The sequence below is a fragment of the Lactuca serriola genome, chromosome 9 (assembly GCF_051521515.1).
Source record: "Lactuca serriola cultivar US96UC23 chromosome 9, Lser_US96UC23_V15, whole genome shotgun sequence".
In the NCBI taxonomy this organism is placed as follows: domain Eukaryota; kingdom Viridiplantae; phylum Streptophyta; class Magnoliopsida; order Asterales; family Asteraceae; genus Lactuca; species Lactuca serriola.
In genome coordinates this window covers 204,145,399-204,289,577 of record NC_136416.1, presented here as the reverse complement: position 1 = coordinate 204,289,577, position 144,179 = coordinate 204,145,399, and the positions used below count along the sequence as shown (strand labels likewise).

Below are 144,179 nucleotides of genomic sequence, written 5' to 3'. Positions count from 1 at the left end.
AAGACGTCTGCTGCTGAAAGTGAGTTTTCCGTTTTGACTTTATTTTACGCCTGTTGTTATATTTTGTGATCACTAAAATTGATGTAGACAAAATTTCTCTTCATGCAATCAGTTGACCTAGATCAAATTGAATTATTGAAAGAACAAAATTTCCTGAATTATGTCATGAACTTATGATCATTCCTTTTTTTTGTCCGATCCTTTTCTTTTGTCCAAAGGAAAGCATATTTGAAGTATTGTTTTTAAAAAATATTTTCATGAAAGCATATATCTATTATTCGAATGAATGATTCTTCTATCACTTTCATATGGTTCTCTTTAGAAATATGCGGATATGGATCTGCACTTTAGAAGATTAATTCTGAAATTTCCAAAGCAATTCATGTGATCCATATAATATGATATCATAGACAAATAGAAGTATATTTACTTTTTGATCTTTAGTTAATTATAATCATACCTTTTTCTGCATTTTGCAGGATACACAAAGGAGAAAAGTGGTATTATGGTGGTAGGCCTTAGTTTTCACACAGCACCAGTTGAAATCCGTGAGAAACTTTCCATTCCAGAAGCAGAATTGCCTCAAGCAATTACTGAATTATGTGCCTTGAATCATATAGAAGAAGCCGCTGTTCTTAGCACTTGCAACAGGATGGAGATATATGCAGTAGCACTCTCCCAACATCGTGGGGTTAAAGAAATCACCGAATGGATGTCAAAAGTACTTACCATATTCCAATATACACATCTTTCTTTCTAGTGGACAAACAATGTTACTTGTTAACACATTATCTGTTAAAAAAAGGTTAATAGTTAACCGTTGAGAGTTAACATGTTAACTCGTTTAACAGTTGACAATTAACATGTTAACTCGGTTACTCGGTTAACATGTTAACTGGTAACCTTTTAAGAGGTAAATTAACTATTAACAGTTAACATGCTAGCTGTTAACAGTTAACTCAAAGGTTACATTTACCTGTTAAAAGGTTACATTTAACCTTTTAACAGGTAAGTTAACATGCTAACTGTTAACAGTTAGCCTGAGTTAACTTTTTTAAAAGTAACATATTACCTGTTAAATGTTAATTGTTAACGGTTACGGTGTTATCTGTATCTGACTATATTTAACATTCTTTTTGCAGATTAGTGGGGTCCCAATTTCCGATATACGTCAGCATCAATTCTTGCTATACGAAAGAGAAGCCACAAAACACCTATTCGAGGTATCTTCAGGGCTCGATTCCTTAGTTCTAGGAGAAGGTCAAATTCTTTCTCAAGTCAAACACGTTGTAAAAGTGGGTCAAGGAGTCCCGGGGTTCGATAGAAAAATCAGCGGGTTATTTAAGCACGCAATCACAGTAGGAAAACGGGTCAGAACCGAGACCCAAATCTCATCCGGGTCGGTTTCTGTCAGTTCAGCCGCCGTGGAACTAGCCCAAATGAAGCTTCCGGAACATTCTTTCGCTTCTGTAAAAGTTCTAGTAGTTGGAGCCGGCAAAATGGGAAACCTCGTCATCAAACATCTCATTTCAAAAGGCTGCAAAAAGATTGTTGTTGTGAATAGAACCGAAGATAAAGTGTCAAAAATACGCGAAGAATTTGATAATATCGAGATTGTTTATCGACCATTATCGGATTTAACCTCGTACGCAACAAATTCCGATGTTATTTTCACGTGTACGGCTTCGGAAACCTTAATTTTCACAAAAGATCAAGTCAGAGGATTCCCCGTGAATCAAAGGTTGTTTATAGATATATCGGTTCCAAGAAACGTGGAGTCATTAGTATCGGATGTTGAAGGAGCTCGTGTTTATAACGTGGATGATTTGAAGGAAGTGGTGGAATCCAACAAACGGGAAAGGTTGCGGAAGGTTGTAGAAGCTCGATCGATCATTCTAGAAGAAGTGAAAGAGTTTGAAAGTTGGAAAGATTCTTTAGAAACAGTGTCGACAATCAAGAAACTTAGAGCATATGGTGAGAGAATTAGAGCGAGTGAAATGGAAAAATGTTTAGAAAAAATGGGTGGGGAATTATCGAAGAAAAATCAGAAAGCGATTCATGATCTTAGTAAAGGGATAGTGAATAAGATTCTTCATGGGCCTATGCAACATTTGAGATGTGATGAAAATGAAGGTCGAGATTTGGATGACATACTTGAAAATATGGAGGCGTTGAACCGGGTTTTTGGGTTGGAGATGGAGGTTTCGATATTGGAGGAGAAGATCCGGTCCAAAATGGAGAAATTTCAGATTTGAATTAGTTTATTTGATTTATATTTTTTTCATTACTATATTTGGTAATGATAATTTTGAGGAAATGTAAGAGTAAAATCCACAGTGTTCTTTTGATTTGAATCATGAATATAATCAACATTTTCAAAGATCACATTTATTCATATATATCAAAGGCCTTATGACCTAATTGTATATTGTGTTTGTCTCTTTTTTTTAAGCTCAAAGGTTAAGTCTCGTTGGGACACACAGGTAGATTCAAGAGTAGCTTAGGAATAAATTATATTTGTCGCTAAAAAATATATATGTTTTATTTAGATGTATAAGATTAATTAACATAAAACTGCAAAATTTCTTTTTTGTATTTTTTATATTTCCTCAATGATTTTGTAATTATAAAATAAAAAATGGCCACTAATTATTACTATACTGTAAATGATCCTAGAGCTCATACCACCCTCTTCCTTGAAACTCCACTTCTAGGGCTGTAAACGAACCAAACGTTTTGAGAATCATTCGGCAGAAAGTTCGTTTATATTCATTTATTTAATAAATGAACACAAATTCCCGTTCGTTTAGTTAAACGAACGAACATGAACAATGATATTGTTCATTCATTTATGTTCGTAAACGTTCGTTTATGTTTGTTCGTTTGAGTTTACTTATGTTCATATATTTTCAATTATTTTTTTACATTACTATATTATATTGTTTATTTATATTTATATATATGTTCAATTATGTTTGTTTATCTTTGTTCATTTATGTTCGTTTAGCATGTTCAAGAACATAAACGAACGAACATGAACAAGGTAATTTGTTAAATGAACGAACATGAATAAGAAAACTCGTTTGCGTGTTCGTTTGTTAGTTCGGCTACCTTAAAGGAAGGAACATGAACAAGCCCTTGTTCGTGTTCATTCGGTTCGTTACAGCCCTATCCACTTCCTCACCCTCTTTCTCACCCTCTTTCTGACGACTTTACACCACTTTAATCCCACCCATCTAATCTCCTACTTCTATTATTTCTTTCGTACATTCTAATTCTCTCTCCCTCTCGTTAACACACACAAATAACCTTTTTGGTTGCAAATGCAAATACATTCACATGCGATAAAAACCTAACTCAAACATAACCAATATACACACAAAATTAAATACACACACATGGGTATACATAAACTCATTAAAAACCTACAACTCAGATACACACTTACACACACTAAAATCTAATTTAAAAAAAAAAAACAAAAAAAAAAAAACAAACAAACAAACAAATAAACAAAGCTCCTAAATTTTGTATTAAATCCCATTTGATTTTTCAAACATCTTAATTGGAAGTTTCAACTCTTCATCTGGCTATAATGTACTTACTTGTGAAATAGTCGATTGCATCTCCTATACCTAAAAACTAAAACTGTTAGTGTCATCGGGGACAAATTTCTTGCAGGTAGACATAAAACACAGAGGAAGTGGATTCACCGGATTCCCAAATCTGCTTACACAAAAGTTGAAGTGGTTTCACCGCTCTCTTTGGTGATCAGATGATGCTCCTATATAGTGCTCGAACGATGTTGCTATCTTCTTCGTCCCGCCTCAGTCATCGTCGTCGTCTGAGGTCTCTGTTCACCGCCCCTTTCGTGACTCCATTAGTCAGGAATATGCCGACAAAGCAAGGATTTGTTGCATAACATTAATGTTGTAAAGTTCGGGATTTTAAACATACATCTAGTGGTTGTTTGGCATTGCTTCTTGTAACATACGGAATTCCAGGTATCATATTTTAATTATTTATTTTTGTCGAGAAGAGGGACTCGACGAGTAGACGCCTAGACTCGTCGAGGATGATCGCGATTTGCTGACTGGATTTAAAGAAGGGACTCGACGATTCGGGGAGTCGACTAGATGTGTAAAGACCCACATTTCACGCCCAAAAATTTCACTTTTAAAATCAATACTTTGGAAAACATTTGTAATTAAATCATTGTCTAATCAATCCATTTCATAACATACATCGTGTCTGAAAATCAAAGTATGAAAACAACCCAATATCAAAGTACAAATCCCAGAACAAGCTCGTAAAGCGGAAAACAGTGTGTGTGTGTGTGTGTGTGTATGATGTGCCACTACCACGCCAGCTCCTTCCCCTTCGATGAAGAGGTACCTGAAACCAAAACTGAAAACTGTAAGCACGAAGCTTAGTGAGTTCCCCCATCGTACCACATACCATACAACCAGATAACATACATATATTGTCAGGCATATCTGGGTGCCCGACCTACCCCTTCGGTCCTCTCGACCGGATACTGGCTAGCATATCTGGGTGCTGGCCTCCCCTTTGGTCCTCTCGACCGGATGCTGACTAGCATATATGGGTGTTGGTCTCCCCTTCGATCCTCTCGATCGGATACTGAGGACTATTTCACCCCTTACTACTACCACATAACACATATCACATACTCTATCTAGCATGGTTGGGCATAACTACCCCTTCGGCCCTATCGACCGGTACTCTGGGGACTACCTCCCCTACTGTCACTAGCACATAGCATTATATCACACTAGCGCATTAAACACATCAGGTAGTGGCAAACCCAAATGAATATCACATAGACAATCATCTAATCATACAACTCCTACTGATGGGCCGACATTGTGGCCGTAGACCCACCGCTACTGGAAGGTAACTCACCTCGTAATAGCTGTTGATCTGTGCGAGAATCCTCTATTTGCTGCCGCTGCTGCTCCAGAAATCCTCCGACTATAATTCCCACAAAACACTTAGTTAGAACTGTTATCTACTCTTAGGGTAAAACGACCAATTTACCCCTGACCAAGTCAAAGTCAAAGTCAAAGTCAAAGTCATCTACTAGCTGGCCTGACTCGCCGAGTCCCTAACCTTCCATCTGCCCTTATACCTGTCCCTACTCGTTGAGTTAGGCGATGACTCGACGAGTTTTCCTTCTAAATGAACATCGACCGAATCTTCATCCGACTCGCCGAGTTGTATGAACAACTCGTCGAGTCCTTCTTCAACTGATAAACAGGTCATGTCCATGACTCGCCGAGTTGTATGAACAACTCGCCGAATTCATCTTCATCCATAAGAAGATTGCCTTGGACTCTCTGAGTCTGCTCATGCACTCGCCGAGTCCCATGAACATCTCGAACAATGGCTTGGTCTAGAACATTGGGTCACCCTTCCTGACCTTCTATAGTCCTTCTAACACCCAACTAAGTGTTGGGTTTTGAGCAATATAACACTTCCTAAGTGTGCATGCAACCCTAATAAACCTTGGATCTATGTTTGTCTAAATACATGCAAAATAATAATTTTTCCAAGGTTCATAACCTATCTAACATGGCATGGGGTACTTTTAAACATAAAAGAATTAGATGAGATTACATACCTTTTGATGATGAGTTCAATTCCTAAGGAGTTTGAGGGCCAAGCACCAATAGTGTGAATGCCTCAAATAGAATCACAAATCACCACAAACTCTTGGAAAACTTTGAGAGAGTGTATACACACTTATAAAATCGGCCACACACAAACACACATACTCTAGTGACACTAGTCACACTAGTGGCTATTTCATGCAACATAAGCATGCTTATATAGTGTGCATGGTTAGGGTGAAACCCTAATAACCCATGACCTTTCCTTTTCCAAGGATCCATGGGTTAAAAGCTCCATGGATCATCCATGGACTTCCATACAAGCCTAGCCCATTAACAAATGAGTGTTAGTCCACACTATATAAAACCAATAGCCCACAATCTAATTAGTCTTCCTTTTAATCTCTAAATTAATTCATAATTAATTTAAGACTAAGACTAATTAAATAACATGACTTCATATTAATATATTATAACTTATAATATATTAATAAACATATGTGTATAACTCTCATAAAATTATCCATAAATAGTTTGGATGAAATGCAACCCAAATGGACCATGCCGGGTCGGGTCAAGTATATACCAAATAAGTTATGGACTTAGACACCTTATCCAACAGACTCCCACTTGGATAAGTCTAATAACTTTATTTGCGTATGTTACTTCAGGAACCAACCAGCAATCGTAGCTCTTGAAAACTTTGTTGAACTATGAAGCGCCATTTTAGATAAGTGATCATATAATCCTCTGTTCTCATGATATCAGCCGGACAAATACATGGAACAATGTCGTACTTATTGTCCAGCAGTTTGTTTCCTGATTTCCGATTTGTTTGACAAAGAACTTAATCGAACACATCAATTTAGTTCTGACCGGCCGGTACATAGGTCACAACAAAATCATCGAGGGGCCCAGATATCGCTTCTATTTCTATAAGGAACAGATAAACTTCGACTCATATGCTTGTTCTACTACTTGTTGAATTGTACACAAAGGCACGTTTTATAACATCAAGTTACTGATGCGTTTACGTGCAATCAATGCACAACCAACTCATAGGTGACAACTCATATCTCTAGGTTTGAAGATTTATATGATATTACCGTCTCACGATCACTCGAGATAAATTCCATGAAGTGATACAAGTGAGCGTGGGTTTAATCCAATACTCATAACTTATGAGCACTCATGAATGTTGTAGCAACCATTGCTATGACTAAACCCATTTAGCCATCTACAAACTCGATTCATGACAGTCTTGATTCATACCTACTTCCAACATATGAACGACTGTGGAGTGTTTAAATAACTTAGTCATTCAGAAAAAATAACCTAGCTATTCTGGAAGTCAAAACATGCAAAGTGAAACACAATAATAATCGAATCCAATATGGTCTCAAAACCCTTTTGAATATAAATAGAACCACCTTTTATTTATCACCATATTGATTACACATTATTCATTGTATAATTTTTCAAATAATCAACTTAAGACTTGAATAAAAACAACAGTCGTCCCATGCTCCTAGCATGTACACTTTGTTTTTCTAAACAATAGTTATGCCATACTCCAAGTATGCACACTATGTTTGTCTATGATCCTTACATTGTGATGTAGATCAATTGAACATGATTCCAATGATACTCATTTCACAATCCCAAATCATTATTGTAAATGTGAGAATCCCCGATTCCTATCATTTACTAAAAAATCTGTTAGATTTTAAACTTTTATGCAATGTTCCTTTTGTAATGATTATGCACAAAGTTACCAAAACCTTGTCACCAGTCATCACAGAGTAATTCAAAGAAGGTCAACGTCTATGGAACGGAAGTCTCATATTCAAAGTACATTGATTTGAACATCCTTCTTGCATTAAGGTTTTCTAATCTTACATAGATTGAATAACTTCCACCTATGGAGACATTTCCATAGTCCCATTTTGACTATCACTTCCGAACAAGAGTTACTTCTTTTCAGAATATGTCAATATGGTCCTTTCCGACAACTTACATCATACTTCCAACTTTCCCTGAGCAACCAATCTTTGGCGAACCTCAGATTGTCCTCGACAATTGCTTAATCACTTTAGTCATATCCAGTTCTAGACTTTTCCCTTCTCAATGCCTTAAGCATTTGGAAAATTTAGAAAAGATGAATATTATAGCACATGAAATCGATCCTATATCTGAAGCATATGGGACACGATTCATGATGTCTCACATAAAGACATGATACTAGACCAGTCTTTTGCTACAATATTTTTTTATTTGCCATGTTTTCAAAATTTAACTATGAAGAGGGATGCCGTAGTCATAATTGAATTTTGAGAACGTAATATATATAGAATTTCCTTAAGTCGAACCATTCAGACATAAAATTCATATATATATCCTTGACTAAAGATGATTAAAATCTCAATCTAAGCTTCTGGAATTGAAATGAAGTATAATTTCCTCTCCCTTAATTATAGCAAAACAACTTTTCAACCCCTGCAACTTCACGAATTGGAACTTTGTTTTCTATAATTAACATTGCTAACTTGCAACACTAAACGTAATAATCATGCTCCCACTAACATGATGATTATCAGCATAACACTTATGCTCCCACTAGCTCTGACATATTTCTAGAAATCTGCTGGACTTCTGAAATTTAGATTCATACACCCTTTCTTAGCTAGCTCACATGTGTGTCTAAGCAATTTCAAGAACTATGAAAAGGGATGCCGTAATCATAGTCTCAATTTCTTAGACCTTTTCCATTTCTCACAAGTCCATGTTAGTGTGCCGGTTAACCACACACGCTCCACTAACGACTTTTGAAAATGCAAATAACACAATTGATATCTACGGAAAATCTACTTAGTGAAAGCGTTTCCTCACCATCATTTTCATGAATCGGAGAGAAACCTTATGACACTTAGATTTTATATTGTATGAGTTCCTATCCATGTGAATTTGTCAAAACCATAATCACAAGATAAGGTTAGTGACAAATTCAGCCTTACATGGATTAAACTTGTTCAATCTTAGTTTCTTGTCACCTTGGTAGCACAAGGCCCACCAATGCTTCCAAGTTGAACTCTGATAACTTACATGCAAATTCAACTTATTTGAAGTAGGTACAGAAATAAGAATTATGTCAACACGATAGGTTGCAAACCTTAAGTCGTGTACTAGTGATAAATTACAGGTTTTACTCTTGATTAAATCTTGAAACTCTTTCAGGATCTTTAAGGCTCCCACTGTCCCCTTGACATATAAGTTTCCCCAGTCAAGAACCATTCCTTGATAAAACAAATATTCAAGGGATAGTGCGGATTCTTATCAAGACTAACACTTTACACAATTGGTCTTAGTTGGTCTTTGTCTCATCCAAGACATCACAACTTACCAATCTCAAATGTACAAGAGGACTAACACTTTACACAATTGGTCTTAGTTGGTCTTTGTCTCATCCAAGACATCACAACTTACCAATCTCAAATGTACAAGAGTAGAAAACATTTTACTCTTACATTTGACTAGTGTTAATAAATCTTCCTTTATGTCACTCAAAGTTACAATCTTGGAGTATGACTCTAAGAATTGTTTTGGAACGAAGTATGACTCATCTTCTCGATCTTAACCAATCCAACAATTCATGACCTCTCTTCTTAGCGATAACAATGCACTAAGATGTCCTTAGAGTATGAATTTGTGAAATGGTTTCATAATCATTAAGATGATCATGAAATATGATACTAAAGTACTCTCCCATCCTTTCAGATTTGAGAAACTTTTATCTTTCTGCCTAATTTGATTCTTCTCATTTGTTTTGTCATACATTGTAACCTTTCTAATGTTACAGAATTATACTTAACCTCATAAGTATAATCATATTTACTAATCTTTAGTAAATCATGACAAATCAATCTTTGTGGTGGACCTTGACCAGCGCACACCCAGTGTACCTAATTCCTTAGTCCTTCATTTGACTCATATATACATGTGATCAAAGAATTAGTCACAATTTTCAAAGATGAAAATTCTCATTCATCATACAATACAACTTGTATGATTCCAAGTTTCTATCCAATTGAAACTTGGGTGATGAAAAACTTTCTTCATTTGGTAAATTCAGACACTACCACAAATGAAAGAATCAAATCCACTTTCCAATATTGCTATTACTGGAAACATATAAGCAACAATTTTCCACAGATGCCATTGTAAGGATATTTTTAAAATAAATAAAATTAAAACCCTTTTTTTCTTTTATTTTAAAACTTTGCTGAAAAACTTATCCTTACAGTCCACATGAAAACCTTGTTGTTATCTATTCATAAGCAATATATTATAACTCTTAAGCAACAGCTCAAAATTCTGATTGCCAAACCATGCGATCGAAACCCACCTTTGCAATCAGAATCAACATATACTTACTTTAAGCTTCCTATCTTTTCTTTGATTCTTAAAAACATCAGCATGTGACCCATTCACATTATGTAATAAGAATCTCCAAATAGGAACTTAATAGAGTTAGACAGTGGACTTTACCCGAAGTAGAGTCAAACCTCTTGACTTGATCAACCTTATGACCTTTCAGGTGAATAGGGCAGCTTCGCAACCAATGCCCCTTCCTTTGGCAATAAAACACATGGACCCTTTGGTAATGGCACATGAGACTATCTCAGAATTTGCCTTTCTCTTTACTATTTGGTCAACCGAGTTGACTATAGCCGATCCCTTTCCATTGGGAAGAGAAATCCTTTTCTAGATATCCAATGCTACCATTGTCAATGTCCACGTAGACTCGGGAAGTTGTTCTTTTAATCAAATTTGCTTTACTGATGCTCCAAATCATTGCTGATTCCTCAAGACCAAGCAAATAGATAACATCATTAAGGGTCATGTCATAGTCCGTCTCATAGTAGTCCCAAAGAGACTCACTATGTTACTAAGAAAGTGATTGAACATCCAACTTTCACGGGACTTTGACACCCAACTCTCCCGGCTTGTCAATATGTGACTTTATCTTCAAGATGTGAGCACACATAGACTATGCTTGCCAATAGGGATTGAGTGACTTTAAACTTTTCAAGAACTTGTGGGTGAGGGAGAATAATTGGAGGAGGTGGAGGAAGTGAAGCATGATGTTGAGGGACACCATCTTCAAGAGATTTGGGAAGATCATAGTTGTCTGAACCAGACATCTATAATGGGAGAAAATCAAGTTAGTTGATTCAAAGTCCTTAATATAACACCCAATATGAAATATTAAGGCTAGGACCCAACACAATATTTTATAATTTGGAAGAGGGATGCCGTAATCCAAGCTATAAAATATTTGAAGGTAGGGGAATGACGATTCACCAATTTCCACCATGAAAAACGAAATAATTTATTAGGTTTTAATTGGATTTGAAATTCCTAGATCTTTTGAGATTCATTGAACTTTTCAATGGCATGTTTCAATCTCGAGTGTGCCCTCTCAAATTTTGTGAGTGGGATGCCGAGGATCACAAAACAAGGTGTGAATAACCATACCAATTCACTTGGTACCCTTAATATTATGACCCAATCAATGTGCCGGTTAACCACACACGCTCCATTGATCTATGACAAACATTAAGTCACCCTTCGTGATCCTTACTAGTCCAAGTTAGTGTGTCGGTTAACCACACACGCTCCACCAACGACTTGGTAAGGTACAAAGTGTGAATTCCATGGGCTAGCACCAAATTCACATTTTTCCTAAAGTAACTAAGATTGGGAATTAAGTAAAAAATATTTAGTTACTTTATAATAATCATTATACTTTTAATGAGAATTTAAAGTCATTGTCCTACCCGTTCGGCTAACGACCCTCCACCGATCAAGCAAGCGGTGGGTGAGAGTGGACACCCATTAAGTTGCCATTTTATAGGCAACAACCTTATACCCACCTTATAGACCGGCTTCGTGAATGAGGCCTACTAACGGTAAAACGACTTGTTCTTATACATATATATAATAATTAACCATTAATCTTATAATAGTATAAGGGTAGAATTTTAACTTTTAAAACTCCTAAGGGTTGGAATTAAAGTTTATTAAAGTGTGTGAAACTTTACAAATTCCAAAACTTGAGGGCAAGTTTTGTAACTATCCAAAACTTTTCATTTCATAACTTATGAATTAAAGGTTCATAAAAATGAAGACTCTTCATTTTCATGTAACTTATGTGTTTAAATGTGTGTGTTAAAGAAAAGTGACCTTTGGATATCCATTAAAACACATAATGATCAAGAATTAATTCTAAACAATTCAACAAATAATTCCTATCATCTTCTAAATTCATAAGAACATTAACATGATCATCAAAATTTCAAGAATTATATGAACACATAAAAATCATGGAATTTTGATATATGCTATTGTAAATGGATTAGAACAACCATTACACCAACTAAAACAAGTTTTAAAACACCAAAACAGTTTAGGGTAATGTTTCTAGTCCATTTCCAGCAGCAAAAGTCGAAATTCTGCATTCTGTTCATTCTACTCGCCGAGTGCACGAACCTACTCGCCGAGTAGGATGAATTTTGCCTTGAACTCGGCGAGTCCGCTGATGGACTCGGCGAGTCCATCAGCCAGACAGCAACAATTTCAACTTTTTTCACTATTTTGCATCAAGTATTAAACAAGCAAGCCTAGGCTTTGATACCACTGTTGGGTTTTGAGCAATCTAACACTTCCTAAGTGTGCATGCAACCCTAATAAACCTTGGATCTATGTTTGTATAAATACATGCAAAATAATAATTTTTCCAAGGTTCATAACCTATCTAACATGGCATGGGGTACTTTTAAACATAAAAGAATTAGATGAGATTACATACCTTTTGATGATGAGTTCAATTCCTAAGGAGTTTGAGGGCCAAGCACCAATAGTGTGAATGCCTCAAATGGAATCACAAATCACCACAAACTCTTGGAAAACTTTTAGAGAGTGTATACACACTTATAAAATCGGCCACACACAAACACACATACTCTAGTGACACTAGTCACACTAGTGGCTATTTCATGCAACATAAGCATGCTTATATAGTGTGCATGGTTAGGGTGAAACCCTAATAACCCATGACCTTTCCTTTTCCAAGGATCCATGGGTTAAAAGCTCCATGGATCATCCATGGACTTCCATACAAGCCTAGCCCATTAACAAATGAGTGTTAGCCCACACTATATAAAACCAATAGCCCACAATCTAATTAGTCTTCCTTTTAATCTCTAAATTAATTCATAATTAATTTAAGACTAAGACTAATTAAATAACATGACTTCATATTAATATATTATAACTTATAATATATTAATAAACATATGTGTATAACTCTCATCAAATTATCCATAAATAGTTTGGATGAAATGCAACCCAAATGGACCATGCCGGGTCGGGTCAAGTATATACCAAATAAGTTATGGACTTAGACACCTTATCCAACACTAAGTTCTTTAGACCCTTAACAGATATGAGACTTTATGCCTTGGACTCGCCGAGTCCCAGAACGGACTCGCCGAGTCCAATCTTGACCAATCCATGCAGTCGATTTAAATGAGATCTAACATACCAAAACTATAGATATGGCCTCCTAGTGTCCACTTCATGTGTAAAGTTCCAAACTTGATGCACATGCATGGGGTTTTTAGCTCAAAAATCCATATAAAGTGCCCTACAATATGCATGGGGCTCTCATGGCCCTAAATTTGGCACCTTTATGCCATGAGACCCCTCTTATGGTCCAGATCCGAAGTCAAAGTCCTCATAACACCCTTCTAGTCCGGAAATGGCTTGAAAAGCCCCAAATGCACCCAAGATCCATATTTTAAAGATGAACAATCCAATAAAAGACCAAAGTAGGGGCAGTTTACCTTGATTAAGCTGAAGATGGAATTGGATTCCTAGATCTACAAGCCCCAAGTCGAATACTCCACTTCTCTTCTTCCCTCCAAGCTTCACAAGTTCACAAAAGCACCAAAATGGCCTTAACACACACAAGGGGATAGGGTTTCGTTATGCAGCTCTGGGAGAGTGTTAGGGACAAGGGAGGCCGAGTTAATGAGCTTATATAGGGTGCAAACCCTTATATTAGGGTTTTTGTCCAGACAGCACTGACTCGTCGAGTCCGGTCCCTGACTCGCCGAGTCCATTACTTAAATCCCGCGTCTAGTCCCGCTTCTACTCGATGAGTTGGTCCTTCAACTCGCCGAGTCCAAGACCAAAAATTCAAATGTTTAAAGGGGTTAATTACAAAGAATAAGTACCAAGAACCAGGTGCTACAAATCTCCCCCACTTATCTTAGACTTCATCCTCGAAGTCTGCTGCTCGCTCCTGAAACAGCTCGGGGTAGTGCTCCATCATCTCTTCCACCGGCTCCCAAGTCCAGTCCGACCCCTTCTGGTGCTGCCATTGCACCTTCACGAGTTTCACCCTCTTGTTCCTCAAATCCTTCAACTTCCGGTCGAGGATTGCGACTGGCCTCTCAATGTATTTCAAGCTGTCGTCCACCTGAATATCCTCTAGGGGTACCACCGCTGAGTCGTCCACCAGGCACTTCCGCAGCTGGGAGACGTGGAAAGTGCTATGGATCTGACTGAGTTCGGCTAGCAGATCCAGCCTGTACGCTACCCTGCCCACCTGGGCTACAAACCTGAATGGTCCGATGTACCTTGGGCCTAACTTGCCCCGCTTCCTGAATCAGATGACGCCTTTCCAAGGCGACACCTTCAGGAGAACCATATCTCTGACCTAGAACTCCAGGTTTGAACAACGCTTATTGGCATAACTTTTCTGCTGACTCTGAGCAGTCTGAAGCCTGATCCGGACCTGCTGAATCCTCTCTGTCGTCTTGAGCACTACTTCGGTGCTCCCCATGACCCTCTGGCCAACCTCGACCCAACATATCGGGGTCCTGCACCTCCTACCATACAACATCTCGAAGGGAGGACGGTCGATACTCGCATGATAGCTATTATTATACGAGAACTCCACCAACGGAAGGTAAGTATCCCAGTTACCTCCGAAGTATAAAACACATGCCCGCAGCATGTCCTCCAGAGTCTGGATGGTCCGATCGCTTTGGCCATCCGTCTGCGGGTGAAAGGCGGTGCTGAAATGCAGACGAGTACCCAACTCGTCGTGGAATTTCTTCCAGAACCTGGAAGTGAACCGCACATCCCTATCCGAAATCACCGAAACTGGTACCCCGTGCCGCGCCACCAACTCCCTGATATAGATATCGGCCAATTTCCCGGCCGAGATGCTCTCCTGAATCGGGATAAAGTGGGCGCTCTTGGTCAGTTGATCGACGATGACCCAGATCGAATCCACTCCCCGCGCGGTCCTGGGAAGCTTGGTGATAAAATCCATCGTAATATCCTCCCATTTCCACAGTGGAATATCCAATGACTGCATCTTGCCGTGTGGTCTCTGATGCTCGGCCTTGACCTTCCTGCAGGTCAAGCACCGTTCCACGTACCATGCCACATCCCGCTTCATGCAAGGCCACCAATAGTCCAGACGAAGATCCCTATACATCTTCGTCGCCCCGAGATGAATGGAGAATCGGGATTTGTGCGCCTCCTCCATCAGAACGCAGCGCACACCCCCGTGATATGGTACCCACACCCTGCGGTGTAGTGTCAATAACCCTCGGCTATCATAATCGAAGGAGGAAACCTGACCCACTATATGCTCGCTCTTCCGATGTTCCTCCTTTATAGCCTCCTGCTGAGCCTCCCGAATCTGCTCTAACAACGGAGTCACCACTGTCATCCTCATGCACACGCCTCTTATCGGCGCTGCTTTGCGGCTAAGTGCATCGGCTAGCACATTGGCCTTCCCCGGGTGGTAAAGGATCTCACAGTCATAATCCTTCACCACGTCCAACCATCGACGTTGCCTCATGTTTAGATTCAGCTGATCCATGAGGTACCTCAAACTCTATGGTCTGTGTCGATGGTACAACGAACCCCATAGCGATAATGACGCCAAATCTTGAGGGCAAACACAACAACCCCCAGCTCCAAATCATGTGTCGGGTAATTCTCCTCATGAGGCTTCAGCTGCCTCGACGCGTAGGCGATAACATGCCCTCTCTGCATCAGTACCGCGCCCAACCCTGAGATGGACGCATTGCAGTACACCACAAAATCCTCCAAGCCCTCTGACAGGGCTAGGATTGGCGCCTCGCATAATTTCTGTCTCAGTGTCTCGAACGCTGCCTGCTGCGCAGGCCCCCATCAAAAGACCACGACTTTCTTCGTCAGCCGCGTCAGAGGTACGACTATCTTGGAGAAATCCTGAATGAATCTCCTATAGTAGCCTGCTAATCCCAGGAAACTCCGAATCTCAGATGGAGATTTCGGAACTTCCCATCTCATCACGTCCTCTACCTTGGGCGGGTCCACTGAGATCCCGTCCTGGTTGACGAGGTGTCCGAGGAACTGCTCCTCGCGCAACCAGAACTCACACTTGGAGAACTTAGCATACAAGTTCTCCCTCCTCAAAGTCTCCAAAATTTCTCACATATGCTCCTTGTGCTGCTCTCGCGTCTTGGAGTAAACCAAGATATCATCAATAAACACTATCACAGACCGGTCTAACATCGGTCTACACACGCGGTTCATGAGATCCATGAACGCGGCAGGAGCATTGGTGTGCCCGAAAGGCATCACCACGAACTCATAATGGCCATAACGCGTCCGAAACGCCATCTTCTGCACATCCTCCTCTCTGACCCTCATCTGATGATACCCTGAATGCAAATCAATCTTGGAGAACCAAGATGCTCCCTGAAGCTGGTCAAAGAGGTCGTCGATCCTCGGGAGTGGGTAACGGTTCTTCACCGTTACCTTATTCAGCTCCCTATAGTCTGTACACATATGATGCGACCCGTCCTTCTTCTTTACAAACAGGATCGGGGCTCCCCAAGGCGAACTACTTGGCCTGATAAATCCCTTGTCTAGCAGCTCCTGCAGCTGCGTAGACAACTCCTGCATCTCGGGAGGAGCCAACCGGTATGGTGCCTTGGCTATCGGAGCCGCACCAGGGACTAGGTCGATCCTAAACTCCACAAGTCGCTCCGGAGGTATCCCAGGCAGCTCCTCGGGGAATACGTCCGCGAACTCTCGCACAATGGGCACCTCACCCACCGTCGCCCTACCCGCCTCCCGGGTATCCCTAACATACGCGACATAACCTGCGCAACCTTGCTGGAGGTAACGCCTAGCTCTCGCTGCTGAACATATGGCTGGTCCTCGCTGTGGCCTCTCGCCCTGAATCACCAACTCTCCCCCACTTGGGGTCCTGATCTGCACCAACAGCTGTGCGCAATCTATCATCGCCCCATTAGGGCTCAACCAATCCATGCCTATGATCACCTTGTTCCCACTCAATGGAATGGGAACCAAGTCTACCAAGTAGCGCTCCTCAAATAACCTCAGAACGCAATCTCTGAACACTGCTGATGCCCGCACTGATCGATCATAGGCAATCTCTACCTCTAAAGGGCAATCTAACATGCCCGAAGACTCAGTGAACCTCTTGCTAAGCGCAAGAGAAACAAACGATCGGGTGGCACCCGAGTCAAACAACACCTGAACTGGGATACCGTTCACATGGAACAATCCTAAACACATATACACAGAGCACATATCAACATTATAACATCATATAAATAAAATAGAGGGAAGTAATCATACCCGTCACTACATTGGGTGCGGCACGTGCCTCCTCGGTAGTCAGCTGAAATGCCCGACTCCTCACCACTGGAGCGTCCGCCTTGTCCTGTCGGCTATCAGTAATCCGTAGGGTCGCTGGAGCTGGCGCCTTCACTGGCGCTGCTGCTGCCAACTGGGGGCAATTGGCCTTCTTGTGGCCCCTCTGGTTGCAGTGGAAACACAACAACTCTAATGTCTATATCATAGGTGCCGGGCCGGTACAATCCTTGCTGAAATGCCCCAACTTGTTGTTCTTATAGCAGCTTGACGATCCCAACTTGCACGCTCCCTCGTGCGTCTTGCCGCATTTCTTGCAGCGGTCTCGCCCCTGTTGGCCTTTCAGCCCTGCATCTGGTCCCTTGGGCTTCTTCCCTGAAGCCCCCATAACCTGCCCCTCCTCAACCTTCATCTTCCGGATGTGCTCCAGGTCGATCTCCCTTTCCCTTGCCCTGGCGATCATGGATTCCAGAGTAGGGCAAGCGGAAAAACTGACATGCTCCCAAATATCAGCTCGTAGCATGTCATGATAGCGAGTCCTCCTCATATCCTCATCACCCGCGTACTAGGTCACCAACAACGCCCTCTCCCGGAACTTGGCGGTGATCTCCGCCACAGTCTTCGTCGTCTGTCTCATATCCAAAAACTCTCTAGCTAACTGCTGGAGCTCTACCGCATGGGCAAACTCCGCTCAAAATCGGGCCACAAAGTCTGGCCATGTCATAGCCTCAACGGTCGAGGCTCCCAATGAGTCATCAACAGACTCCCACCAGTCTCTAGCTCTGTCTCTCAAACACCCTGCTGCAAACCTCACCTTCGACCCCTCGGGGCAGAAGTTAGTCAACTATGTAGACTCAATGTCTGCAATCCATCGTCTAGCAGCTATGGGGTCCTTTGCCCCATGAAAATCTGGCACACCACTGCCCCTGAAGTCCTTGAAGGACAGTGTGCGAGATCCTGACTGGCAAGATGTCAGGTCACTCCTAAACGCCCTGAGGTGATCCTCCATCAACTCAACTATCCCTTCCTTGATCGACCCGAAAATGATGGGGGTCAACTCAAGGATACCTCTGGTGATCTTTGACGCTATGAACTCACATAACCCCTCATCTACTGGTTCGGAACCTGATCCTGAACCCAATCCCTCTCCTGAGCTGCCAACTGTTGGCCTCGAACGTAGTACCACCATTCTGCAATACATAATAACAACCGTTAGTGATACTGATACCTCTTGAGGGATCACATTTACAATAAGTTCCCTAGTTTTATCTCAGCCTTCCTCAGTTCGGGTACGGATCCTCTGCTTTTAGTAGTACGAGCCCATACTACCTTCCACATTTATCCGTACCTTCTTCGAGGAATGCCTTGACTCCACCAGGTCCCTTCTACTACTACTACTACTACTACTGTTCTCTTGCTAATCTCATCATAGGCTTGCCCTAGGGTAATCACCAGCCCACTCTCGGCCATCAGTTGCATAAGAAATCCCTGTTATCTTCCCCTAACTAGCTCGTGAATACTATTAAATATTACTAAGACTAGATAATTCTTCGAATGAGAGATCCTACCCTACAACGGTTGGACTCAGACAAGAGCTGCGCAATAGAGCTAGACCTAACCTTCTGAATTATTTAATCCTCGCAATATGTAACGTAACATATTCACTTACTAGATAGTAAAGATAACTAGAACTCCTAAAAGCACAAAGCAAGCAACATTTGGGCATCGAGTACATAATCAAGCATATACCACTCTGGCTATCATACTGACTAATCTGTACTAGCATACAATGCTAAGCTCAGACTATCAGGCATAACCTAACCAGGCTATCCTACTGCTGTCTACTCCATACTAGCATGCAATTCTCAAAAGCTGAAGCACATAAGACAGGCACGTAAGGCATCACTCCTAGATCCTTGGTCCTATTCTAGCATGTTGTTCTACTGAAACTGATAAACATAACATAAGCTTGTATGGGTACTTGGGGAATACTTACTTGAGCTTGGCCGGTCGCGCACATAACACACTTCATTCTTTCGTATAACTCTTTACTTAATCCTTTAGAAAACTTTTTCTTTTCCGGAGTCCTTTAATCCCTTGATTTGAGTTCAGACACCCCCGAAGGTGTGTTTGAATCCCTCAAACCAAGGCTCTGATACCAACTTGTAATGACCCAAATTTCACGCCCAAAAATTTCGTTTTTAAAATCAATACTTTGGAAAAAATTTGTAAATAAAACATAGTCTAATCAATCCATTTCATAACATACATCGTGTCTGAAAACCAAAGTATGAAAACAACCCAATATCAGAGTACAAATCCGAGAACAAGCTCCTAAAGCGGAAAACAGTGTGTGTATGTGTATGATGTGCCGCTGCCGCGCCAGCTCCTTCCCCTTCGATGAAGAGGTACCTGAAACCAAAACTGAAAACTGTAAGCACGAAGCTTAGTGAGTTCCCCCATCGTACCACATACCATACAACCAGATAACATACATATATTGTCAGGCATATCTAGGTGCCCGACCTACCCCTTCGGTCCTCTCGACCGGATACTGGCTAGCATATCTGGGTGCTGGCCTCCCCTTCGGTCCTCTCGACCGGATGCTGACTAGCATATCTGGGTGCTGGTCTCCCCTTCGGTCCTCTCGACTGGATACTGGGGACTATTTCACCCCTACTACTACCACATAACACCTATCATATACTCTATCTAGCATGGCTGGGCATAACTACCCCTTCGGCCCTATCGACCGGTACTCTGGGGACTACCTCCCCTACTGTCACTAGCACATAGCATTATATCACACTAGTGCATTAAACATATCAGGTAGTGGCAAACCCAGATGAATATCACATAGACAATCATCTAATCATACAACTCCTACTGATCGGCCGATATTGTGGTCGTAGACCCACCGCTACTGGAAGGTAACTCACCTCATAATAGCTGCTGATTTGTGCGGGAATAGTCTATCTGCTGCCGCTGCTGCTCCGGAAATCCTCCGGCTATAATTCCCACAAAACACTTAGTTAGAACTGGTATCTACTCTTAGGGTAAAATGACCAGTTTACCCCTGACCAAGTCAAATTTAAAGTCAAAAGTCATCTACTAGTTGACCTGAATCGCCGAGTCCATAATCTTCCATCTGCGCTTATGCCCGTCCCTACTCGTCGAGTTAGGCGATGACTCGACGAGTTTTCCTTCTAAATGAACATCGACCGAATCTTCATCCGACTCGCCGAGTTGTATGAACAACTCGTCGATTCCTTCTTCAACTGATAAACAGGTCCTGTCCATGACTCGCCGAGTTGTATGAACAACTCGCCGAGTTCATCTTCATCCATAAGAATATTGCCTTGGACTCTCTGAGTCTGCTCATGCACTCGCCGAGTCCCATGAACATCCCGAACAATGGCTTGGTCCAGAATATTGGGTCACCCTTCCTGACCTTCTATATTCCTTCTAACACCCAACTAAGTTCTTTAGACCCTTAACAGATATGGGACTTTATGCCTTGGACTCGCCGAGTCCAATCTTGACCAATCCATGCAGTCGATTTAAATGAGATCTAACACACCAAAACTATAGATATGGCCTCCTAGTGTCCACTTCATGTGTAAAGTTCCAAACTTGATGCACATGCATGGGGTTTTTAGCTCAAAAATCCATATAAAGTGCCCTACAATGTGCATGGGGCTCTCATGGCCCTAAAGTTGGCACCTTTATGCCATGAGACCCCTCTTATGGTCCAGATCCGGAGTCAAAGTCCTCATAACATCCTTCTAGTCCGGAAATGGCTTGAAAAGCCCCAAATGCACCCAAGATCCATATTTTAAAGATGAACAATCCAATAAAAGACCAAAGTAGGGGCATTTTACCTTGATTAAGCTGAAGATGGAATGGGATTCCTGGATCTACAAGCCCCAAGTCGAATACTCCACTTCTCTTCTTCCCTCCAAGCTTCACAAGTTCACAAAAGCACTAAAATGGCCTTAACACATACACAAGCAGCTAGGGTTTTGTTATGCAGCTCTGGGAGAGTGTTAGGGACAAGGGAGGCCGAGTTAATGAGCTTATATAGGGTGCAAACCCTTATATTGGGGTTTTTTTCCAGACAACACGGACTCGTCGTGTCCGGTCCCTGACTCGCCGTGTAACGCCCCGTTCCTAAGAGTACTTAATTGTGAGTCCCTGGGATTTAAGAGGAAGGGTATTTTAGTCATCTTGTGGGAAAAGTGGAAAAAGAGGGCCAAATATGAAATTTGGGGACACGCCGAGTACGCCCAGCGTAAGTGTGTAATTGGACGCGGGTGCAAGGTTGAGTACGCCCAGCGTACTCTCAGAGTTCTAAAACCCTAAAATTAGGGTTAGCCACTATATAAGGAACATGTTGGTTCATACCCTAGCCTCCATAAGCTCTCTCTTAACTTCAGAAACCCTAGATAGCCATTCCACCTCCATTGTTGGGTGTGTTTGGCCTTGGAAAGCTTTTTTTGGCAAAGGAGAGGCTAAAAGAAGAAAGAGGAAGTTGTCAAAGAAGGAGTTGAGTGGCTGGAGCTTATAGATCTGGAAAGATATCATCCTTTGGAGCCTATCTGAGGTATAAAGCTTCTTGCTTGTCATTTATATTGCATAGATCTAAGTGTTGTGAAGTTTTGACATCATTCTTGTCCCAAAAGTCCTCATCTTGATGCATGTTTTGAGTTGGTCGAGATTATCTGTCCTTTCAGACCTTTGGAGAGGTCTTGAGTGAGAAAAATGAGGTCCCAAGGGCTGTGGTTGTTCCATGTGTGAGATATGTAGGTCTTAATGGATTAAGACCTTGGATTAAGAGCTTTATGGACGTCCCAAGTGATAACGTTTGAGACTTTATGAATCTTAGGCATAGTTGGCCTAAGGATCTGAAGTTTGGGCTTAAGAGCTTAAGCCATTAAGATGTTATGTGGACTTAATGAGCAGCGAAGTTACGCCCCGCGTAACTTAGTAGTACGCCTCGCGTAGGGGGTCAGTGCCCCGATCCCCAGTTGCGAATCAGCGTGTACGCCCCGCGTACCAAGGAGGATACGCCCAACGTACTCCCTCTGTTGGGTTTTTCATTTTGGGCCTTAGGGATTGGGCTGTTATTGAGCTGCTGGATTTTGGGCCGTGACTGGACATTATGGATGGAGTGTTGTGGACCCATTAGTTGTTATGGACCATGGGTCTAGGCTCATTTGGTGAGGTGGGCCCAATTTAGTAAATTGGACCAATAGTGGGCTTTGCTTCGGACTTTTGGACATTGGGCCATTAGTGGGCTTGAGAGCTTATCTAGCGTTGGGCCGAAATGAGTTAAGGGTAAATTGGTCAATTTACCCTTGGAAGGGTATTGTGCTTAGCCTAATGATTATCTGTGCTATGATGGCTAGTTTGGGATTTTCGGTGAGGCGGTGATTCGGGAATCTGCTTCTTCAGTTCAGAGTTTCGGCAGTGCGAGGTGAGTTATCCTCACTATATCAACATGGTCTAAGGCACCAAGGCCAACCCTTTATCGGTTTGAGATCCGGGTATTTGTTGTTATGTTATTGCTTTGATATGTTTGCATCCTGGTAGCTAGGATGGTATATGTTAGAGACCTGGTTAAGGTCGGTATCCTGTTATGTAGAGTGATGCTATGCTAGTGACCGGTTAGGTCGGTATCCTGGTTAGGATGATGATATGTTATGTGATCTGCTAGATCGGCTTGTTGTGTGAATTGTTATATGATTGTATGTTTATGTGCACATGGTTATTGGACTGGGGTTGGGTTGAGGCGGGTCCTGCTTTGTGCTGTAGGCCAAGATACCCAGGGCAGACCGGTTGTCCCGAAGGCCCAACGAGCGTTCCGGATATGCTGTAGGCCCCAAGAGGGCGGACCAGACGTGCCGAGGCTCGAAGAGTGGACCAGGACTGTTAGGTCAAAATATGGTTTATACTTTGCTTTTCTGGGCAATTATATTTTTGTGTAATATTTGTGAATTTATGGTGTAGTTTACGGCCGTAAACACCTTACGGCCGTAAACTCATTTACGGCCCATTTGTTTCCGGTCCATGTTCCCTAGTATAAATAGAGGTGTTAGGGTGAGGAGTAGAGAGAGATGAACCCTAAGGAGTTTACGGCCAGAGAGAAAGGAACGTTTGTGTGGGTGAATCTTGTGTAAGGAACTTAATTCATATTATAAATACATTCAAGATTCATATTATTCTTCTTCTCCTTCTCTTCTATTTGATCTGACATCATCCGTTTGATTGGGATTCCGCACCATCAAACGGATCTGATTGATACACGGGCAGATTAGGGACTTACAATTGGTATCAGAGCCTGGTTGTATCAGTCAAAAGGATTTTTTGTTTCATCTGGAATCTGAATAATTGGTGTTTCCGGTCCAAGCTTACAGCCGTAAACACCGAGTTCTTGGGCCGTAAACCTATTTTGGAGCATTATTTGATCTTATTTTTGAAATATTTTTGCGTTTTTGGATAGATCTTGCAAAAATAAGGGGGGTTTGTTCTTCGTGTTTTTCATAAAAAGGGGTTTTTGATCGAGTTTTGGAGCTTCAAAGTCGAAAAATCGCTGTTTTTCACGTAATCTTGAAGGGTTTTCGGCCGGAGCTTACTGTCGGAAACAGTTCACGGTCGGAAACTGTTCACGGCCGAAGGCGGGGTTTGCGTTTACGGCTAGGGTTCACCGGATTTTACGGCCGATTGGAGTTCTCTGCCGGAACAGCTTACGGCGGCGGTTTAGAGCAGCGGCTTGTGGATCGAACTGGTGGAGCGTGGCTTGAAGAACGGCTCGGCTCAGGGTCTCTTGATCAGCGCCTCGCATTAAAAATAGAAGCGGTATAGGGGTTGCAGAGAATCGAACCCACGACCTCCATATTATAAGTCAGCGCGCCTTGCCAACTCCTCCAACAGATCACTTGTTGATTTCATTCCGATACTTTAAACTTAACCATTCCCAGTCGCACCAATCTTTCGCATCTTTGTCATTTTCAACCCAAATTTGATTTTCCTTTAATTTTAAATTCCCTTTTCATCCAAAATTAAAAAATATAAATAAAATAATAAATAAATAATAATAAAATAATAATAATAATAATAATAATAATAATAATAAATTGTTTTTATTTTTTCTTTTATTTTTGACTTTTTATTTCAAATTTTGATTTTGACTTTCAGGTTTGACCTTTGATTTTAAGCTTTGACTTTTTCGTTTAACTTTTAAAATTTCAAATTTAGCTTTTCGGTGTGACTTTTAAGTTTGACTTTAGAGTTTGATTTTTTAAATTTGACTTTTAAGGTTGACTTTTTAAAAAAAAAGCATTTTAAATTTGACGTTTAATTTTTGTCTTAGCTTCTAGTTGTGTTTTTTAATTGATTTTAAGATCTACGAGGAAGTTGAAAACATGAAAGAGAGTCGTCAGGAGATGTTAAGACAAAATTTCAACATGTTCGATTATATCCCTGGAGAAACCCTGGAAGCTCAGTTGCAGCGATTTACCACACTTACTACTGAGATGAATATAGTTGGGATCTTCTTGTCTAAATCTGAGATAAACAAAAGGCTATTGAATTCACTTCCAAAATCATGGGATATGAATGTAGCTGTCATCAAGAAGACAAAAGATCTCAATCGTCTTAGTATTTGCTGAAGTAATTGAAGAGCTTGACGCTTTAAAGAGTTCAGTAAACCTTCCGGTCAATGAAGTGTCGTGTTCTCATTCATGTGAAGTTTCATGTTCTCAATCATGTGAAGATACGATTAAATTTCTTTGGGAAAAATTGATTTATTAAAAGGGGAAGTTGAGGACCTGAAATATAAAGGATATCAACTCAGGAAAAGACAGAAACCCCTGAAGGCTGAGTTGGAAGCAAAAACCAAAGACTTTAGGAAACTTTAGGAAGAGTACAGCAACAAGTGTGAAAATTATGATTATGTTAAGAGTCAACTTGCTGCTGTAACTGAAGAACTTGACGCTTTAAAAATTAAGTGTGGAAAAACAGATGTCAGTTTCAAAAATTATACTGCGTCAAGTCAGACAGTCGAGTCCTTATATGAAACCCAATTAAAATTCAAAGAAAATCAAAACAAGGGTCTAGGGTATGATAGTGTACCTCCTCCTTATAATCATAACTACACATCCATCCCTATGACACAGGACGAAACTGACAGGGAGCCACATCTTCGATATAGAAAACGAGCTGGATTTGTGTCAGGAAGAGTTATTAATGTTGAAAATACTGATGCTTTTGTTACATGTGCAGGTAAAGTAGAAGAGGATGAGAACAAGGGGAGTTCTTCTGAACAAACAAACGACCCCTTGAACTCTAAATCTGTTGCTTCTAATCAACCTGCCGTTAGTAAATACAGGCCACCAATTCCAACGCAACAGAGTTCTTGTGGCAAGTGTGCATGTGAGAACAACAAGAGACAAGGCAAGGATACGCCACCAGGGACAGGAAGAAACAATTTCCCAGTGAAGAAAAAGACTTGTTTTCACTGTGGAACACCTGGTCACATTGCCCGAAATTGTCCAAATCGCGCATACGTTCCTTACTACGCATAAGGATGGAAAAACGCGCCAAGTGGGAGATACTTCAAAAGAAACCCTTCTAGGTCACGCTCAGACAATGGTGAATGGAATGCACAGAAGGCCAAGAATCAATCCCATAAGGCCAAGAATCTAAATGGCAAGGGCAAGAAGGGAATGTCGGCCAAGAAGTCTAGTCCAAGAGATGCTCCTGTAAAGCCAAGACCGGTTAGGTTAAAGTCATCTCGGAAGCCGGCTTCAAGTTCCAAATCAAGTGCCGAGGCGCCTATCGGATCGAAAAAGAAATGGGTTAAACCCAACTACCAATGGGTACCAAAGGTGAAAACTCCCAAATCGTCTAATGACTCTAATATTTCATCGTCTTCTGTTTGTGACAAGAAGGATATGTCATGGGAGAGAGTATCGTGCGTTGATGACAAAGGTCGACCCAGTTTCAAAATGGATTGGGTTCCAAAGACCAATTAATCCCGCTCTGTGTCGGAGCAGCTATGGAGGCATATCATCATACTTCGGTTTGTTGGTAGTGGCTGTTCCAAGCACATGATAGGAGGCATCTCTCAACTATACAACACTCAGAATTTTATTTGAGAGTATGTGTCCTTTTGCGGGAAAGGAAGAAAGGAAGAGATCACAAATGGGGTTAGTGCTTAATGATATGAAGAATTTTCGGATCTGTTCTGAGATTATGCGTGCTGTTCTCAGACCTTCTGAATGCAGATTCAATCGGTGAATTACGGTTTGCGTTTTCTTCTCTATACTCCTGAGTTTTTCTTAAGCTGATTCACTTTAAAGACTAATTTTTGTTTTAGGATAGTTTAAATTTGCGCATTTACTTTCGTTTCTCTCCTATGCACAAATTTAGGGGGAGAAATAAAACCAAAACAAAAATCAGAAAATTTAAAAAAACAAATCCGAAAACATTAGAAAATCAGAAAATCAAAAATGTGGTGTTAATGGAATGTGCTTGCAGGAGATGTTTTGGGAAGTGATATTATCAAGTGATAACAGGCAACCTGAGTCTGCGTAACGTACCCAAAGTTGAAGGGTCTATGCTCTGGTTTGATGCGTCGGTAGGCACGAAAATTTTTAAAATGGACATGACTAGGCAGAGTTGAACTTAGGAAATTTATAGACTTGAAAAATCTTAACCTAGTTAGATCCATTAAGCCTGACAATACGACGCTCGGATAGGTTGAGCAGGGAGATATATATGGGAATCTACTCGTCACATTAAATGAACCCGTACTTGGAACCGTGGTTTAACTTTTCCTCGATGTGCAGATTCTGTCCTTAATTCCGGTTGGATGGGGCGACCGGTAAATTCCGATAAATTAGGTCTGTAGAATATCATTTTCTTTCTTTCCGTCTATTAGTCATATGTTGTCTCCTTTGCGTGACTTCCAATCCGACCTGGTACACAACATATGCAACTCTATTTCTCTGTAGGCTATATATATATATATATATATATATATATATATATATATATATATATATATATATGTGTGTGTGTGTGTGTGTGTGTGAAATACTTCTTATCTGTTATCCATATGTTGTCTCCTTTGCGTGACTTCTAATCCGACCTGGTACACAGCATATGCAACCTTCTTCTTCTCAACCCCTCTGAAGTAGTTAGTAATAGAATTCTGAATCTCTTCTCTCTCTGAATGGTTATCTGCTCACCCGGTGTAAGGAGTACTCTGGAAGTTCTTGATGGCTGGGGCATATCAGGAAGCAGGAAACACGTTCCAGTACACTTAAAATTGAACTCATACAGATTGTCTGTAGATCTCGCTGCTCAATTTAGGTGGACAACAATATCCCTGGTCGTCGTTAGATGAATGGTCCTTAAGATATAGTATCTAAGGAATTAGGATCAGATATAATTTTTAGGAACTTAAGTTCACCTTGTCTTGTATCAAATAGTATGTCCTAAATCAGTCACAATTTTTCGTGTTTAAGTGGACAACAATACCGGCGATCGACCAGACAAAGACGTGAAGATAGAAGGTACCGACAAGTGGATAAACGCTGTCTAACAACTTTGATCCCAAATCACTCTTAAAGTTAGATATCATTTTTATTTTTGTTAAATTTGTCATAGTTTCGTCTAATTTAAATATTAGGGGAGAATTAAAAATTAAAAAAAAAGGAATCAGAAAAATTCAAAAATCAAAGAAAAATAAGAAAAATTAAAAATCCAAAAATAATGTTATTTCTGTTTTATTTCTTGTTCAGAAAAATCAAAAATCCAAAAATATTTTTCTTTATGTTTTAATTTGTGTGCTAAGTTTTCTTTTAGTTTTGTTTTGTCTTGAAAAGTGATTTCAGGTATAGATAAGACTCATGGAGTTTGTGTTGAAGACTTCTGAGCCAAAGCCTCGTCCGTGAGCATCGAAGAATTCGCATTCGAAGGAGCAAGAAATGAAGATTATTTTTTCGACATTCAATCCTTCAACCCCAGAAGAAAGGTCAAGCTGACTTGAAGATTATGTGACGGATTGCATTGAAGCCTCCTCAATCAGTCTGCTGCTATCGCTGTACCTGCTGAAGTGATCCAGAAGATTTAGTTCTCTCTGAAGATTCTCAATCTGAAAGCGCTATCTTTCAAGAATCAGTACATCAAGCCTCCTCACCCAACGTGCGTTCAATGCCAAATTCTGAAGAAAAGCCCAACTGCTCAAGATGAAGTCATTCATTGAAGATTCATCAAGTTCATCTTGAAGTCATGAAGAATTTGAAGATTAATGCTGAAGCCAAGTTCCCAATGAAGATTATCAAGAAAGCCAGCTACTTTTTAGGGGGAGCTTGCTGGGTCATTAAGAAAAGAAAGCTATAAACCAAAGGGGAGATTGTTAGGTCAAAATATGGTTTATACTTTGCTTTTCTGGGAAATTATATTTTTGTGTAATTTTTGTGAATTTATGGTCTAGTTTACGGCTGAGTTTACGGCCGTAAACACCTTACGACCGTAAACTCATTTACGGCCCATTTGTTTCCGGTCCATGTTCCCTAGTATAAATAGAGGTGTTAGGGTGAGGAGTAGAGAGAGATGAACCCTAAGGAGTTTACGGCCAGAGAGAAAGGAACGTTTGTGTGGGTGAATCTTGTGTAAGGAACTTAATTCATATTATAAATACATTCAAGATTCATATTATTCTTCTTCTCCTTCTCTTCTATTTGATCTGACATCATCCATTTGATTGGGATTCCGCACCATCAAACGGATCTGATTGATACACGGGCAGATTAGGGACTTACAAGGACGACTGAAGGTCCGGTGTGGGCGGACCAGTCATACTGTAGACTCAGAGAGTGGACCAGGTGGATTGAAGGCCTGGTGCGGGCGGACCAATCACACTGCAGACTCGATGTATATGGCTAGACTCGGAGGGTGGACCAAGTGGACTGTTGGCCGGTGCGGCAGACCAGTCACACAGTAGACCCGAAGTGCATGGCTGTTTTGTGATCGGATATGATATCGCATGTTATACGTGTATGGTATATGTGGTTGGTATTTTGGGGGTATCTCACTAAGCTTTCGGGCTTACGGTTGTGGTTTAATGTTTTTCAGGTTCTTCAGGAGACCGTGGAAAGGCAAAGGCATGATCGTACCGCTCCTCATGATTATGTTTTGTGATGTGATTCTGGGGATACTCTAAATTAATTGTATCGAAAACCTTTTTGTAATAATTTAATGAAATCGGGTTGTTTTTGAAAAGTTTAAATTGGTTGGAATTTTTCGGTCGTTACAAGTTGGTATCAGAGCCTTGGTTTGAGTGAATTGGAGGAACATTCGTGTGAATCCAGTCTCAAATCGAGGAGGATTTTCAAAAGAGAATTTAAAATGGTTTTCAAAATGAGTAAAGGAGGACGCGGTGGTACGATCAGCCGGAGCCAGTAAGTAACCCCAAAATACCATACATGATATTTATTTTTGAGCTTTGATAGAACAACATGCTAGTACTAGGCTAGGGATCTTCAGGATTTCATGATAATGTTGCCTGATTTATGATGCCTGTTAGCCTAGGGTTTCCTCGTGGGAGATTTCCAGTGTTCCTCTAGTAGTGAGGGTTGAGCGTTTGTTATGTATGTTTTCACTAGGGTGTTGTGGTAGTACTTCATACAAATATGGGTAGGTGTGGAAGGTAGTATGGGCACGTACTACTGAAAGCACAGGACCCATAAGCGTATCAGGGAAACCATGACCTCTAGGGTTGGATTGAGAGTTGGTTCCCGGGATAGTGTGAAGTGTCTAAGATTTTGTGGTGTTTTTAGTATGGAGGTTCCGAGGCATGCTGGGAGTGGATCCGGGTCAGGATCGGGAGCAGGAAAGGGAGCTCCGGGCGGGTCAGTACCGCCCGAGGTTTGTGGGTCAGATGAGCACAGGCGAGTTGGATGCTAGGATTCGTGAGATCCTGCATGATGAGGTTGTTGCGTTGTTCCGGGCCGAGCTGCCGAAACTGTTTGGGTCGATCAAGAACGCCATGGTTGAGTATTTTGATAAGCGCTGTGCGGCCCTCACAGAGACGGTTGCTGCGGCGGCTACATCGGCTGTAGCAGCAGCAAGGGGAGGAGCTGGTCGGGGTTTTCAGTATCGGGACTTCGATAATACGAAGCCTCCTACCTTTGATGGGGTTCAGGACCCGATTGTTGTTATGAGGTGGTTGTCGGACATGGAGGGGTGTTTCTTTACGTGTTCATGCCTTGCTGATCAGAGGGTGAGGCGTGCTCTGAACCTGTTGAGGCTTGGGGCGAAGGATTGGTGGAGATTGACCATGGGGTCATATTCGGATGCGCAAAGGGCTGCGGTTTCATGGGATCAGTTCAGAGAAATGTTCAGCACTCGTTATGTTCTGCGGGTTGAGAGGGAGAGATTGGCTCAGGAGTTCCTTGAGCTGAAGCAGGATTCGAAGTCGGTGACGGAGATCACCAGGATGTTCACTGAGAGGGGGATGATTTTCCCTGAGTTCGCTTTGGAGCAGGCTCAGATGTCCTGATATCTGAGTATGCTCAAGAGAGATATCAGACAGTTTGTGTCTACGTAGAGATGCGAGACTTTGTTGGAGTTGCAGGAGGCCGCCAGGCGGCATGAGTTGGAGATTGAGTTGCAGTTGCATGAGCTGAGGCAGGCTCCGGTGCAGTCGCAGCCGACGCCGAAATGGTCCAAGACCGTTGATTCCAGGGTGGGAGATCAGAGCAACCATGCTTGTGGGAAGTGTGGGAAGGGTCACACCGGAGTTTGTAGGTACGGTGGTGCATGCCGCAAGTGCGGAAAGGAGGGGAACTATGCGAGGGATTGTCGGCAGTCAGCCCCGGTTCGGGATTTGAGGATTTGTTATCATTGTCATCAGGTTGGGCACTTAAGGGTCAACTGTCCACAGCTTGCTGCAGGACCGGTGCAGGCTCCAGCACCGGCCACATTGAGGATCACGGGCGGAGGTCAGGGTGGAGCGGAGCCCCCAAGGGCTTAGGGTCGTGCTTATCAGCTTACAACAGAGGAGGTCAGGGCAGTGCCGGATGCAGCTGCGGGTATGTTTCTTTCTTGATGTCTTGTTATCTTATGCTTACTGTGGAGTATTGTATATCTGCTAGTTTTGTTATGTGATTTCTAGTATTGTGTTCGTTGTTCCTTGCGGGTTATGGTATGGTTAAGGGTTTGGTGTTGGGAATTTCATTGGTTATCGTTCATGAGGGTTCTAGTGGGAATTTGGCTTTTAGTCCGAATGTCGGGTATTATCTGCAATCTGAGGAGTGGTTGCTAGAGATCGAGTTTCTTTCGAGCCGAGATGTTTTGTGTTGTTATGTGATTTTGTGAAGGTTGCTCATTCTAGTGGGAATTAGTTCGCGTGTAAGAGTTTGTGTTGTATAGGGTTGTCGAGGGAGGTCGGTGATGGCGACCGGTGGTTGATAGTCAGTACTCTAAGTGAGGGAGAATTGGAAAATTCTCCGGAAGATCGATGAGCATGTGAGGTTGTTTAGCTGCTTGGGATTCAACAGTGTTTCTATCAGCCAAGAGCGTAGGCTGGTATGAGTAAGTGGCAGGCATGCGGGGCGGGATACAGACCAAGGGTATTTGATTGTAGAGGGCCTGGGATCAGGCCGGGATTGAGTATGTAGGATGGAGATAGAGTTCGGAACCCCTGGAGGGCTAGAACAGTATGCATGGGAGGGTTTCTCGGAGAGATAACTTGGAAGGATGGATGCTAGTTGAGCGGTTCGGGTAGACTGAAGGCCGGAAGGCGTACCAGTTAGGCCGGAGGCTCGGAGAACGGTCCAGCAAGGCTGAAGGCCCTGGAGGGCGGTCCAGATCGGCTGAAGCTTCTAAGAGTGGTCCAGATTGGCTGAAGGCCTGGTAAGGCGGTCCAGTCATGCTGAAGACTCTACAGGTTTCGATGGATCGGTTCGAGGAAAATGGATTGAGTATGTCACGATGTGTTAGCATTAGAAGGTCTGGCCCTGGGTATTGATCTCGATTAGAGTAGATAGTGCATGGACTCGAGAGTCCTTGCTATCGGATTTAGAGCATGTGTGTTGTATGGATAGCGGTTATGCTATAGGGGAGTGGTGTAGCGTTGGGCGAGCACCGTGGTACTTGTCGCAGTGACAAGGCGGCCAAGTGGATTTCCTTGGTAAGGAAAGAGAGAGGAATGTAGCTCCGAGAGGGAGTGTAAATTCACGGAAGTGAAAGCAGTAGCGCAGAGTTATGATTGGAGTGATCCAATTATGGTCATTGAGCAGCGTGATTATGGCAATAGTATGAAATCACATCCGGATGGGATGTATGTTGTGGTTGCAGAAGGAATTCCGCGGGTGTAGAGCCAAGAGGCTCGGAAGAGATGCGGGGGTGGAGTCTTGGATTCCCAGTTTGATTCCGATCAAGGAATTGTGTATGTAGTGGTGATTCATCCTGGGGGATGTTTGGAGGTGTCGTCAGTGTGACGGGTTTTCCCAACCCGAGGGTGCTAGAGCTAGTTCAGCATGTGCATGCGATTGCAAGAGGAGAACTCATGGGAGTTGCTCTGAGGTTGAAGAATGTGTCATTCTGTCAGCATGGAGTAGATAAAGTTGGGCTCGGATCGGGAACCCGGTGGTTTAGAGTTATATCTAGCTCGTAAGAATTAAGTGATTGTTGTAATCAGGATCGAGAAAAGTGCCATGGAGTGGTACTCGGTTGATAAGTGTAGAATCTGATAAGTGTGGTGATCAAAGGGTGAAGCCGGTGGCCGGCTTGAGGCGGTGGTCAGAACACCGCAAGAAAAGGGAAAGTTGAGTTTCGAACTTCGAAGGGTGTGTCTTAAGGAACATGGTTTGGTTAATGCCAGGTGGTGCGTTGCAGGAGAAGTTCTGGAGTAGAGTTGCCCCAGGCTTCGAGGGCGAAGCCTAATTTAAGTGGGGGAGAATTGTAACGCCCCGTTCCTAAGAGTACTTAATTGTGAGTCCCCGGGATTTAAGAGGAAGGGTATTTTGGTCATCTTGTGGGAAAAGTGGAAAAAGAGGGCCAAATATGAAATTTGGGGACACGCCGAGTACGCCCAACGTAAGTGTGCAATTGGACGCGGGTGCAAGGTTGAATACGCCCAACGTACTAGAGGTACGCCCAACATACTCTCAGAGTTCTAAAACCCTAAAATTAGGGTCAGCCACTATATAAGGAACATGTTGGTTCATACCCTAGCCTCCATAAGCTCTCTCTTAACCTCAGAAACCTTAGATAGCCGTTCCACCTCCATTGTTGGGTGTGTTTGGCCTTGGAAAGCTTATTTTGGCAAAGGAGAGGCTAAAAGAAGAAAGAGGAAGTTGTGAAAAAAGGAGTTGAGTGGCTGGAGCTTATAGATCTGGAAAGATATCATCCTTTGGAGCCTATCTGAGGTATAAAGCTTCTTGCTTGTCATTTATATTGCATAGATCTAAGTGTTGTGAAGTTTTGCCATCATTTTTGTCCCAAAAGTCCTCATCTTGATGCATGTTTTGAGTTGGTCGATATTATCTGTCCTTTCAGACCTTTGGAGAGGTCTTAAGTGAGAAAAATGAGGTCCCAAGGGCTATGGTTGTTCCATGTGTGAGATATGTAGGTCTTAATGGATTAAGACCTTTGATTAAGAGCTTTATGGATGTCCCAAGTGATAAAGTTTGAGACTTTATGAATCTTAGGCATATTTGGCCTAAGGATCTGAAGTTTGGGCTTAAGATCTTAAGCCATTAAGAAGTTATGTGGACTTAATGAGCAGCGAAGTTACGCCCCGCGTAGCGGGTCAGTGCCCCGATCCCCAGTTGCGAATCAGCGTGTACGCCCCGCGTACCAAGTAGGGTACGCCCAGCGTACTCCCTCTGTTGGGTTTTTCATTTTGGGCCTTAGGGATTGGGCTGTTATTGAGCTGCTGGATTTTGGGCCGTGACTGGACATTATGGATGGAGTGTTGTGGACCCATTAGTTGTTATGGACCATGGGTCTAGGCCCATTTGGTGAGGTGGGCCCAATTTAATAAATTGGGCCAATAGTGGGCTTTGCTTCGGACTTTTGGACTTTGGGCCATTAGTGGGCTTGAGAGCTTATCCAGTGTTGGGCTGGAATGAGTTAAGGGTAAATTGGTCAATTTACCCTTGGAAGGGTATTGTGCTTAGCCTAATGATTATCTGTGCTATGATGGCTAGTTCGGGATTTTCGGTGAGGCGGTGATTCGGGAATCTGCTTCTTCAGTTCAGAGTTTCGGCAGTGCGAGGTGAGTTATCCTCACTATATCAACAGGGTCTAAGGCACCAAGGTCGACCCTTTATCGGATTGAGATCCGGGTATTTGTTGTTATGTTATTGATTTGATATGTTTGCATCCTGGTAGCTAGGATGGTATATGTTAGAGACCTGGTTAAGGTCGGTATCCTGTTATGTAGAGTGATGCTATGCTAGTGACCGGTTAGGTCGGTATCCTGGTTAGGATGATGATATGTTATGTGATCTGCTAGATTGGCTTGTTGACTGTGAATTGTTATATGATTGTATATTTATGTGAATATGGTTATTGGACTGGGGTTGGGTTGAGGCGGGTCCTGCTTTGTGTTGTAGGCCAAGATACCCAGGGTGGACCGGTTGTCCCGAAGGCCCGCGAGCGGTTCGGATATGCTGTAGGCCCCAAGAGGGCGGACCAGACGTGCCCAGGCTCGGAGAGTGGACCAGGCCGACTGAAGGCCCGGTGCGGGCGGACCAGTCATACTATAGACTCAGAGAGTGGACCAGGTGGATTGAAGGCCCGGTGCGTGCGGACCTTTGAGGCACTAAGCTTTCTGAAGCCAAGGAATTGATTGTTATTGATACATAACAATCAAGGTAAGATCTAAATCCTAATTCATATGTTAATTTGATTACTAGTATGCTAGATCTAGGGTTTGCAAGTCTTGGAAGTTTATTGCATGTTCAAAGTAGAAAAACTAGATCCAAGAAATTAAGGTTGCATGAACACCATAGGATTGATGTTATGCTCAAAACCCATCAGTGGTATCAGAGCCTAGGTCGTTTTTCTATTGAATAAATGCATAATTGGACTGCCAAAGATCAGAAAAATCGAATTTTTTGCATTCTGACAGGTTGACTCGCCGAGTCCATTCATGGACTCGTCGAGTTGACCCAACTTGATGAGTTCCATGGTGGACTCGACGAGTCCAAGGGTTAGTTGCCGGGATTTTCGATTTTTTGAGCAGATTTTGTTAAGGATAATTACCAAAACTCGTTTTTATTGCCTAAGATCGTTTTTTTATGTTTGGAATATTTATCCTTATAAAAATTAATGTATTTGGTTAAATATGGATAATATAGGATTATTATTAGATAAATATTTGACCTAGTAAGTTTGAAAAGTTTCAATTTGCACCCTTTAGGTTTTATAGTTTAAATTTGAACTTAAAAGTGTTGTTTTTGAAATTTAAATAGTTAAACCTAAATATTTTGACAGGTTTCAAAACTTGTCCTCAAGTTTTGGAATTTAAAATTTTGATTAAAAGTTTAATTTTGAAATATTTAAATTCTAAACCCTAATATTTTGAAATGTTTCAAAACTTGCCCTCAAGTTTTGGAATTTAAAAGTTGATTAAAAGTTTAATTTTGAAAATTTAAATTCTAAACCCCTTTTGAAAAGGTTCAAATTACACCCTCATGGTTTTTTTTAAATTAATTAAAGGTTTAATTAAAAGAGAAAATTAATAAAACCACCTAGTATTTTAAAAGTTTAAAATACACCCTATATTATATATATATGTAACATTAAAAGTCTAATATTATATATATATATATATATATATATATATATATATATATATATATATATATATATATATATATATATATATGAGTAAAGAGTCAGTCTTACCGTTAGTAGGCCTTATTCACGAAGCTGGTCTATAAAGGGTGTTTAAGGAAATTGCCTATAAAATGGCGATTGAATGGGTATCCACTGTTACCCACCGCACTCTTGACTAGTAGAGGGTCGTTAGCCGAATGGGTAAGATAGGACAAAAACCTTGCATTATAAGTATAATGAAGTACAAAGTAACTAAATGCTTTTACAAATTCCCAAATCATAGTTACTTTAGCCAAAATGTGAAATTGTATGCTAATCCATTGAATTACACTTCGTACCCTTGTCAAACATTAGTGGAGCGGGTGTGGCTAACCGGCACATTGATTAGGTGATAGTAGCATTGGGTGCACCATGTGATTCGTATGGTTATTCACACCTTATTTGTGATCCTTGGCATCCCAGTCACAAACAGAAGGGCATAATCGAGATTTAAACATGTCGTTGAAAAGTTCAATAAATATCAAAAGATCTAGGAGTTTCAATTCATTTAAAACTTAAACTTCCTTTTCGTTTTTCATGGTGGAAATTGGTAAATTGTCATTTACCTACCTTCAAATATTCTGCAACTAGATTACGACATCCCTCTTCTAGGTTGTAGAGTATTGTGTTGGATCCTAGCCTTAATAATTCATTTGGGTGTTTTATTAAGGACACAATCAACTTAAATTGAATTTTCTCCTATTTTGTAGATGTCAAACAACTATGGTTTTCCTAAATCCCTTGGAACAAGTTTTCTAAACGAAGATGATATTCCACGATATGATCGAGGAACAAGAAATCATGCTTCACTTCCTCCACCTCCTAAAATTGTTCTCCCTAACCCACAAGTTTGAAGGCTTGAAAGTTCAAGCTCACTCAAGCCCTATTGGCAATTAAGCACAAAGATGGAAAGTCTGTGTGTGCACACATCTTAGAGATGAAGTCACACATTGACAGGTTGGGTATGTTGGGTGTCGAGATTTCAAGTGAGTTGGCTGTTGACTGGGTTCTTCAGTCACTTCCTAAATCATATAGTGAGTTCGTAAGAGAGTACTATATGATGGATCACGACGTGACCCTCGTTGATCTCACCTATTTGCTTATAGCTGCTGAATCAGCAATGATTTGGCATGCTGGTCAAGCAAATTTTTCTGGTGAATCAAACTCCCAAACTTCAATGGACATTGAAAATGATGACATTGGAGATCCAGAAAAGGTAGACTCTGAGATAGTTCCTTGTGTCATTCCAAAAGAGTCCATTTGCTTTTATTGCCAAGAGAAGGGGCATTGGAGACGAAGCTGCCCAATTTACCTGAGAGATCTAAGAGATGGGAGAGTCAAGACGTATGGTTCTACTTCAGGTAAAATCCATTATCTAACTCTTTTAGATTCCTATTCTAGATTCTTAATACATGATGTGATAAGATTACATTTTGATGTTTTGTAGGATCGAAAAAAAGAGAGGAAGCTTAAGGGAAGAAGTGAGTTGAATCTAATCGTGAAGAAATGGATTTCAATCGCATTGCTTGAAGATTAGATTCTTGAGCTACTACTTGGAGTTAGAATAGATTGCTAAGAAATATGTAATAACATAGTTTTTCAATTGAATTGCATTGTAAGGATAAATTTTTCCGCAATAAAATAAATTTTGATTTTATCTTATTTATTTATCCTTGCAATGGCGTGTATGAAAAATTGATGTTTCAAAGTTTCTATTATTAGCAATAATGGATTTGATTCTTATTTATGTTATTTGTGGAAATATCGTGAATTTACCAAATAGGGAGAGTTTCTCATCACCCAAGTTTCAATTGGACAGAAACTTGGAATCATACAACTTGGTTGCGTGATGAATGGAAACTTCATATTTGGAAATTAGACTAAATCTTTGGCAAAGTGTCAAGTGAAGGACTAAGAGATCGAGTACACTAGGTTGTACGTTGATCAAGTCCACCACAAGAGTGATAAAGATTCGTCATGATTTACTAAAGTTTAGTAAATATGATTATACTTATAAGATTAAGTGTAATTCTGAGTCGGTTGAAAGAGTTTCAATGAATAGCATGACGAATAAAGAAGAATCAAGTAGGCAGAAAGATAAAATTTTCTCCATTCTAAGAAAAAGGGAGAGTACCTTTTATTGTGTTTGATGATAAGTCTTAATGATTAAGAGACATATCTAAATTGATTTTCTAGACGAGTCTTAGTGCATTCGTATGTCTAAGAAGAGGAATCGAGAATTGTGGAAATGGTTAAATCAAGAAGTCAATCATTGTAACAACGTAATTTTCAAAACAAATTTTTCATTTTTCATCAACCAAGTTCATATAAAAGTATTCTCAAATATTTCCAACAGTAGTTTTTGAAACATAACATATCCCAAGATCATACAAATCAAACTCTCTCTCTAGTGTGTAAGAGTCACGCCGGCGCCTTTCCACGGCCCTCGCTAGTACCTGAAACACATAACACAACAACTGTAAGCATAAATGCTTAGTGAGTTCCCCAAAATACCGCATACAACACATACGCCACTCAAGGCCACAATACGACCCTCAGGTAGATGTGTCTCAGCGGGACCCTCCAGTCCCGTAGCTCGATGGACCCTCTGGTCCGGTCATAGCTCGTTGGGCCCTTCGACCCGGTCTATATCGTCAGACCCTTCGGTCCGATCTATAACAACATACAACATACATATAACACATAGTACATAATCTCATACATAACACATAAGACCCTCTGGTCAGCATATAATACCACTCTAGGTACGTATAGTGAGAAGACTCACCTCAGGTGTCTCGGTAAGTCCCTGACTCGGTAGAAATATGATCTAGCCTCCGCCTAATCACATAAAGTAAATACTCTCATAAATATAACTATAATAAAACCTTTCTTAACACCCTCAGAAGGGTAAAAGACCATTTTACCCCTCTCTTGGCTTAAAGGCCTCATTGTTGACCAAACCCTAAAAGTCAACAAAAGTCAAAGGTCAAAATTTGACCCGATTCATCCAGTGCACTTGGACGACTCGGCGAGTCTACACGTGTCCGCTAATTCTTTAGCCCCGCTTGGCACGTCGAGTTCCTCCCTTTTCTCGACGAGTCACCTTGGCATGAATCGCGGGGCCACCCCGACTCAACTCGCCGAGTCTCAAGAACAACTCGACGAGTTCCGCCTTGAACTCCAGTCCTCTAATCCCCCCTCTGACTCACTGAGTTATTTCCCCAACTCGGAAAGTCTACCCACTGAGTGGTTTACGGGAAACCCTAACCGTACTCACCGAGTCTGATCTTTGGACTCGGCGAGTTCAAGCCATGCACAAACTCCATAGACCTCCCGAGGTCAGATCTGTTCCATTAATCCATAGATCTGACCTTCCCAAGCATGATAATCACATAAAGTTCAGACCTTGACACTCAAATAGCATCTAGATGGTCTTACTTGGTGATTTAGTCCCAAAATAGCATCCTAAGTTCATGACTCCCAAAATAACTCCAAAATGCCCCAAGGGTTAAGGTCTCTGGACCTCTTTGAGTCCAGATCCAAAGCATGAACTCTAAAAGGGACCAATTGCTCCACAAATCCATCCTCTAAAGGGGTTAGAAAACCCTAACTCTAGGAATCAACACCAAATCTGAAGAAGGTCCAAAAAATACCTCAAGATGAAGTCTATGAGCTCTGAAATCACCAGAATCACACCTCCTTCAGCCTCCTCTTGCCTTGGTTTCCTCCTTCTTGCAATTACACCAAAAAAATGATCACAAAAGGCCTCTCCTTCCTCACAAACGCTCTAGATCTCTTAGGGTTTCTCTCTGGGGTTTGGTAGCCGCAAATGACGGCCATAAGGGCCTTTAAATAGGTCCCAAAGCCAGGAAATTAGGGTTTCATTAAACAGCGTGGACTCGCCGAGTCTAGCTGTGAACTTAGATAAGAATCCGCGACCATACTCGGCGATTTTAAACACCAACTCGCCGAGTCCCCTCTCAACTTCCAAAAATAAAGGAATAAAATATTATACCTGGGAATCCGGATGTTACAATTCTCCCCCACTAGAATTAGACTTTACCCTCGAATTATACCTTGATCTTCCGATCCCTAATCAACCTGCACACCCTGTTCATGAGATCCATGAACGCAGCTGGTGCATTGGTGAGCCTAAAGGCATCACCACGAACTCGTAATGCCCATAACGAGTTCTAAATGCTGTCTTCTGGATATCTTCATCCCGAACCCTCATCTGATGATAACCCGACCTCAAGTCTATCTTGAAGAACCAAGACGCTCCCTGCAACTGATCGAACAAATCATCAATCATCGGCAACGGATAACGGTTCTTGACCGTTAGCTTGTTCAACTCCCGATAGTCAATGCGCATCTGATGCGAACCATCCTTCTTCTTGAAAAAAAGGATCGGCGCTCCCCAAGGTGAGCTACTCGGCCGAATAAACCCCTTCCCCAACAGCTCTTGAAGCTGCGAGGATAACTCCTGCATCTCTGGCGGCGCGAGGCGATAAGGCGCCTTGGCGATAGGAGCTGCTTCCGGAACCAAATCGATACGGAACTCCACTTGCCTCTCCGGAGGCACACCCGGTAGATCCTCGGGAAAAACATCCGGAAACTCGCACACTATCGGAACCTCATCAATCAAACTTGGCCTCCCAACGGCCACTCGTGTGTCTGACACATAGGCTACGAATCCACTGCAGCCTTGCTGCAAACTCTACCTCGCCCTGGCGGCCGAATAAAACGCTGACCCACATCAGGTTCCCTCACCGAACACTGTAAGTACTCCCCCACTAGGGTCTTGTATCGTCACCAACTGACGCTCGCAGTCTATCACAGCTCCATATCGGCTCAACCAATCCATACCCACTATAACACACACATCCCCCATCGCAATCGGAACAAGATCTATCGGAAACTCCACACCGAAGATTTCAAGGACACATCCTCGAATCACATCTGTAGCATACACTGCTCGCTCATCAGCTATGGAAACTCGCAGAGGTCGACCCAACGCCTCTCGACGGATACTAATGTGCTGACTAAATGCTACGGAAACAAACGACCGACTCGCACCCGAGTCAAATAATACCAAAGTAGGCACAGAACTCACAAGAAAAGTACCTACGCATATCATCATATAAGCACAATAACTCAACTCAAATAAAAGATGAATATAGAATACATACCAGCCACAACATCGGGCACCGCACGGACCTCCTCCGCAGTCAACTAGAAAGCTCTCCTACGAGCCTTCGGTGCCTCGGCCTTCACTGGCCGAACCTCGGTAGCCCTAGCAGCAGGTGCAGATCCCTACGCTAATCCCTGAAGTAGCTGAGGGCACTCGGCCTTTTGATGTCCAGTCTAGTTGCAATGAAAGCAAACCGAAAATCCCTTGGGGTAATCCCTCGCAATATGCCCCTCCTTCCCGCACTTGTAGCATACTCCAGCCCTGCATGACCCCTCGTGACTCTTGCCGCACTTCCCACAAGTACGACCCTTCGCGCCCCCAGATCTCGAATCAGCGGGTCTAGCCCGCTTGGCAGCCGGCTGAGACTGAGCTGGTCGCCGATCCACCGTCTGTGACTCGGCCTCCTCCTTGGCCTGAGTCTCCAACTCAATCTCCCTCTTCCGGGCATTTTCCTGGAGCTCAACAAATGTCCGGTAAGTCAAGTTCGCCACGAACTCCCGAATATCTCTCCTCAGAACACTCAGATAACTGCTCATACGAGCTTGCTCAGAAGACACCTGCTCAGGGAAAAACATCGCCCTCTCATGAAACTTCCTGGTGATCACTGCCACAGAATCAGTACCCTGCTTGAGGGTCAAGAACTCCTGAATCAACCGTTCCCTCTCCACCAGGGGAACATACTCGTCTCTGAACATAGCGGTGAACCTCTCCCAAGTCACCTCAAAAATCTCAGCCAAAGTGAAGTTCACCGTCACGAACTTCCACCAATCCTTCGCTCCCAAGCAGAGCTGGTTCAGAGCGAACCATACGCTCAAGTGCTCTGGACAAGAACACATATAGAAACATCCCTCGATGTTAGAGATCCATCTCATCGTAGCAATCGGGTCCTGCGTCCCATCGAACTCTGGTGGCTTCGTGTTGCTGAACTCCCGAAACAACAACGAGTCACCTCCCTGAGGTCTGGCAGCAGCAACAGCAGTCGTAGCTGCAGCTACCGCAGCCTCAGTTAGTGTTGCATACTGCTCATCAAATGTCTCAATCAATGTGGTCTTGATGTCCCCAAACATCTCTGGAATCTCATCCTGGATGGCAGCAACCACCTCCTCATTAATCAATCGACGGATCTCCTCGTCGTTGACACCACTGCTCTCAGGTGTGTGTCGAGTCCCAACCATGATGCCTCTGAAATACAACAATAAATATCAGAGACTCAATCGAGCATACTCATACTCGATGACGCAAGCCTACTCGTCCTCCGTTGTCCAAAGGATTCTTACTTGGCATGCCCACTGATCCGGTGTCTTCAGTAGTATGGGCCCTATACTACTGACCACACCGCATCAACATTCACCCCAAGTCCTCCTCCTTGGAACCTGGATCACAAGTACTTTACTCTCATTATGCATTGGCTACCCTCCGATAGACCTCTCATGAGCTCCTAACTGCTATCTACTCGCTTTCAAAGCAACTCAGCAACATAAATCTCCTAGGCTAAGGCATCACAAATCAGGACACTCTAGTCCTAATATGAATACCTAGCCTACTCTAGCATGCATAATGTAACATAGCATATCTCATAACACATAATGTAAGGGTACTTTTGGGGATTCACCGTTCGGGCGCGGGCTGATCGTACAAACGGCTCTGCTCTGTTTGTCTGAAAACTCATTTTTACTCTTTTCAAAAATTTTACTTCATTATCAAAGTTTTTCCTCAAATCCTTAGTTTGAGTTTCAGATACGCCCGAAGATGCATCCGAATCCCTCAAACCAAGGCTCTGATACCAACTTGTAACAACGTGATTTTCAAAACAAAATTTTCATTTTTCATCAACCAAGTTCATATAAATATATTCTCAAATATTTCAAACAGTAGTTTTTGAAACATATCATATCCCAAGATCATACAAATCAAACTCTCTCTCTAGTGTGTACGAGTCACGCCGGCGCCTTTCCACGGTCCTCGCTAGTACCTGAAACACATAACACAACAACTGTAAGCATTAATGCTTAGTGAGTTCCCCAAAATACCGCATACAACACATACGCCACCCGAGGCCATAATACGACCCTCAGGTCGATGTGTCTCAGTGGGACCCTCCAGTCCCGTAGCTCGTTGGACCCTCTGGTCCGGTCATAGCTCGTTGGGCCCTTCGACCCGATCTGTATCGTCGGACCCTTCGGTCTGATCTATAACAACATACAACATACATATAACACATAGTACATAATCTCATACATAACACATAAGACCCTCTGGTCAGCATATAATACCACTCTAGGTACGTATAGTGAGAAGACTCACCTCAGGTGTCTCGGTAAGTCCCTGACTCGGTAGAAATATGATCTAGCCTCCGCCTAATCACATAAAGTAAATACTCTCATAAATATAACTATAATAAAACCTTTCTTAACACCCTCAGAAGGGTAAAAGACCATTTTACCCCTCTCTTGGCTTAAAGGCCTCATTGTTGACCAAACCCTAAAAGTCAACAAAAGTCAACGGTCAAACTTTGACCCGACTCATCGAGTGCACTTGGGAGACTCGGCGAGTCTACACGTGTCCGCTAATTCTTTAGCCCCGCTTGGCACGTCAAGTTCCTCCCCTTGCTCGACGAGTCACCCTGGCATGAATCGCGGGGCCACCCCAACTCAACTCGCCGAGTCTCAAGAACAACTCGGCGAGTTCCGCCTTGAACTCCAGTCCTCTAATCCCCCCTCTGACTCACTGAGTTATTTCCCCAACTCGGCAAGTCTACCCACTGAGTGGTTTACGAGAAACCCTAATCGTACTCCCCGAGTTTGATCTTTGGACTCGGCGAGTTCAAGCCATGCACAAACTCCATAGACCACCTGAGGTCAGATCTGTTCCATTAATCCATAGATCTGACCTTCCCAAGCATGATAATCACGTAAAGTTCAGACCTTGACACTCAAATAGCATCTAGATGGTCTTACTTGGTGATTTAGTCCCAAAATAGCATCCTAAGTTCATGACTCCCAACATAACTCCAAAATGCCCCAAGGGTTAAGGTCTCTGGACCTCTTTGAGTCCAGATCCAAAGCATGAACTCTAGAAGGGACCAATTGCTCCATAAATCCATCCTCTAAAGGGGTTAGAAAACCCTAACTCTAGGAATCAACACCAAATCTGAAGAAGGTCCGAAAAATACCTCAAGATGAAGTCTATGAGCTCTAAAATCACCAGAATCACACTTCCTTCAGCCTCCTCTTGCCTTGGTTTCCTCCTTCTTGCAATTACACCAAAAAAATGATCACAAAAGGCTCTCCTTCCTCACAAACTCTCTAGATCTCTTAGGGTTTCTCTCTGGGGTTTGGTAGCCGCAAATGACGGCCATAAGGGCCTTTAAATAGGTCCCAAACCTAGGAAATTAGGGTTTCATTAAACAGCATGGACTCACCGAGTCCACTCATGAACTCGCCGAGTCCAGCTGTGAACTCAGATAAGAATCCGCGACCATACTCGGCGAGTTTAAACACCAACTCGCCGAGTCCCCTCTCAACTTCCAAAAATAAAGGAATAAAATATTATACCTTGGAATCCGGATGTTACAATCATACTTCATTCCAATATCAAGTCTTAGAGTTATACTTCAAGATTTTGAATTGAGTGACATGTCTTTAGTAGGTTTATAACACTCAACAAATGTGGAATTGGAAAAGTCTTATTATTCCTGCACATTTGAGATTGGTAAGTTGCGATGTCTTGGATAAGACAAAGACCAACTAGAACCAATTATTTGAAGTGATAGTCTTGGTAAAAACTACACTAACTCTTGAATATTTGTTTTGTCAAGGAATGTTTCTTGACAAGAGAATCTTATATTTCAAGGAGTCAGTGGGAGTCTTAATGGTCTTGAAAGGTTTCAAGAACAAATCAAGAGTTCAACCTAGTTGATCATCACTAGCACACGACATGAGGTTTACAACATATCGTGTTGACATTATTTTGTTTATGTGCCATTCCAATTGAGTTAATTATGTTTGTGTGTTCTATGATTTCTCATTTGAATACATAAAGACAAAGCACCTTGATCGATGGAAAGTACATTGATATGTAAGGATAAGTTGCTAAACTACTTGGAAGACATGGTGGGAACTCGTGTTACCATAAGGCAAGATTAAGAAAGTTCAGTCCATATGAGATTGGATTTGTCGCAAACTTTGGTTTTGGCAAATTCACATGGATAGGAACTCATACACCATAAAATCTAAGTGTCATAAGATTCACTCCTTCATGAAAATGACTGTGAGGAAATGCTTTCACTAAAAGAGATTTTAAGAAGATAACAATTGTGAGAATTGTATTCTCAATTTCGATTATGGTTACGACATCCCTTTCCATAGTTAGAATTGTGAGATTTGGCAATTAGTCTAACATTTGGGACTTATTGATATAAGTTCTGAATTGTTCAGACACACATATGAGCTATCTAAGGCAAAGGTGTATAAGTTTAAGAAGCTTAGATAAAGGCTTATCGCAACATCTGGTATTAGAAATATGAACTTCAGAAATTTAATAGGCATTGTTTTCTGGAAGTTCAAATGTTTTCTAAATACATGTCAAAGCTAGTGGGAGCGTAAGTGTTATGCTTATATGATAATAATCATCATGATAGTGGGAGCATAAGTGTTATGCTTGTATGATTATTATGGCAAGTATTGCAAGTGAGCAATATTAATTATAGAAAAACAAAGATTCAATTTGCAAAGTTGCATGGGTTGAAAAGTTATTTTGCTATAATTAAGGGAGGGAATATTATACTTCGTTTCAAAATCTAAAGCTTAGATTGAGAAAGTTTAATAAATATAGTCAAAGGACACATAGTGTGTTCTCAAATTTCGATTATGATTACGGCATCCCTCTTCATAGTTCGAATTGTGAGAACGTGACACATAAAATATTATGGCAGAAGATTGATAAAGTATCATATCTTTATGTAAGAGATTATGCATCGTGTCCCATACGCTTCAGGTATAGGATCGATTGCAAATGCTATAATATTTGATCATTTTAAAATTTTCCAAATGTCTAGCGCATTAAGAGGGAAAAAGGACTAGAATCGGTTATGACTAAAATAATTAAACAACTATCAAAGGGCAATCCAAAGTTCGCTGAGGATTGGTCGCTTTTGAGTAGTTGGAAGTATGGTATTGGATGGACCATATCGACATTATTATGAATAGATAAGATTCTATTAAGAATGAGTTGTCATATGGAAAATATGGAAATGTTTCCATATTGGGAGTTGGATATTGAGAATCTATGTCTAGATTAGAAAATTTTGTGCAAGAAGGATGTTCAAAGGAATATACTTTGAATGTGAGAATTCACGTCTATGGAATTGTCTTGTAACAATTTCCGATAGAGTACTTTGTAATTTCATTGGCCAAGTCTTGGTGACTTTTGTGCTATGACTTTGCGAAAGGATCGTTGCATAAAATGTTAGAATCTAGCATATTCTAGTAGTGGCAAGAACCTTGTGTTCTAACACTAATGATAAGGATTGGGAATTGTGAAATGAGCATCATTGGAAAAGTTTTCAATTGATCTATTTCACAAAGTAAGGACCATAGGAAACATAGTGTGCATGCTTTGTGCATGGGACACCTATTGTTGTAATTTGAGTAATAAGTTGATATTCTGAAACACTAAACGATGAATAATGAGTAATCAATATGGTGTTTAAATAGAAGTGTTTTATTTACTCTCACAAGTTTGGGGACATATAGGATTAAGTATTATTGTTGTGTTTCAATTTGCATGTTTTGACTTCCAGAATAACTGGTTTATTCGAACCTCCATATTCGATCATACTCTGGAAGTAGGTATGAAGCAAGACTGTCATGAAAAGTCTGTAGATTGTCTGAAGAGTTTAGACATAGCACAAGTTTGATGTAGAGTTGATGAGTGCTTTAATAAGATTAGAGTATTGGATGAAACCCACGCTCACTTGGATCACTTCATGGATTTATCACAGGTGATTAGTGAGACGAAAATATTGTATATTCTTGAAACCGAGACGTGTGAGTTGTTATTTGCTAGTCGGTTGCACATTGATGATAAGTAAACGCACCAATAACTTGGTGTTATAAAACTTATCGTTGTGTGTGATTCGATGAGTGAGTACAAGCAAGCATTCGAGTCGAAGTTTATCCATTCCTTTTACCCAAAGTGGGATAAAAACGATATATGTGGGCCCCTTGATGATTTAGTGATGACACCTAAGCGTTTGGCCAAGCCGAGACTAAGTTGATGTGTTCAATTGTAGTATGTTGTCAGTCGTCATAAATCGGAACTCGGGAAACAGTATAGAGAGAATGATTAAAATTCATGTCTTATGTTTATAAGATATCTTGAGAATGGAGGAATATATGATCCCTTATCTAAAGGATACACGTATCTGATAAGATCAGAGTTGACAACGGCTTTTGAAAGCTACGATTGTTGATCAGGTTCTGAAATTATACAAAATAGTTATTAGACTTATCCAAGTGGGAGACTGTTGGATGAGTGTCTAAGTCCATAACTATTTTGGTACGTAATTGACCCGATTATGAGCATGGTCCTTTTGGGTTGCCTTCACCATAACAATATATTGGATGAATTAAGGACAGAAAGGTTTAATTATGATTTATTAATATATTATAAGAATAATATATTAAAGGAGAAATCATAATGTTTAATTAATATTAGTCAATAATTGATTAAGAATTAATTTTGTGGCTAAAAGTGATTAATTAAACTTAGGGGACTGGAATATTAATTATAAGATAATTGCAATTGGGCTATGGATCACCTTGGAATAATAGGTTGGACGAATTCTATGGGGAAGCCCATTAGAAATCGTCCAAGGCATGTTCCAAAAGGGGTTCATGGGCTGTTTAGGGCTTAAGCAGTCAAATTAGGGTTTCCTTGTTAGATAACCCTAATTGCCTACTTATTTAAGGAGCCCCTAAGCCCCAAAAACGTGGTGAATGATTCCCTTAGGGTTTTTGGACAATTTTTGGTGCTCCCCTCTCTTCTCTCTTCATCCAAGTTGCTTAGTGATGTTTGTGACTCCGTTAGAGGTGCAACACTTGAGGCACTAAGCTTTCTGAAGCCAAGGAATTGATTGTTATTGCTACATAACAATCAAGGTAAGATCTAAACCCTAATTCATATGTTATTTTGATTACTAGTATGCTATATCTAGGGTTTGCAAGTCTTGGAAGTTTATTGCATGTTCAAAGTAGAAAAACTAGATCCAAGCAATTATGGTTTCATGAACACCACATGATTGATGTTATGCTCAAAACCCATCAGCATGAGTGTAAAGATTGGACCTTTACGTGATTATTGAGTATGGTAAGGTCAGATCTATAGGTTAGAGAAACAGATCTGACCTCAAAAGGTCATTTGAGTGTTGCCATGGAAGGAACTCGCCGAGTCCATAAGGGAACTCGACGAGTCGAGTTGGGGTTGCCCCACGATTCATGACCAGTGGTAACCCGTCGAGTGGAAGGTTCACTCGACGAGCCGAGTGAGACCTTAGAAGGATGCAAAGGACACGCTTGGACTCACCGAGTCACCCATGTGCACTCGACGAGCTTGGTCAAAGTTTGACCGTTGACTAGAGTTGACTTCAGTTGACCTTGGGGTTTTGGTCAAGCTGATTCAAGAAAGGTCAGAGAGGGGTAGAATGGTCTTGTACTCACTATTAGAGATGAGAACATGAGAGGATTTTGATTTGAGATGTTATCCTGTTGATAGGAGGAGACTAGGTCGGGATATTCGAGCATGAGAGTTTATCCGACTTCATACGAGGTGAGTCTTCTCACTATACTTTACCTAGAGTGGTAATTAGAGTTATGTTTCAGGGTAATTTTGTATGCTATTTATATGATGTGATTTCTTTGTGATTTGTATCATGTATGATTCAAAGTTTGCATAGTTAGGACCGGAAGGTCCACACAGTTAGGACCAGAGGGTCCACAGAGTTAGGACCAGAGCGTCCATAGAGTTATGGGACTGGAGGGTCCCACTGAGACACATTGACCAGAGGGTCAAACAGAGTTATAGCCTCGAGTGTCTAATATGTGTTGTCTGTGGTATTTTGGGGAAATCACGAAGCATTTATGCTTACAATGTTATGTGTTATGTGTTTCAGGTACTAGCGAGGATCGCGGAAAGGCGCCGGCATGATTCATACACACTGACAGAGGATTGTATTTTGTGATCTTGGGATATGTTTTATTATGATGATATTTGATGCATATGATATTTGAAAATATTGTATGAGTTTTATGTTGTTTGAAAAATGAAATTGTTTTAAATTTTCACGTCGTTACACTTCTCAAATTAGCTTATTGGCTTTTCAAAAAGCTAATAAGCTAAAAAGAGTGTTTAGATTGTTCAAAAGCAATTTTTAAACAAATTTTTGGATAAGCAAAATAAGAGAGTTTCAAAAAGCTACAAAATCCAATATGGAAACATTTCCATATTTTCCATATGACAACTTATTCTTAATAGAATCTTTTCTATTCATAATAATGTCGATATGGTCCATTCAATACCATGCTTCCATCTACTCACAAGAAACCAATCCTCGTCGAACTTTGGATTGTCCTTTGATAGTTGTTTAATTATTTTAGTCAAAACCGATTCTAGTCCATTTTCCCTCTAAATGCGCTAGACATTTGGAAAATTTTAGAATGGTCAAACATTAAAGCATTTGCAATCGATCCTATACCTGAAGCGTATGGGACATGATGCACAATGTTTTATTTGCTATGTTCTCAAAATTCGAATTGTGAAGAGGAATACCGTAATCATAATCGAAATTTTAAGAACACACTATGTACCCTTTACTAAATTTATTAACATTTCTCAACCTAAGCCTTTAGATTTGAAATGAAGCATAATATTCTCTCCCTTAATTATAGCAAAACAACTTTACAACCCTTACGACTTTGCAAGGTATAACTCTTGTTTTCTATAATTAATATTGCCAACTTGCAATACGTACCTTAATAATCATACAATCATAACATTTATGCTCCCACTATCATGATGATTATTATAAAAATAACACTTATGCTCCCACTAGCTTCGACATGTATTCATAAACATCTTAACTTCCAGAAAGACAATACCTATTGAATTTATTAAGTCTATGTTTCTAATACTTAGTGCTTTGATAATCTTTTATCAAGGCTTCTTGAACTTATACATCTTTGCCTTAGATAGTTCATATGTGTGTCTAATCAATTAAGACTAATTGCCAAACCTCACAATTCAAATCATGGAAAGGGATACCGTAACCATAATCGAATTTGAGAATGCAATTTTACAATCACTATCTTCTTAAAATCTTTCTTAGTGAAAGCATTTCCTCACAATCATTTTCATGAAGGAGGAAATCTTATGACACTTAGATTTAAATGGTGTATTTGTTCCTATCCATTTGAATTTGTCAAAACCAAAGTTTATGACAATTTCAAACTCATATGGATCGAACTTTCTTAATCTCGATTTCTTGCCTCATGGTAGCATAGCTGCCCACCATGTCTTCCAAGTAGTTAAGCAGCTCACCTTTTCCTATCAATGTACTTTCCATTGATCAAGGTCCTTGCCTTTTATGCATTCAAATGAGAACTCATAGAACTCACATGCATAATTAACTCGATTGGAACGGCATAGAAACATAATAATGTCAACACGATAGGTAGTAAACCTCAACTCGTGCGCTAGTGATGATTGATAAGGTTTATTTGATTTGTTCTAGAAACCTTTCAAGACCATTAAGACTCCTACTGACTCCTTGACATATAAGATTCTCTTGTCAACACATTTCTTGACATACAAATATTCAAGAGTTAGTGTAGCTTTTCTCAAAACTCTTCATAAATTGGTCTTAGTTGGTCTTTGTCTTATCCAAGACATCACAACTTTCCATATTTGATGAATGTTATAAACCTTTTATACTTTTCACTCATTGTGACAATCTTAACTTTAAGACTTGTTATTGGAACGAAGTATGATTGACTTCTTGATTTAACCATTTCTTCAATTCTTGATTCCCCTTCTTAGACATACAATTGTACTAAGACTCACTTAGAGGATCAATTGAGATATGGTTCTAAATCATTAAGACCTATCATAAAGCATAAAAGGTACTCTCCCTTCTTTTGAGAATGGAGAAACTTTTATCTTTTTGCCTACTTGATTCTTCTTATTTATTTTGCTATTGATTTAAACCTTTTTTAATCAATTCCAAATTATACTTAATCTTATAAGTATAATCATATTTACTAAACCTTAGTAAATCATGACGAATATCTTTGTTACTCTTATGGTGAACTTGATCAACACACAACTTTGTGTACTCGATCTCCTAGTCCTTCGTTTGACACTTTGTCAACGAATTAGTCTAATTTCCAAATATGAAATTTCTCATTCATCATGCAACCAAGTTGCGTGATTCCAAATTTCTGTCCAATTGAAACTTGGGCGATGAGAAACTCTCCCTATTTGGTAAATTCTCGATATTTCCACAAATAACATAAATAAGAATCATATCCATTCGTTGTAGAAATATGCAAACATCAATTTTCATAATGATTTCATTGCAAGGAAATAAACAAATAAATAAATAAGTCAAACAAAATTTATTTTATTTATAAAAGCAGCGGAAAACATTTGTCCTTACAATGCAAAATCCATTGAAAACTATGTATCTCATAAAGAAAATTTCTAACAACTCTATCATAATTATCTAAGATCAAAATCTAATCTTCAAGTCCATGCGATCAAGATCCATTTCTTGTGATTAGATTCATCTTGCTCTCTCATCAAGCTTCCTTTCTTTTCACCGATCCTGCAAAACATTCAAATGCAATCTTATCACAGCATGTATTAAGAATCAATGAATAGGAACTTAACGGAGTTAGATAGTGGATTTTACCTAAAGTAGAGCCATACGTTTTGACTTTCCCATCTCTTAGATCTCTTAGGTAAATATGGCAACTTCGTCTCCAATGCCCCTTCTCTTGGCAATAAAAGCAAATTGACTCTCTTGGAATAGGACATGGAACTACTTCAGACATTGCCTTTCTCTTATGATCGGACTTTTCGATCATAGCATGTCTTTCGTTGCCATTGTCTATATCCATGAAGGCAGATTCACCAATCAACTTTGCTTTTCTATTGCGCCAAACCATTGCTGATTCAGCAGCAATAAGCATATAAGTGAGATCTATAAGGGTCACGTCGTGGTTCATCATATAGTACTCTCTTATGAACTCACTATACGAGTTAGGAAGTGACTGAAGAACCCAGTCAACAGCCATCTCCTCACCGACAACGGATCCCATCATTCTTAACCTATCAATGTGTGACTTCATCCCTAGGACGTGTGCACACACTGACTTTCCTTCTTTGCCAAAAGGGCTTGAGTGATATTGAACCTTTCAATATTTCGATCTTGTAGGTTAGGGAGAACGATTTGAGGAGGAGGAGGAAGCGAAGCATGATTTCTTGTCCTCGATCGAATCGTGGAATATCATCTTCATGTGGAATGCTTGTTCCACGGGATTCGGGAAGACCATAGTTGTCGAAGTTTGACATCTACAAAACGGGAGAAAAAAAACGAATTCAAGTTAGTTGATTGAATGAGTCCTTGGTAGATCACCCAAATGAAATTCCAAGGCTAGGACCCAACACAATATGCTACAACCTAGAAAAGGGATGCCGTAATCTAGTTGCAGAATATTTGAAGGTAAGTGAATGACGATTCACTGATTTCCACCATGAAAAACGAATTTAAGTTTTAAATCTATGAAAACTCCTAGATCCTTTGAGATTCATTGAACTTTCAATGGCATGTTTAAATCTCGATATGCCCCTCTTGTTTGTGACTGGGATGCCGAGGATCACAAAGCGGGTGTGAATAACCATGCAAACTTACATGGTGCCCTCACATGTTACAGTCACCTATTCGATGTGTCGGTAAACCACACACGCTCCACCGAACTATGACAAACATTGAGTCACCCTTTGCTACCTTTTCTTAGAACCATTTAGTGTGCCGGTAAACCACACACGCTCCACTAATGTCTTCGCAAGGGCACAAAGTGTAATTTCATGGAATTGCATCAATTCAATTTTGCCTAAGTAACTAAGATTGGGAATTTTATGAAAACATTTAGTTACTTTAGTAATTCATTATACTTATAATGGAAGGTTTTGTCCCATCCTACCCGTTCGGCTAACGACCCTCCACTAGTCAAGAGTGCGGTGGGTAAGAGTGGATATCCATTCAATCGCCATTTTATAGGCAATTTCCTTAAACATCCCTTATAGACTAGCTTCGTGAATGAGGCCTACTAACGGTAAGACTGACTTTTTACTCATACATATATATAATGTTAGACTTTTAATGTTATATATAGTATAGGGTGTATTTTATACTTTTAAAATATTAGGTGGTCAATTTTAACAATTAAATTTTAAACCTAAAATTTTATGGATTTATTAAACTTCTTTTAATTATACACCTTAATTAATTAATAAAACCATAAGGGTGTGATTTGAACTTTTTCAAAACTATAATAAGGTTTTAAAATTTAACATTCCTAATTAAACTTTTAATCAACTTTTAAATTCCAAAACTTGAGGGCAAGTTTTGAAACATTTCAAACATTAGGGTTTAGAATTTAAATATACATAAAAATTAAACAATTAATCAAAATTTAAATTCCAAAACTTGAGGGCAAGTTTTGAAACTTTTCAAAACAATTTAGTTTTAATCTTTCTTAAAAAATTTCGAATTTATGACATTTAAACTAAAAAAGTTAAATATTAAAACTCTTGATTTAATAATTATCTTGAATTAGACTATTAATTTAATTATTAAATCATAAGGGATTATCTAAATCATGAGGATAATTACCATTTATACATTTAAAATATCCTAATTCCTTAAATATCTCTATAGATTTCGAAAATAAGGATAGGATAATGCAAAATCTATAATTACCATATTTAACAATTAGAGGATAATTACAAGATATGGGATAATCCAAATCCCTAAAATTTAGGATCTTATCTTGGGGAGGAGGCTAATTTCGAAAATCAAGGGATTAAAACAAACCCTAGATTTCGAAATTTAAGGGTTTAAGGAAAGGATTTGAAGATCTTATTCAAACTCTTGCAAATTAGGGTTTGCAAACCCTAATCTCGAAAAAAAAACCTAGCCTCCTAGGGTTTATTGGCAATAAACCCTAATTTGTCAAGTTCATACAACTGAATTTTTCATACATATCAAGCATCAATACAATAGAAACCAGTCTAGTCTCTGATACCACTGATGGGTTTTAGTCATAAGACATCCTATGTGCTCATACGAACCCTAATGCTTGGATCTAGGTTTCTCTATTGTACATGCTTTGAATCCATGACTATAAACCCTAATTCTAGCATATGGAAATCGATATTAACATATAATTAGGTTTAAGATGTTACCTTGATTGTTATGTTGCAATAACAATCCCAATTCTTCCTTGAATTGACTTTGGAAGGCTTAGAGTCACAAGTGTCACTCATCTAATGGCTTACAAACACCAAGAGCAAATGGAGAAGGTATAAAGAGAGAGGAGAGGTATAAGATTTCGTCCCTAAGAAGCCTTGGGAAGGTCTGGACGAAATCAAGAGCCAAAGGGGGTTTATATAGGTGTAGAGATAGGGTTTCGGTCCTTATCCTTATCTAGTTGCTTGCTTACCAAGCAACCCATAAGATAAGCCTTGACTCCTTATCATAGTCGAATTCTAAGGTCCTTATCACCTCAAATTCGTCCAACCTATCCTTAAGATAATCCTTACCTTATTTTGTAACTATCACATAATTACAATTCAGCCCCTCTAGTTTAATTAATTACATTTGATCACAAAATTAATTCTCAATTAATTATAGACCAATATTAATTAAACAAATATGATTTCTCCTTTAATATCTTATTCTTATAACATATTAATAAATCATAATAACCTCTCTCTCTATTTATTTCTCCAATCAAGTTGCTTTGGTGAAGGCAACCCAAAAGGACCATGCACCATCAGGTCAAGTACATACCAAAATAGTTATGGACTTAGACAATAATCCAACAGTATACGCATCCTAAAATGTGGAAAACACTCTGGTCAAGTGCTAGGAGTGTCCCGGGTAACATCTAAGGTTGTGTATGGCCTAGATAGAGAGTTTACTCTTCAAGAGTAAACTCTTTATAGAGTTTATGGCCCTAAGACCTTATCCCCATGAGTTTATGGCCGTAAACTCATGGATGGTGTGTTCTTTGACGCATTAAGGTCTTATAACACTTGTGGAACTAGGCTAGGTTCAATTCTAGGGCTTATGAAGGGTTTAAGGCTTCAAAATGGACCATTTAAGGAGTTTACGGCCTATGACTACTCCTTGAGGAGTTTATGACCGTAAACACATGAGTTTATGGTAGTAAACTCATGTTGGTCCATTTCGTTTGTTGTTTGGTGGTTCTAACTCATGCATGTAAGGTTCTAGTCACTTTTAGGAGCATAGGAAGGTGTTTAGGGCACTTAAACACCTTGGAAAGGTGTTTACGGTCTAAGAAGATGTTCTTGGGGAGTTTACTACCTTAAACACATGAGTTTATAGTAGTAAACTCATTTTTTCCATGAATCCTATGTTTTGGTGGTTGTAGGTTAAGCATACGAAGTTCTAGGTCCAATTCCAAGCCATACAAAGTGTTAAGGGCACTTTAACACCCTTTGGGGGTGTTTATGGTCTAAGAATAGGTGTTTACGGTCCAAGAACCTTCTTGGGCCATAAACTCAAGTGTGACATGTTTTTGTATGCTTTGGTGCATATAATGAAGGAAAATAAGGTTCTATGCACTCAAGGAAGTTCGTGGAAGCCCTTGGAGGTGTTTGAGGGGTAGTTTAACACTTAAACAAGTGTTTATGGTCCATGCATATGGGTTTACGGTCTAAGAACATCCTTAGACCGTAAACTCATGTTTACTCCCCATTTGGTCCGATTTTGGTGTTCTAAGTCCTTTCGGGTAAGCCTCTAAGCCATTGCTAAGCATGAGAAGTGTTTTGGAAGGGTTTTTGAGCATTAAAACCCTCTTCAAAGGGGTTTACAGTTTTGGGAGGCTCCCAAGATGGTAAACTCATTTTCTTGGGGTTTTTGGATGATTAAGTCACAAATTTGCAAGCTAGATAAGTTAGATAACAAGCTAGGAAGGTTTACTTACCGTTTTGAGGCTCGGAGGGGCGATTTTTGACCATAACCCGTTTGTAGAGAGAGAAAGTAGAGAGAGAGAGAGAGAGTCTAAGGTGGGGATAAAGGGTGAGAGTGAAACCCACTCAACCCTTATATAGGGTGGAGCTTATGGCCTGGTTGGGGTTCACCTGACACCAACCGCGAACGGGGTTTTCCATAACTATTATTAATCACGACAAATTTTAAAATTATACTGCCTTAATTTTGGTTCGCTAGACGAATATTATTTAAAATATTCCAACGGGTTTAAATCCGGTCAAAAATATTTTCAGGATAAATTTGACTAATTTTTGACATAATTAATTTCGACGTTAAAACTAACGGAAATTTTGGGTTGTCACATCATCCCACCGTTAGAGGGAATTTCGTCCCGAAATTCAGGTTTAGGAAAGGAAGTAGGTATGAATGATCGAGTAATGAAATGAGGGTACTTCCTATTTGGTTGGTTCTCGCACTCCCAAATGAACTCTGGCCTTTGCTTGGCGTTCTAACAAAACTTCACTTATGGGATGCAGATTCTGTCTCGTGCCGTCAGCGATTCCTACAGGTTTGTCTACGAAGTTAGGGTTCCCAATGGTTTCTATCAAGATGAGTGGAATAAAAAGAGTGACGCCGGGCAAACACTTATCAAGTCTAAGAAGTGGATCGATCTGGGGTGAAGCTTGTGGAATTTCCGAAAGTAGTAGTGGTCTGACGAGGGTTGGACTAATCTTCGTAAAGAATCTCGGATGGTCCTAAGCTCTCGGAGGTAGAGCTTTTCAATACTTAGAACATAGTGTACTTCTAAGGCGAGATCATCACTGGCGTGATCGCAATTCCGAAGTTCTAACCGTTCTCTCATACTGGGAGTGTAGTCCTTTTGGTTGGTTCTTAGAAAGCTCGAGTTGTCCTTGGATTCGTGTTCATGTTGATTGGCTCTTCGAGGTTTTCTAGATCATCGGATGGATTGTGTGTCTACGGGTATCTGTTTGTTGCCGAGTGTCTATCTAAATCTTGTGCAAAATGAACCTGCACTTCTGATTCTTGACATATTTCTAACGGAAACCCTCAGGGTCGGGGAGATAGGGTTTCACCAGACGAGTGTTGGACTATCTCGGGAGGTGGTTCTACTATTTCTGTGCGAGATAGTATTCGTGGAACACCTAGAAGTCCAATGAATCTCTAAGACATGTCCTATTCTCCAATACGTTGGTTTATTTCAGTTGCAGAAAGCGCGTGATCTTGTATAACCCATCGACTAACACCTAGACTGGTGTCAAGTCTATAATCTCTTCGGGATCTAGGTTATAAGGCTTAACACAACCTACTTTCGCACTTTATTCAAGTATTCTTGGCTGCGGAGGTTATCCTATGGTTCTCTTCTAGTGTTCACTTCAGAGAATGCAGTCTATCGTCTACAGGGCGATGGTGATTTCCTCCATGCGAGAGGGCGGAGGGTCCTAGGCACTACTCGTCGGTAACGGGGTGGACGAAGTGCCTGAGTAGTTCGAACATCTTCTGCAGCTACTCTCCCGAAGGTTCTGAGTTTTCTCGGTCTAGGTCAAGTCTAGTGAGTATAGGGTTCCATCACTCGGAACTTTAATCTCCTCATCCACTCTTCTCAGAGTTTAACTTATCGCATCTTCTGGATTTCCGGGATATCCGCTGAGATGCTTAATTCGGGGAAATTAAGCGAGAATGGATGGTCGTAGTCAATGTCCTTGACTCTATCTCCCATTCTACGGAATTGGATGAAGGGTTTTACTATGAGGTTCGTGGTAGAGCTCATACTCGGCTTAACCACTAACACTTGGTTTATGCAAGCCATATATAATTGAGGTCGACAGGATGTTCAGTTGTGCGACTCCACTCCAGACCCACAACCCAACGAGGAACAGGGAGTAGGGAGGAAGCACACATCTTAAATCTTTTTGATCTCAATTATATACCACTCTTATGCATATACTCAGTTATAGTGGGCAGTCCCATGAGTTCTATCGTCTGGGTTCACGAACCTGATTTGCGAGGTGTGAAGGGTCTTTTCGGGTTTCTATGGTGTCTGCTTCGGGTGGTTATCATCTTCTGGAATGCCTGCAACGCCTTTCGCTTTGGTTTCTATCTATCTAAGAGGGGTTGGTTAACAGTGCTCGGTACCTCCTCCTGGGTACTTCGGACGGTTTGAAATAAGAGTGACGACTGACGAATCATATTAGTCTTTATTATTTTTATTTTGTTTAGTTTCGGAAGAACCTTTATTTGCCGAAATGGCTATGGAGAAAGTTCTTTTTACACAACACTAAGTATTTACACATGGTTGCACGAAGTCAAACCATGATTAATAGAGGCGTCGAAGTTGGCATACTTCGACCTGATATAGAATGAGGTTCGATAGAGTCATGTGCCGAAGAGGCACACCAGTTCTAGGCGTCTTGGGTTTCGTCCTATGTATCACTGTCACGGATACTTGGACCGATAGAGTCGACGCGAAACTATAGAGGGTCATGAGTGTCTCTGAGTAGAGTACTTTTTCATGAATGGATTCTCACGAGGCATTTCTATAATCGCCTAACATATACTAGTCATGTATAATTAAGGTGGGGAGGACTGTTGACTGAGCGACTCCGCCCTAAATCCACAACCAAACGAGGAACAGGAAATGAGGCGACATTCACTCACTCTAAGTCTATCCATCTCAATTATACATGGCCGTAACGTATATACTTAGCCGTTATAGTTTTACTTGATGAAAATTTTAAATTTTATAACAGTGCTGCGACTTTCGCCTTAACGGGGAAGTAATTATATTTTGATTTAGCCTTTTAATGTTTTTGGTTAGTTATCTGAGATTGAGAGACGTACCAAAAATCTACCGGGTTCCTTGATGCTTCTCTCCAAGCATTAGAGTTAGACTCCTCCTGTGTCCTTGTCTTTTCTTTCTGTTGGGCAATCTCGCTTTAGGTGCCCGATCTCACCACATAGGTGGCATACTTGATTGGTAGCCACATTGGTGGTTGATGTAATAAACTCAACCGGGGTTCTGCGGACGCGAGCAGTATGCCCCTTCATGTTGCACCTAGCACAATAGAGTTATCGGCATATACCATGATGATGGTAGCTACACTTGCTACAGTGGGGAAGGTTTCCTAGGTATGGTCTTCTTGAAGTCGGGATGGAGGGGCTGGCAGGGGTATTGACCGTCTCAGCTCGTTGCCCTTCGAAAGGTCCTTGAGCCGAGGTGCTTCCCTCCTCAATCTTGAGTTTTCTCTTCAGTGGATTTGGCTGAGGTACTTGGGTGGCTGGGTATACAGAGGTAGGTTGCTGCTGTCCATTACTAGGATCAGAATTCCCGATAGGGCTCTTGCTAACACTGGCATTGTTAGCATTCAGTTGAGCCATGACAGCTACAACGGCTGCCGAGACCGCAGCCTGGAAAGTAGCTTCGTCGAATAAGAGAGTCGGTTTCTTGCCAGCGGATGGGTTACACTTCCTCAGTGGCATGGTTTTCCCTACACGGAAAGGAACACAAGCTGGTGAGAGACGATGGTTAACCCTGGACGTATCTATCCTTACTATATTAGGCATAAATTTTCCTGTGCTTCGGATACCGGTTGTCTGAGTGTCGACCTACATCCCTATGATGTAGTCATGGTATTCAAGGTAGGAGTGTGAGTATCGGAAAAAGCCATAAGATGGGAGTCGTTCCTACTAAGTTACCTTTATGCTGGGAAAGGTTTCACTCTCTGACTTGGAAAGATTTGAGAACAGTTTGGAACGAATACCGCGGGAAGAAAGGCTCATGAATACTTATGGCTAAACAACCTCAATAGAGGTGTGGGGATCCGCTCTAAGCGTATCACTTGCAACGGGAAAAAGGCGATTTACCTAACACATAGCGTGAGTAGTGTAATCACTAACTCACTAAATTTGTATTATTTTATGGGTGCATAAGCGTGACAGACATGAGGAAAAGACACTTCTCGGGTTCCATGTACTGGCTCCCTCTGTCTACCTCGTATCTTTGATTGGGACCGGCGTTGGTTTCCTTCGGGTAGTTACCTAGGTTTCTCTTCTCCTATAGACATATTGAATTTCTACTCCGCCTTACTCCCGAATCCGACTCTGGGTGTCATCACTTCATGATGGATGACTGGAAATCTCGGAAGTTTAGGCGAATTTCTCACCGATGTCCCTAAAAAGATATAGGCACTTGGTGATTTCAATAGTCTCGACCTAGTTCATTTATTTCCGAACTGGAAATCTTCTCAATGAACCTCTTCTGGGTCTGAATCAACTCTTTTGCTGAGTACTGAAGTGGATAGGGTTTTCTACAGGGTTCGTGCGAGAATGGAAATGTCTAAAGAATCCTAAGAGATTATTAACATTTCACTGGGTGATCCATATCGAGTCCTGATACGATTACATAGGGTATACAAATCATATGTAACTTAGATCCGATAAGCCTTCGAATATGTGATACTACTCTATATCCACATCCCAACGAGGAAAAGGAAGTAGAGCGAAACCACACATTCTTAGCCTATGGGATCCTTATTATATATAACCTTGGGAGTATCCCCTTTGTAATTGTAGGTATATCAATAAGGATCTTTTTAGTTCTTCACACAAGGTTATCTATGGATCCTAAAATACCCCTATGGTATTTTAATTTTCTTGTTTGCTTCTTAACTTCTGAATATGATTCTAGGGTTAATGTGAGTCTTTTAGTATTCCAAAATACTCCCATAGTATTTTAAACTTTGTGTTTGGCTCTAGCATTCCTAGTTGGTAAGTTTCAGACCTGTTGCAACACCACTATCACTCCCAAGCACACGTTCATTGCATATCGAATAAATGTAGTTGATCAGGTTACATTTATTCCAGCTTATGATTACATAACTGCCCAGGTTTGACGGTAATGCTCAACATCCGAAGACTTTTATTCTTGTTCTTCTTGTGATACTTTTGTTCGAGTGTTAAGATTCTGGATATTCTTATACTTTGGTAAAATATGGTTATATTTTAAAGTATAATTCTTGGCCAGAGTGTTTTATCCCTATGTATTTATAGGCTGTATAACTTTTATGAATTCATATACTTAGCTCACTATAAACAATGCTCTGATACCAATCTGTCACACCCCAAAACCGGAACGGCGGAAACGGTCTGGGGTGGATGATGTCATATCAAGTATCAAAACATATGCAGTATAGTAATCAAAGTACAACAATCATTGCATTAATAGTAATAGTTTTACATGGTTTACATTACATAGAAACATCAAAGTAAAACAAGTAATAATATAGGCGCAACTTGGTACTAAACTGTCTTCACCAAAAGCTCCTGGAATGTACCTGTCTATTGCTGACCTGAGAATACAAGTTATTTGAAAGCGAGTATCAGCATTTTTATAAATGCTGGTGAGTTCATAAGTATTTAGTGTCAATTTATTCAAATAACTTTATAAAATGTAGTAGTTTAGAATCAACGGTGTATTAGAGTCCCTTTCCAGAAAATCGTATATTTTCTAAATAAAAGTAGTCTTCTACCAAGACCCGACAGTGTTATGTTTTAAAGAGAATTTCCCTAAAATATTATCCTTACCAAAATACAGTATTTGACTTTAAAGAAAGTAGAAGGATATCACAAGTAAAAGCATTAGAGAAAATAACATAGGCCTCAACAGGAAATACTGCTGACTAAGGCAAAAGAAATCATAGACTCCAGGGGAGTATCGAATGAGCAACACACCTGGCTCAGTCTAACGAAAGGAGACACAGACCCCAGACAGTATCAAATGAATGATACGTCTAGCAAGGTCTAAAAATAGTGAATACAGACCCAAGACAATATCAAATGAGTGATACGTCTAACAAGGTCTAAAAACAGTGAATACAGACCCCAGACAGTATCAAATGAATGATACGTCTATCAAGGTCTAAAAAACAGTGAATACAGTGTTAATTCCCATTACCTTAGGCCATGAATTATAAGGTAACCCTGAGATACTCGTAACCATACTGATAGACACTAGAGAACTTGACGCCCTGCAAGCGTCGGAAAGAATGTGACATTTGTCAATCCTTGGCTTGGTAGGCCGTGGACTGTAGCTATCAGTCAGGGTGTGGGGGTGTCAATCCCGTATAGATCTATACACACAATGCCTGGTCTCCCTACAAGAGACTTTGGTTACCAACTTGACAACGGAGAAGGCTGTGTCCTGAAGATGCATCTCGTATAGTGAGTTCTGATGTAAATACTGGCCTAATGATAGAGACTCACAAATAAACTGACCGACGTAAACCTATATGTCTATACATGTATACATAATATATAATTAATGATTAAATGACCTTCGGACGGATATCCGATCCCACCAGACCACATCCAAACGAGGAAAAGGAAATAGGGCGAACTAGCCTTCCTAAGTCCTTTAAACATTATTTATATAACTATACAAGTACAGGCATACATTTAACTAAGTAGAAACGTTTAACGAAGTTCAAGTGTTAACAAAGTAGAAGCGTTAATAAGTAGGAGCGTTTACAAAGTAGGAGCGTCAACAAGTAGAAGCGTTAATAAGTAGAAGCGTTTCACGAAGTAGAAGCGTATCACGAAGTAAAAGCGTATATGAAGTAAAAGCGTATCACGAAGTAAACGCGTTAACAAGTAGGAGCATATCACGAAGTAGGAGCGTATCACAAAGTAAAAGCATTAACAAGTAGGAGCGTATCACGAAGTAGGAGCGTATCACGAAGTAAAAGCGTTAACAAAGTAGTAGCATTTAACTAATTAGGAGCGTTAACTAAGTAGAAGTATAACGAAGCAGTAGTATCTAACAAAGTAGAAGTATAAAAACATGGAAGAAAACTTTGATGAAAACTTTGGAAAAACTTTATACTTAAGAAAATCATGACTTGGTATTCTTTTGTAAAATAAGTTTGAAAACCTTTAGAAATCCTTTGAAAACCTTTCATAAACAAGTTTTTAATGAAACTTTGAGAAAACATTATAGGTCAAGAAATCCTTTGTTTAAATACTGCTGTAACTGAATCTAAAATAAAACATACAACGCGGGAGTCAATTTGAGAAAAGCTTTGAACAAGTAAAGACGTTTTAGAAAACCATTTACAGTATCATACTTGGTAAAATAGTTAACAGTGTAATAAATCCTTGTGCATGCGGGTTATCAATCACATGTGATTGATATGATAACTGGCATGTTTAACTTGTATTCCCCCCATAAAAGCATGTAAAAACATTTAAAAGGTTAATTCAGGGGTATGCACTCACCTGTTGTAAGTGGATCGAACGAAGGTGCCGGTTGGGTGCTAGGTGTCAAGTAAAGACTTGAACACACTTAGTGACCTATTAACATATGATGAAATATGTTTACATACAATTAGTAAATATAATACTAATTAAACACGTATATGCATCCTAAAATGCGGAAAACACTTTGCTCAAGTGCTAGGAGTGTCCCGGGTAACATCTAAGGGTGTGTATGGCCTAGATAGGGTTTGGTGGTTCTAACTCATGAATGTAAGGTTCTAGTCACTTTTAGGAGCATAGGAAGGTGTTTAGGGCTCTTAAACACCTTGGAAAGGTGTTTACGGTCTAAGAAGATGTGATTGGGGACTTTACTACCTTAAACACATGAGTTCACGGTATTAAACTCATTTTCTCCATGAATCCTATGTTTTGGTAGTTGTAGGTTAAGCATACAAAGTTCTAGGTCCAATTCCAAGCCATACAAAGTGTTAAGGGCACTTTGACACCCTTTGGGGGTGTTTATGGTCTAAGAATAGGTGTTTACAGTCCAAGAACCTTGTTGGGCCATAAAATCAAGTGTGACATGTTTTTGTATGCTTTGGTGCATATAATGAAGGAAAATAAGGTTCTATGCACTCAAGGAAGTTCGTGGAAGCCCTTGGAGGTGTTTGAGGGGTAGTTTAACACTTAAACAAGTGTTTATGGTCCATGCATATGGGTTTACGGTCTAAGAACATCCTTAGACCATAAACTCATGTTTACTCCCCATTTGGTCTGATTTTGGTGTTCTAAGTCCTTTCGGATAAGCCTCTAAGCCATTGCTAAGCATGAGAAGTGTTTTGGAAGGGTTTTTGAGCATTAAAACCCTCTTCAAAGGAGTTTACGGTTTTGGGAGGCTCCCAAGACCATAAACTCATGTTCTTGGGGTTTTTGGATGATTAAGTCACGAATTTGCAAGCTAGATAAGTTAGATAACAAGCTAGGAAGGTTTACTTACCGTTTTGAGGCTCGGAGGGGCGATTTTTGACCAAAACCCGTTTGTAAAGAGAGAAAGTAGAGAGAGAGAGAGAGAGAGAGTCTAAGGTGGGGAAAAAGAGTGAGAGTGAAACCCACTCAACCCTTATATAGTGTGGAGCTTATGGCCTGGTTGGGGTTCACCTGACACCAACCGCGAACAGGGTTTTCCACAATTATTATTAATCACGACAAATTTTAAAATTATACCGCCTTAATTTTGGTTCGCTAGACGAATATTATTTAAAATATTCCAACGGGTTTAAATCCGGTCAAAAATATTTTCGGGATAAATTTGACTAATTTTTGATGTAATTAATTTCGACGTTAATTTCAACGTTAAAACTAACGAAATTTTGGGTTGTCACACAATGCGGTCCAAATCGGACTAAATCGGACCCAAAATCAAGCTCAAATGATCCACCGTATCAATGGAGACAGCTGACCCAAAGCGTAAGTGGATATGGATTTCAATACCCCTTGTACGCTTTTTATATAAATGTTTTTCCTTAATATTTTATCCCACTAACGATGTGCGATACTCAAATGAAAAAACACAGGAACACAAAGATAAATTTGTTTGTTTCCTTTTCTTTTGATTTGTTTGATCGACGACACCAAAACAAAATTGACAGTTCATTCTTCCTTCTTTTTCTATTATATGTTTCGTATGTTAAGGGGTGTTTAAGATTCTTGGTATAAAACTCGATCAGGTTAGTTCCTCAATATCGACTCCGATTGGAAGATGATAATCAACATGTAACACCGCAAAAACTTAAACAATTTTTCACCTTTAAAAAAACCCCTAAAATATCATTCACATTCATTTTTCAAAACATCGTATCAACACCGTCTCAATACAAAACCCCAAGATCATAACATATGAACTCCAGTGTGTGTGTGTACGAGTCATGTCGGTGCCTTCCCGCGATCATCACTGGTACATGAAACACCACACATAACACTGTAAGCATAATTACTTAGTGAGTTCCCCAAAATACCACATAAACACATATCAGCCTCTCAAGGCTGTAACTCTGTTGACACTCTGGTCGAATATCTTTGTGGGGCCTTCTTGGTCCCATAACTCTGTGGACCCACTGGTCCTAACTCCGTAAACTCTGAATCATGCATATCACATATCAGAATAAATCACAACACATAATAACATGCAAATACACTGGCATATAACTCTAAAATACTTTGTCACATAACTCTGTTACCACACTAGGTAAAGTATAGTGATAAGACTCACCTCAGATGTCTCGGTAAATCTCTGACTCGGTAGAAATACGATCTAGCCTCCGCCTAATCACATAAAGTAAATACTCTCATAAATATAACTATACTCATCCCTCTCTTAGCACCCTCAGAAGGGTAAAAGACCATTTTACCCCTCTCTTGGCTTAAAGGCCACATTGTTGACCAAACCCTAAAAGTCAACAAAAGTCAACGGTCAAACTTTGACCCGACTCGTCGAGTGCACTTGGGAAAATCGGCGAGTCTACACGTGTCCACTAACTCTTTAGTCCTGCTTGGCACGTCGAGTTCCTCCCCTTTCTCGACGAGTCACACCTGGCATGAATCACGGGGCCACCCCGACTCAACTCGCCGAGTCTCAAGAACAACTCAGCGAGTTCCGCCTTGAACTCCAGTCCTCTAATCCCCATCTGACTCACTGAGTTATTTCCCCAACTCGGTAAGTCTACTTACTGAGTGATTTACGGGAAACCCTAATCCTACTCGCCGAGTCTGATCTTTGGACTCGGCGAGTTCATGCCATGCACAAACTCCATTGAACTCCTGAGGTCAGATCTGTTCCTTTAATCCATAGATTTGACCTTCCCAAGCATGATAATCACGTAAAGTTCAGACCTTGACACTCATATAACATCTATATGGTTTCACTTGGTGATTTAGCCCCAAAAATAACATCCCAAGTTCACGACTCCCAAAATAACTCATAAAGCTCCAAGGGTTAAGGTCTTTGGACCTCTGTGAGTCCAGATCCAAAGCATAAACTCGAGAAGGGACCAATTTCTCCACATATCCCTCCTCTATAGGGGTTAGAAAACCCTAACTCTAAGAATCAACACCAAATCTGAAGAAGGTCCGAATAAATAGCTCAAGATGAAGTCTCTGAACTCTGAAATCACCAGAATCGCACCTCCTTCAGCCTCCTCTTGCCTTGGTCACCTCCTTCTTGCAATCACACCAACAAAATGATCAAAAATGGCCTCTCCTTCCTCACAAACGCTCTAGATCTCTTAGGGTTTCTCTTTGGGGTTTGGTAGCCGCAAATGATGGCCTAAGGGCCTTTAAATAGGTCCCAAACCCAGGAAATTAGGGTTTCATTAAACAACATGGATTCGCCGAGTCCACTCATGAACTCACCGAGTCCAGATGGGAACCCGGATAAGAATCCGTGACCATACTCGGCGAGTTTAAGCACCTACTCACCGTGTCTCCTCCCAACCTCCAAAAATAAAGGAATAAAATAATATACCTGGGAATCCGGATGTTACAATTCTCCCCCACTAGAATTAGACTTCATCCTCAAAGTCTTACTCTGCAAAAAACTCTGGATGCTACTCCCGCATCTCATGCTCCGGCTCCCAAGTCAACTCTGACCCTTTTCCGATGCTGCCACTGGACCTTCACCAAAGACACCTCCTTGTTCCTCAAAACCTTGATCTTCCGATCCCTAATCGCCACCGGTCTCTCAATATAGTTTAGGCTTGCATCCACCTGAATATCTTCTAATGGCACCACTGCCAACTCGTTGGCTATACACTTTCTCAGCTGTGACACGTGGAAAGTGTCATGAATACGACCCAACTCTCTAGGTAACTCCAAACGGTAGGCTACCCTGCCTACTCTCGCGATCACCCTGAAAGGACCAATATATCGAGGCCCCAACTTGCCCTTCTTCCTGAATAGAATCACTCCTTTCCAAGGAGAGACCTTCAGGAGCACGAAGTCGGTGAAGTGAAACTCGAGCTCGGACCGACGCCTATCCGCATAACTCTTCTGACGACTCTGAGCGGTCAACAACCTCTGTCTGACTTGTTGTATATGCTCAGTCATCTAGAGCACAATCTCTGTACTACCCATCATACATTACCCTACCTCTCCCCAGCAAATAAGGGTCCGACACCTCCTCCCATACAACAGCTCAAAGGGTGGCATACCAATGCTCGAATGATGGCTGTTGTTGTAGGAAAACTCTGCCAACGGCAAGTGCGTGTCTCAACTCCCGCCGAAATCCAACACACATGCTCGGAGCATGTCGTCGAGCGTCTGAATCGTCCGCTAACTCTGCCCGTCAGTCTGTGGGTGGTATGCGGTACTAAAATGAAGCCTCGTACCCAATTCCCCATGAAATTTCTTTAGAATCTGGAAGTGAAACGCACATCTCTATCTGAGACAATCGAAATCGGCACTCCATGCCACGATACCACCTCTCTCACGTACATCTGTACCAACCTCTCCGCGGAAGAGCTCTCACTGATAGTAGGGAAATGAGCGCTCTTCATCAACCTGTCCATAATCACCCAAATTTCATCGACACCTCTCGTAGTCCTTGGCAATTTGGTGATGAAATCCATGGTAATCTGTTCCCATTTCCACTCGGGAATCTCTAACAGCTGCAGCTTACCATGTGGACGCTGGTGCTCGGCCTTAACCCTGCAACAGGTCAAGCATCTCTCTACAAACCATGCGACATTCCTCTTCATACATGTCACACCCCGAAACCGATGGCGGAAACGTTCCGGGGCGGAGGACGTCATGTAATATAACAACCAATGTACATAGTAAGCATAGTAAACACAAAACATTACATTACATAGAATCATTACATTTGTTTGAAAAACAAAGTTGTACATGTCTTATAGATATATTAGTCTAAACAAAATACAGTCATGACTTCCATATGCTCCGTCTTCTGCAAAAGAACGTGGGATACCTGTCTAAGGAGAACCTGAGAATACAAGCAATTTAAAAATCAGCATAAAGCTGGTGAGTTCATAAGCGGTTTTGTTTATGAAAAAGAACAAGTTTCCTTTTCTTTTCTGAAATAGTTGTTATCCAAGAAAATCCCATATTTTCTATCACGTTTGTCGATTTCTATAAAATAAATCATGATTATTACTAGTATGTTAAGAAAACATAAGTTAAAATTTGCTGAATTTCGTTCGGTATCATAGTAGGTAGTTTAATACGTGAAACTATAGATTGAAAACCCTGGAATACCATCCAATACACTAGTAGGTAGTTTTAATACATAACACTATAGATTAGAGAAATAAAATTCGTGAACAAAATTTATATTTAATACGTATTGTGAGTCGTATAACCATGCTAATCTGACCCGAGACCTCCTTGACGTTCTTTAGGCGTCGGACGATATCCAGAATTTGTCACCCCAGGCGTGCCCGCCTAACTGTAGCTGGCAGTTAAGGTGTGGGATTGTCAGTCCCGAATAGATCTATTCAAAAATTCCAGGCTCTCCCTCCAGGAGACTCTGGTTATACTTCCGGGGAGGATTTACTGATAACCCGAAGGTTTTAATGAAGACGAATCTCACAAGATAATATTACATTATTCACGGTGTACTCGTTCGTTATTAAATATCATAATCGTTTTGAAACATAATAGAATATAAACAATTGAATACAAAGAAATTATCTGGCATGATATTCTAAATTAAACTTAGATAAACTGAATCAGACATAGTTTATCTATTGACTCTGCATGAAATCCGAACTCGTAAAAAAAGAAATGAAGATCCCAAATTATTCCCATAATAATTTGATTGTTTTGATTGTTTCCTACACTGTAATTGAAATCTATGTATTCATATTCAGAAAATATCCCTTATGCTCCGCATAATACAAAAGGGGTAAAGATATCTGAAAGTTTGCCAGATATTTATAGAATTACATCAGTTTTATGTTTTGAAAACATTTACAAATTGCTTGTATTCCCCCCCCCCCTGAAAACATTGAAAAACCTGGAAAAAGGCGTAGGGGTATGAACTCACCGGTCGAGGAATGTGTCGGTTTGGGTGCTAAACGTCAGTTCGGGGCTTGAAAACACGCGAGGTTCCTATGTAATATTGAAGAGTTACACATTTGTATCTAATTAGACCTTGAAATACTAATTAATTAATAGTATAGACTCCAAGGCACAAAAACACTTTATATCAAGTGCTTAGAATAATCCGGGTTGCATCTAAGGGTGTGTAGGGCCTAGATAAGGAGTTTACTCTTCAAGAGTAAGCCCTTAGGGGAGTTTACGGTCCAATGACCATATCCCCATGAGTTTACGTCTGTAAACTCATGGGTGGTGTGTTCTTTGATGCTAAATGGTCTTACAATGCTCAAGGGAAGGTTCTAGGGTTGATTCCATAGCTTAGGAAGTGATTGGGACTTGAACTGACCTAGGAAAAGGAATTTACGGTTCTTGGGGAGTTTATTACCGTAAAAACATGAGTTTACGGCAGTAAAATCATGGTTGTCCATGAATCATGTGTTTTGGTGGTTGTAGGTTAAGCATACAAAGTTCTAGGTCTAATTCTAAGCCATACAAGGTGTTAAGGGCACTTTAACACCCTTTGGAGGAGTTTATGGTATAAGAAGGGGTGTTTACGGTCCAAGAATGTTCTTGGGCCGTAAAATCAAGTGTGACTCATTTGTGTATGTTTTGGTGCATCTCATGAAGGAATATAAGGTTTTATGCACTCATGGAGGCTCATAGAAGCTTTTGGAGGTGTTTAAGGGGAAACTTAACACCTTAAAAGGTGTTTATGGTCTATGAATGAGGGTTTACGGTCCAAGCATGTTCTTGGGCCGTAAAATCAAGTTTACTCCCCAAATGGTAAGATTTTGGTGTTCTAAATCCATTCCTGCAAGTCCAAAGGTCTTAACTAAGCACTAGAAGTGATTTGGAAGGGTTTTGGGGCTCCAAAATCCCATTTATAGGTGTTCACGGTTTAGGGAGGTTCCTAGACCATAAACACAAGTTCTTGGTCCTATTTCATGATTTAAACACGAATTTGAAAGCCAAACATGTTATACTATGAGCTAGGATGGATTTCTTACCAAATTGGAGCTTGAAATGGATGATTTTGGATCAAAGTCGAGCTTTAGAGAGAGAGAGAGAGTAGTGAGAGAAAGTGTTTTAAGAGAGTGAAAAAGCTTCAAAATGTGGTCACTCAATCCCTTATATAGGGGTTGATTTATGGCTCGGTGGAAATCTTCTCGATACCGACGTTAAACGAGGCTTTTGGTCGTACCCGATTTAATTGTTGCAACCCGACGTAGTCGAAACTAAAAATTTTCTAAATAATAATTTAGGATGTTTTCATGTGTTTCTAATGGGTTTGGTTACTCACAAGGTCATAATAAAAGTCCCACTTTAATTAATTAATTTAAATCGGAAGTTAACGGAAAAATTGAAATACGAACGGTTTTACTAACAGAAATGGAATATCATGACGGAATAAATTTCGGATTGTCACATTATCCCCCCGTTAGAGGGAATTTCTTCCCGAAATTCACAATTAAGATACAAATTACAAACTTGGAAAGAGATGCGGGTATTTTTCTTATTAAGTCTTCGCGCTCCCAAGTGAACTCGGGTCCTTGCTTGGCATTCCAGCGAACCTTCACTATCGGGATGCGGCTTTGTTTCGTACATTTAATCTCTTTATCCAAGATTTCGATTGGTTCTTCCATGAGGTTTAGACTTTCGTTGATTTCGATCTCACCAAGAGTGATTACTAGGGTGTCATCGGATAGGCACTTCTTAAGAATAGAAACATGGAAGACAGGGTGAATGTTGCTAAGTTCTGAAGGTAGTCGGAGTTTGTAGGCTACGAGATCGATCCTAACGAGGATCTCGAAAGGTTCTATGTACCTCGGGTTAAGTTTTCTGTGCTTTCTAAAGCATATTATGCCTTTTCCAGGGCGAGACCTTCAACAGGACACGATCTCCAACCTGGAATTCTAGAGGTTTCCGTCGTTTATCGGCATAACTTTTCCGTCCGTCTTGTGACGCTTGCAGTCGTTCTTAGATTTAGTTGATCTTCTCGGTGGTTTCACGGATGATTTCCGTACTAGTGAGAGCACTGTCGGGGATTTGACTCTTGGCTAGCTGCGTGTCCCCTACCTCGGCCCAGCATAGAGGGGATCTGTACTTACGACCGTAGAGGGCTTCGAACGGGACAACCTTGATACTGGTATAGGAACTGTTGTTATACGAGAACTCGATCAAGGGTAAATGGGTGTCCCCCGACGTTCCTAAATCGATGACACATGCTCTCAGCATGTCTTCTAGGGTCTGAATAGTTCTCTCACTCTGGCTGTCTGTCTGAGGATGATAAGCTATACTCATATTCAGCTTAGTTCCAAGAGCTTTCTGAAGGGATTTGCCAAAATCTTGAGGTAAACCTGCTATCTCAATCGGAGATAATGGACACAGGCACACCGTACAGTCGGACTATCTCTTGGATGTAGACTCGCGTGAGTCTTTCCATCTTGAATGATTCTTTAATCGGAAGGAAGTGAGCGGATTTTTTCAATCGGTCGACAATTACCCAAATGGTATCACACCCATTCGGAGATCTGGGTAACTTGGTGATGAAATATATGATAATTAATTTTTGGGCCAATTCCCCCTTCGTACTACCAAAAAACGGTCGGCTGTTAACCGATTGGTCGTAGGTTCGAATCCTACTTGAGGAGATTTGAAAATCACCGACTTTTCGGAAATATATTAGCCGATGAATTAGTAGTTGTTGTTCTTGTTTCTTTAGTACCTTCAGTGGTTTCTATCACGAAAATTAAAGCTTCTACAAATACAGATACACCTAATACATCAAAACTCATTGCCCATGGATAAAGAAAAACCATTTCCATTCAGGTATCTCGGGCTGCTGGAGCAGACCCGAGGGCTTCTAATTGGGCTTCTCGGATCTGTACGGATAAGTGGGAATGGATGGTCATTGTCAATGTCTTCGCCTTATTGCTTGAGCTTTCCTTTCGGCTAAGGGCATTTGTTACCACATTGGCCTTGCCGGGATGGTAGCGGATTTCACACACATAAACACTAAGCATCTATACCCATCGCCGCTATCTCATGTTTAAGTCTTTCTGTGTCAGAGTAGTTAAGGGTTTGACGATTCTGGAGAAATTCTAGATGAACCTGCGATAGTAGCCAGCGAGACCCAAGAATTGACGGATTTTTGTAGGTGTCTTCAGTGCTGACCAGTTCTCTATCACCTTGATTTTGGACGGGTCCACGTGTATACCTTCCTCGCTTATCACGTGACCAAGGAAAGTGGTTAGACCGAAGCGCATCACTACGAACTCGTAGTGACCATATTAAGTCCTGAATGTTGTCTTGGAAACATCTTTCTAATGAACTCGGAGCTGACGGTACCCTAATCTGAGGTCTATCTTCAAGAAGTAACTGGCTTCCTGATGTTGATCGAAAAAAGGTCGTCTATTCGAGGAAGAGGATAACGGTTTTTGACTGTTAATTTGTTCACCTCGCGGTAGTCTATGCACATCCGAAAGAATCCATATTTCTACTACAAAACAATACAGGGGCTCCCCAGGGTGAGGAACTCGATCTGATGATTCCTTCACTAAATAGCTCACTGAGCTGGCTGGATAACTCCTGCATTTCCGCTGGAGCTAAGTGATATGGAAGATTTGGCAACAGGATTTGCTCCAGGAATTAGGTCGATGCGAAACTCGACTTGACGTTCGGGAGGAATTCCTGGGAGCTCTTCGGGCAAAGACATCAGGAAAGTTGCAGACTTTGGGGATGCTCTTGAGGTCTTTAACTTCCTGTTTCTCATTGATTACATGAGCTAGGAATGTGTGACACTCCTTTCGCAGAAGCTTTTGAGCTTTGATGCAAGAAATGATGAGAAGATTGGAACTAAGTTTATCGCCGTAGATTATGAGAGTCTGACCAGAAGGGAGATTAAGACAGATGGCTTTTTCATAATTAAAGGATATCTACATGATTGGGACTCAACCAATCCATGCCAATGATAACATCAAAGCTCTCTATGGAAACTGACATTAGGTCGATGGGAAAGGAATGATCGTTCAGGGTAAGGGTACAGCCTATGAATCTATCGTTGGCGTATTCTTTCTCACTATTAGCCCTCTCAACGGTAAATGTTTCAGTTACTAGACGAGGACTATGTTTAAGAAGACGCTTGAATGAATGACTAATAAAACTTCTTTAGCACCAGATTCCAAAAGGATGTGAGCATAAGAATTGTCGAGAAGAAACGTACCCACGGCGACGGTGGGATCGGCGGCTGCCTCCTCCTGCTTCATAGCTAGAACTATCCCGACGTTGTTGGTGGTTGTTGCTTTGGGGCAGTTTTGCTTGAAATTCCCTACTTCTCCACAACTATTGCAGACCTGATCGGTACTCGATCCGGAATCTTGATAGGTTGGCTGAGTTGGTGTTTTGCAATTTCACGTAAGGTGACCTTTCTTGCCACATTTGTAGCAACACACCTCATGACATGGGCTGGAAGTGAGATGATGGTAACTGCACTCATTACACCAAGGGAGGTTACCAACATACCTATTGGTAGGCGCTTGAGTTGTAGGAGCAGCGACAGGAGTAGTAGCACCTTGAACTGCCACCGCTTTGTGTTTCTTGGAGGGTCCTTTTGAACTCTGACCTTTTCGCTTTTTCTAGAAAACCTTCTTACTCTCATTATGCTCATTATGGTGTTCTTGATCATCTTCATGGTTTTGGGGATAGGCATTACTTCCTGGTCCACTGGGCCTGCTAGGGTTCAAAAGCACCATTACAGCCGTCACTGCAGCAGTAACAGCTGCCTGAAATAGGACAGGGTCGAATTGAGAAGGATATGGTGGCGGAGAGTTGTTGTTCCTTGAGTTGGGTCCTTTCTTTGGAGGCATGATGATCTAGCATGATTAGGAAAGAGAGGATGGTAAGTACTCCGAATTGAATATTGAGATATGAAACAAAAGATATCTCATTATGACAGGTAAAAGGTTCTATAAACGATAAGCAGGAAAGAGTTATCAAAGCAGATAAACTATCGCTAAAGAAGAAACGAGTAGCAATACTCGGAATGAATTTCTATGACGTATTCGGTTTTTGGCTAAAATACTCCCATAGTATTTTATGTTTCACTGCGACGAAGACTCATTGTTTGGGTATTAGGTAAGTTTTAGGCATGCTGCATACCACAGTCACTTCCAAGCACATGTTGGTCGTGTCTCGAATAAATATAGTTGATCAGGCTATATTGACCCTAGACATGACTACATAACTGCCCAGGTTTAACCGCAGTGTACAACACCCAATTACTTATGTTTTGTTCTACTCGTGGTTACAGATTCCAGCGGTTAGGTATACTTGTATACTTTTGAAAAATACTTATATTTTAAAGTATACTTTTTAGTTCAGAGCACTTCGGCCCCTTAGTGTTTATAGTCTTATACCATGTAAGGTTTGGTATACTAGTTCACTATAAACAAGGGCTCTGATACCAATCTGTCACACCCCGAAACCGACGGCGGAAACGTTCCGGGGCGGAAGACGTCATGTAATATCACAACCAATGTACATAGTAAGCATAGTAAACACAAAACATTACATTACATAGAATCATTACATTTGTTTGAAAAACAAATTTGTACATGTCTTATAGATATATTAGTCTAAACAAAATAAAGTCGTGACTTCCATATGCTCCGTCTTCTGCAAAAGAACACGAGATACCTGTCTAAGGAGAACCTGAGAATACAAGCAGTTTAAAAATCAGCATAAAGCTGGTGAGTTAATAAGCGATTTGTTTATGAAAAAGACCAAGTTTCCTTTGCTTTTCTGAAATAGTTGTTATCCAAGAAAATCCCATATTTTCTATCACGTTTGTCGATTTCTATAAAATAAGTCATGATTATTACTAGTATGTTAAGAAAACATAAGTTAAAATTTGCTGAATTCCGTTCGGTATCATAATAGGTAGTTTAATACGTGAAACTATAGATTGAAAACCTTGGAATACCATCTAGTACACTAGTAGGTAGTTTTAATACATAACACTATAGATTAGAGAAATAAAATTCGTGAACAAAATTTATATTTAATACGTATTGTGAGTCGTATAACCATGCTAATCTGACCCGAGACCTCATTGACGTTCTTCAGGCGTCGGATGATATCCAGAATTTGTCACCCTAGGGGTGCCCACCTAACTATAGCTAGCAGTTAAGGTGTGGGATTGTTAGTCCCGAATAGATCTATTCACAAATTCCAGGATCTCCCTCTAGGAGACTCTGGTTATACTTCCGGGGAGGATTTACTGATAACCTGAAGGGTTTAATGAAGACGAATCTCACAAGATAGTATTACATTATTCACGGTGTACTCATTCGTTATCAAATATCGTAATCGTTTTGAAACATAATAGAATATAAACAATTGAATACAAAGAAATTATCTGGCATGATATTCTAAATTAAACTTAGATAAACTGAATCAGACATAGTTTATCTATTGACTCTGCATGAAATCCGAACTCGTAAAAAAAGAAATGAAGATCCCAAATTATTCCCATAATAATTTGATTGTTTTGATTGTTTCCTACACTGTAATTGAAATCTATGTATTCATATTCAGAAAACATCCCTTATGCTCCGCATAATACAAAAGGGGTAAAGATATCTAAAAGTTTGCCAGATATTTATAGAATTACATCAGTTTTATGTTTCGAAAACATTTATAAATTGCTTGTATTCCCCCCCCCCCTGAAAACATTGAAAAACTTGGAAAAAGGCATAGGGGTATGAACTCACTGGTCGAGGAATGTGTCGATTTGGGTGCTAAACGTCAGTTCGGGGCTTGAAAACACGCGAGGTTCCTATGTAATATTGAAAAGATACACATTTGTATCTAATTAGACCTTGAAATACTAATTAATTAAGAATATACACTCCAAGGCGCGAAAACACTTTATATCAAGTGCTTAGAATAATTCGGGTTGCATCTAAGGTTGTGTAGGGCCTAGATAAGGAGTTTACTCTTCAAGAGTAAGCCCTTAGGGGAGTTTACGGTCCAATGACCATATCCCCATGAGTTTACTGTTGTAAACTCATGGGTGGTGTGTTCTTGGATGCTAAATGGTCTTACAATGCTCAAGGGAAGTTTCTAGGGTTGATTCCATGGCTTAGGAAGTGATTGGGACTTGAACTGACCCCTCTGCATAAGCACCGCTCCCAACCCAAATATCGATGCGTCACAATACACTACGAAGTCCTCCATCCCCTCCGGAAGGGCTAACACCGGAGCTTCGCATAGTCTCTGGCGAAGTGTCTCGAAGGAGGCCTGCTGCTCTAGACCCCATGAAAAAGCAACACCCTTCCGGGTCAACTTGGTGAGTGGCACGACAATTTTGGAGAAATCCCTGATAAATCTCCGATAATAACCAGCCACCCTAGGAAACTCCTAATCTCGGTAGGTGACCTTGGCACCTCCCAACTCATCACTGCCTCAATCTTGGCCGGGTCGACCAATATCCCTTTCTGGTTAATGAGGTGCCCTAGGAACTGGACCTCTCGCAACCAAAAATCACACTTGGAGAATCTGGCATAAAGCCTCTCCGATCTCAGGACTCCGAGGATCTCCCTCAAATATTCCTCATGCTGCTCTCTAGTTCTCGAATACACCAATATGTCGTCGATGAACACGATCACCGAGCGATCCAACATCGGCCTGCACACTCTGTTCATGAGATCCGTGAACACCGCCGGTGCATTGGTGAGTTCGAAAGGCATCACCACGAACTCGTAATGCCCATAACGAGTCCTGAATGTTGTCTTCTGGATGTCCTCATCTCGCACCCTCACCTGATGATATCCAGACCTCAAATCGATCTTGGAAAACCAAGATGCTCCCTGCAACTGATCGAACATATCATCGATCCTTGGCAATGGGTAACGGTTCTTGACCGTTAGCTTGTTCAACTCCCGGTAATCAATGCACATCCGGTGTGAACCATCCTTCTGTTGGATTAATGTCTAAGTCCATAACTATAATTGGTAAGACTTGACCCGACCCGGCATGGTCCATTTGGGTTGCATGACATCATGCACTTGGATAGACTAAATGAGAGAAATAAGATACTTATGGTTTTTAATATATAATAAGTTCTAGTATATTAATAACAAGAATAATAATATTTACTTAGTATTGATAAAGAATTAATTATGTGATCAAAAGAAGACTAATTAAATATATGGGTTGATTGTGCAAATCATCCATAACTTATATAGTGGGCCAAAGCACCATGGATAATCAAGTTGGGTTAAACCCATAGGATGCTCCATGGATGCTCCATAGAGGTTACATAACCCAAGGGTCATGGAAATGAAAGTTCATGACAATTAGGGTTTACATGGTGTAACCCTAATTGTAACACACTATATAAGCATCATATTATTCACCAAAATCGGCCACTAGTGGGTGTAATAGAAGGGCTAGCCGATTTCATGAAGTGTAGATTTCTCTCAAGTTATTCCAAGTGTATTTGGTGCTGTGTGAACCATTTGAGGTGTCACACTTGAGGCACTAGGCACTCAAGCTTCATGAAGACATTCTACATCAAAGAGGTATGTATTCTATCTTGTTATATTCATTGTTTTGTATGCTAGATTAGGATAATACCTTGGATGTTCATAATTGCATGTATAATAGAGAAAACATAGATCCAAGGTATTTAGGGTTGCATGTACACTTAGGAGTGTTAGAATGCTCAAAACCCAACACCTTCTTTTTGACAAAAAGGATAGGCGCTCCTCATGGCGAAATGCTCGGCCGAATAAACCCCTTCCCTAGCAGCTCCTAAATCTGCGAGGATAACTCCTGCATCTCTGGAGGCGCGAGGCGATAAGGTGCCTTGGCGATAGGCGCAGCCCCCAGAACCAAATCGATACTGAACTCTACCTGCCTCTCCGGAGGCACACCCGACAACTCTTCTGGAAATACATCCGGAAACTCACGCACTATCGGGACCTCATCAACTGACCTCGGTCTCTCTGAATCAACCCTCGAATCCATCACATATGCTAAAAATCCCCTACAGCCCTGCTGTAGACTCTGCCTCGCTCTGGCGGCCGAACAAAATGCTGACCCAACACGTGTACCCTCGTCGTACACCGTAAGAACTCCCCCAATAGGGTCTTGTATAGTCACCGGCTGTCTCTCGTAGTCGATGACTGCTCCGACTTTGCTCAACCAGTCCATGCCCACGATGACACAGACATATCCCATCGCAATAGGAACTAAATCAATCGGAAACTAAACGCCGAAAATCTCGAGTACACATCCTCAGATCACCTCGGCGGCATACACTGTCCTCTCGTCAGCTATGGAAACTCTCAGAGGTCGACTCAACGCCTCTCGGATAATACTGATGTGCTGACTAAAAGCCAAAGATACAAAAGACCGACTCGCACCCGAGTCAAATAACACCAAGGCAGGTACAGAATTCACAAGAAAAGTACCTACGCATAACTAAAAATAAACACAATATCCCAACATCAAAATAAATACAAAGAAAGGATACATACCAGCCATGACGTCGGGTGCCGCGCGGACCTCCTCTGTAGTCAACTGAAAGGCCCTCCCTCATGCCTTCGGCACCTCGGCCTTCACTGGCCGGCTCTCAGTAGCCCTGATAGTAGCAGGGGCAGATCCCTGAGGTGCTCCCTGGGCTGTCGCTCGCAACTGTGGACACTCTGCCTTGCGGTGTCCGGTCTGGTTGCAGTGAAAGCATACTGTAAACCCCTTGGGGGCAATCCTTGGCCACAGGCCCCTCCTTGCCACATTTGTAGCAAGATCCTGCTCTGCACACCCCATCGTGGCTCTTGCCGCACTTGCCACAAGTACGGCCCTTCTGACTCCCAGATCTCGAATCAGCGGGCTTGGCCCGCTTGGCTGCCGGCTGAGACTGCGCCGGTCGCCGATCCCTCCCCTGAGACGCAGCCTCCTCCCTAGCCTGAGTCTCCAGCTCTATCTCCCCCTTCCGGGCATTTGCCTGAAGCTCAGCAAATTTCCGATACGTTGAGTTCGCCACGAACTCCCGTATGTTCCTCCTCAAAATGCTCAGATATCGGCTTATACGTGCCTGCTCGGAGGACACGTGCTCTGGGCAGAACATCGCCCTCTCATGGAACATCCGAGTAATCGCTATAACAGACTCGGTACCCTGTTTGAGGGTCAGAAACTCCTCAATCGCTCCCTCTCCACCTGGGGAACGTACTCGTCTCAAAACATAGCAGTGAACCTCTCCCAGGTCAATGCAGCAAGCTCAGCAGGCGTGTAGTGCGCCATCACAAACTTCCACCAGTCCTTCACTCCCAAGCGAAGCTGGTTCAGCGCGAACCGGACTCTCAAATGCTCAGGAGATGAGAAAGTAAAGAAACACCCCTTAATGTATGAAATCCACCTCATCGCTGCAATCGGGTCCTGGGTCCCATCAAACTCTGGTGGTTTTGTGTTGCTGATCTCCCGGAACAGCAAAGCATCACCACCCTGCGGTCTAGCCGCAGCTACAGCTGCAGTGGCTGCAGCAACAACAACATCATAAAGAGTAGCGTATCTCTCATCAAATGTCTCTATCAGGGTGGTCTTGATAGACCCGAACATCTCTGGAATCTCAGCGTGGATGGCAGCAGCCACCTCATCATGAATCATCTGGCGGAGCTCCTCGTCGCTCACACCCCCTCCACTGGTCCCTGGTCTGTGGCGCGTCCCCACCATAATGCCTCTCAGAAATAAAACACAAGATATCAAAGACTCGCTCGAGCGTACACACACTCGATACCCGCAATCCTACTTGGTTTCTGGTACCCTAAAGATTCTTACTTGGGTTGCGCACTGACCGGTGCCTTCGGTCGTACGGGCCCAATACTGCCGACCACACCGACTCAACATTCATTCCAAGTCTTCCTCCCAGAGTCCTAAATTTCCAAGCACTCTACTCTCTTAAATCATGTGCTACTCACTAGCAGATATCTCATAAGCACCTCGCTGCTATCTAAACACTCTCAAGCATTTCTAGCAGCAAAACCCCTAGACTAAGGCATCATATATCAGGCCACTGTAGTCCTAATAAGAATACCTAGTCTACTCTAGCATGCATATCATAATTCATCATATAGCATAACATAACATATCTGATAGCACTTATTGTAAGGGTATTTTGGGAAATCACCGTTCGGGCGCTGGCTGATTGTACACACGGCTCTGCTCTGTTTGTCTCAAAACTCTTTTTACTCTTTTCAAAATTTTTACTTTATTATCAAAATTTTCCTCAAATCCTCAGTTTGAGTTCAGATACACCCGAAGATGCATCCGAATCCCTCAAACCAATGCTCTGATACCAACTTGTAACACCGCAAAAATTTAAACAATTTTTCACCTTTAAAAAACCCATAAAATATCATTCACATTCATTTTTCAAAACATTGTATCAACATCTTCTCAATACAAAACCCCAAGATCAGAACATATGAACTCCAGTGTGCGTGTGTACGAGTCATGTCGGCGCCTTCCCGCGATCATCGCTGGTACCTGAAACACCACACATAACACTGTAAGCATAATTGCTTGGTGAGTTCCCCAAAATACCACATAAACACATATCAGCCTCTCAAGGCTCTAACTATGTTGACACTCTGGTCGAATATCTCTGTGGGACCTTCTTGGTCCGATAACTCTGTGGACCCACTGGTCCTAACTCTGTAACTCTGAATCATGCATATCACATATGAAAATAAATCACAACACATAATAACATGCAAATACACTGGCATATAACTCTAAAATAGTCTGTCACATAACTCTGTTACCACACTAGGTAAAGTATAGTGAGAAGACTCACCTCAGATGTCTCGGTAAATCTCTGACTCGGTAGAAATACGATCTAGCCTCCGCCTAATCACATAAAGTAAATACTCTCATATATATAACTATACTCAACCCCCTCTTAGCACCCTCGAAAGGGTAAAAGACCATTTTACCCCTCTCTAGACTTAAAGGCCACATTGTTGACCAAACCCTAAAAGTCAACAAAAGTCAACGGTCAAACTTTGACCCGACTCGTCGAGTGAACTTGGACGACTCGGCGAGTCTACACGTGTCCACTAACTCTTTATTCTCTCTTGGCACGTCGAGTTCCTCCCCTTGCTCAACGAGTCACACCTGGCATGAATCGCGGGGCCACCCCGACTCAACTCACCAAGTCTCAAGAACAACTCGGCGAGTTCCGCCTTGAACTCCAGTCCTCTAATCCCCCTCTGACTCACTGAGTTATTTCCCCAACTCAGCAAATCTACTTACTGAGTGATTTACGAGAAACCCTAATCCTACTCGCCGAGTCTGATCTTTGGACTCGGCGAGTTCATGCCATGCACAAACTCCATTGACATCCTGAGGTCAGATCTGTTCCTTTAATCCATAGATCTGACCTTCCTAAGCATGATAATCACGTAAAGTTCACACCTTGACACTCAAATAGCATCTAGATGGTCTTACTTAGTGATTTAGTCCTAAAATAGCATCCTAAGTTCATGACTCCCAAAATAACTCCAAAAAGCCCCAAGAGTTAAGGTCTCTGGACCTCTTTGAGTCCAGATCCAAAGCATGAACTCTAGAAGGGACCAATTGCTCCACATATCCCTCCTCTAAAGGGGTTAGAAAATCCTAACTCTAAGAATCAACACCAAATCTGAAGAAGGTCCGAATAAATACCTCAAGATGAAGTCTCTGAACTCTGAAATCACCAGAATCGCACCTCCTTTAGCCTCCTCTTGCCTTGGTCACCTCCTTCTTGCAATCACACCAACAAAATGATCAAAAATGGCCTCTCCTTCCCCACAAACGCTCTAGATCTCTTAGGGTTTCTCTCTGGGGTTTGGTAGCCACAAATGACGGCCCTAAGGGCCTTTAAATAGGTCCCAAACCCAGGAAATTAGGGTTTCATTAAACAGCGTAGACTCGCCGAGTCCACTCATGAACTCGCCGAGTCCAGCTGTGAACCCGGATAAGAATCCGCGACCATACTCGGCGAGTTTAAGCACCTACTCACCGAGTCCCCTCCCAACCTCCAAAAATAAAGGAATAAAATAATATACCTGGGAATCCGGATGTTACACAACAGAGGTTAGTTCTTCAATGGCGTTTCTTTCAAGCTTGCTCAAGTCTTCAATCATGGCATCCACATCCACAACTTGTAGGTCTGATCTGGAGAGATGAATCAATGTACAAATCGATTAGGTGATACTCGAAGACAACCCAACTAATGATCAGAAGAAAGCAAGCACTCGTTCATTCTCATCACGTTTTCTTTAATTGAGTAATCTGATTCGTGTTCAAAATTTGTTTGATTCTCATGATTCTTTCTATCGATCTTATATTCTAAATCATAATTGATTTGCTTATAATTGATTGAAGCTGTGATTAGATTCGGTTCACAATAGCTGATCAATGTTACTAAATATTCGATAATATTCATCTGGTTTATCAATTTCTTCAAAGCTTGCTCTGATTTTCAATTTCTTGTTTATGGATGGAACCAGTGTCGATAACTTTGATGATTGTTGGAGTCGATTTTGATATGAAAAGGATGATTTGGTGGCTTGAATGAACTCAGTTGTTTAATAAGATAACTAGCATGCCAAGTGTTTGTGTAAATGCTTAAGAGAAACTCTTGTATCAGATTTTGATAGCACAACACCTCAAGTGCAATTTCTCAATGTTATATTTATTAATGTAAATTATATATTACATATTTATTAATGTTAACTTGTTTACTTATATTATTAGGATTAATGTTATATTTATTAAAATTTTAATAATTATTTAACAATTAATGGTCCCCGATTACTCCTCACCTAGCCGATTAATCCCTTGACTTCAGTCCACCGATTAGCCTACGTCGGGCGATTTCTGCAACCTTGGCTTTTACCAAAAGCACTTTTGAGATTAAAAAACTCTCCCAAACACACCCGTAGAGAGACAAAAATGGAGATAGAAACGAGATTCATGTCATGCGAAGAGGGAGAGATATTTGTTGATTTTATCATTTTATGCAAGATCGTTAGAGGAGATTAGAATGGGGTCATGGGGTGAACACACACACACACACACACACACACACACACATATATATATATATATATATATATATATATATAGAGAGAGAGAGAGAGAGAGAGAGAGATCTTTTTCTAATTAATTAAAAATCAATATATATATATATATATATATATATATATATATATATATATATATATATATATATATATATATATATATATATATATATATATATATAGAGGTAGGTTAATGCGAAAATGGAAATAATTTGCGAAAACGCGAAAACAAGAAAAACTTATGATATTATGTCACCTCAACATTATATTTTGGAAAATAATTCATCCAAACTTTGAAATACATGATGATAATCGATGATTGATGAGAAATTGTTTTATATTAGCAAAGTATGATTTTTAACATTTTTATTATGAAAATATGAATTTAAAAATGATTAAGGACGTGAAAAAAAATTATTAAAAGTGCCTTTAAATCTATATTATCATAACACCATCCAATTTAACCTTATTATATTTAATTTATTGCTAATAATTTTTTTATAGTACATGTGTTTGATTTTTATAAGATAAAATTTGTTTTCGCGTTTTCACAAGATATTTATATTTTCGCATGAACCTACTTCTCTCTTTTTCTCTCTCTCTCTCTCTCTCTCTCTCTCTCTCTCTCTATATATATATATATATATATATATATATATATATATATATATATATATATATATATATATTAAAACACTCTGTTTAAATATTTTAGGGACCAAAATCATACAAATTTTCAGATTTTAAATCTTTCATACAAGTTTTTATATCATTTTCACTATTTTTTTGCAAACCACGATGATTAATTTTGAAGTTTTATCATAAATTAATGACAAAATTACAAAAATTATGGTGGAAGTTTACAAAAAAAAATAGTAATTTGAGTGTCGTAGTGTCGTAAATTTGATCATGCTCACTAACTCCGTTAGATATTTAACATGCGTAATTCTAAAAAAAACCTATTTTATCCTCTTTTGTCTTTTGTTTTTTTTGTCTTTTGTTTTTTTTTTGTTTTTTTGTTTTTTTTTTAATTTGTCATTTAATAATAAATTTTTAGTAATTATAAAATTGGCTCTTATGTAAATCATCGTATTTTTGAATTTGATCATTTGAAAATGTTTAACAGTCCAACTGTTAGACTAAACAAAACACAATCAACTCACCATACAAAAATAAAACTATAACAAACCCATAATTCATATGACAAAATATGAGCTTTGCTTTAAGTTAAGATTTTTTTGTAAACCAACAGGATAATTTTTGTAATATTAGGGTGATTAGTTAAATAAAAGAAACAAACAACATGGTCTTAAATTAGATTAAAAAGAAAAATATCTAGTGTGAGGGAGGACAAGATGCCATTTGCCCATTGGGTGTGTATATTTTGGCATTTAAAATTCATGCTAATTTGACTTCTAGCATGGTTGAAATTTTGTCAACATCGTTGTCCCACAAAAATATTGCCAATCTTAATTTTCCATCCAAAGTCCTAAATCTATCTACCAAATTAATTGAATCACCGAATTAGTGATTTCGAGTTTATTTTGTTATTAACTTTTATTAGGTTTAAACCCGTCGACATCGTCCCGGTCAAAAAAAAAAGATATTGATAATTCTAAATCTTAATAACTAATCAACATAAAAATCAATACATCCTATTCATCAATCTTCAAATATTAGTGTTTTTTTTAACATAAATTTACGTTGTATATCATAGTTGAATCATATGTATGTGCATTTTTCTAAATTGAGATTGAAATTATTTCCCTTAGAAAACTAATAAAATAAATGGATTTATCACATAAGTCTACTTTAGTTAATTAAATCACAAAACCAATGTTTAAATCAATATGTTAATCAGTTAGTAATAGCACAACATACATGTCTTTTTGGGTGTTAAAACTTAAGACGACAAGCCGAATGATCATTTTGACATGATTCTTAACAAAACATAAATTGGTAACAAAAGAAAAAAAAAAGTACAAATGGGTATCATCTTATTATAGCATATTCACAGAGGGGCTGCTTTGTGTATTTAGCCAAACAAAATATCCGAAAATTTATAAAATTGGTCATTTTATGACAAGTATTTTCTATTCTACTGAAACATTCAAAAATTATGACCCAAAAATGACATTTTTGATTTAAGTAAAAACAGCATTCCAAAACATTGTTCATACATCCCAATAGAAATAACATGTCAAACATCATCAAAATCAGAGTGTTTCATAAACAGAATCCATATGGTGTGTGCGATGCAGTCAACCCGAGCTCTTCCCCTTGGAACCGGAAGTACCTGAAACATAAACTAAAAATCATAAGCACAAAACTTAGTGAGTTTTCCCAAAATACCACATATCATACATACAATAAACATATAATGGTCCTCACCCTATCCTCAGGCCCCGCCCGGTATCAGGCCCTGTAACACCCCGATTTCCTTGATGCAGAACTTGAGAATTTTATTCACATTATAGGACCTACTCGACGAGTTGGTTGGTCCCAACTTGTCGTGTAGGAGTTGAGATGGCTGCGTGATTCTTAGAGTCTACTCGACGAGTTACCCAACTCGACGAGTAGGAGTTGAGTGTGAAAACCCTAATTTTCAGGGTTTGTATCCCATTTAAAGGACCTTAAGCCTTCATTTCCACTTCCCTTATCACCTTAAGACACTAAGAGAAACCCTAATCGAGTTGTATTCATCTGTGAGAGCGAGCGCACGCGGGCGAGAGAGAGAGAGAGAGAGAGAGAGAGAGAGAGAGAGAGAGAAAGAGAGAGGCTAAGATTATATGTTCTAGTGCCTTTTTGGAAGGACATTGAAGAGAAAAAGGCTAAGAACGAGAAGAAGCCCTTGGATCTAGTGTTCTTTCAATGCTAGCTGCTATTTGGAGGAAAAAAGCTATCACCTTGCTCATTGTTTAGTTAGATCTCTTCACTAGGGAGTTTATGGTCATTTCCATTTTTCTTTAGGTTCTTAAGTTGTTTGAGCTTGCCATGGAGTTGAGATTTCAGATATGGACAGTATGAGGTCCCTTGAGCCTAAAGATTCAAGCTTTATCAAGCAATTGGCCAACTTTCATGCATTAAACCCTCTATGGAGCTTGTTTTGGCATTTTTAGCCTTAGATGCCATGCATGGACGTAAAGATTGCAGCTTTACGTGATACTTCAGCCTTAGAAGGCTAGATCTAGAGTATAGGTCCTTAGTTCTACTTAAAAGCGTCTGAATGAGAGAATGGACTAAAGGGAATAGACAAGTTGATGAGCCAACTCGACGAGTTGGTTAGGATTTTTCCCCGATAGTCTGGACGCGTTACAACTCGGCGAGTTGATGAGACAACTCGACGAGTTGAGTTGGGTTTTCCTGTTTTTGGATTCAGAGTGAACTCGACGAGTTGGTGGGACAACTCAACGAGTGGTTAGGGTTTTCCCCGATCTTCTGGACTCTACATGGACTCGACGAGTTGGTTAGCAACTCGGCTAGTTGAATCGGGTTTTCGTGATTTACTAAGCACTGAGGAACTCGACGAGTTCATGAGTAGCACTCGACAAGTAGGGTCAGCTTTGATTGTTGAATTCTGTTGACTTTAGGGTTTTGGTCAAGCTGTGGATTTTGCAGACCATGAAGAGGCAGAGTCTAGACCAGCTGTTCGAGTGTGGGATATATTGCTTTACTAGGTGAGGTGAGTCTTCTCACTATACTTACCTAAGCGGTAACACTGTGTGACTAGAAGGTCTTATTTGAGTTATTGACCAGAGGGTCTTATGTGCTTATATTGAGTTAGGTGATATCATGCGTTTTGTCTTTGTGATTTATGCAGTATATTACTCTTGTACCTTATTGAGTTATTCTATCCTTGTGAAACCGGAGGGTCTTCACTGAGATACCGGACTGGAGGGTCCTACCCGAGCTGTGAGACCGGAGGGTCTTCACTGAGACACATGATTGGAGGGTCCTTATTGATATATAGCCATGAGAGGCTAATTATTTGTGTGTGTTATTTTGGGGAACTCACTAAGCTTCGTGCTTACAGTCTTTATGTAAAATGTGTTTCAGGTACATCTCAGGATCGCGGGAAGGGGCCGACATGATTGTACACACCAGCTAGAGATTATGTTTTTGAGGATTCTGGGATATTATCAAGCATTTTGTGGTTTTTTGTTTTGAACAACTTATACATTGGGTTTTGAGAAATGTGAGATTGTGTTTTATGTGGTTTTAAAAAATATAAATTTTGTTTGAAAATTTAGAGCATTACAAGTTGGTATCAGGGCCCTGGTTTGAGGGATTCGAATGTACTCTCATGTATGTCTGGACTCAAAATGAGGATTTGAGAAAATTTTCTAAAATCAAATGATTTTCTAAAACGAGTAAGAGCTTTTAAGAGAAAACGAGATGGAGCAGTGTGTACAATTAGCCAGAGCCCCAACGATGATTTCCCAAAATACCATTACTTGTTTACGTTATGTGATACTTATGAGATATTATAGTTGCATGCTAGAGGATAGGCTAGGTGTTTTAGGAATTTAGAGCTAGAGTTGTCTGATTCATGATGCCTTGGCCTAGGGGATGGTATTGATTAATATTATCTGCTATTTTCTCTATGAATGTGTTGAGTAGGAGTACCTAGCAGGAATCTTTTAAATAGAGCTTTGAGTAGACAAGTAATCTAGGAAAGATACCTAGATGTGAATTTGAGGAATCCACTGTGAGAGTCGTTAGATACCCACAAGAGGTAGGATTGCCTGAGTTTAGTGATCCCTATTGAGTTGAGGATAAAGCAAGTGGAGTTATATACTAGAGTGGTTTTATGTGCTGGCGGAGGTTATTCAATGCCCGAATGCTACTTGCTTTGTGCTTTGTGGAACTCTTGAATGATAGGAGCCAGCTACTAAGTGAATATGACGATATTCAGGAGGTAGATGGTTGGCATCATGAGGAGTTCTTCAGCAGCTAATGGTAGAGAAGCGTGAGAACCTAGGAGAGCTGAGGGAGTAATTTTAGCTCGATGAGCCTGTTGTTTTGTAACACCCGTTTATTTAAATAGATTAATAAATGTAAGTCCCAGACTGATTTGCGAAGAATTTTAGATGTTGAGGGTTAAAAGTGTAAATTCCAGATTATTTTTGTAAGTATTTATGAAGTCAAGGAGTAAATGGTAATTTATGGGACTCCATTTGAAGAGATTATGGAAAATAGGGGACTGTTTGGTAACTTCCATACCTAAGTTGTAATGGAATCTAATTTTCAGGGTTTAAGTTGTAAATATTGAATTAAATTTGAAAAGATCCCCATGGGGAGAGACCAAGAATGTAATTATGGGAAAGTTGTATTAATGTCCGGGTATTTATATGTTGCGATGAATCAATGGTAAACCCTAACTCTAAGAAGCGTCGGCCGCCACCCCTCCAATGCTCCAGCCGCCATCATCGACCTTCCTTGGTTCTCCGATCACGAGCCACCTGGTGTGCTGAGCACCGCCATAACCCGCTGCCAGTGAGGTCACGAACAGCCGAAGTAGGACCGTCGAAGGCCGAGTACGGAGAGCTGTTTTTGCTGGTTCCGTTCCGACCACCGCCGCTGTTAGGATCGTCCCAACAACCGCTGAGCCGCCTCTCCGTGTTTCTTTCTTCTTCTTCTATTACTCAGTCAGCCATGTCGCCGGTATCGATAGGATGGGACACTACCATGGTCATGGTGGGGTACTGCCGGCGATGCTGTGAGTGTCAAGAACCACCGGGAGCAGCTACCCGCTTCCCTATGTCCGCCGCCGCCTTTGCGGTTCTTGTAAGTTGCTCCGGTTGTGCTCTGCCATCCTTTCCCGTCGTTACAAGCTCGCTGTCGCCAGAATATCTCGCGAATAGTATAGACTAGCCACTGCCACCACCGTGAGGTGGTGGCTGCCATCGCAGTGTGCCATAAGGTGGGTGTCTAGGGTTGTGTTGCAATCATTTAGGGTGTTTTATTTAGTAGGAGTTCACGAAAAAGCTACCGCCACCACCGTGAGGTGGTGGCTGCCGCCTTGTACCACTGCCGGCCACCACTAGGGTGGTTCTGTGTGTGCGTGTGTTAAGTTAGTTAGTGTGTGTGTATAAAGCATTGTAATTGTAATTTCCAAAAGATTAATGAAAAGAAATGGAAAACCACCACCTTAGGGTGGTGGCCGCCGCCGTGAGCCGCCATTAACCACCACTACCCGAGGCGGTAGTGGGTGTTGCCCCACAAGCAAACCCTAATGGGCCTAGCAAGACCCTAATGGGCTCAAAGATTAATTTTGGGCCTATTGGGCCATGTTTGAGTGGAAACCCTAATTAGGGTTTAGAAAACCCTAATCGTGTGTAATTGGGCCTTAGACTTATTGGGCCCACTTGTGGGCCATTGGGATTCGATTGTGAATTAAGCCCAAATTATTCCATGCCATTTATCTGGTGGAGTAAAGGAATTAACGGATTAAGTCCTTAATGGGCTAATTGAGAAAATCCTAATATTTGAGAAATTATCAGGACACACACGAGAATTATTTAATAAGTGAAATATTAAATAATAATCATTGGCAGGATTAATCTAAGCAATAATGGACTTAATGGATTAAGTCCTAACGAATTAAGTCCTTAGTGGGATAAGCCCTTAATGGTTTAAGTGAGAAACACTTAACCCTAATCGTCATTTTATGAGAAACCCTAATTTCACTTGGGCTTGGTGTTGGGTCATCCAAGAATAATCAAATGGACTAGAGTAATTAGTTGGGCTCTAGGGTAAGGCCCATATGAAGGATTGGGCCCAATTTGGAAAATTGGGCCATAGATGGGCCATAGTTGGGCCTAGAGAGTTGTATGATATTGGGCCCTAGAATGAGACATATTAGACTGGACTGATCAATTGGGCCTTAAGGGAAGTCTATGTAGAGGCTTAGGCCCAATTTGGAAAATTGGGCCATATGTTGGGCTTTGATCCCTAGTTGACTTTGGGCCTATGGATTGGGCCTTGGGATTGGGTAAGCCAAGCTAGGGGTAATGTAGTAATTACCCAAAGTATGTATTTATAGTTATGTGTTAGAACCCAATTATTAATTGGGTGTTATTTTGGTGTTGATAGTTCGGGAATCTGTCATCCAGCAGTTAGAGGTTGAGTTTGTGGGACTTCAACAGTGTGGGATTTTGTCTACGGGACTTCAACAGTGTGAGGTGAGTTTCCTTCCAGTAGGAACGGGTCTACGATCACAATGCCGGCCCGTTTAGTTAGCAGTAGTTTCGGACTTCAGTCTGATGCAGTAGTTCAATATGCTTGGTGTCTTCGTGATACGGACATGGTATTAGTTATGTGTTCCGGACTATGGTCCGATGCAGTATGCAGTATATGTGTTCATGTTATATGCTATGATTATGTTATGCTATGTTTAGTTAGTTCCGGACCTCAGTCGGATGCAGTAGTTAGGGTGCTTGATGTCTTTGAGATTCAAGCATGTTTTGTGTTATGTGTTTCAGACTTTGTTCCGACACAGTATGCAGTATATGTGTTCATGCTAGTTGACATGTTATGCTATGTTATGATTCAGTGAGTTCCGGACTTCGGTCCGATGTAGTTAGTTTCGGACTTCGGTCCGATGCAGGGGACAAGGTCCCAGGTAGTTCTGGACTTCGGTCCGATGCAGTTAGTTCCGGACTTCGGTCCGATGCAGGGGACAAGGTCCCATTTAGTTCCGGACTTCGGTCCGATGCAGTTAGTTCTGGATTTCAGTCCGATGCAGTTTCTGGACTTCGGTCCGATGCAGAGGGCAAGGCCCTGGTCAGTTTCCGGACTGCGGTTCGATGCAGTTTCCGGACTTCGGTCCGATGCAGTGGGCAAGGCCCAATATTTATTTATATGTTATTGTATGGTATGTGGTAGTTTGGGGGAGCTCACTAAGCTTCGTGCTTACAGTTTCAGTTTTGGTTTCTGGTACTCAGTTTTCAAAAGAGGAGCTCGGGAAGATTGCATTGCACACACCATTTGTTCAGCCTGGGATGTTTATACTCTGATATACTTGACAGTTGATATGATATTTTGAGATACATTGCTTATGATTTTTATATGAGGTTTATCGACTATGGTTTTTATTATTAAATTAAACGAAATTTTTAGACTATGTTTTTGGGATGTTTCAAGTTGGTATCAGAGCCTTGGTTTGAGGGATTCGGGCACACTTTCGGGTGTGTATGAACTCAAACTAAGGAAGTGGTATAAAGTTTTCAAGAGAAAAATCATGGTTACAAAAGAATTTTGAGAAAAGAAAAAATTTTAGAAAAAGTATAAAGGAAAGAGTTTTAGAAAAAGCGAAAAGAATTTTGAAAAGAGAAAAGGATGTGGTGCATGCAATCAGCCGAGCTCAAGTAAGTACTCCCATATTACCCATACAAGTTTATGATCATCAGTTTCAGTTTTAGTTCCAGTTTCAGTTTCAGTTTCAGTTTCAGTTTCAGTAGAACAACATGCTAGTATAAGACTAAGGATCTAGGAGGATGCCTTATGTGCATGCTTTATGTGTTTCAGCTTGATAAGAATTTCATGCTAGTATTGAGTAGACAATAGTAGGATAGCCTATGTAGGTTATGCCTGATAGTATGAGCTTAGCATTGTATGCTAGTACAGTTTCTTGTTATGAGAATAGTTTTGCATGAGTATGTTTCCTTTATCCGAATGTTGCTTGCTTTGTGCTTTGTGGGACTCTGAGTGATGAGAGTTAGCCATTAGGTGAATACGTCACATCACATGTGATCAGGGTTGAATAATCTCAGAGTGCTGGATGTCGCCCTACTGCGCAGCTCTCGTTTGAGTCTAACCGTTGTAGGGATGAGTCTTTTACTTGAAGGATTATCCGAACCTCATTGCATGTGATGGTATTCAGGTGGTGGCTAATTGGCATTACAAGGAGGCCTTCAGTAGCTGAGGACTGGTTTGGGTGGAGTCAAAAGTTCCCTAGGGCAAGCCTAGGAAGGTAATAGCAGAGATCAGTAGCAGTAGAGTGACTTGGTGGAGTCAAGGCAGTTCTTGAGGAAAGTACGGATAGATGTGGAAGGTAGTCTGGGCCCGTACTATTGAAAGCAGAGGATCCGTATTTGAGTCAAGGAAGGCTAAGATGAATCCAGGGAAATTGTAGTGTGTGAGATCCCTCGAGTTTGGATGAGTATTGTGATGTTAGTGATGACATGTTGCCGAGTATAGTGACGCTTTGTGGTATACCATATGGTAGTTCTGGTGTCGATGAGGGATCATGCTCGGACTCTGGAGCCGGGCAGATTGATGACCAGATGAGGAAGTTCATTCCATTTGAGAATTACACGCAATATCATTGACCAGACTCCTATGATCCTCAGTGTGATTAAGGAGGGAATTATAGAGATTTGTGATGAGAGGACGAGTGCATTCTGCACTGAGATATCAGTCATGATAGAGACCCGTACGTTGATCTTTCGGGAATTCAGAGTTTGTGAGGCTTCAGATTGTCATGGGGGTTAGGGACCCCATTGTTAGTAGTAGATGGTTGGCATATGTCACCAACGTTTTTCGTACCAGACGTTGTCTCGAAAGGAGACAAGATCTGACTTACTTCCTGTCTCATGAGGGATAGAGCACGAGATTGATAGGAATAGGTCGCTAGTGAGTTGTGTGATTATGCGGTTAATGCTAGGTCATGGGATGACTTTTAGACCAGATTTTGGGCAGAGTGTGCCCAGGAGATTGAGGCGCAGCAGTTGGCACAAAGGTTGTTAGATCTCCACCAGACGACTGAGACCGTGGCAGAGATCACTGCCAAGTCTCGGGAAAGAGCTTATATGGTACCACAGTATGCAGCAAATGAGGAAATGAAGAAGGAAAGTTATCAGAACATACTGTAGAACGATAATAGGGAGATCATGAGTATCTCGAGGTGCAAGACCCTGAATGGTATGACTTCTAGAGCTTGGGAACGGGATAAGGACTTGGAGTACATTGGTAACAGGGAACCAGATCAGTTGCTCATATTGAAGGGTCTTGAGAGGAGACCCAAGAATTCGGATTAGCTTTCGAGAGACCAGTAGGACCAGATTCGGTGCAGCACTTGCGGGAGTAGGGAGTACAGCGTCATCTTGGTTTATTCCAAGACTGAGGAGTAGCACGAGAAGCACCTGAGGGAGGTGCTAGAGACTTTGAGGAGGAAGAGAATTTTTGCAAGGTTCTCTAATTGTAAGTTATGGTTGCGCGGGGTGCAATTTCTTGGGCACCTTGTCAATCAGAAGGATATTCTAGTCGATCCGGCCAAGATAGAGGCCGTGATGCAGAGGAGAATTTCGAGGTCTCCAACTGAGATTCGGAGCTTCCTGGGTGTAGCATGTTATTACCGGAGATTTATTCAGAGTTTTAGAAGTTGTGTGATCTTTTGGATTAGCTAGTGTTGAAACACTAGCAATGGAAAGTATGGTTTCTAGCAGATTGGTCATGGGTGGTGAGAAGGATTGGGAATTCTTCCAGTTTTATGTGTTGTAGAGCATTAGCTGAATCAAAGTGGGGGAGAATCGCCCAAGGATTCAGAAGCGGGAGCAGTTTTGAGACTAGGATAAGTTTCGCATCTTTATTGGGAAGGAAGATAGCCTAAGCGGTTGTATGGTTTGAGGATAGTGTGAGATGGAAGTTCGGAAAAGCTTGCCAATAAGGAGATTGCGTTCCCGTGATGTTACTAGCAAGCCTTAGGGAATCAGATTTGGGATTCCAGTCAGGACACGAGTTAAGCTAAGCGCGGGGCAAGTGCATGTTCGATCCAGTATTCGAGTGTTGTAAGCCTGCGGGTGTAGCCGTAGCATTCACTAGCAGTCAGATAGTATCAGAGTGTTGTAAGTCTGCGGGTGTAGCCGTAGCATTCACTAGCAGTCAGATAGTATCAGAGTGTTGTAAGTCTGCGGGTGTAGCCGTAGCATTCACTAGCAACCAGATATTATTAGGGTGTTGTAAGTCTGCGGGTGTAGCCGTAGCATTCACAAGATTAGCAGATAGTACTAGAGTGATGTGAGTCTGTGGGTGTAGCCGCAACCTTCACTAGGTTGGTAGATAGCGTGAGGGCGTTGTTAGGACGCGGAAAGAACAGTAGTACCCACCAGTTCGAGTGTAGCAGTGAGGAAATGGAAATCCACAGATTGGATTTCGGAATTTCCCAGACGGATGAGACCTGGTTAAGCCAGTGATAGGATTGTAGAAATGCCGCTACAGAGATGAGAGCAAGGAAGCAGTGGACTGCTTAAGGTCATTTATGACATAAGGCTACCAATGGTCATGTAGCAATCAATTTTAGCTTTGGGTTTGGTGACGTCAGGATTTGACGCATGGAACCAATCAGTTAGAGCAGAAGGCCGTTAGGGCCACAGCGACAAGATAACTAGTAGCAGCTAGATCCATAGAAGGATTTCATTCAGAAGTCGTGCGATGCTGCTAAGTAGGGAGTCCTTTGACTCCGCGGTTGGGCTGGAACCCGATAGTTTAGATGATTGGCAGAAAATTGAGACCAGGTAGGTCTCGGTAGATGTCAGGAAGCAACCACGTGGCAGCATACAGTTTCAGGCAATTCAGTGATTCAGGCAGTTTAGTGTTCAGACAGTTCAGTGTTTCAGGCAGTTCAGTGTTCAGACAGTTCAGTGTTTCAGGCAGTTTAGTGTTCAGGTAGTTCAATGTTCAGACAGTTCAGTGTTTCAGGTAGATACAGCTTTTGGGCAATGTTAGTAATTGTGCCCTAAGTTGCAAGTACAGACAGGATAGCTGGTTTATTGGGAAGTGACAAGTCACTCACAACAGAAGTATCTGAACCTTGGCCATGTACATGTGATCTGCAGAGAGAATTGGGTTTGTTATCCTACTTTACGGTGGGAACCACGAGATATCAGGATTTGAGTGGTCAGTCGAACGTTGAATGAACTGGATTTAATGATAATGATTCAGTATGTGTGGTCTGTCGGGGATTCAGACCATCTCGAGACAGGAAATGCAGACGGAGTAGATGTGATCATGTTGCGAGGAATTCGTTCACCTGCGGATTTTTAGGGCTTTACGAGATTGATCACGGATACCTTGGGAAGGCTAGGGTGTGTCCAAGGCAGTGATCATGTTACTAGAATCGGTTTGGCATATAAGAAATAGTAAGGAGTGATTTCGAGGACGAATTCAAATTTAAGTGGGGGAAAGTTGTAACACCTTTTTACATAAATAGATTAATAAATGTAAGTCCCAGATTGATTTGCGAAGAATTTTAGATGTTGAGGGTTAAAAGTGTAAACTCCATATTAGTTTTGTAAGTATTTATGAAGGCAGGGAGTAAATGCTAATTTATGGGACTCCATTTGAAGAGATTATGGAAAATAGGGGACTGTTTGGTAATTTCCGTACCTAAGTTGTAATGGAATCTAATTTTCAAGGTTTAAGTTGTAAATATTGAATTAAATTTCAAAAGATCCCCATGAGGAGGGACCAAGAATGTAATTATGGGAAAGTTGTATTAATGTCCGGGTATTTGTATGTTGCGATGAATCAACGGTAAACCCTAACTCTAAGAAGCGTCGGCCGCCACCCCTCCATTGCTCCAGCCGCCATCACCGACCTTCCCTTGTTTCTCTGATCACGACCCACCTGGTATGCTGAGCACCGCCATAACCCGCTGCCAGTGAGGTCACGAACAGCCGAAGTAGGACCGTCGAAGGCCGAGTACGGAGAGCTGTTGTCGCTGGTTCCGTTCCGACCACCGCCGCTGCTGGGATCGTTCCAACAGCCGCTGAGCCGCCTCTCCATGTTTCTTTCTTCTTCTTCTATTACTCAGTCAGCCATGTCGCCGGTATCGATAGGATGGGACACTACCATGGTCGTGGTGGGTACTGCTGGCGATGCTGTGAGCGTCAAGAACCACCGGGAGCTGCTACCCGCCTCCCTATGTCCGCCGCCGCCTTTACGGTTCTTCTAAGTTGCTCCGGTTGTGCTCCGCCATCCTTTCCCATCGTCAGAAGCTCGTTGCTGCCGGAAGATCTCGCGAATAGTATAGACTAGCCACTACCACCACCGTGAGGTGGTGGCTGCCATCGCAGTGTGCCATCAGATGGGTGGCTAGGGTTGTGTTGTAATCATTTAGGGTGTTTTGTTTAGTAGGAGTTCACGGAAAAGCTACCGCCACCACCGTGAGGTGGTGGCTGCCGCCTTGTACCACCGCTGGCCACCACTAGGGTGGTTGTGTGTGTGTGTGTTAAGTTAGTTAGTATGTGTGTATAAGGCATTGTAATTGTAATTTCCAAAAGATTAATGAAAATAAATGGAAAACCACCACCTTAGGGTGGTGGCCGCCGCCGTGAGCCGCCATTGACCACCACTACCTGAGGCGGTAGTGGTTGGTGCCCCACAAGAAAACCCTAATGGGCCTAACAAGACCCTAATGAGCTCAAAGATTAATTTTGGGCCTATTAGGCCATGTTTGAGTGGAAACCCTAATTAGGGTTTAGAAAACCCTAGTTGTGTGTAATTGGGCCTTAGACTTATTGGGCCCACTTGTGGGCCATTGGGATTCGATTGTGAATTAAGCCCAAATTATTCCATGCCATTTACCTAGTGGGGTAAAGGAATTAATGGATTAAGTTCTTAATTGGCTAATTGAGAAAATCCTAATATTTGAGAAATTATCAAGACACACACGAGAATTATTTAATAAGTGAAATATTAAATAATAATCATTGGCAGGATTAATCTAAGCAATAATGGACTTAATGGATTAAGTCCTAACGAATTAAGTCCTTAGTGGGATAAGCCCTTAATGGGTTAAGTGAGAAACACTTAACCCTAATTGTCATTTTATGAGAAACCCTAATTTCACTTGGGCTTGGTGTTGGGTCATCCAAGAATAATCAAATGGACTAGAGTAATTAGTTGGGCTCTAGGGTAAGGCCCATATGAAGGATTGGGCCCAATTTGGAAAATTGGGCCATAGATGGGCCATAGTTGGGCCTAGAGAGTTGTATGATATTGGGCCCTAGAATGAGACATATTGGACTGGACTGATCAATTGGGCCTTAAGGGAAGTCTATGTAGAGGCTTAGGCCCAATTTGGAAAATTGGGCCATATGTTGGGCTTTGATCCCTAGTTGACTTTGGGCCTATGGATTGGGCCTTGGGATTGGGTAAGCCAAGCTAGGGGTAATGTAGTAATTACCCAAAGTATGTATTTATAGTTATGTGTTAGAACCCAATTATTAATTGGGTGTTATTTTGGTGTTGATAGTTCGGGAATCTGTCATCCAGCAGTTAGAGGTTGAGTCTGCGGGATTTCAGCAGTGTGGGATTTTGTCTACGGGACTTCAGCAGTTTGAGGTGAGTTTCCTTCCAGTAGGAACAGGTCTACGGTCAAAATGCCGGCCCGTTTAGTTAGCAGTAGTTCCGGACTTCAGTCCGATGCAGTAGTTCAGTATGCTTGGTGTCTTCGTGATACGGACATGGTATGACTTATGTGTTCTGGACTATGGTCCGATGCAATATGCAGTATATGTGTTCATGTTATATGCTGTGTTCAGTTAGTTCCGGACCTTGGTCCGATGCAGTAGTTAGGGTGCTTGATGTCTTTGTGATTCAATCATGTTTTGTGTTATGTGTTCCGAACTCTGTTCCGATGCAGTATGTAGTATATGTATTTATGCTAGTTGACATGTTATGCTATGTTATGATTCAGTGAGTTCCGGACATTGGTCCGATGCAGTTAGTTCCGGACTTCGGTTTGATACAGTTAGTTCCGGACATCAGTCCGATGCAGTTTCCGGACTTCGGTCCGATGCAGAGGGCAAGGCCCTGGTTTGTTTCCGGACTGCGGTCCAATGTAGTTTCCGGACTTCGGTCCGATGCAGTGGGTAAGGCCCAATATTTGTTTATTTGTTATTGTATGGTATGTGGTAGTTTGGGGGATCTCACTAAGCTTCGTGCTTACAGTTTCATTTTTGGTTTCAGGTACTCACTTTTCAAAAGAGGAGGTCGGGAAGATTGCAGTGCACACACCATTTGTTCAGCCTGGGATGTTTATACTCTGATATACTTGACAGTTGATATGATATTTTGAGATACATTGCTTATGATTTTTATATGAGGTTTATCGACTGTGATTTTTATTATTAAATTAAACGAATTTTTCAGACTGTGTTTTTGGGATGTTTCATGTTTAAAGGTGAGCAGTTTCTAGGGAGCGAGCATGTGTAATGGGATTGGTTGATCGAGAAGGTTTAGCAGCTACTTAGGAGATCTAGGACGATTTGTGTGGAAAGTATGGGTAGATGTGGAAGATAGTATGGGCCCGTAATACTGAAAGCAGAGGACCCATACTCGAAACACAGAGAATTCGAGAGGTTCTAAGTAGCAGATTGAGGGGGAGATAACATGGTTCGGGTACCATGATGCGTAGCAGAGAGTGCTTCCGTCTTTACAAGTTATCCCGCTGAGGTTGTTTAGACTGAGAGTGGATGTGTAGTTTGTGGGGCCAGAGGGCCATGTCGGTCGAGCTTCAACAAAATGTACCTTGTGAGGAAAATTGAGTTTAGATCCTGAGGGGTCTGACTGGCGAGCTGCTAGTTTGAGTCGCATGACTCAAGGAGAAGTGGAGATAATGCCTTGTGGAGGATTGTGGTATGGGTTGAGTGATCGGCCGATTGTTAAGATGTCACTTTCTATGACGAGAATTACACTATTTCCGCTTCCCATATGGAGCAAAAGAGATAACGAGCTGTCGGATTCAGAGTTTGGAGGTAAACCCCGTGGGGTAACATATAGTTTTGATATTTTCACCAGATTATTTTGTAGTATGTCTGATGCGAGGTATTTCTTATACCATAAGAGATCCATCAGTGGGGACTGAGGTGGATGAGGACAAGGATATGCCTTAGTTGGGTATTGTAAAGCATATTTTAGCAGCAGTTCCAGCTAATCAAGAGGAGTATATTGGGGCGGCAGCCCTCGTTGTTTACGTTGTATACCTAATGTGAGAGTGAGGTCTCTTGCTTCTATGATAATTCACACGATGGAGTGTCGGTTGAGGAATCGGAGATGAGGTGTGTGTGATTGTTCATTATTTTTAGGAAGAGAGTCGTAACTAATTTGGGACAGTCGAGATGTCTGGTGAAGTATTGATATGAGATTCTGGGGTGATTAGAGTCAGTCACATTAGGAGGATTCCTCGGTCTTCATTTGAGATTCAGGATACCTGGAGTTATTGGGTCATTATTTGGAAGGTCATCGAGTGATGTGTGTACGTTCCATGAGTCGGGAATGGCACATCTGGTGAGCCAGTCTGCAGTGTGGTCTATTGGTATGTCAATGGACGATGGTTTGAACCCTAAGTGGGGGAGGACTGGGTATTCTGTGAGGAGGATCCTCAATCTGATGTGGTACAGACGTTTGGGTTATGGGGATCTGTGGTCCGAATATATGAGGCTGGGATCATGTGGTAGTCAAGGCAATGTATAGAGCGAGATGATGCAAGTCACATATGCTCAGGACAAAATACGTGTCTTCACGGAAGGTGGCCATTAGACAGGAATCTGATTATGGTCCATGTTTCTTCGGGTATGGCACTGTTTGAGTTTCGAAACGGTTGGGTTGTAGAGGTCAAGATTCGATTGCTGAGAGATTGATAGTTCGACGTATAGATTGTTATTTGTACTCCGGGAAGGGCAGCAATTGATTTGTCAATCAACTTCAGAGTCGGTAAGAGTAGTTTCGCATGGGCTTGATCAGTAGAGGATGGAGCTTCAGATTGTCGTCAACGTTTTCTCAGTCATTGACGATTCCTCCGTACTTCAAATTGTGAGTTGGAGTACTTTAGAGTTTTGATTTGTGTGGGTGGAAGATCAGTGGTCGTGGTAAGACATCATGAGATTCTGTGATGGTGTATCGAGGTATCCGAGTATGATGCCCTAAATTGTTGGATCACTACGAGAATTGGGTTGTCAGACAACAAGTGGAACATCAAGCGACTATATTTCCGGATGTGAGATCATCAGTTAATTATTCCCAAACAGGGATTGTCAAAGGGTGTAAACTGTACAGAGGGAAAGTGCCTAGTCTACGAGAATTTTCGTCAAGAGTAATGATGCATAATATGGGTATGTGTATGCACCTATCTATGTTGGACCGTGGAGCATGAGTTAGTGAATTCAATGTGGTGATGACTTGATGAGGAGATTGTGGGGTGATAAGAGAGTGAGTGGATCCAGGTGAGAGTAATCACCTAGGACGGTCAGGGAAAAATCAGGGGATGTGCAACTATAACATCCCGGAATCCAGGTAAGCTTTATGATCCTTCTATTTTGGAGAATTGTCAAATTAGGCCCTTAGAGTTGTATGTGCGATTTGTGAGTATGCTGGGCGTACTGAGATGTACGTCGCGCGTACTCGTGCGCTTAATTTGAACATGGACTTGCCCGGGTACGCGGGGCGTACCCAGGGGTTACGCTGGGCGTAGTGAGCCCATATGCAAACCCTAAATTTCGGGCTTGCGCACTATAAAAGGAACATGTAGTCCTTTGCCCTAGCCACCATACCCCCTTAAGTGAGTCCTTAGAGAGCTGAGATCCGTGCTTTAGCTTATGATTGTGTTTTTGAGCTTGAGGTTACCTTTTCAAAATAAAGAAGGAGAAGAAGGAGCCATTGTTGGAGCTAGAAGTTGAAGAACAAGTGTAGATCCGAGTTCTACAGTGGTTGGAGATCGCTTCTGAGGTAAAAAGATCAAAGCTTTCCTTGTTCTTCGTAAGTTTTGCTTTTTGGACCATTTTTAGGGTTTTTGGTTCAAAGTTGGAGACTTTATGTGCAAAGAGTCTCCATGAGTTTAGATCTGACCTTTTCTAGTGTATATTATGTTAAGGATTCATAAAAATCCAGTCGTGGACGTGGATCTTGTGTCATGCATGAGTTATAGTCTCATTATGGAAAGAGTAAAGGTGTTTTGAGGACAAAGTGACCTTTACAGCCATGCAAAGGCTTAAAGGTTTCAACTTTATGGATTAAGTCATGTTAGAGGAGTCAGATCTGAATTTTGTATGAAAGTATTAACCGTTTCAGACCTGAATGAGATGGATGAGGAAGCTGGCTATTACGCTGGGCGTAATCCCAGTACGTGCGGCGTAAGGGGCCGCGTACCCTGATTCTGTGTAGGCTCTAGGTACGCCCAGCGTACACGTTTGGTACGCGCAGCGTAACCCGGAGGGTTGACTTTTGTTGAATTTTAGGGTTTGGTCAACTTTAGTGTATTTGAGCCAAGTAAGGGGTAAAATGGTCTTTTATCTCTCCTAAGAGTGATTAGAGGAAATCGTCTAGCCTTGGGAATTATGTTGATGACAAGTGATTATTTCTTATGATTAGGCGGAGGCTAGGTCTTATTTCTCTAAGTTCGAGATTTATGAGTTACCGAGTTACACGAGGTGAGTCTTCTCACTATACGTTACCTAGAGTGGTATTATGTGTTGACCATAGGGTCTTATGTTTGATGTATGAGATTATGTGCTATGTGTTATATGTATGTTGTATGATGTTATAGACTGGACCAGAGGGTCCAACGATACAGACCAGGCTAGAGGGTCCAACGAGCTATGACCGGACCAGGGGGTCCAACGAGCTACGGGACTGGAAGGTCCCGTTGAGACACATTGACCGAAGGGTCGTTTTATGGCCTCGAGTGGCTTATGTGTTGTATACGGTATTTTGGGGAACTTACTAAGCATTCGTGCTTATAGTTGTTGTGTTATGTGTATCAGGTACTAACGAGGACCGTGGGAAGGCGCCGGCATGACCCATACACACTAGAGAGAGGATTTGATCTTGGTGATCTTGGGATATGTTATGATTCGATAATTATTGTTGGATACTTTTGAGAATATTTTTATGAGAATTTGGTTGTTGAAAAATGAAAATTTTGTTTTGATAAATTACTTTGTTACAAGTTGGTATCAGAGCCTTGGTTTGAGGGACTCGGATGCACCTTTGGGCGTATCTAAACTCAAACTGAGGATTTGAGAAATTTTCAATGATAAAAAAAACTAAATTTTCTAAAAGAGCAAGGAGTTTTGAGACAACCAGAACAGAGCAGTGTATACGGTCAGCCAGCGCCTGGATGGTGAATCCCCAAAATACCCTTACATTATGTGTTATGAGTTATGCTATGTTGTGTTATGCATGCTAGAGTAGGCTAGGTATTCATATTATGACTAGAGTGGCCTGATTTCTGATGCCTTAGCCTAGGAGATTTCTGCTGCTAGGAGATACTTTGGGAGCGAGTAGGTAGCAGATAGGAGCTCATGAGAGGTCTATTAGAGCATAGCCAATGCATAGCAAGAGTAGAGTACTTGTGATCCGGGATCCAAGGAGGAGGACTTGGGGTGAATGATGATGCGGTGTGGTCAGTAGTATAGGGCCCGTACTACTGAAGACACTGGATCAGTGAGCGGTCCAAGTAAGAATCCTTTAGATATTGGAGGAAGAGTAGGGTTGCGTTATCGAGTGCGAGTATGATCGATCGAGTCTCTGATGTTTATATGTTGTATTTCAGAGGCATCATGGTTGGGACACGACACACACCTGAGAGCAGTGGTGTCAGCGACGAGGAGATCCATCGATTGATTCATGAGGAGGTGGCTGCTGCCATCCAGGCTGAGATTCCAGAGATGTTCAGGGACATCAAAACCACATTGATTGAGACCTTTGATGAGTGGTATGCAGCAGTGACTGAGGCTGCGGCAGCTGCAGCTACTGCTGCTGTTGCTGCTGCCAGACCTCAGGGAGGTGACTCGTTGTTGTTTCGGGAGTTCAGCAACACGAAGCCACCAGATTTCGATGGGACGCAGGACCCGATTGCTGTGATGAGATGGATCTCTGACATCGAGGGATGTTTCTATACGTGTTCTTATCCAGAGCACTTGAGGGTACGATTCGCTTTGAACCAGCTCCGCTTGGGAGCGAAGGATTGGTGGAAGTTCGTGATGGCAAGCTTCACTTTGGCGGAGATTTCTGAGGTGACCTGGGAGAGGTTCACCGCCATGTTCAGAGACGAGTATATTCCCCCGGTGGAGAGGGAACGGTTGATTCAGCAGTTCTTGACCCTCAAGCAGGGTACTAATTCTGTTACAGTTATTACCAGGAAGTTTCATGAGAGGGCGATGTTTTGCCATGAGAAGCTGTCTTCTGAGCAGGCTCGCATGAGCCGGTATCTGAGTGTTCTAAGGAGAGATATTCGGGAGTTCGTGGCGAACTCGACTTACCGGACATTTGCTGAGCTCCAGGAAAATGCCCGGAAGAGGGAGATTGAGTTGGAAACTCAGGCCAGGGAGGAGGCCGAGTCACCGAGGGTGGATCGGCGGCCGGCTCAGTCTCAGCCGGCAGCCAAGCGGGCCAAACCCGCTGATTCGAGATCTGGAGGCACGAAGGGCCACACTTGTGGGAAGTGCGGCAAGAGTCACGAGGGGTAGTGCAAGTCTGGAGTATGCTACAAGTGCGGGAAGGAGGGGCACATCGCGAGGGATTTCCCCAAGGGATTTTTGGTTTGCTTTCATTGCAACCAGACCGGCCATCGGAAGGCCGAGTGCCCTCAGCTACTTCAGGGATCAGCGCAGGGATCTGCGCCTGCTGCTAGAGCTACCGAGGTTCGGCCAGTGCAGGCCGAGGCATCGAAGGCTCGTGGGAGAACTTTTCAGTTGACTGCGGAGGAGGTCCCCGCAGCGCCCGATGTTGTGGCTTGTATGTATTCTGTATTTATCTTTTATTTGAGTTGAGATATTGTGCTTATATGATGATATCCATAGGTACTTTTCTTGTGAGTTTTGTGCCTGCTTTGGTATTATTCGACTCGGGTGCGAGTCGGTTGTTTGTTTCCTTTGCATGTAGTCAGCACATTAGTATCCGTCGAGAGGCGTTGGGTCGACCTCTGCGAGTTTCCATAGCTGATGAGCGAGCAGTGTATGCTACGGATGTGATTCGAGGATGTACCCTTGAGATCTTCGGTGTGGAGTTCCCGATAGATCTGGTTCCGATTGCGATAAGGGACGTGTGTGTTATAGTGGGCATGGATTGGTTGAGTTGATTTGGAGCTATCATAGGCTGCGAGCGTCAGTTGGTGATGGTACGAGACCCTAGTGGGGGAGTACTTACGATGTACGACAAGGGGACCCAATGTGGGTCGGCGTTTTGTTCGGCTGCCAGGGCATGACAGGGTTTGGACCAGGGTTGCAGCGGATTCGTAGCCTATGTGGCGGACACGCGAGTGGCCGCTGGGAGGCCAAGTTCGATCGATGAGGTTCCGATAGTGTGCGAGTTTCCGGATGTTTTTCCCTAGGAGTTGTCGGGTGTGCCTCCCAAGAGGCAAGTGGAGTTCTGTATCGATTTGGTTCCAGGAGCAGCACCTTTCGCCAAGGTGACTTATCGCCTCGCGCCGCCAGAGATGCATGAGTTATCCTCGTAGCTTCAGGAGCTGCTAGGGAAGGGGTTTATTCGACTGAGTAGCTCGCCTTGGGGAGTGCTGATTCTTTTTGTCAAGAAAAAGGATGGTTCACACCGGATGTGCATTGATTACCAGGAGTTGAACAAGTTGAAGGTCAAGAATCGTTATCTGTTGCCGAGGATCGATGATCTGTTCGATCAGTTGCAGGGGGCGTCTTGGTTCTCCAAGATAGACTTGAGGTCGGGTTATCATCAGAGGAGGGTTCGGGATGAAGATATCCAGAAGACAGCGTTCAGAACTCGTTATGGGCATTACGAGTTCGTGGTGATGCCTTTTGGACTCACCAATGCACTAGCTACGTTCATGGATCTCATGAACAGGGTGTGCAGGCCGATGTTGGATTGGTCGGTGATCGTATTCATTGATGATATTTTGGTGTATTCGAGGTCTAGAGAACAACATGAGGAGCATTTTAGGGAGATCCTTAGAGTTGTAAGATCAGAGAGGCTTTATGCCAAATTCTCCAAGTGTGAGTTCTGGTTACGAGAAGTTCAGTTCTTGGGACATCTCGTCAACCAGAATGGGATATTGGTCGATCCGGCCAAGCTTAAGGCGGTCATGAGGTGGGAGGTGCCGAGATCACCCACCGAGATCAGGAGCTTTCTGGGATTGGCCGGCTATTATCAGAGATTTATTAAGGATTTCTCCAAGATCATCGTGCCACTTACCAAGATGACCCGGAAGGGTGTCGCTTTTTCCTGGGGTCCGGAGTAGCAGACCTCATTTGAGACACTTCGCCAGAAGTTGTGCGAAGCCTCGGTGCTCGCACTCCCGGAAGGGATGGAAGATTTTGTGGTGTACTGCGATGCATCGATATCCAGTTTGGTAGCAGTGCTTATGCAGAGGGGGCATGTGATAGAATATGCATCGAGTCAGTTGAAGCCTCATGAGTCGAGGTATCCCACCCACGATCTAGAACTGGGGGCTGTGGTGTTCGCCCTCAAGATCTGGCGTCACTATCTGTATGGGGTTCGGTGTACCATATACATGGACCACATGTGTCTGAAGTACTTGATGGACCAGCCCAACCTGAATATGCGCCAGAGGAGATGGTTAGATGTGGTAAAGGATTATGATTGTGAGATCCTGTACCACACGGGCAAGGCTAATGTTGTGGCCGATGCTTTGAGCCGTAGGGCGGAAAACGCCCCGATACGAGACGTTTGTTTGATGTTGACAGTGATGACTCCGATGTTGGACATCATTCGGGGGCCCAGGCGGAGGCCGTGATACCGGAGAACCGCAAAAGGGATCGGGTGATCGGGCAGATATCGGAGTTCGTTACCGATAGTCGAGGACTTATGACTTTTCAGGGTCGGATTTGGGTACCGTTTGTGAGTGGAGCGCGTACCATCTTGATGGAGGAGGCCCATAGGTCGAAGTTCTTGATCCATCCCGGGGCCACTAAGATGTTTTTGGATCTGAAGAAGGAGTATTGGTGGCCCTGTATGAAGAGGGATGTTGCATAGTTCGTAGAGAGGTGCTTGACCTGTCGCAAGGTTGAGGCCGAGCACCAGCGTCCGCATGGTAAGCTGCAGCCGTTAGAGATTCCCGAGTGGAAGTGGGAGCAGATTACCACGGATGTTATCACCAAATTGCCAAGGACTGCTAGAGGTGTCGATGCATTTTGGGTGATTGTGGACAGGTTGACGAAGAGCGCTCACTTTCTTGCTATCAGTGAGAGATCTTCTGCTGAGAGGCTGGCAGAGCTGTATGTGAGGGAGGTGGTATCGTGGCACGGAGTTCCGATCTCGATTGTTTCAGATCGAGATGTGCAATTTACTTCTAGATTTTGGAAGAATTTTCACGAGGAGTTGGGTACGAGGCTGGATTTCAGTACCGCATACCACCCGCAGACTGACGGACAGAGCGAGCGGACGATTCAGACGCTCGAGGATATGCTTCGGGCATGTGTATTGGATTTCGGCAAAAGTTGGGACACGTATTTGCCTTTGGCTGAGTTTTCCTACAACAACAGCCATCACTCGAGCATTGGTATGCAACCTTTTGAGCTGTTGTATGGGAGGAGGTGTCGGACCCCCATTTGCTGGGGAGAAGTAGGGCAACGCGTGATGGGTAGTACGGAGATTGTGCTTCAGACGACAAAGCAGATACAGCAGGTCAGACAGAGGTTGTTGACCGCTCAGAGCTGCCAGAAGAGTTATGCGGACAGGCGACGATCTGAGCTCGAGTTCCAGGTTGGTGATTTTGTGCTCCTGAAGGTATCTCCTTGGAAAGGAGTGATCCAATTCAGGAAGAGGGGCATGCTGGGACCCCGGTATATTGGTCCGTTTAGGGTGATCGCGAGAGTGGGAAAAGTAGCGTATCGCTTGGAGCTACCTGCAGAGTTGGAGCAGATTCATGATACCGTCCACGTGTTGCAGCTGAGGAAGTGTATTGCCGATGAGTCGGCGGTGGTACCATTGGAAGACATTCAGGTGGATGCGAGTCTGAATTATGCTGACAAGCCGATCACAATATTAAATCGAAGGATCTAGGTTCTGAGGAACAAGGAAGTACCCCTGGTTTAGGTCTAGTGGCAACATCGGAAAGGGTCCGAGTTGACCTGGGAGCCAGAGTCGGAGATGCGGGAGCAGCATCCGGAGTTGTTCACAACATGAGACTTCGAGGGCGAATTCTGGTTCTAGTGAGGGAGAATTGTAACAGCCCGGAATCCAGGTAAGCTTTATGATCCTTCTATTTTGGAGAATTGTCAAATTAGGCCCTTAGAGTTGTATGTGAGATTTGTGAGTACGCTGGGCGTACTGAGATGTACGCCACGCGTACTCGCGCGCTTAATTTGAACATGGACTCGCCCGGGTACGCGGGGCATACCCAGGAGTTACACTGGGCGTAGTGAGCCCAGATGCAAACCCTAAATTTCGGACTTGTGCACTATAAAAGGAACATGTAGTACTTTGCCCTAGCCACCATACCCCCCTTGAATGAGTCCTTAGAGAGCTGAGATTCGTGGTTTAGCTTGTGAGTGTGTTTTTGAGCTGGAGGTTACCTTTTCAAGGTAAAGAAGGAGAAGCAGGAGTCATTGTTGGAGCTAGAAGCTGAAGAACAAGTGTAGATCCGAGTTCAACATTGGTTGGAGATCGCTTCTGAGGTAAAAAGCTCAAAGCTTTCCTTGTTCTTCATAAGTTTTGCTTTTTGGAGCATTTTTAGGGTTTTTGGTTCAAAGTTGGAGACTTTATGTGCAAAGAGTCTCCATGAGTTGAACTTTTCTAGTGTATATTGTGTTAAGGATTCATAAAAATCCAGTCTTGGACGTGGAGCTTGTGTCATGCATGAGTTATAGTCTAATTATGGAAAGAGGAAATGTGTTTTGAGGACAAAGTGACCTTTACAGCCCTGCAAAGGCTTAAAGGTTTCAACTTGATGGATTAAGTCATGTTAGAGGAATCAGATCTGAATTTTGGATGAAAGTCTTAACCGTTTCAGACCTAAATGAGATGGATGAGGAAGCTGGGTATTACGTTGGGCATAATCCCAGTACGCGCGGCGTAAGGGGCCGCGTACCCCGATTCTGTGAAGGCTCCGGGTACGCACATCGTACACGTTTGGTACGCGCAGCGTAACCCGGAGGGTTGACTTTTGTTGACTTTTAGGGTTTGGTCAACTTTAGTGTATTTGAGCCAAGTAAGGGGTAAAATGGTCTTTTACCTCTCCTGAGAGTGATTTGAGGAAATGGTCTAGCCTTGGGAATTATGTTGATGACAAGTGATTATTTCTTATGATTAGGCGGAGGCTAGGTCTTATTTCTCTGAGTTCGAGATTTCCGAGTTACCGAGTTACACGAGGTAAGTTTTCTCACTATATGTTACCTACAGTGGTATTATGTGTTGACCAGAGGGTCTTATATGTTATGTATGAGATTATGTGCTATGTGTTATATGTAGGTTTTATGATGTTATAGACTGGACCGGAGGGTCCAACGATATAGACCAGGCCGAAGGGTCCAACGACCTACGGGACTGGAGGGTCCCGCTGAGACACATTGACCGAAGGGTCATTTTATGGCCTCGAGTGGCTTATGTGTTGTATACGGTATTTTGGGGAACTTACTAAGCATTCGTGCTTACAGTTGTTGTGTTATATGTTTCAGGTACTAGCGAGGACCGTGGGAAGGCGCCGACGTGACCCGTACACACTAGAGAGAGGATTTGATCTTGGTGATCTTGGGATATGTTATGATTCGATAATTATTGTTGGATACTTTTGAGAATATTTTTATGAGAATTTGGTTGTTGAAAAATGAAAAATTTGTTTTGAAAAATTACGTTGTTACAGTAACGTCCCCAAAAATTTCAACAAATTTAAACTTTTCAAAACGATCCTTTTAGTAATAAAAGGTTTACAAAAATAGTGTTCTCAACCATTATTTGAAAATTAGAGTTTTCCAAGATCCAATCTATTGTAAAATCAATGATGTGTACGGTCATGCCTTCGCCTTGCCACTTCGATCATTTGAAAAACCTGAAACCATAAACAAAACTGTAAGCACAAAGCTTAGTGAGTTTCACCCAAAGTACAACCACACCAAAAAAAAACATAAAAGCAAGCACTCACGTCTAGCCTAATCAACCTCGGGCTGGAATACCAATATGCCGGGTCCAATTAACCATCAGGTTGGAATACCCAGGGTTTGTTGGCCTACCGCCTCAACCCTACCTCTCCTCCCGAGCATTCGTGCCTACAGCTTACAGCCGGTCCGCATCGGGTATCTTGGCCTACCGCACAAAGCAGGACCACCTCAACCCAACCAAACACTATATGTCGACATATAAACAATCATGATAAAGTAGGCACATAATACAGGCAACATGTAACAGCCCGGAATTTCAAATGTTGATATAATTATGATTTTGGGGGTGTTTTAAGAGGGGACTCGGCGAGTTGGAGCCTAGACTCGCCGAGTAGGATCGCAGACCGGGTCGCGGGTTCGCGACTGGACTCGACGAGTCCAAATATGGACTCGGCGAGTCTGCGCCGTTTGGCGAAAACCCTAACCGTTCAGGTTTGGGACGTATAAGAGGCACTTATTGGCCGTCATTGTTCATTTTTAGCCTTCTGAGAGGAACCCTAAATCGATTGCGTGCATCTGGAGCAAAGTTTAAGGGCCATTGTTGATCTTGGAAGGGTTATGGTGCAAGGAGGAGAAGGGCTTGGCTAAAGGAACAGCAAGGGAGTCACGTTCTGAGGATTTGGGGACACAGAGGGCACATTATTCAGGTAGGAATTCGAATTATGCTCTGCTATGTTGATGTGTCATGGAATTAGGTTTTATGGAACCCCTTTGTGATTAGATTAAGTGTTACCCTAGTCCCCCAAACGACTATAACCCTGTATTAGGACCTTAGAGGTCCAGAAGGTCCCATGCTTGTGTATTTCGGGACAATACTTATCTCAGGAAGCAGTTTGATCGACTGCATGGCATGGACTCGACGAGTCTGATGAACAGACTCGGCGAGTAGCTTGAAGAATAACTAGCACTCGTCGAGTTGTTCTTCAGACTCGGCGAGTTGAGTCGGGGTGGCCCCGCGATTCTTCCAGGAGGAACTCGTCGAGTAAAAAGGGGATACTCGATGTGTAGAAAGGGAATCTTAAGGAATCGGTGAGTCAAGGGCGAGTGGACTCAGAGTCGTTGAACTCGGCGAGTCTTGGGGTGACTCGGCGAGTTAGGTCGCGGGTTAAGTGAAGTTCTGAGTATGGGGACTCGGCGAGTCACAGGGTTGACTCGACGAGTAGGGTCAGTCAGGGGTTGACTTTGACCTTGTCTTTGACCAAGGATTGACCAGTGGTTCCAGGGGTATTTTGGTAATTGTTGTTATTGTTTGAGTTCAGTGCATTGGTGACTATCCAGAGGTGGAGATCGTATCAGTGATCGGAGCAGCTTGAGCTATCTGTTCAGTCGGCAGTTTCGAGGTGAGTTATCCTCACTATATCGCTAGGGTTTATGGCACCAATGCCAACCCTTTTATCGGATGGAAATCCGGGTAGTTGTCAGTTGTTATATGTTATGGGCCGGAAGGCAATATATGTTATGGGCCGGAAGGCATTACTATGTGGACCGGAAGGTCATGGCCTGGAAAGGCGTATGTATGCATTTAGTATGTTGACTGATTCATAGGGTAATGTTATGATAGTGACCGGCTAGACCGGTATCTTGTTAGAGTAATGCTATGATATGTGATCTGTTGATCGATTGTTGTCTATGAACTGCTATATGATTGCTTGTTATTTTATATATGCATTATGTGCTTATGGGCCGGAAGGCGATATGTTATGGGCCGGAAGGCAATATGTTATGGGCCGGAAGGCGATTATGTTGTGTGTGATGGACCGGAAGGTCGGCGTGGGTAGGACCGGAAGGTTTACCCAGCAGGGACGGAAGTCCCCTGAGACACATGGACCGGAAGGTCAGGGCCTGGAAAGGTGTATATTTGGTTGGTATTCTGGGGGTATCTCACTAAGTTTTCGGGCTTACAGTTGTGGTTTTATGTTTCAGGTTCTCAAGAGTCTGTGGCAAGGCAAAGGCGTGATCGTACCGTTCCTCGCGTTGGTGTTTTATGAATTGAACCTGGGAAATACTCTGTTAAAAAGTGTATTGAAAACCTTTTTGTAACAAAATTATTAAAATGAGTGGCTTTTGAAAAGTTTTAATTGTTTTGAGATTTTGGATGTTACAAGTTGGTATCAGAGCCTTGGTTTGAGCGAATTGGGGAAACATTCGTGTGACTCCAGTCTCAAATCGAGGAGGATTTTAAAAAAGAAAAATTAAAATGAGAAATTAAAATGGTTTTCAAATTTGGTAAAAGGAGGACGCGGAGGTACGATCAGCCGGAGCCAGTAAGTAACCCCAAGATACCATACATGATATTTGTTTATTTGAGCTTGATAGAACAGCATGCTAGAGTTAGGCTAGGGCTCTTCAGGAATTCATGATAATGTTGCCTGATATGTGATGCCTGTAGCCTAGGGTCCCTTATGGGCTGTTCTCAGTGTTCCTATAGTGGTGAGGGTTGATAGTTGTTATGCATGTTCCCTAGGGTATTGTGGTAGTACTTCATACAAATATGGGTAGGTGTGGAAGGTAGTATGGGCCCGTACTACTGAAAGCACAGGACCCATATGCGTATCAGGGAAACCATGGTCTCTAGGGTAGGGTTGCGAGAGTTGGATCCCAGGATTTTGGGAAGTGTCTGAGATTGGTAGGTTGTCTTCATTATGGAGATCTCGAGGCATGACGATAGTGGATCCGGATCAGGATCGGGAGCTGGAGAGTGAGTTTCGGGTGGATCGGTGTCGTCGAAGGTTATCGATCGGACGAGCACGAGCGAGCGGGATGCGAGGATTCACGAGATCCTACGTGATGAGGTTGCTGCATTGTTACGGGCTGAGTTGCCAGAATGGTTTGGGTCGATCAGGACCGCCATGGTTGAGTAGTTTGATGAGCGATATGCGGCTCTCGCAGAGACGGCTGCCGCGACGGTTACAGCGGCTGTAGCAGCGGCAAAGGGAAGACCTAGTCGGGGTTTCAGTATCGGAACTTCTATTACACGGAGCCTCCCACATTCGATAGGGTTCAGGACCCGATTGTTGCTATGAGATGGTTATCAGACGTGGAGGGGTATTTCTCCACGAGTTTATGCCCTGCTGATCAGAGGGTGAGGTGTGCTCTGAACCTGTTGAGGCTAGGAGCGAAGGATTTATGGAGATTGACTACGAGGTCATCTTTCGACGCGCAGAGGGCTGCGGTTTCAGGGAGATCAGTTAGAGAGATGTTCAGTACTCGCTATGTTCCACGGGATGAAAAGGAGAGATTGGCTCGGAAGTTCGTTGAGCTGAAGCAGGGTTTGGAGCCGGTGACTGAGATCACCAGGATGTTTATTGAGAGGGCGATGTTTTGCCCTGAGTTCGCTTCGGAGCAGGCTCAGATGTCCCGATATCTGAGAATGCTCAAGGGGGGATATCAGACAGTTCGTGCCTGCGCAGAGGCGTGAGACCTTGTTGGAGTTGCAGGAGACCGCCATGTGGCGTGAGTTAGAGGTTGAGTTGCAGTTGCGTGAGCTGAGGCAGGCCCCGATGCAGTCACAGTCGGCGCCGGAACGGTCCAGGACCGAAGATGTTAGAATGGGGGATCGGAGCGGCCACACTTGTGGGAAGTGTTGAAGGGGTTACACCGGAGCTTGCTGGTCTGGTGGTGCATGCCGCAAGTGCGGAAAAGAGGGGCACGGTGCACGGGATTGTCGGCAGTTAGTGCCAATTCGGGATTTGAGGATTTGTTATCAGTGTCGGCAGGTTGGACATTTGAGGGTCAACTGTCCACAGCTTTCCGCAGGACCGGTGCAGGCTCTAGCACCGGCCACCTCGAGGAGTTCAGGAGGAGGACAGGATGAAGCGGAGCCCCAAGGGCTCAGGGTCGTGCTTATCGGCTTGCGGCAGAGGGAGACGGAGCAGTGCCGGAGGCAGCTGCGGGTATGAGGCTTTCTTGATGTCTTGATTGCCTTGCGTTGATTGTGGCGCATTGTTCGTGCTGGTATCTTGTGTGGATTTCGATGCGGTATTCGTTGTTTCGCGGGTTGGGCATGGTTATGGATTGGTGTTTCAGGTCTTCGCTTGGCATTCGTTGTTCCCTGATGGGTTGGTATGGTTATAGTTTGGTGTTTTGGTGCCGGTAGCCTCGTGCGGTTTTCGATGTGGTATTCATCCTTTGGCAGGTTGTGGGTTTGGTTACGGCTTATTGTTGGGAATTCTGTTGGTTATCGTTCGTGAGGGTTGATAGTGGAGATGCGGCACTGGGATGAATGTTGGGTAGCATCTGCATTCGTAGAGTGGATAATTGAAAGATCGGATTCTTTTGAGTGGACTGATCAGGGAGGAGATGTGTTTTGTTGAGGGTTGCTTATGCTGGTGGGAAACAGTCAGTGTGTAAATGTTCTCTCTGTGCAGGATTGTTCTGAAAGGTCATTAATGACGAACGGTGGCAGTTAGTCAGTGCTTTAGTGGGGGAGAATTGGAGAATTCTCCGGGAGATCGATGAGTATGTGAGGGTGCTTAGCTGTTGGGATTCAGCAGTGTTTGTCAGCTCAGAGTATAGGCCGACGAGAGCGGGTGTCGGGTATGCGGGGCGGGATACAGACCTAAGGCATTTGATTGTGGAGGCCTGCGAGGAGGCCGGGATCAAGCTTGAGTAAGTAATCGGGGTTACGCGATCAGAGTATTGGTACGTTTGAGGTACGTGATGGGTTGTACTGTATTAATCCCACAGGATTATGTTGTGCATGTTTCTAGAGCTGGAACCGGAAGGTTCCCAGAGTTAGAACCTGAGGGTTCGCAGAGTTTGGGTGTACGGACCCACAGAGATATAGCCTCGAGTGGCTAGTATGTGTTATGAGAGTCGGTCCAGTCATGCTGGAGACTCTGTTGGTATTGCTGGATCAGTTTGAGGTTGCGGATTGTGTATGTTGCAATGTGATTGCATTGGAAGGTCTGGCCCCGGGTTAGTAATCTTGTTTAGCTAAGGCAGTGATTTTGATGAGTGGAGAGAGTGCATGGGATTGAGTGCCCCTGCAGTGATAACCAGAGTATGTGAATAGCGGTTACGAAAAAGGGTGGTGTCGCTTGGGGCAAGAACCGTGGCACCGGTGGGAGTGGCATTATGGCCAAGAGGGTCCCTTGGAAGGAAAAGAGAAAGGTGTGTAACTCCGAAGGGGAGTGCAAGTTCACAAGAATGAAAGCTACAGAACAGAGTTATGGTTAAAGTATTTCGAGTATGGCTTCGAGCATCGTGTTCGCGGCAGCGAAGTAGGAACCCATCCGGTTTGGGGATGTCTGTTGAGGCTCAGAAGGGACGCAGGGGGAGAGAGAATCTTAAATTCTCAGTGTGATTCTGATCAAAGTGTAGGGTGGATGTAGTGGTTCATCTTGGGAGATGTTCGAGGATATCATCAGTGTATCGGGTCTTCCAACCTGCGGGTGTTGGGGTAGTTCAGCATGTGTATGTGATGGCAAGAGGAGAACTTGTGAGAGTTGCTCTGAGAGCGAAAATGGATCTCTCAGTCGGTCCGGAATGGACAAAGTGGGCTTTGGATCGGGGATCCGGTGATTCATGGTTTCCTAACCCTTATGGGTCGAGTGATTGTTGAGATTTAGAGCAGAGTTACATCTTGGGTAATTTTCGGTTACAGAGAGCGATGGACAGTACAGAGATCGGGCTTCAGTCGACAGAGCAGATTCAGCAGATGAGACAGAGGTTATTGACCGCCCAGAGCCGACAGGACAAGTTATGCAGACAGCCACCGATCCGAGCTTGAGTTTCAGGTCGGCGACTTCGTACTCCTGAAGGCCTCTCTGTGGAGAGGAGTGATTCGATTCAAGAAGGGGGGCAAGTTGGGCCCCGATACAGTGGGCCATTTCGGGTGATTGCAAGGATAGGCCGGGTAGCCTGTCGATTTGAGTTGCCAGCAGAGTGGGGACAGATCCACGACACTTTTCATGTGTCGCAACTGAGGAAGTGTATAGCCGATGAGTCGGAAGTGGTTCCATTAGAGGATATTCAGGTGGATGCGAGCCTGAATTATGCTGAGAGACCAGTGGTCATCAGAAATTGGAAGATCGAGGCTATGAGGTATAAGGAGATACCTCTAGTGTTAGTTCGGTGGCAGCACCGGAGGGGATCGGAAATGACCGGTAAGCCGGAACGTGATATGTGGGAGCAACATTCGGGGCTATTTTCAGAGTGAGACTTCGAGGGCGAAGTCTAGTTCTAGTGGGGGAGAGTTGTAACAGCCCGGAATTTCAAATGTTGATATAATTATGATTTTGGGGGTGTTTTAAAAGGGGACTCGGCGAGTTGCAGCCTAGACTCGCCGAGTAGGATCGCAGACCGGGTCGCGGGTTCGCGACTGGACTCGACGAGTCCAGATATGGACTCGACGAGTCTGCGCTGTTTGGCGAAAACCCTAACCGTTCAGGTTTGGGACGTATAAGAGGCACTTATTGGCCGTCATTGTTCATTTTTAGCCTTCTGAGAAGAACCCTAAATCGATTGGGTGCATCTGGAGCAAAGTTTAAGGGCCATTGTTGATCTTGGAAGGGTTATGGTGCAAGGAGGAGAAGGGCTTGGCTAAAGGAACAGCAAGGGAGTCACGTTCTGAGGATTTGGGGACACAGAGGGCACATTATTCAGGTAGGAATTCGAATTATGCTCTGCTATGTTGATGTGTCATGGAATTAGGGTTTATGGAACCCCTTTGTGATTAGATTAAGTGTTACCCTAGTCCCCCAAACGACTATAACCCTATATTAGGACCTTAGAGGTCCAGAAGGTCCCATGCTTGTGTATTTCGGGACAATACTTATCTCAGGAAGCAGTTTGATCGACTGCATGGCATGGACTCGACGAGTCTGATGAACAGACTCGGCGAGTAGCTTGAAGAATAACTGGGACTCGTCGAGTTGTTCTTCAGACTCGGCGAGTTGAGTCGGGGTGGCCCCGCGATTCTTCCAGGAGGAACTCGTCGAGTAAAAAGGGGATACTCGACGTGTAGAAAGGGAATCTTAAGGAATCGGTGAGTCAAGGGCGAGTGGACTCAGAGTCGTTGAACTCGGCGAGTCTTGGGGTGACTCGGCGAGTTAGGTCGCGGGTTAAGTGAAGTTCTGAGTATGGGGACTCGACGAGTCACAGGGTTGACTCGACGAGTAGGGTCAGTCAGGGGTTGACTTTGACCTTGTCTTTGACCAAGGATTGACCAGTGGTTCCAGGGGTATTTTGGTAATTGTTGTTATTGTTTGAGTTCAGTGCATTGGTGACTATCCAGAGGTGGAGATCGTATCAGTGATCGGAGCAGCTTGAGCTATCTGTTCAGTCGGCAGTTTCGAGGTGAGTTATCCTCACTATATCGCTAGGGTTTATGGCACCAATGCCAACCCTTTTGTCGGATGGAAATCCGGGTAGTTGTCAGTTGTTATATGTTATGGGCCGGAAGGCAATATATGTTATGGGCCGGAAGGCATTACTATGTGGACCGGAAGGTCATGGCCTGGAAAGGCGTATGTATGCATTTAGTATGTTGACTGATTCATAGGGTAATGTTATGATAGTGACCGGTTAGACCGGTATCTTGTTAGAGTAATGCTATGATATGTGATCTGTTGATCGATTGTTGTCTATGAACTGCTATATGATTGCTTGTTATTTTATATATGCATTATGTGCTTATGGGCCGGAAGGCGATATGTTATGGGCCGGAAGGCAATATGTTATGGGCCGGAAGGCGATTATGTTGTGTGTGATGGACCGGAAGGTCGGCGTGGGTAGGACCGGAAGGTTTACCCAGCAGGGACGGAAGTCCCCTGAGACACATGGACCAGAAGGTCAGGGCCTGGAAAGGCGTATATGTGGTTGGTATTCTGGGGGTATCTCACTAACCTTTCGGGCTTACAGTTGTGGTTTTATGTTTCAGGTTCTCAAGAGTCTGTGGCAAGGCAAAGGCGTGATCGTACCGTTCCTCGCGTTGGTGTTTTATGAATTGAACCTGAGAAATACTCTGTTAAATAATGTATTGAAAACCTTTTTGTAACAACATTATTAAAATGAGTGGCTTTTGAAAAGTTTTAATTGTTTTGAGATTTTGGATGTTACAACCACACCCCTTATAAAGAGTGTTTATTTCTCCTTCCAAGCCGATGTGGGATCAGATCTAACCCACTTTCACCCCCCATTATAGGGTTCGACATCCCCGTCGAACACATCGAACCGTGCCCTGGCTCTGATACCATTTGTAACCACGCAAATTTTCAAACAAATTTTTCATTTTAAATCCAACTCTCTGAGATTCCCTATCTACTCGTCGAGTATCCTCCTTGACCCGACGAGTTACTCCTGGAAGAATCGCGGGGCCACCCCGACTCAACTCGCCGAGTCTGAAGAACGGCTCGACGAGTCCCAGTTAATCTTCAAGCTACTCGCCGAGTCCGGTCGAGTTGACCATTGACCGTTGACCGTTGACCAGAGTTGACCCAAGTCTGCCTTCTTAGGGATAGTCACACTCATAAGATATAAGTGTTAATGAGAGATATGTGATGTTATAGGGAGGTTGTAGCCCTTCGGATTGTGCACGAGTGATTTCAGGATTTGCTAGCTTTCAGCATTTACGAGGTGAGTCTTCTCACTATACTGTACCCGGAAGTGTTTGACTGTGTGACCGGAAGGTCGGATATGATATGTGATATGTATGCTATATGTGGTAAGTTATTTGTTATATGTGCTATGTATGTCATGGGCCGGAAGGCGAATATATTATGGGTCGGAAGGCAATATGTTATGGGCCGGAAGGCGATATGTTGTGTGATGGACCGGAAGGTCGGCGTGGGCAGGACCGGAAGGTTTACCCAGCAGGGACGGAAGTCCCCTGAGACACATGGACCGGAAGGTCAGGGCCTGGAAAGGCGTATGTGCGTAAGTTGTATATTGGGGAACTCACTAAGCATTTATGCTTACAGTTGTTGTGCATGTATTTCAGGTACTAGCGAGGACCGTGGGAAGGCGCCGGCGTGATCGATACACACTGAAGAATGCTTTTATGATCTTGGGATTTTGATTATTTGTATTTGACAGAATACTTAAACTATTTATGCCTTGTTTTGAATGGAAATAAATATATTTTTAAAATGAAAAATTTGTTTGAAAATTTGCGTTGTTACAAATGGTATCAGAGCCAGGGCACGGGTCGATGTGTTCGACGGGGATGTCGAACCCTATAATGGGGGTGAAAGTGGGTTAGATCTGATCCCACATCGGCTTGGAAGGAGAACTAAACACTCTTTATAAGGGGTGTGGATACCTTCCCTATAACAACGCGTTTTAAAGACGTGAGGGCAGCAGATCCCATAAGAACTCTGTAGTTAAGCGTGCTCGGGCGGGAGTAGTACCAGGATGGGTGACCCCCTGGGAAGTCCTCGTGCCGAGTGGCCCAAAGCGGACAATATTGTGATACGTGCCAGAGGGGGATGTTACAAATGGTATCAGAGCTAGGGCACGGGTCGATGTGTTCGACGGGGACGTCGAACCCTATAATGGGGGGTGAAAGTGGGTTAGATCTGATCCCACATCGTCTGGGAAGGAGAACTAAGCATTCCTTATAAGGGGTGTGGATACCTTCCCTATAACAACGTGTTTTAAAGCCGTGAGGGCAGCAGATCCCATAAGAACTCTGCAGTTAAGCGTGCTCGGGCGGGAGTAGTACCAGGATGGGTGACCCCCTGGGAAGTCCTCGTGCCGAGTGGCTCAAAGCAGACAATATTGTGATACGTGCCAGAGGGGGATGTTACACAACAATAATCACACAACTTACTACTGCCTACTAGTCTCTAACCACATACAGTTCCACTACCAGCTAACCCCCATAGAATGCGTAACCGTAAGTAGTCGGAGGTGAGATAGCCACCCGAACCGATAGTCCTAATCTAGAGCCACAACCAAACAAGGAATAGGCAAGAAAGCCTAGACCAAGAGTTCTCAGGCTATCCTACATAACCACCGACAACCCCTAAGGGCACTCCATAGATGATAACCAGCAAGCATAGATAATATATAGTTCTACAAGTTATTACCACAAAGCAAAAAACTCCATACCAGGAGACAGATCTCACTGATAATTACAACATATCAGCATACTCAATACCAGAACACGAATCTAGCACCTCATTACAACATAATAACATACTAAATATCAACAATGCAAGCAATGCATAACCGTATATACTCAGAGGTGAGATAGTCACCCGGACAGGTGATCCTACTCTAAAACCACAACCAAACAAGGAACATGTAAGAAAGCTTAGATCAAGAGTCCTCAGTCTATCCTACATGACTATATACAATCTCTAAGGCATCCTCTACTAGCAGATAATCAATACTAGTGGGCGGTAATGGTGACTTTGACCCATGGGTACAGTGAGGCGAAACTCACCTCGATGTGTGTGCAGAAACCACTATAGAAATGAAGGACTCTACCAGCTTCAACTCACTTCAAATCACCTACAGAAAGACACTTGAGTCAACACTCAATCATAGGTCATAGTCACATGCAACGGTGACCACTTCACATGAAACGACGATTAGGGTTTCACATGACATGACGATTTGGGTTAAGTAAGAACAATTAACCCATTAAGGACTTAATCACTTAAGGGTATTATTGATTAAGGTTTGCTTAGTTGTTTTCGGTTGAAATAATAATCTAGTCAACAGCCCAAATACGCGCCCGATTAATGCCCAAAATAAAGCTCCTCAATTCTAAGGTTTTCATATAAAATGATAAATAGGGTTACTGTTCCTCAATTAACCCATTAAGGACTTAATCCATTAAGTCCATTATCGCATCTAGTTAATTCTGGAGAATTATTAAATATTATTTTAGGTTTAATTATTAATAGTTTTAACGTGGGTCCTGACCAACTCCAAATTTAGGGTTTTCTTGACATTAAGGTTTTCTAAACCCAAATTAGGGTTTGGAACCCCAAAGTTAATTGATTTTCTAATTAAGTAAATAAATATGTAATTAATAAATTGGGCACCACCCACTGGCACCTCAGGCAGTGGTGGTCGGCGAAGGTCAAAGGCGACAGGAGGTAACAGCCACCCACACACGGTGGCGGTTTGAGTAATAGTTCCAAAAATCCAAAAAACAAACAATTTATTACAACACACACACACTAGCACTAAAAAGAATAAGAAAAGGCCCAACACAACCACCAAAAACGGTGGCCGGTGGCGGCAGGAGGTGGTGGTGGTTTTTTTTCAGTTTCCAGTCAAGCAACACCCAAAACATCATTTCACACACACAACCACCACTCACGGTGGTTGGCGGTGGCAGAAAGAGCAGCATCATCGGTAGCCACCATGGTTGGCTGCCATGGGGGTCTTAAACTCAATTTTCTGGCTGAGCAAGGCACAAACACACCCTACAACATCCACAACACCGAATAACGCCACATAATCAGCTGAAGCTAATACACACATACATGACACGGACTGAAACACATACATACACACACGAAAACCCACACAACACAGCCACCTTCTGGTGGCAGGCAGTGGTCGGACAAGCTTAGCGTTTCAAAGGAATGGAGAAGAGAGAGAGAAGAACTGCAGCAGTAATGCACACACACATGAAACATTAACACCACACAGCCACCCACTCACAATGACGTGCGTTTGACAGAAGTATGTTGGTGACGGGACAACCGACGGAGCAGCGACATTGATTGGTGCGAAGTAGCGATGGCAGAAATGAACAGAAGCGGTGGAAGGTTGGCGCCATTACCAGAGAAGCAGATGTAACAGCAGGTCTGTCCTCGGTATTACCGGAAACAGTAGCATGCGGGGGTTGGATCGGGGTTTCCATTTTCGTCGGCAACGGCTGTAGCGGCGGCTCGATGGTTCACGATAGCAATACGGTGGCTGGAGGAGAGGGGAAGATAAGATGACAGTTGGAGATGATGTAGGGTTAGGGTTTGGAACATAGGTTCAAGTCCCGTGTTTTACCAAACTTGGACGCATTTTAACATAATTGGTCCCTGCCTCAACAATTATTTTCAATCTAAATCCAATAATTACTAAACAACCCTTGCCTCACAAAACCGTTTACATTTCAAGTCCTAATATTACCAAATAGACCCCAAATGCTAGAAATTATGACATTTAACTCCCATGGCTAACACTGATCAACTATTACGAATTATGGCTAAAATAAAATAAAAATATAAATTTCATCTCAAGGTTTTAGGGTTTATTATTTATTTATTTATTTATCTTATTTGTATATTTACTAATTTTATTTTATTTGTCTTATCTAATTTATTTTATTTTAAACGGAATGGCACATGATGAGCCCGTTGCGAGTGAGAGAGTGTAGTAAGACTACGAGAGCCGTAGCATACACAAGACAGTGAGATAAAGTATCGTATGACTGCGGGGAGTCATAGCATATACGAGTCAGTAAGTGTCACACCCCCAAACCAAGGATGGCGGAAACGCCCGGGGGTGGCGGACTTCATGTATAGTATCACAACAACGAGTATAATAGTGCTAAAAGTAAATACAACCAATCATATATATAATTGAATTATGCTTTTTAATGCTTGTTTGTAGATAGAGTTGATAAGTTTTTAGACTTGTTGCAACGCCACAACCATTCTCGGGCATATGCTAATCACTTCTGGGTTAGACATAGTTGATCAGGCTATGTCCTTCCCAGACCTGACAATACATCCCCAAGCCTACTTGTGCCATTCAACAATCATTACTTTTGTTTTGTTCTAGAATGATGCTGACCTTAGTATGTATGCATGCATGTATACTTTTAATAAGAAACTATTTATTTCTAAAAGTATAATTGTTTCGAAAACTTTAAATCAGAGACTTTAGTCCCAATGTATTTATAGTTTGTATATCTTATGTGGTTCGATAGACTTAGTTCACTATAAACAATGCTCTGATACCAATCTGTCACACCCCCAAACCAAGGATGGCGGAAACGTCCAGGGGTGGCGGACTTCATGTATAGTATCACAACAACGGGTATAATAGTGCTCAAAGTAAATACAATCAATCATATATATAATTGAAAGAGTTACTTCATGGTATGAATTACATGTTTCCAAATCAATTACAATATTTAGATAAAAAATGTGAAATGTTTGACGCCTTAACGTCCCATCCTCAAAAGCACTTGGTTACCTGTATAGTGATTTCCTGAGAATACAAGTTGTTTGAAAAAGTGTCAACACAAAGGTTGGTGAGTTCATAAGCATTTGATGGTAAGAGTTTGAAAATCGATCTTTGTAATGAGTTGTATGTTACCAAGAAAAATCCAATATTTTCCTTATGAAAGTTATGTGGTCCTAAATACCAGGACCGAAAATGAACAAGTATTTGTCATACTTAAAGATATAAAAATGGTTTTAAATTGGCATAAAACCCTTTTTAATTTGAGAAGAATCCCGTAATGAATGATGTGTAGTCTTAAATACCAAGACCGAAAGTATACAATAAAATCTGTAATTATTGATGTAAAAAGTGATTTTAAATCGACATAAAACCCTTGTTGATATGAAGGCGTACAAGTATTTTTCCATACTTAAGGTAATTTTTATGAGCTCAATCGACATAACTCGCTAATTTAAAATTAGAACCCGTAAATCTTATGATTTGTTAATACCACATGTGAGCTATTATAACCATACTTGACATAGACGGCCTCATAATACGACGTTCTTCAGGCGTCGCCGTTAAATGACACTTGTCACCACAGACCTGCCGGTCTAGCTGTTGCAAGCAGCTCAGCTGTGGGTTTGTCAAACCCAACACAGATCTATACACTACTATCACGTTCTCCCTACAAGAGACTCTGGTTACAATTTACAGGATTTTTTGACTTTGTTACTTTGGAAGTAACCCGAAGCGAATGACTCACAAATTTATTCATTAACAGATTTACGTGAACTAAACTGAAAACCTTTGATAAATAAGTTTGAAAAGTAAATTATACGTAAACTATACCTATTATAGTTTATCCAAAACGTTTGTAATGTATAAGAACTCTTTTATGAAAACACATTAGTGCTACGAATCCATAAACTATGCTTATTATAGCTTAATATATGTGTTCTAAATGAATGAAGAATCTTATCATGAATGACTAAATTTCAGTTTATGATGATAAATTAACAAGGAAAGACATTCAATATTTAGAACTTATTGTTATACACTTTTCTCAACATAATACAAAGTGTTATGAAAGTTATAAGCTGTTAACTAGTTTTTAACCTTTCTGCACTGTTTTATAAAAATCATAGAAAATCATACGAAGTCGAAAGTGAATCTGTAAATTCTGGGAGTTCCTAAAATGTGTCTAGTTTGTTCATAATTTTTATCATGATTTTTGGAAGCCTTTAACTTGTGTTAAAATGTTCATAATCACAGACTGGTCCGGATATGCTCTTGAAACGATAGGCAGTTTTGTAAAAATCACCATAAATTGTAGAAAAATCGTATGGAGATGTGCAAGTAGTCATTCTAAAGATAAGAACTGGAAATACTTGCACCTAAAACAGTTTTGAAAACTAAAATGTTTAAGTTTCCCAAAACAGTCCGTGAATGGAGTTGAACTTTTCTGATGAAGGCTGTTAAATAAGTAGGGGTATGAACTCACCTTATATGATTTCAGTAGATGAATGTTGGAGAAGGGAAGTGTTCAACTCAAGAACACTTGAAGATGCCTTGAAGATTCTCGAGAGTCTAACATCAAAGTGATGGAGTTTGTGTAAGAAATCGATGATTGGAGTAGAATGAAGTGTATTAATCACAAGGGGGATGAATTATACTTACCAAGAGTATCATAAAGCTTGATGATCAGCCTTGGAGTCTTGAAATAGAGAGAAAAAGTTTGAGAGAAAAGTGTTTGATCGTTTGGTGGAAATGAGAGAATGAATGAAGTGTGAGGAGAGAGGATGGATGTTCCATCTCTAAGAACGTGGGAAATGGCTGATGATTGATGGAAAGGTACAAGGAAGTGACTAGGGATGGTGGGGAGGAGCGTGGGTTAGTCATGGAGTGGGTATGGTGGTTGCTTGTGTCATAATACAAAGAAAGTCAACACTTAACCTTTGTACTTCACCCACTCATTTCTTGGATAAGATTTGCACCAAAAACGTGGGAATTAATGAATTATGAGACTTTAATTGATAAAATAAAGTTTTGGGTGAAAATCCCGCGTTAAAACGATGAAAAACGAAGTCAAAACGAAGTCGGAATCGAAAACCGGGAAGAAATGGGCTTCCCTGCGAGACCTCTCGGTCCTGGCCGAGGTTCGGTCCCTTCTGATCATGGGCCGAAGGCGAAATGGAGCGAAAGGAGTAGGAGGCGAAATGGAACGAAGGTAGCTTCGGTTCCATGTGCGAGGTTCGGGCCCCAGAGCACCCTTCGGGTTCGGTTCAGCAGCCTTCGGGTTCGGTCCAAGAGGGTTCGGTCCCTAAGAGGACTTTCGGCCCTAAGAGGGGTTTCGGCTCCTTAAGGCTGTTTTTCGCATAAACTTCCGTTTTCGAGCGGTTTTTGACTAAATTAAGGGTCGGGATGCCTCGAGTGATTTTAGAGAGATTTGGGAGAGATTCCACATTCTTGGGGAGATTTGACATTCTTGAAGAGATTTGGGAGAGATTTGACATACTTACAGAGATTTGACATACAGAGAGAGATTTGGGAGAGATTTGACATACTTAGAGAGATTTCGTATACGGAGAGAGATTTGGGAGAGATTCTACATTCTTGGAGAGATTTGTGAGAGATTTGACATACTTAGAGAGATTTGGGAGAGATTTGACATACGTGGAGAGATTTGGGAGAGATTATAGACAGAGAGACATAGAGTGAAAACGATTGAGATAGGTTTCGTGTGTGACATTTGTGAGTGTTTGGCTCCGCAACACAAGGTTCGTAAGCCCCGTTAAGCCATGTTTAAGGACCTTACACACTCCCGATGAGTATGCAACATTGTTTTATCGGTTTGGTTTGTTACTTACCACAGTTTTAGGTTAAAAGAATCTAGATGTACGGAATTTTCGATTGATGATTTCTCCTTAGCATAGCGAGTTGTATAGTAATTACCTAACATAAGCCCTAGTACCCACGGGTTAATTGAGTCGACTGGTTTGACTTTTTGACTTTAGTTGACTTTGACTTGACCGGAAATTGATGGGTGTCATAGTAAGAGAGTATTATAAGACTACGGAGAGTCATAGCATGCATGAGCCAGTGAGGGAGAGTATTGCATGATAATAAGGAGTCGTAGCATACACTAGACAGTGAGCGAGACTATCGTATGACTGTGGGGAGCCGTAGCATACACGAGTTAGTAAGAGAGTATCATCAGACTGCTGGGAGCCGTAGCATTCACGAGTCAGTAGGAGAGAGAGTATTGTAAGACTATGGAGAGCTGTAGCATTCACGAGTCTGTAAGAGAGAGTATCGTAATACTACAGGGAGTCGTAGCATCCACGAGTCAATGAGAGAGTGTTGTAAGATTGCGGGGAGCCGTAGCATTCACTAGTCAGAGTGTGATGTAGAGGGGTTCTTAGGCCTGTGTAGCCTTGCCAATTGAGTCTGTGGGAACCTCGTGGCCGGACCATGGGCGAGAATGGGGTCTCAGCGATGGTCGGGAACCGTTATATTTTGAGTTAGGGAGGGTTTGTCGCAAATCGAAAGGATCAAGGTGTAATGCATGCATAGATTTTTGGAACGTGGGTCATGAGTTGAGTATCAGATTGGATACGAGTGGTTCCAATTATGTGTCGGACCAGACTCTTGTGTTGAGTTTAGGCTCTATCTGTGTGGAGGACGAGTAGGTTGGAATTTCGGATTTTTCAAATGGATTTCATTATGAGTGGGAATGTTTCCCATTTGATGTTTTAGACTTGGGAAAATTGGTTCATTGGTTTGAGGAGGACCATGACACGCATGAATTAGAAAGTAGTGGACGACAGAGGTCGGAGGTGAGGTGCGACTTCAAATCGGTTATAGTAATCATTTGGGATAAAGCGAACTTCATGATTTTGTAATTCAAGTGTGATTGGTTGAGACAGATCGGTTTGATAGAACGATTATGAAGACATATGGCCGGATGTGCTAGGGTATCCTTGAAGGTTCAACTTTTAGGTCGGGAGCTGACCTAGTACTCAGAGATGGAAGGAACATTTGAAGGGAAGCTGGGGCATATGGTTATGGATATCAAAGGATATTTCTGACCGATGGTCGTTCTTCTATTGTCTGAGGGCATAGTATTAAGATTCATTCTTCAGATTGGTCTGATTGCAGTACCGGTGTAACACCCCATATTTCAAGTAACTTCAAGTTCATCCGTTTGACTTTGAATTATGTCATGCTTGGCCCTTGGTTCTGAAAGAAGTGGCAAATTTGTGATTTTCGAAACTTGAGTTGTATGCTAGGCGTACATGTGAGTACGATGGGCGTACACATATGTACACTGGGCGTACGAGTGTCAGGATGAAACCCTAATATTTAGGGTTTGGGTGGTATATAAGTGTCCTTATGAGATCATTACCCTCTATCCTTCTAGCCTCCATAGTTTTTAGCCATTTTCCCCAAACCGTAACCTCTATTTTGTGTGTGTGATCTAAAAGTGTACCTCTTGGGTAGTTGAAGAAGAAGTTAGTGCATCAAAGGAGTCAAGGAAGTGCATCAAAGGGTACGCGGTACACCCCACATAAGTTTTATACGCCCCACATTCGGAGTCAACCACCCCGATGGTTGTCAATGCGAGGCAAAATACGCCCAGCATACCAAAGGAGTACGCCCCGTGTACGTCCTCTATTTGGATTTCGGACTTGGGCTTCGGGTATTGGGCCATCTTTTGGGCCTTGATGCTTGAAGCCCTAATGGACTAACTGGATAAGTGTGTTTCAGACTAAGTAGAGGGTCAGAACTTTGGATAAGGCCCAACAAGGAGTTAGGCCCAATTTGGAAAATTAGGCCAAGTGTGGGCTTGAAGTGGTTTGGGCCTCTTGATCAAGATTTGGATTTGGTTTGCTTTGGGTTGTAATGGCTCATTTGGGATTTCATAGTTTGGGCTTTTAGTTTGCTAGATCTTCTTAAATAAAAGCCATTAGGCCTAATTTGGAAGATTGGGCCATAATCGGACTTAAGGAGTTTATTTTAATATTGTACCTTTTTTCATCTAGATGGGCCATGGTTTTGGGCCAAGTTTGGGGAAGGGTAAAAATGTATTTTACCCTGATTTGGACTCATCGTATGAGTCAAGGACTATCAATTGATGGATTTTTATTTTGGAATCTGTTAGCATGTGTGTGATAGCAGATATGCGGCCAGAGACTATTTATAGAATCAACTATTGATGGGGTATTGTTCTGATGATGGTGGTTCGAGATCTGGCAGTCAGTGGTCAGGGATCGTCTGCGTGGTACGACAGTGCGAGGTGAGTTTTCCTCACTATACTAATAGGGTCGAAGGCACCAATGCCAGCCTTTGGGTTGATATCCTGATATTGTTGATATGTCGAGTACGGAATATATATGAACGAGTATTGTAACATCCCGAGTTCAGGAGTGCAAGTTCAGGGTTCAAAGTGTAAATGTGAAAGGGGAACTCGGCAAGCCCATGGGTGGACTCGGCGAGTAGGGTCGCATGTTAAGTGGCCTACTCGGCGAGTCGGCGGCTAGACTCGGCGAGGTGGTGCTGTGTGGAGAAAACCCTAATTTCGGAGGATGAGCCCTATATAAAGGACATTATACCCTCTCCCCAGCCTCTTTACTCTTCCTTGAAGTCCAGAAACCCTAATATTCGATTGTGAGTGAATTAGTGAGCTTTGGGACCTTGAAAGAGTGTTTTGGAAGAGATTTTTGAAGGCTAAGAGGCTTGGAGCAAGGGGCTTTGCAAGGATTCAGATTTCTCTTCTTTTGGAGCTTTCTTTTGAGGTATTATTTCGTTGCTTGGGCTGTTTTTCATCTAGATTCATCATTTTTGAGTATTTGGAAAGAATAGCTTGTGATATTTTGAGTTTGGAGGTTAGATCTGAGGTTGCTACCTCAGATCTGGAATGGAGAAGGTCTAGAGTGCATTAAAGTCCCTGTTCTTGAGTGATTGGTGAAGCCATCTTGTCCCAAACCCTAACCCTAGAGTGTTATGTGTTTAGATCTCTTTGGATTCACTTAAAGTTTGCCACTTTACGTGATGGATGGGTTGCAGAAGGGTAGATCTATGGTTTGGATCATCTGCATGGCCTGGAAAGCTTTTGTATATATTAAGATCTAGGGGGTACTCGGCAAGTAACAAGGGTGTACTCGGCGAGTTGCATGAAGGTGGGCAGGAACTCGTCGAGTTGGAAGAACAACTCGGCGAGTTGGTTGATGATAGCCTTGGACTCGGCGAGTCTGGTCGTGAGGTCCTAACCTTCTTCTGGTTGAGCCATGAGTCGGTGAGTCAAGGGAGGACTCGGTGAGTTGAGTGCGAGGGGACTCAGAGTTGTTGGACTCAGCGAGTCTCGGGGTGACTCGGCGAGTTGAGTCGCGGATTTAGGGAAATTCTGAGCACGGGGACTTGACGTGTCATCGGGTTGACTCGGCGAGAAGAGTCAGTCAGGAGGTTGACTTTGACTTTGACTTTGACCAAGGGTTGACCAGTTGACTTCCGGGGGCATTTTGGTAATTGTGGGCATTTGTTTTGAGTTCAATGTTGGTGTTGGCTAGTGGTGGAGATCGTGTCAGTGGTTGGAGCATCTCGGTCTTATCTTTTCAGTCAACAATTGCGAGGTGAGTTATCCTCACTATATCGACAGGGTCTACAGCACCAAGGGCGGCCCTTTATCGGAATGTGATCCGAGTATCGTTGTTATGTTATTGTTTTGCTATGTTTGCATCCTGGTAGTTCGGATGGTATATGTTAGAGACCTGGTTAAAGTCGATATCCAGGTTAAGATGATGTTATGCTATGTGATCTGCTAGATCGGTTTGATTGGATGTGAATTGTTATATGATTGAATGTTTATGTGCACATGGTTGTTGGACTGGGGTTGGGTTGAGGTGGGTCCTGCTATGTGCTGTAGGCCAACATACCCAGGGCGGACCGGTTATCCCGAAGGCCCAGCGAGCGATCCGGATAGGCTGTAGGCCCCAAGAGAGCGGACCAGACGTGCCGAGGCTCGAAGAGTAGACCAGGCCGATTGAAGGCCCAGTACGGGCGGGCCAGTCATATTGTAGACTCAAAGAGTGGACTAGGTGGATTGAAGGCCCGGTGCGGGCGGACCAATCACACTGTAGACTCAATGAATATGGCTAGACTCGGAGGGTGGACCAGGTGGACTGAAGGCTGGTGCGGCAGACCAGTCACACAGTAGACCCGAAGTGCATGGTTGTTCTGTGTTCTGTTATGATATGGCATGTTGTGCGTGTATGGTATATGTGGTTGGTATTTTGGGGGTATCTCACTAAGCTTTCGGGCTTACAGTCGTGGTTTAATGTTTTTTTAGGTGCTTCAGGAGACCGTGGCAAGGCAAAGGCGTTATCGTACCGCTCCTCATGATTATGTTTTATGATGTGGTTATGGGAAGACTCTGATAACTAATTGTATTGAAAACCTTTTTGTAATAACTTTATGAAACCGGGTTGTTTCTGAAAAGTTTAAATTGGTTGAAATTTTTAGAGTGTTACAAGTTGGTATCAGAGCGTTGGTTTGAGTGAATTGGAGGAATATTCGTGTGAATCCAGTCTCAAATCAAGGAGAGTTTTCAAAAGAGACTTTAAAATGGTTTTCAAAATGAGTAAAGGAGGATGCGGAGGTACGATCAGCCGGAGCCAATAAGTAACCCCAAAATACCATACATGATATTTGTTTTGAGCTATGATAGAACAACATGCTAGTACTAGGCTAGGGATCCTCAGGATTTCATGATAATGTTGCCTGATTTATGATGCCTGCTAGCCTAGGGTTTCTTTTGTGGGAGATTTCCAGTGTTCCTCTAGGAGTGAGGGTTGAGTACTTGTTATGTGTGTTCTTCACTAGGGTGTTGTGGTGATAATTGATATAAATATGGGTAGGTGCGGAAGGTAGTATGGGCCCGTACTACTGAAAGCACAGGACCCATACGCGTATCAAAGAAGCCACAACCTCTAGGGTTGGGTTGGGGGTTGGTGTCCCGGGATAGTGGGAACTATCTGAGATCTTGCGATGTTTTTTAGTATGGTGGTTACGAGGCATGCTGGGAGCGGATCCGGGTTACGATCAGGAGCGGGAGAGGGCGGTCAGGGTGGGTCAGTACCGCCCGAGGTTATTGGTCAGATGAGCACAGGCGAGTTGGATGCTAGGATTCGTGAGATCCTACATGATGAGGTTGTTGCGTTGTTCCGGGCTGAGTTGCCGGAACTGTTAGGGTTGATCAAGACCACCATGGTTGAGTATTTTGATGAGCGCTATGCGGCTCTCATAGAGACGGCTACGGCGGCGGCTACAACGGCTATAACAGCGGCAGGGGGAGGAGCCGGTCGAGGTTTTCAGTATCGGTACGTCGATAATACGAAGCCCCTACCTTCGATGGAGTTCAGGACCCGATTGTTTCTATCAGATGGTTGTCGGATGTGGAGGGGTTTTTCTTTATGTGTTCATGCCCTGCTGATCAAAGGGTGAGGTGTGCTCTGAACCTATATAGGCTCGAGGTGAAAGATTAGTGGAGATTGACCACGGGGTCATATTCGGATGCACAGAGGGCTGCGGTTTCATGGGATCAGTTCATGGAGATGTTCAACACTTGTTATGTTCCGCGGGTTGGGAGGGAGAGATTGGCTCAGGAGTTCCTGGAGCTGAAGCAGGATTTTGAGTCGGTGATGGAGATCACCAGGATGTTCACTGAGAGGGCAATGTTTTGCCCCGAGTTCACTTCGGAGCATGCTCAGATGTCCTGATATCTGAGTATGCTCAAGAGGGATATCAGGCAGTTTGTGTCTACGCAGAGGTGCGAGACCTTGTTAGACTTGCAGGAGGCAGCCAGGCGGCGTGATTTGGAGATTGAGTTGTAGTTCAGAGAGCAGAGGAAGACCCCGACACAGTCGAAGCCGGCGTCGAAACGGTCCAAGACCATTGATTCTGGATTGGCAGATCAGAGCAGCCACACTTGTGGAAAGTGTGGGAAGGGTCACACCGGAGTTTGTAAATCCGGTGGTGCATGCCGCAAGTGCGGAAAGCAGGGGCAGTATGCGAGGGATTGTCAGCAGACAGCCCCGGTTCGGGATTTGAGGATTTGTTATCATTGCCATCAGGTTGGACACTTGAGGGTCAACTGTCCACAGCTTGCTACAGGACCGATGTAGGCTCCAGCACCGACCACTTTGAGGATTTCGGGTGGAGGTCAGGGTGGAGCGGAGCCCCCGAGGGCTCAGGGTCGTGTTTTTCAGCTTACAACAGAGGAGGTCAGGGCAGTGTCGGATGCAGCTACGGGTATGTTTCTTTCTTGATATCTTGTTATCTTGTGATTTTTATGGAGTATTGTATATCTGCTAGTCTCGTTGTGTGATTTTTGGTATTGTATTCGTTGATTCCTTGAGGGTTATGGTATGGTTATGGGTTTGGTGTTGGGAATCTTGTTGGTTATCATTCATGAGGATTATTAATGGGAAATCTGGTTTTTGGTCTGAATGTCAGATATCATCTGCAGTCTGAGGAGTGGTTATCGGAAGGTCGGGTTTCTTTCGAGCCCGAGATGATCAGTGTCGTTATGTAATTTTGTGAAGGTTGCTCGTTCTAGTGGGAATCAGTTTGCATATAAGGGTTTGTGTTATGTAGTGTTGTCGAGGGAGGTCGGTGATGGCGACCGATGGTTGATAGTCAGTGCTCTAAGTGGGGGAGAATTGGAGAATTCTCCGGAAGATCGATAAGCATGAGAGGTTGATTAGCTGTTGGGATTCAACAGTGGTTCTGTCAGCCGGGCGTAGGCTAGTATGAGCAAGTGTCAGACAGACGGGGCGGGATGCTGACCAAGGGTGATTGATTGCGGAAGGCCTGGGATCGGGTCGGGATCGAGTATGTAGAATGGAGATAAAGTTCGGAACCCCTAGCGGGCTAGAACAGTAGGCATGGGAGATTTTTCCTGGAGGGATAATGCAAAATGATGAATGCTAGTTGAGCGGTCCAAATAGACTGATGGCCGGTGGGCTTACCAGTCAGGCCGAAGGCTCGGAGAATGGTCCAAACAGGCTGAAGGCCCTGGAGGGCGGTCCAGACTTGGTGAAGGTTCTGAGAGTGGTCCGGATTGGCTGAAGGCCTGGTAAGGCGATCCAGTCATGCTGAAGACTCTACATGTGTTGATAGATATGTATGAGGATTTGGAATGAGTATGTCGCGATGTGATAGCATCAGAAGGTATGGCCCCGGGTATTGATCGTGATTCGTGGAAGGTAGTGCATGGACTCGAGAGTCCCTGCGAGCAGATTCAAGGCATGTGTGGTGCAGGAGATAGCGGTTATGCTATAAGGGAATGGTGTAGTATTGGGTGAGCACCGTGGCACTTGTGGTAGTGTCAAGGCAGCTAAGTGGATTTCCTTGGTAAGGAAAGGGAAAGAAATGAAGCTCGGGGAAGGAGTGAGAGTTCACGGAAGTGAAAGTAGTAGTGCGAAGTTATGATTGGGGTGTTCCAATTATGGTTACTGAGCAGTGTGTTGCGGCGATGGTATGGAATCACATCCGGGTTGGATGTCGGCTGAGGTCTCGGAAGGAATTCCGAGGGTGTAGAGCCAAGAGGCTCGGAAGGGATGCAGGGATGGAATCTTGGATTCCCAGTTTTTGTTCTGATTAGGGAATTATGTATGTAGTGGTAATTCATCCTGGGGGATGTTTGGAGTTGTCATAAATGTATCGGGTTTTCCCAACCCGAGGATGCTAGAGCCAGTTCGACATGGGTATGAGATTGCGGAGGAGAACTCATGGGAGTTGTTCTGAGGCTGAAGGATATGTCATCCTGTCAGCATGGAGTGGATAAAGTTGGTCTCAGGTCGGAATCCCGGTGGTTCAGGGTTATTTCTAGCTCGTATGAGTCAAGTGTTTGTTGTGATTTAGAGCGAGTGAAGTATCATGGAGTGGTACTCGGATGATGAGTGTGGTTGTCAAAGGATGTAGCCGGTGGCCGGCTTGAAGCGGTGGTCAGGACACCGCAAGGGGAAAGTTGGGTTTTGGGTTTTGGTGGTTGTGTTTTGAGGAACCTGGTCTGGTTAATGCCAGGTGGTGCATTGCGAGAGTAGTTCTGGAGTTGTGTTGTCGCAGGCTTCGAGGACGAAGCCTAATTTAAGTGGGGGAGAATTGTAACATCCCGAGTTCAGGAGTGCAAGTTCAGAGTTCAAAGTGTAAATGTGAAAGGGGAACTCGGCGAGTCCATGGGTGGACTCGGCGAGTAGGTTCGCGATTCTGGTCGTGTGTTAAGTGGCCAACTCAGCGAGTCGGCGGCTGGACTCGGCGAGTTGGTGTTGTGTGGAGAAAACCCTAATTTCGGAGGATGAGCCCTATATAAAGGACATTATACCCTCTCCCCAGCCTCTTTACTCTTCCTTGAAGTCCAGAAACCCTAATATTCGATTGTGAGTGAATTAGTGAGCTTTGGGCCCTTGAAAGAGTGTTGTAGAAGAGATTTTTGAAGGCTAGGAGGCTTGGAGCAAGGGGCTTTGCAAAGATTCAGATTTCTCTTCTTTTGGAGCTTTCTTTTGAGGTATTATTTCGTTTCTTGGGCTGTTTTTCATCTAGATTCATCATTTTGGAGTATTTGGAAAGAATAGCTTGTGATATTTTGAGTTTGGAGGTTAGATCTGAGGTTGCTACCTTAGATCTGGAACGGAGAAGGTCTAGAGTGCATTAAAGTCCCTGTTCTTGAGTGATTGGTGAAGCCATCTTGTCCCAAACCCTAACCCTAGAATGTTATGTACTTAGATCTCTTTGGATTCACGTAAAGTTTGCCACTTTACGTGATGGATGGGTTGTAGAAGGTTAGATCTATGGTTTGGATCATCTGCATGGCCTGGAAAGCTTCTATATGGATTAAGATCTAGGGGTACTCGGCGAGTCACAAGGGTGTACTCGGCGAGTTGCATGAAGGTGGGCAGGAACTCGTCGAGTTGGAAGAACAACTCGGCGAGTTGGTTGAAGATAACCTTGGACTCGGCGAGTCTGGTCGTGAGGTCCTAACCTTCTTCTGCTTGAGCCATGAGTCGGTGAGTCAAGGGAGGACTCGATGAGTTGAGTGCGAAGGGACTCAGAGTTGTTGGACTCAGCGAGTCTCGGGGTGACTCAGCGAGTTGAGTCGCGGATTTAGGGAAATTCTGAGCACGGGGACTCGACGAGTCATCGGGTTGACTCGGCGAGTAGAGTCAGTCAGGAGGTTGACTTTGACTTTGACTTTGACCAAGGGTTGACCAGTTGACTTTCGGGGGCATTTTGGTAATTGTGGGCATTTGTTTTGAGTTCAGTGTTGGTGTTGGCTAGTGGTGGAGATCGTGTCGGTGGTCGGAGCATCTCGGTCTTATCTTTTCAGTCGGCAGTTGCGAGGTGAGTTATGCTCACTATATCGACAGGGTCTACAGCACCAAGGGCGGCCCTTTATCAGATTGCGATCCGGGTATCATTGTTATGTTATTGTTTTATTATGTTCCCATCCTAATAGTTAGGATGGTATATGTTAGAGACCTGGTTAAGGTCGGTATCCCGGTTAGGATGATGTTATGCTATGTGATCTGCTAGATCGGTTTGATTGGATGTGAATTGTTATATGATTGAATGTTTATGTGCACATGGTTGTTGGACTGGGGTTGGGTTGAGGCGGGTCCTGCTTTGTGTTGTAGCCCAACATACCCAGGGTGGACCGGTTATCCCGAAGGCCCAGCGAGTGGTCCGGATAGGCTGTAGGCCCCAAGAGGGCGGACCAGACATGCCGAGGCTCGGAGAGTGGAGCAGGCCGACTGAAGGCCCAATACGGGCGGACCAGTCATATAGTAGACTAAGAGAGTGGACCAGGTGGATTGAAGGCCCCGTGCGGGCGGACCAATCACACTGTAGACTCGGTGTATATGGCTAGACTCGGAGCGTGGACCAGGTAGACTGAAGGCCGGTGCGGCGGACCTGTCACATAGTAGACCCGAAGTGCATGGTTGTTCTGTGTTCTGTTATGATATGGCATGTTGTGCGAGTATGGTATATGTGGTTGGTATTTTGGGGGTATCTCAGTAAGGTTTCGGGCTTACAGTTGTGGTTTAATGTTTTTTTCAGGTTCTTCAGGAGACCGTGGCAAGGCCAAGGCGTGATCGTACCGCTCCTCATGATTATGTTTTATGATGTGGTTCTGGGAAGACTCTGATAAATAATTGTATTGAAAACCTTTTTGTAATAACTTTATGAAACCGTGTTGTTTTTGAAAAGTTTAAATTGGTTGAAAATTTTAAAGTGTTACAAGTATGCTAGTTATTGATGTGCTAGTCTGGTAGATCTATAGGACTGCCTGTGATATTGTATGATTATATGTATAGGATATTATATGTTACATGTTGACATATTGTGTGGGTTGGGTTGAGGTTGCACTGCTTTGTGTTGTATCCAACAGACCCTGGAGTATTCCAGATATGAGCTGAGGGCCAGGGAGGGCATACCAGACTCATACTGAGGACTCATTAGCGTTCCAGATGTGAGCTGAGGGCTAGGGAGGACATGCCAGACTCATACTGAGGGCACGTTAGCATTCCAGATACGAGCTGAGGACCGAGTGGTATGCCAGACTCCTACTGAGGGCTTGAGAGAATTGGAGCAATCTAGATATGAGCTAAAGGCCGAAAAGGGCATGCCAGAATCATACTAAGAGCTCATAGGCATTCCAGATATGAGCTGAGGGTCGGGTAGGGCATGCCAGACTTGTACTGTGGGCCGGGGAGCAAGCCAGACATAAGTTGTGGGCGCAGGGGCAAGCCAGATTTATGTTGTGGGATCAGGGGTAATCCAATATATTAGCTGTGGACCCACTGCATGTTGTTATATGTATATGCGCTATTGTTTGTGTGTTGGTACTTTAGGGGAACTCACTAAGCTTCGGGTTTACGGTTTTAGTTTATTGTTTCAGGTGCTTCAGATGTTTGCCAAGGCGAAGGTGTGGACGTACACATCCTCTCGTTTTGGACTTAAGGTTTCTAGGAAACTCTGATAATGTCAATGTTTTTGAAAACTATGTGTAAGTGATTCTAGTTTTAAATAAACGTTTTGGAAACAGGGATTTTGTAAACACCTCTATAGAAAAAGGATTGTTTTGGACAGTTTAAATTTTACTGAAATTATTATGGATGTTACAAGTTTGTATCAAGGCCTTGATTTGAGTGAATTGGAGGAACACTTGTGTGAATTGTGACAACCCGAAATTTCCATTATGTACAAACCATTTGAAGCCAATAGAAGTAGAACAGTTTCAGTGAAATTCCAGACTTCGGGTATAAGTTTGGCAGTTTTTCAGGGTTTACACTTCAGGGAATATCAGGAGAGTGGATGCACTAGGGTTTTGTGCAACACTGTTATTCTAACACTCTGCTATATTAGAAATCATTTCAGGAATAAAAATATTTTCTGCCAAAAATATCTCAGGACTATAAATAGAATTCTGAACCAAATTGGTTCATTAGTTACATTCCATTTAGAGAAAAGTCAAAATTCTCTCTCACGGATCTTCGGGGTTTTATCCCAAATTGTGACTACTTCGATCTAGTTATATTATATAGCTTAGATTGTGTTTAGAAACATCAAAATCGGACCAAAACCCCAAGATTTGCGAGTTTACCGCCCAAGAACACTTGGGGATTAAACTTCCTTTTAAGGGCCAAAAGTGTCCCAATGCCCCTCAAAGCCTTGGAACTCAAACTAGAAGCCTCCATTACATGTTTAGGACACCAAAATCAATTTGAAACAAGGATGAAAGTGAGTTCACGGCCAAGGAGGTTCTTGGGCCGTGAACTCCATGTTTAAGTGCTAAAATGCCCTAAATGCCTTCATATGGCCAAGAGATTAGCATAGCACATTACCTTGATGTATCTAGGACCCAAAACAATCAAAATACCAACACCTACGGGTGTTCACGGCCGCAAACACATGGCCAAAAGTTTCATGGGCCGAAAACTCTAGTTAGGGGTGTTTTGATGCCACAAACACTTCCTAAGGCTTAGGCTTGAATTTAGACATATACCCTAAAGTGTTTATAGCCTAGAAAACATAAGGAATCACAAGTATTAAGGAGTTTACGGCCAAGACAAGTTATTGGGCCGTAAACCCCTATAAAGGGGTCAAATGACACCCTAATTCCTTCCTTATGCCTAGAACCCAACATAGATCATAACCTTGAAGAGTTAGGAACCTCAAAACATCAATTGGTACTCCTTACGATGAGTTTACGGCTGTAAACTCATGGGGGAGTGGTCCCAGGGCCGTGAACATCAAACAAGGCCATTTTAAGGCCTTAAACCCACCCAAACACTTGTTTAAGAGTTGAAGCTCTTAACCACTTAAGTTGTATTAATGATTAAGCTTCATTATGTGACCTAAGAGAGAGTTTACGGCCAGGAGTTTACTCCCTTGGGCCGTAAACTCCAAAACACATGGTCTTTTGACCATAAACTCCCATACGAGGCCTTGCACTCCTTTGTTGCAACCCATTTGCCTCCTAGCACTTGACCAAAAGTGTTTTCCTCGCATTAAAATGATTATACTTGTATAATTAGTGTTTTAATCACTAATTATTTATATACATATGTCTTCATATGTAATTAGGATCATTTTGTGTGTCTAAAGTCTTCACTTGACACCAAGCACTTGTCCGATCCTTCCTTACGATAACAGTCTGTTCAATTCCAATCACTTACTGCAGGTGAGTTCATACCCCTTAATCAATGTTTTAACTATTTTTAAATGTTTTATGGGGGGGATACAAGTAGAATCATGCTACTTATTATATCAATCACATGTGATTAATAAGCAGCATTCAAATGATTTACTACTCATTAGCCGTTTTACCAAACAGTTTCCTTCAAATGATTTTCATAAACACTTTATATGTTTAAAACTCCATATTACACTGTACATTTTACTCTGTATATTACATTTCAAACTTATTTACAATTGTGTTTCAAACAAATGTTTCTTTATACTAAACCGTTTTATCAAACCCATGCCTTCAAAACCCTTTTATAAATCGACATCAAGTTGATCTTTTCTTAGAAAATATTTATGTTCAAAGGTTTTTACAAAACTTATTTTATGCTTTTATTATAAATTGCATGCCTCTATATGTATGGTTATATAAGAAATGTTTAAAAGACTTAGGAAGGCTATCCACCCTATTTCCTTTTCGCACTTGAGATGTGGTCTGGTGGGATATCGGGTACCGTCCGAAGGTCGTTTAAATATTAGTTATATATCATGTGTACATATATAGTCATAAAAGGTCTTTCCAGTTCATCCAATGCCCTTGGATAGCAAGGGTATACATACATGTTCATACGTACCAGTTATATTAGTAGTAAGCTACCATATGGGTAGTTTAGGAAGATATTAAAACTATTACTAGAACTATTACTAGAACGCAATATCACACAATGAGTCACTTCATTCATGAGTCAATACTTGCTAGATAGAGAGAACATACATTACAGCTAGAACATTACAGTACATTACTATACAATTACATAATTACGTTTACATAGAGATTTTGTTATAAGCATGCCTATATTTGTATAGTTATATAAGTAATGTTTAAAAGACTTAGGAAGGCTATCCACCCTATTTCCTTTTCGCGCTTGAGATGTGGTCTGGTGGGATATCGGGTACTGTCCGAAGGTCGTTTAAACATTAGTTGTATATCATGTATACATATATGGACATAATAGTTCCTTTCAGTCAGTTCAGTTCCTTTGGGTAGCAAAGGCATACGTTCATATACTTTTACATGATTACGCTTACATAAGTACATATACATGAATACGTTAACAAAATTGTGATCCACTGTATCGGAGCATGCCTTAAATGTCATGGCCCGAGTTGTAGCCAGAGTCTCTTGGAGGGAGAGCATGATTTTGCGTATAGATCTATACTGGATTGACTATCGTACACCTTGCTGCTAGCTACAGCCGGACCTGCAGGTCTGCGGGTGCCAAACGTCATTCTGTTTTTACGACCATTCGTATATCGTTGCTACCAGTCAATAGTATGGTCCAGTGTTATGTATGGCTAGCATACACGAGTGCTGTAAGATTGGTGGAAGTTTCATGGGTAGGTTGTGCGAGGTCGGTAGGCCAATATGATATATTTAGCATTCCTCTAGGAGTGAGGATTGGGTGCTCGACTTGTTATTGTATATTGTTAGGGCGTTGTGATGATACTTGAGACAAATATGGGTAGGTGTGGAAGGTAGTATGGGCCCATACTACTGAAAGCACAGGAATCATACGCGTAGCAAGGAAGTCACATCCCCTAGGGTATAGTTGGTTACGAGACGTTTTGAGACCGGATCTGGATCAGGATCAAGAGCTGGCAGCCAGGGCAGGCCAACAACAGTGATAGGGACGACTGGTCAAATGAGGCCACAAGATCTGGATGCTAGGATTCGAGAGATCCTACACGATGAGGTTGCTGCTCTTTTTTGGGCATAGTTGCCGGAGATGTTTGGGTCTATCAGGACCGTCATGGTTGAGTATTTCGACGAGCGTTGTGTAGCCCTTGTTGAAACGGCTATCGCAACAACTGTAATGGCGGCAGGGGGAGGAGCTGGTCGAGCTTTCCAGTACCGAGACTTATTACTGGGACATATTCTAGTGACCAGAGGGCTGCAGTTACTTGGGATCAGGGAGATGTTCCGTACTCGTTACATTCTGCGAGCTGAGAAGAAGAGGCTGGCACAAGAGTTTCTAGATTTGAGGCTTCGGGGGTTTTGCTCGAGGTCGTGGTGCGAGTCGCGGGGATCAGGAAGGGAGTGATGATTATGATCAGCTTGAGTTTTGCAGCTGGAAGTAGAAAGGTTAATTAATGGATTAGAATGTTGTTTTCGAGGGCAAGGGTTGTGCCCTTTTAGTGTTCCGAGTTCAAAAGAGTGAGCAGGCGTGTGACCCCTAGGTCAGGTTGTATTTCCAGCTTGGGATTAGTTGGTCACAGTGATTAGAGACAGTATGTAAGTGCCGGTGTGCGCAGGTGGATCGATGTGGCATGGGTATCTTGTGATGCAAGCACAGACCCATATTCCCGGGAAATAGGAATGATAGGTGTTGGATTGTCATTTGGATTGCAAGCAAGGAAAGTATGTTTGGGTCGTAGGTTGGTAATTGACTTTGTTTGTAAGCGGTTATAAGTGGGGATTTCAGAGGTCTTCAGCTAAAATCCAGGTTTCCGTTGAGTTTCAATTGATCCGTATCGGGAAGATCATTTTGCGTACGTTATTCATTCCATGGTCAGGTACCTGAATGAGCCAATTTAAGTTATGTTTTGGTTTCACCGCCAGTGGTTGGTAGTTAGTGTTCTAAGTGGGGGAGAATTGGGAATTTTCAGATTGACCGTCAGTCATTGAAGGTTTTGTCAGTTGCTGTTCTGATTGCTTCTTCAGGTTTGGTGGGTAGATGTTGATCGGTGAACCTTTCCAGAAGTGGGTATGTTCAGCTCCATCTCAGTTTTGATGAGTTTTATACAAACAATCCTATGTGTGCATGCAACCCTAAATGAATCTATGTTTTCACTATTAGACATACAACGTTATGAACACAAAAAGAAACCTAGCATGTATCTATTATTTTCAAAATTCACAAATAAGAATAGAATACATACCTTTTGTTGCTATATAGTAATAACAACTAGTTCCTTGAATTTCCTTAGCTCTTGAGATCAAGTACCACAAATGTAGTACCTTTAATGGCTCACAAACACACTTGAGTGAGAGGATGAATATGAGAGAGATGAGGGAGGGTAACAAGCTCCAAAATTCAGCTCTACTAGGGTTTCTCCAAGGGTGGACGAATTCTAGTGCCTTAGGGATCTATTTATAGTTGAGGCCAACTAGGGTTTCAGGGTGGAAACCCTAATCCCTTAGCTTAGGGCCTAAGCAAGTCCATGGACTGCTTATCCTTTAGCCTTGGATGAAAACTCCTAGGGCCTTCTAGGATTTTCAACCCTTTCCTAATAAGTTGATCCATTGGCCTAAGCGTCAACTATCAAATAATTACAAAACAGCCCATATAGTTTTAGTCAGTTCCTTTAATCCCAAAATTAATGTCAAGTTTATTTCTGATTAAATACCAATTAATAATATGATTCCAAATTAATATATTATTCATATAATATATTAACAAATCATATTTATACCCCAATTTATTATTCTTAACAATAAATCAGCCTCTCTCCTCAATAGTCATCCTGTCTAGTCACCGGTGTGAAGTCAACCCAAAAGGACCATACTACAACCGGGTCAAGTACATACCAAATATAGTTATGGACTTAGACACTAATCCAACAGTCTCCCACTTGGATAAGTCTAATAACTATAGATGCAACTACGAATTCAAAATCCAATTAGCAATCGTAGCTCTCGAAAGCCGTTGTTAAACTCTGACTTTTCCTTTAGATAAGGGATTGTATAGTCCTCCGTTCTCAAGATATCGTGTGGATAATCACATGGAACACAGTTATACTTATTGTCCAATAGTTTATTTCTTGATCTCTGGTCTGTCTAACATAGATCTTAATAGAACACATCAATTTAGTCCTGACCGGGCCCGACACATAAGTCAAACCAAATCATCGAGGGGCCCAAGATATCGCTTTTAGCCTCGTAGGATAAAAGGAACAGATAAACTTCGAATTATATGCATTTACTATTCACTTATCAAATCATACACAACAAAGCGTTATATAACATCAAGTTACTGATGCGTTTACGCATTATCAATGCACAACCAACTTCCAAACAATAAACCATATATCTAGGTTTAAAGACTATATGATATTATTGTCTCACAATCTCTCGTGATTAATTCCATGAAGTGGTTCAAGTGAGCACATGTTTATTCCAATACTCAAATCTTATTTCATAAGTACTCATGAATGTTGCAGTAAACTTTTGCTATGTCTAATACACTGTAGACAATCTACAAGCCAATTCATGACAGTCTTCTCTCATACCTACTTCCAAAGTATGAGCGACTCTGGACTGTTCGAATAATCTTATTATTCAGGAAGTCAAAACATGCAAAGTGAAACAATAGGTAAATAATTAACACAAGATAGTGACTTACTTATAAATAATACTCCTTTATTTAATCATCAAATGTTAATTACAATTTATCTATTAAACGTTTCAAAACTATCTAATCACTAAAACTTATATCTTCCTTCAGCCTAATGCTCCTAGCGTGCTGCAAGCGCTTAACCCAACTTAGTCCCTTCGTAAGGGGATCTGTTGGCTTATCCTCTGACGATACCCTCTTCACTACGAGGAGTCCTTCTTCTACCCGATGTCTAATAAAGTGATATTTCCTGTCGATATGCCTAGATCTGCCATGATCACTCGGTTCCTTGGTTAAGGCAACCGCAGCTTCGTTATCACAGAAAATTTCGATAGGCTCCTTTATGGCTGGCACAACTCCAAGATCTCCGATGAAGTTCTTCAACCATATCGCCTCCTTTGACGCTTCGCTCGCCGCTATGTACTCTGATTCACACGATGAATTAGCTACGGTCTCCTACTTGGAACTTTTCCAAGTCACTGCTCCTCGACTAATGGTAAAGACCCAGCCTAAATGAGAGCGTAAGTTGTCTCGGTCG

General features: G+C 42.2%; 1 protein-coding gene across 1 annotated transcript in view; it reads left to right on the top strand.

Annotated features, from left to right (window-relative positions):
* Nucleotides 1-2,385, top strand: part of LOC145073072 (glutamyl-tRNA reductase 2-like) — a 2,817-nt gene extending 432 nt beyond the window's left edge. The window contains exons 1-3 of the mRNA XM_079019623.1: nt 1-19; nt 480-721; nt 1,143-2,385. The exon at nt 1-19 is cut by the window's left edge and continues 432 nt beyond it. Of these exons, the coding sequence (XP_078875749.1) occupies nt 1-19; nt 480-721; nt 1,143-2,255 (1,374 nt within the window). The 3' untranslated portion in view covers nt 2,256-2,385. The remainder of the gene's footprint in view (nt 20-479; nt 722-1,142) is intronic.
* Nucleotides 2,386-144,179: the final 141,794 nt, after the last annotated feature.